The sequence below is a fragment of the Equus quagga genome, chromosome 13 (assembly GCF_021613505.1).
Source record: "Equus quagga isolate Etosha38 chromosome 13, UCLA_HA_Equagga_1.0, whole genome shotgun sequence".
Lineage (NCBI taxonomy): Eukaryota > Metazoa > Chordata > Mammalia > Perissodactyla > Equidae > Equus > Equus quagga.
The window spans coordinates 14,565,150-14,709,328 of record NC_060279.1 but is presented as its reverse complement, the minus strand read 5'-3'; the positions used below and the strand labels follow the sequence as shown (position 1 = coordinate 14,709,328).

Here is a 144,179-nt window from a genome sequence, read left to right as displayed (position 1 = left end):
AAAAAAACAAAGCCAATTCCTCTAGTAACGTCAAACATTATATTAGATCTCCAGACCAGAGAGACAATGACAACTACCCAGAAGTCAGTCCTGAGGATGCAGAAATATGTAATCTAAATGACAAAGAATTCAAAACAGCTATCATCAAAAAACTCAATGAACTAAAAGAGAATGTAGAGAAACAATTCAACGAGTTCAGGAGCTACTTCACAAAAGAGATTGAAACTATAAAGAAGAATCAATCAGAAATATTAGAGATGACAGACACAAAGGAAGAAATAAAATGAAATATGGATTCCCTGAATACTCGAGGGGACACCACAGAGGAGTGCATCAGCAAAATGGAAGATAGACATGTTGAAATGCTCCAGATAGAGGAAGAGACAGAACTAAGACTAAAAAGAAATGAAGAAAGAGTCCGAGAAATATCCTTCTCAATTAGGAAATGCAACATAAGAATTAAAGGTATTCAAGAAGGAGAAGAGAAGGAGAATGGAGTAGAAAGCTTGGTCAAAGAAATAATAGCAGAGAACGTCCCAAACCTAGGGAAGGAAATCTATGTGGAAGAGGCTGCCAGATCTCCTAAATATGTCCATGTAAAAAGACCTACTGTGAGGCACATAGTGGTGAAACTGACAGAAGTGAATGACAAAGAAAGAATACTAAGGGCAGCAAGGCAGAAGAAAATAACCTGCAAAGGAATCCCCATCAGGCTTTCAGCAGGTTTCTCTGCAGAAACCTTATAAGCTAGGAGACACTGGAATGACATATTCAAATATTTGAAGGACAAAAACTTTCACCTAAGAATACTCTATCCAGCAAAAACATCCTTCAGATATGATGGAGTAATAAAAACTTTCCCAGACACATAAGCTAAGGGAGTTTGTAGCCATGAGATGCCACCTGCCCCGCCCCCACAGGAAATCCTCAAGAAGACCCTCATACCTAAAAACAAAAAGGGAGAAAGGGGTTACAAAGCATGGAGTAAGGAGATAAATAGGTCAACAGAATCAGAGCAAGACAGCAAATACTCAAGTACAGCATTAAAGACAAAAGGAAGGAAAACACCAAAAACAAAGATAATCTTGTCATTTTAACCACAAACTCATAACACAAGATGGAATAAGATGTGAGAAAAACATCTTAGGAGAGGAAGAGGAAAGGGACTGAATCGGTCTAGTCTAAGGAAATTAGAGGCCATCAGAAAAGGGACTATCTTATCCACCAGATTTTGAATACAAACCTGAGGGTAACCACTAAACGAAAAAGCAGACCAGAGACACAAATAATAAATAAGGAGAAAACAAAGAAACACAACGTAAAAAACTACATAACTTGATTGGTAGACCAAAATACACAGGACGAGAAACAAAGGAAATGCAGGAGAACCGGAAAACGAGTGATAAAATGGCAGCATAAACCCCTCACATATCAATAATCACCCTAAACGCAAATGGATTGAAGTCTCCAATAAAAAGACACAGAGTGGCGAGATAGATTAAAGAACAAAACCCAACAATATGCTGCCTCCAGGAAACACATCTCAGCTCCAATGACAAATACTGGTTCAGAGTGAAGGGATGGAAGACAATACTCCAAGCTAATGGCAAACAAAAGAAAGCAGGTGTTGCCATACTTATATCAGACAAAGTAGACTCAAGATAAGACAGGTAAAGAGATACAAAGAGGGGCAGTATATAATGATCAAAGGGACATCCCATCACGAAGAAATAACACATAAATATCTATGCACTCAACACAGGAGCACCAAAGTACATAAAGCAACTATTAACAAACCTAAAAGAAGACATTAATAATAACACAATAATAGTAGGGAACCTCAACACTCCACTCACATCAATGGATAGATCATCCAGACAGAAAATCAACAAGGAAACAGTAGAATTAAATGAAAAGCTAAACCAGTTGGACTTAATAGACATATTTAGAACACTCCATCCCCAACAGCAGAATACACATTCTTCTCAAGTACACATGGAACATTCTCAAGAATAGACCACACACTGGGAAACAAGGCAAGCCTCTACAAATTTAAGAAGATTGAAATAATAACAAGCATCTTTTCTGATCACAATGCTATAAAACTACAAATTAATTACAAGAAAAAAGCTAAGAAAAGGACAAAGATGTGGAGACTAAACAACATGCTACTGAACAACCAATAGATCATTGAAGAAATTAAAAGAGAAATCAAAAATATCTGGAGACAAATGAAAATGAAAATATACCTTACCAATTCACATGGGATGCAGCAAAAGCCGTATTAAGAGGGAAATTCATTGTAATACAGACTCACCTTAACAAACAAGAAAAATCTCAAATAAGCAATCTCAAACTACACCTAATTGAATTAGAAAAAGAACAAACAAAGCTCAAAGTCAGCAGAAGGAGAGAAACAATAAAAATCACAGCAGAAATAAATGCTATTGAAAGAAAAAAGGCAGTAGGTAGGATCAATGAAACAAAGAGCTGGTTCTTTGAGAAGATAAGTAAAATTGGCAAACCCCTAGCCAGACTTAACAAACAGAAAAAGAAAGCAAGCTCAGATAAATAAAATTAGAAAGAGCAGAAATAACAACAGATACCACAGAAATACAATGGATTATAAGAGAATACTACAAAAACCTCATTTGCCAACAAAATGGATAATCTAGTGGAAATGGATAAATTCTTAGACTCATACAACCTCCCAAAGCTGAATCAAGAAGAAACATAGGGGCCGGCCCAGTGGCACAGTGGTTAACTGTGCATGTTCCGCTTTGGCAGCCCAGGATTCGCCAGTTCGGATCCCAAATGCGGACATGGCACTGCTTGGCAAGCCATGCTGTGGTAGGCGTTCCACATATAAAGTAGAGGAAGATGGGCATGGATGTTAGCTCAGGGCCAGTCTTCCTCAGCAAAAAGAGGAGGATTGGCGGCATATGTTAGCTTAGGGCTAATCTCCCTCAAAAAAAAAAAGAAGAAATATAGAATCTGAATAGACCAATCACAAGTAAAGAGACTGAAACTAATCAAAAGCATTCCAAAGAATAAAAGCCCAGGACCAGACGGCTTTCCTGGGGAGTCCTACCAAACCTTCAGAGAGGATTTAATATCTATCCTTCTCAAGCTATCACAAAAAATTAGGGAAGATGGAGTGCCTCCTAACACATTCTACAAGGCCAACCTTACTCTGATACCAAAGCCTGAAAAGGATAACATAAGAAAGGAAAACTAGAGGCCAATATCGCTGATGAATATAGATGCAAAAATCCTCAACAAAATATTGGCAACCCGAATACAGCAATACATCAAAAAGATCATACACCATGATCAAGTGGGATTTATTCCAGGGACAAAGAGATGGTTCAACATCCGCAAATCAATGTGATACACCACACTAACAAAAGGAGGAATAAAAACCACATGATCACCTAAATAGATGCAGAGAAAGCATTCGACAAGATCCAACAGCCATTTATGATAAAAACTCTTAACAAAATGAGGATAGAAGGAAATTACCTCAACATAATAAGGGCCATATATGACAAACCCACAGCCAACATCATACTCAATGGGGAAAAACTGAGCACCATCCCTCTGAGAACAGGAACAAGATAAGGATGCCCACTCTCACCACTCTTCTTCAATATAGTACTGGAGGTTTTGGTCAGAGCAATTAGGGAAGAGAAAGGAATAAAAGGAATCCAAATAGGGAGTGAAGAAGTAGACTCACTGTTTGCAGATGACATGATCTTATATATAGAAAACCATAAAGAATCCATCGGAAAACTAATAGAAATAATTAACAACTACAGGAAAGTTGTGGGGTACAAAGTCAACTCACAAAAATCAGTTGCATTTCTGTACTCTAATAATGAACTTACAGAAAGAGAACTCAAGAATACAATTCCATTTACAATTGCAACAAAAAGAATAAAGTACCTAAGAATAAATTTAACTAAAGAGGTGAAGGACTTATACAATGAAAACTATAAGACATTATTGAAAGAAATAGATAAGGACATATAGAGATGGAAAGAGATTCCATGCACATGGATTGGAGGAATAAACATAGTTAAAATGTCCATACTACCCAAAGCAATCTACAGATTCAGTGCAATCCCAAATCAGAATGCCAATGACATTCTTCACAGAAATAGAGCAAAGAATCCTAAAATTCATATGGGGAAATCAAAGACCCCAAATTGCTAAAGCAATACTGAGAAAAAAGAGCAAAGCTAGAGGCATCACAATCCCTAACTTCAAAATGTACTACAAAGTCATAGTGATCAAAACAGCATGGTACTGGTACAGAAACAGGCACACAGATCAACGGAACAGAACTGAAAGCCCAGAAATAAAACCACACATATACAGACAGCTAATCTTAGACAAAGGTACCAAGAACATACAATGGAGAAAAGACAGTCTCTTCAATAAATGGTGTTGGGAAAACTGGACAGCCACAGGCAGAAGAATGAAAATAGACCATTATCTCATGTCATACACAAAAATAAACTCAAATGGATCAAAGACTTGAAGATAAGTCCTGAAACCATAAAACTCCTGGAAGATAATATAGATAGTACACTCTTTGACACTGAACTTAAAAGGACCTTTTCAAATACCATGTCTTCTCAGACAAGGAAAACAAAAGAAAAAATAAACAAGTGGGAGTTCCTCAGACTAAAGAGCTTCTGCTAGGCAAAAGAAACTAGGATCAAAACCAAAAGACAACCCACCAAGTGGGAGAAAATCATATATCTGATAAGGGGTTAATCTCTATAAAATATAAGGAACTCATACAACTAAACAACAAAAAAAACCAAACAGCCTGATCAAAAAATGGGCAAAGAATATGAACAGACATTTTTCCAAGGAAGATATACAGATGGCCAAGAAACACAGGAAAAGATGTTCAACATTACTAAGCATCAGGGAAATGCAAACCAAAACTACACTGAGATATCATCTTATGCCTGTTAAAATGTCTATAATCACTAAGACTAAAAATAACAACTGTTACGGAGGGTGTGGAGAGAAGGGAACCCTCATACATTGCTGGTGGGAATGCACACTGGTGCAGCCACTATGGAAAACAGTACGGAGATTCCTCAAAAAGCTAAAAATGGAACTACCGTATGACCAGCTATCCCACTACTGGGTATCTATCCAAACAACTTGAAATCAACAATCCAAAGTAACATATGTACCCCTATGTTCATTGCAGCACTATTCACAATAGCCAAGACATGGAAACAATCCAAGTGCCCATCAACTGATGAGTGTATACAGATGATGTGGTATATGTATGTGTGTGTGTGTGTGTGTATATGTATATATATATATATATATACATATACATATATACATATATATATATATGTATATATACACACAATGGAATACTACTCAGCCAGAAAAAAAGACAAAACCATCCCATTTGCAACAAGATGGATGCACCTGGAGGGAATTATGCTAAGTGAAATAAGTCAGACTGAGAAAGACAAACATCAGATGATTTCACTCATATGTGGAATATAAACAAGCATATGGACAAAGAAAACAGTTCACTGGTTACCAGGGGAAGGGGAGTGGGGGGGTGAGCACAGCAGATGAAGGGGAGCACCTATGTGGGGACAGATAAGAAATAATGTACAACTGAAATTTCACAATGATGTAAACTATTATGAACTCAAAAAAACAAACACCTGACCATCTTTGTCCCCAGAGAAACGTGTTTAGTATTTAATTCTGTATGTTATGCTATTAATAAAAAGCAAGCATTGCTTTATTTTATTATATCTGCCCTATCCTTTTAATTCTAAACTTTCTGTGACACTTTCTTTTAGATATATCTTATATACAAAAAATAGGTAGCATTCTTTATCCCAATGTAACAATTTTTGTCTTTTAAGGCTGAGAATGGGGAGAATAAACTTGCGTATTAATAGGCGTGTGCTAACATTTTTTGAGTATCTAATTGTGCAAAGCATTGTGTGTGACACAAAAGGAAGATGAAATGGCCTTGACCTCTACAACCTCAGAACCTAGTACAAGTATTCTTAACCTAGGGATCCATGAATGAGATTCAAGGAATTTACAAACTCTGAAATTGTATGCAAAATTCTGTACATATCATCTATGTACATTTTTCTAGAGAGGGAAATCACGGCCTTCATCACATTCTCAAAAGAATCCACTAATCAAGTGAGGTAAACACATACATTAATTAACTGAAAAATATAACAGTCTGGACAATACCATAATATGCATACAATTATCACAAAAGGAGACATTAATTCCTCTGGGGGAGATCTGTTAAAGCTTCTTGGAGGAATATCCTTAAAGACACCATATTAATTAAGGCATGCCTAATACATGTGTAGTATGAAGGAGAAAGAAGGGATAGAGACAATTTTGCATCAGGAACCCTAAGGGCATCAGTTTATCATGCTCATAAAAGTTAAGTACTGTGATCTAGTAATAAGCTTGTCACAATCCTCCACTTCCGCAAAGGTAGATAACCATGGTTTTCTATATAAATGCTTCTAAGAGTTAGACTAGATAATCCAAATAAGTTGACATTTTTAAATTTATTTCATGAATTGTATTTTTCATGGCAGAATAGCTAAGAGCCACGTTGTCAATGATTTTGACATTCAGGAAAGAGTTAACAAATTTTCAATAGCCTGTGAGACTGCTTTATTTTCTGAGACATTATCTGTCAAGGTCTAAACTTAAACGATCATCAATCATCCACAAAACAGACTCTCTTCTTTACTGGTTTAATTTACTATAAATAGTTAAGGTACACCAAAAAGTGTAAGACATAATATAATACACACTCATGTACTCAACCTCTCAGTCTAAAAAACAAACTTTTATCAATTTGGCTAAAGTCCCCGGTCTATCTGTCTCTACTCATATCCATCTCCCCCCATCCAGAGATAATAACCACTATCCTGAACTCGGTATTTATCATATATATCCTCCTTTGACTCCCAAGATTTTTCAAAAGTCAAAAATGGCAATCCTTCCTATTCAACATAAAACAACTCATCTCAAATTATACCTTTAAAATGTTCCTGAAAAGGTTTGTTAAATGAAATTGTGTATGTTATTCAATCACTGTGTTTGCCTACCCATAGTCCCCTTTCTAAAGAACAACCACAACCCCCCTTCCACAACCCTGCCCCTCACCCCAGCTATAGCTAATTGGATAAGGAATGAGGAACTGATTGAAGGGTGGCCTAATCAGTCCCTGGCAAGAGGAGATCTAAGAATTCTGGAATGAAATGTTAGGCAACTACATCACTGAGCTGTGAGGAGCCAACCTGAAAAATCACGATGAAAAAGCAAGAGGAAGATCAAAGAAAAACAAAGGAGAGAACATGTGGCCTCCCCAAAAAGGAAAAAGTGGCCTTGTTCCTATGTATTTTCCAGGTCCTATAATACCAGTGCCTCATTTTCTGCCTTTGCATCCTTGAGGCCACTCTGAAGCCTTACAACAAACTTCCCTTTATTTCCCTTTATTTCTGGGGGAAAAAAAACCCATCCCACAGAAAAAGAGGATCCCATGAAATCATGCAAGCCTCTAAATCATATACTTAGAGGAAAAAAGTTATTTTAAAAAGATATATTTGAAACTTATTTCAAATATACTATAGAAAAAAATGTGTTAAGAAATATACTGTTTTAGGGGCCGGCCCCAGGGCCAAGTGGTTGACTCCGCTTCTGCAGCCCGGGGTTCACCAGTTCGGATCCTGGGCGGGGACCGAGCACCACTCATCAAGCCATGCTGAGGTGGTGTCCCACATAGAAGAAACAGGAGCATCTACAACTAGGATCTACAACTACGTACTGGGGGGCTTTGGAGCTGGGGAGGGGAGGAAACATAACAGATGTTAGCTCAGGGCCAATCTTCCAAAAAAAAAAAAAAAAAAAACACTGACCAGCTTAAACTAGTTTAAAAAAAGAAAGAAAAAGAAATATACTGTTTTAAAAAAGAGAGAGAGATGGGGCTGGCCCCGTAGCCGAGTGGTTAAGTTCGCACGCTCCGCTGCAGGCGGCCCAGTGTTTCGTCAGTTCGAATCCTGGGCGCGGACATGGCACTGCTCATCAAACCACGCTGAGGCAGCGTCCCACATGCCACAGCTAGAAGGACCCACAACTAAGAATGTACAACTATGTACCTGGGGGCTTTGGGGAGAAAAAGGAAAAAAAAAATAAAATCTTTAAAAGAGTTTTTTAAAAAAAAAAAGAGAGAGAATACAGAAAATTTCAAAAGCTCAATGACAGTTCCTTTCAGAGAAGGTTATCTCCAGGCACCAGAAAACATTTTTTTTAATCCACTGATGAAATTTAGCCTTTATCTTTCAAATTCATCATCTTATATATAGTCAACTAAAAAGTCTACTTTCTAAACCAAAAATCTAAAGTCTAAAAAATTATTTTGCCTGCTTTAAGGGTTTATTTTTATGAGTCTCAGAACTAAATTTAAACGTTAAATATATGTCCAGAAAATCTAGGCAATATACCTTTCCAGTAATACAATTTTCCAGTTGGGTATAACACTAGTCTGTTAACATTTGGAGTTTTAAGTTTCAACTTGAAACTCTCACTACTCTTGGGATCAATAAAACATATCTCCCCTATTTCCCTTACCTCTTTTTTTTTTCTTTGATTGACAGTTTCTCTACTTTTGCCCAATTCATCAGTGGTAACATTTCCAAAGGTTCCATTCCTAGGCCTATTCTTTTCTATCTCCTTCCTCCCAGGAAATTTCACACACTTTCATGGTTTCAACTACTTCCTAAGTATCATCATATTTCTGTTCTAGATCTTTCTCCAAACTCCGGACCCAAGTTTTCAGTCCAGTAGACAGTCTACTTCAAAGTCCCACTGACACTTCAAATTTATCAAGTTCAGAACCAAATTCACTATCATCTATCTTCAAAATTGTTCCTTCTTCAATGGGCACAGATGTTAGCTCAGGGCCAGCCTTCCTCAGCAAAAAGAGGAAGACTGGCAGATGTTAGCTGAGGGCTAATCTTGCTCAAAAAAAAAAAAAAATTGTTCCTTCTTCTTACTCTCTTAGCAAATGGGATTATCATGCATCCAGCTCATCTTTGACATTCCTGCCTCTCCCTCACTCCATCATTTACTGAGTTACCAAGTCAATACCATCTTTGAGATGTTTCTCTGTTATGATATATAAAATACGCCTCCATAAAGCTTTTGAAAAACTTTTTTTTAATATTTCTCTCTCTCTCTTCTTGCCTCCGTTCAGAGCATCATCTTTAGCCTAAATTATGGTAAAAGCTTCCTAAATTATTCTGGTCCTAATCTATTCTCCATACTGCAACCAAAGTGCTCTTTCTAAAACAGAACTAGCAACTCTGCTTTTATAACTCTTCACTGACTATCACCTATGGGATGAAGTTCCAAATTCCTTAGCATGACGGAAGTCAGAACCTTTCACAACCTTAATCTATAGTCTTACCCCTTGCTATCTTCACTTTATACCAATTGTGCCTGTCAAATGGCCATACCTAGAGTGCATTCTCTGAATATCCAGAAATTTTCATTATCTCCATATCTTCTTTTCCCAAATTTCTCAGAGAGTAATACCCTTCGAGGCCAAACTCTAATGTCATCTCGTACAAATCTTTTCCAGATTGTTCCTTCACAGAATTACTACTCCATCTGTTTCCCATAGCATTCTGTTCACTTTTTATAGCCCTTATAGTTATACACACACACACACACACACACACACACACATATCATTCACTCATTCAATGAACATCTGTTGAGCACTTAATGCTCCTAATCTAGTGGAGGAGACATACATATAAACAAATAGGATACAACGTGATGAGTTATATAATAAAGTTACAAATAGCACATATGTATCCGTCTCCCCACAAGGCTGTACAGTCCTTAAGGAAGGTATCTTCTTATTCATCTCCATATCAACAGAGCCCTTCAATGAACAGATAAACAAATGGCAGTGTTGGAAGCTGTTACAATCTCACTGTAAACAGAAAAGAATAAAGAGGGCTGCCAGTGAAAGGACAAATAGGGAGGGGACTGGGGTAAATCAATAAAAATAACAAGAAAACACGATCAAAGAAGCAGAAGAGGTGGTTAAAAAGTCAGGCCTCAAAAACTATTCATAAGACAGGAAGAGGAACACAATAAACATGTAGCAGCAGGCCAGTAAGCTATGGAATAAAAGAAATGGAAAACAAAGGAATGGAATTCATATACTATTTTGCAAGTAGCCTGTAAGAATATATGGTAAAATAAACTACAAGGCACACACACAAAAAAGTATAATTGACCTTGCTGATGATAACAGGGCAAGGAAGAGGGCTACAGGTGGCCATATAATAAACTAAATGTATGATGCCATGGAAACAATAGGAGTCATTCAATAAAAGCACATCATCATTAATGTGCAACAAATCAGAAGACTAGAGCAAAAGACAATGCTATTGCTCTCGCTATAACCAAGTAAAAGCCTTATTACAATTAGGCCAAAAAATAATATAAGAACTACGTATAAACTGAATTGGAGGTTCATTTATTCACTCTCTGGACATAAATAAGGTAATGAGCAGTTAAACTGGAGCAATAAAACACTGTCATCTGGAGTCACTGAACAGCAGAAACTACTCAGAAAGGGAAGATATTTCTCCAAGCTACTCACCCAGAGCAAAGATTACTTACTAGACCATGGCTTCAAACTCTCAAAAAATCTTAGTGTTTCTTAGGGGGTAATGGTGTGGCCCCAGCTGAACAGATTACGTGCAGGAACTGGAGGTACCACTGCCAACTAACAGGTGACAACTTTGCAAGCACATCTACCTGTTAAGAATTCTGTGCCTGTTAGCAATCAAGTTCCCTGATTCTGGAAGTATGGTGATGACACTGAATGCCCATCCTCAACAGACCTGAACTCTACCTGATCTATACTGAAACCCAGTAACAAAGATTCCAAGATGCAAGAGTCTCCCATGGACAGTAAGAAGCCAGAACCCAACATGGAAACTGAAATAATTGGAATTAGAAATCCAAGCACATTGTCCTAGATCATATTCAATTAATTCAATCAGGAAACTTAATGTATTCCTTCTCCTAAAACCGACACCATACCATTCCTTCTCCTAAAATCCCACGGGTTAATGTGAGCTGAAAGGGGAAGATTGGGTTCTTAATACTTCTTTTTCTCTACTATAATCTCTGGTTCTTTCATTCACTAGTACAGTCTCACTTAGGAAAATCTGCTTAAAATTAGGGAAACATTTATAATCATTCCTAAAAAAATCTGGTATATCTCTTCAAATATTAGTAGCACATTTTCCTCTTTTTCCCATTCACCGCCTATTTCCTTCTATGATATTTATCCCTCTTACTTCTTTTCTGTTTTCCACATTAATCACTTATCTGACTTCCTCCCTCCCTTTCTCATCGTTAATTTCCTATTTTTACATCTACTATTCATACATGTTTATGATTAACTTTTCTAAATCTAAAAAAGATACTCTATGAGTAAACCTACAACATAATAAAATTTCTCTCAAAACTCAAAAAGACCTTTACCACACTGAATGAGATATTGGATATATACATGTATACACACACACATATGAATAGACACTTATTAATACAAATTATGATAATATGCTTGGCTTTTTAAAAAATTTGAGCACATGATATGAATTAGTATTAAGGATAATGCTCAAACTATTAGTCTTAAGATGCCAGTATAACATATCAAAATGCCCCTTTAACCATAGTCATCATATCTGCTAACTGTTTAATCCATGGCAAATAGGGCCACACAGAAAACATCCTTTGAATTTAAATATCTTTTAAATATAATACTTTAAAATCATTACTCCCCTTTCAACTTCTGTAACTAGTTTTTTAGCCTATAAAGATAACTCTCTCCCAAATAACCCACACAAACATTCTCAATCATTTCCATTGCAAGTGAGTTTCAGAGCAGCCACACAATGCCTTCCTCCAAGCAGCAGCAGAGTTCTTGTCTCCTGAGCCTGCTTTCTCAAGCAGCTCTAGGAGAATCACCTGGATCACATGTTAAAAACAGATGCTAAGGCTTCACCCCCCTGCCCCAAGAGATTCTGAATCAGTGGGTTTGAGAAGACGCCAAAAACCTGTATTTTTAAAGGTCTACAAGGAGGTCAATACACAGCCAGCTTTGAGAACTACAGCTTTAGAGATTATCTTCAATTCTACTCTTTGAAGCCTGAAGCCTCCAAAACCACTGCTGACTCCATAAAGATGAGCATCAGTGCAGAGAACGAATCCTGTTCCCCAACCACCTGAGAACATCTCTCTTCCAAAGTTCCAGAACACTTGACAGTAACAATCCCTTTAAACCAAAAGCCAAAATTACAGATCTCTACGGGAGGTGACCATGAGGGCAGTTAATAGTCAATAATCATAGCTACCATTTTCAGTGTTCCGTCTACATGGGGCAAGGACTACATTGTTTTCCAGATATTATGTTCAATCCCTGTCACAACCCATGAGACAACTATCCGTACATCCATTTTACTGATGAAGAAACAGTATCAGACAGACTATGGAATTAGTCCAAGGTCATTCAGCTAATAAATGACAGCACTGGAAATCAAATCTAGATCTTTCAAACCTCTGACAGCATTGTAATGGTCATTCACATAATGCCTCTCATAACTTTCAAACTCAGCCACAATCTATAAACAATCCCCTATCCTCTCTCATAATTTCATCATAAAACACCCTGCTTTCCCACTTAGATTCTATTCGCTTTAGAACTTCTGTTGCATTAACTTCAATGCACTTTAACTTCTTTAGAGAATGCTTGTTTAACCTACATGCCTTGACTGTTACCAAACTCACCCCAAAGGACCATGGCTTCCTCACAAACGTCTACAGATGAAACTTTTTATTGTCTCCTCCCTCTTTAACAGGGCAGGTAAGGTGTTTTAGCAAACTCCTTGATCCCCCCATTGTTGCATCAGACTGTATTCTTCCACTCATGAAAAACCTTTTCCTCAATCTGACCCATACCATCCATTCATTCAACAAATATTTGGGGAGTGCCAAGCATGTAGTAGGAATGAATAGCGCTAAGCACTAGGGATACAGGAATGAAAAGAACAAACATGGTCCCCATACTCAAGGAGTCTAAAGGCTTGCTCGCAGGGTTGATATTCAACTAATATTACAAATGGGATGAAAATAATAAAGGAAAAAATGCAAGTGCTATGGAAGCATATAACAGAAGAAAGTCATCTAATCTGGGAGAGGAAAGTGTCATCTAATCTGGGAGAGGAAAGTGTCATCTAATCTAAGACCTAAAGGATGAATAAAGGAGTTACCTAAGGGTAGGCAGGAAAGAGCTTTCCAGACAGTAGGAACAATAGGTGGAATGGCCTTGAGACAAAAAAGACATGACAATGTAAAGAAGCCAAAAGTCCCACATGTTGGAGAGGGAAAATGGTGCGAGACGAAGCTGGAGAAGGGAAGGAACAAGATCATGCAGGGTCTCTGAACATGATTACACATGTGTTTTTAAAGGATCAAGTGTTGGCCCCTCCTCTCTTATGCATTGACCATAGTTTTCAGAAACCAGTAACACAGAATCTGTATCACTCTATTGCACTTTGTCTCCTTACTACACCGCAAGCATCTTAAATTTCAGAAAACTTAAGAATACTTTTATTATTCATTTAAGTGACCCACGAGTTTTATTCTAGTGTCCATTTTACAGTGAGTTTAACCGGCATCTTGTAGAGAAACAAGTTGTTTCATATAAAAGTCAAAGCATAAATGGACAACACTGCTTTGTTCAGATTAAAGTCAAATATCACCAGGACTAAAACAGAAACCATTATTTGGTATGGTTCTATTCACATCATGTAAAATAGAAATGAATGCTCAAAACAATAACCAACTTCCAAAAGTTAAGCTAAGGAAGACTCTTAACTTGCCAATAGAAAATGGAAACACAATTTCACTAAAGCTATAATAAGTGATATAAAAAGAATCTGGTTAAAATGATATAAATAAAAACACAGAAGTACCTAAAATCAAATAAGGATGCAACTTTAAAAAACTATTTGCTTGATAGCAAACATAATCTAAATCCAATGAGGAGTCAACACTTCAAGTGGCACCAAAATATTCACCTCACAAGAGAAGTACAAAGGCTCAGAGAAAATAATAGCCAAGAAATTTAAAAGAATTATACTTACCATTTAACCTTCTCTCTTATTATGCAAGCTAAGAGTTCACAAATAGGAGGAATGCGAAAAGAACAGAAAAAAAACTTTTAGAGGAAAGGAGCCATTCACCTGTTTCAAGATCTCTCCACCTCCAGGTTCCCTCAAGAAACTTCAACCATCAACTATATTTTCTCCCATGTGTATCTCTAGCCTCCTCCCCTCACCAGGATTCTTTCCATTAGCATTTATACTTAACCAAGTCTTCTTAAATTAAAACACACACACACAAAAGTCCCTCAACCCAGCACCCTCCTCCACTACTGCTCTCTTTTTCCTTCACAAACTTCTCAAAAAAGTTTATTGAATACACTCAGTCTCCATTTAGAGATACTTTTCAATCACTCTTCAAGCAATTCCAAGGTGGCTGCCATCCCCATTTCTCCACCACAGCAGCTCTCTGTGCTGGCTTTGGCAACCGAAACCACCAAAGCCCTCTTCATGTCCAAATCTAACGGACACTTTCAAATAAAAAGTCCTCAACCTGCCGACCTCTTGGCAGCATTCATCACAGCTGACCACTCTCTTCAAACAGTTTTCCCTTGGCTTCCATACCCTACACTTTAATTTTCCACCTCCTCTCTAGTTCTCTTTCTTAGTCTCCTTTGCTAGCCAGTCCTTCTCTTTTAAAGCTTGACCTTTGGCTCTTTTCTTTTCAAACACTGTATTCTGGGTGACTTGGGCGACCTCACCCATGCCCAAGGCTTCAAAGACCATCTTTACGCCAAGGATTGCCAAAACTCCAGTCCAGATCTTATCTCTGATATCCTAACCCACATATCAAACGGCTTCAGAAAGCTCAGACACATCAAACTCAACTTCTCCAAAAGCCCACTCATGATTATTCCCAAAAAACAAACTTGAAATATTCCCTATCTCGCTCAGTATAGTTGCACAGCCAGAAATATCCACAAGGGCTGATCACACTATATGAAGGACCTCTAAGGTTCTTTTCTACTCTGAACTTATAATCTATACCACCAGTTCTCAGAGTGTGGTCCAGGGATCTCTAAGAGTCTATGATGAGACCCCCTTTTGCTGGGGGGGGGGGGCGGGGTGGTCCTTAAAGGCAAAACTATTTCCACAATAATATTAAGACATTATTTGTCTTTTTCATTCTCATTCTCCTACAAATGTGTATAGTGGAGTTTCCCAAAGGCTACATGACATATGATGTCACAAGATACTGAATGCAGAAGCAGATATGAGAATCTAGATGTCTTCTATTAAGGTAGACATTAAAAAGATTTGAAAAATGTCAAACAATGCCACTCTTCTCACTAAATTTGTTTTTTGTTTTGGAAAATATAGTTATTTCTCATTTAAAAAGTTATTTATTAATATGATATAGGTTTATTATTTTAAATAAATTAATAGTATTTTTAAAATTTCTAATACAGTAAATATCAACAGATAAAGCCTACATAAACAAAAGCTCTTTGAGTTTTCAATAACTCAAGAGTATAAAGTGGTCTTTACACCAAAAAATTTGAGAAATGCTGATCTATACCTATCATTATACACAAATAAGATATAAGATGACATTTTTTAATAATCTTTTTTTTTTTTTTCCTTTCTTCTCCCCAAAGCCCCCTGGTACATAGTTGTATATTCTTAGTTGTGGCATGTGGGATGCCACCTCAGCATGGCCTGATGAGCAGTGCCATGTCCACACCCAGGATTCGAACCGATGAAACACTGGGCTGCTGCAGCACAGTAGGCAAACTTAACCACTCAGCCACAGGGCCGGCCCCCAAGATGACATTTTTAAACAGCCAATTCTCAATTATCTTCTAGCAGTAAATTTTCCTTTCACATTTATCGACGGTGCTCTCATTCAGTCACATAGACTCATTCAGCTGAATTATTTATTGGGCTCCTACTATGTGCCATGCCCTGTGGATAAAAGATTAAAGAAGTGACTTTGCTCGGGATCTCACAGAGAATATTTTCCATACCTTTGCTACATTTCAGTTCTCTCTTCTCTATCAGACCCTATGTAACAACCATCTCTGTCTGAAAGGTTGAGAAAAGACAACCCTGCAATAGTCGTACTAGTCTCAATATAAAATGGACAAAATTAGTAGGGACCAGGCAAGGAAAAGTGGAAAGCGTTCCAGCTCTAAGTCAGACCTATTACATTGTTCAAGTAAATTCTCAGAATAACCAACATTCCCATAATATAGTAAGAACGGTCATGCACTGCTTAACGACAGGGATACGTTCTGAGAAATGCATCATTAGGCAATTATGTCACTGCAGGAACATCAGAGAGTATACATAGACAAACCTAGATGGTATAGCCTAGGCTATATGGTACTAATCTTAGGGGACCACTGTCATATAAGTGCTCCGTCATTGACCAAAATGTCATTATGTGGTGCATGACTGTAGAATATACAAACGACCTGAGAATTTTGCCTCACTTCTTTTTACATACAAAATACAAACTCCAACAACTACTTTTACAAATACAAGGCTGACCTACTGTAAATCCAGGAAATCCAGAAGAAACTATGTAACATCTGGTACGAGTTTGGCCTCTGGAGTACAGGAGGCAGAGTGGGGGCCACAAAGAACACAATGCCCCCCACTGATATGAAACTAAGATCTAAACTAGAGCCTGACTAAAGGTAAACAGAACTGAAGACAAAGAACAGGACCAGAAACAACTGGGGAAAAAAAAACAGAAATAGGAGCCTATACTTTGCTTATCCACTATCTAGCTATCCCGAATATTTACTCTTCTAAATAAATTTCAAGGAATATATCCCCACGAAGATGTCTTATAGTTTGCAAGTCAGGATTATTTTTTACTCTGAAGTGTAAAATTTTCACTACAAAAGCTTCCCTGATACATAAAAAACTGATAACACTGGTTAACTCCGAGGAGAGGGAGTAAGGGTCCAGGATAGGAAGCCAATTTTTCAGCAGATATAGCTTTGAATTTTTTGAAAGCACATGCACTTATCACTTTTTGAGGAAAAAAATAATAATTTTGAAAAGTTTCCTTCCACATTCAATAACTTAGCTAATTCAGAGGCTGTTAAGGAAACAAACACAACTACATTTGCTTTCATTAGAAGCCTTTACTGACTCCTTGACGCAGTGTAGTTACTCCCACTTTGTGAATCCACGGCACTTTATCATTTCTCTTAGTCCCAGTACTATTATTTACAAATCTGTCTCTTACAGGGGACTGTGGGGATGATATTTTATTCCTCACAGTACACAGCACACACTAGGTGCTCCAGATCTGTTTGCTGAATGATCATGGTCCCAATGATAGTCTCAGAACCCATTCTTAAATGCAAACAGTCAAAGAAAAAAAAAAAAAGAACCCCAAACCACAGATTATTTCATACAGTATGAACAGGTTAACCATTCCTAAGCAGAAAATTTCTTTCATGGTAATACGTAAAAAAAATTATAGTTATGTGTACATATAAATTTCATATTTTAAAACAAGCCCAAAGTTAAAAAGAAATTCTTTAATAAAATACTCAAAGATTTAAACATGAAAATAAAATGAAGCCTATTAACTTGTAGCCAGTGCTAATACTCATGAATGATTTTTTTTTTTTTTTTTCCTTTTTCTCCCCAAAGCCCCCAGGTACATAGTTGTATATTTTTCGTTGTGGGTCCTTCTAGTTGTGGCATGTGGGACGCTGCCTCAGCGTGGTCTGATGAGCAGTGCCATGTCCACACCCAGGATTCGAACCAACGAAACACTGGGCCGCCTGCAGCGGAGCGCACGAACTTAACCACTCAGCCACGGGGCCAGCCCCCCCACATGAATGATTTTTTAAATCTAGTTTGTTTGTTTTGTGAGGAAGATTGGCCCTGAGCTAACATCTGTTGCCAATCTTCCTCTTTTTGCTTAAGGAAGATTGTCACTGAGTTAACAACTGTGCCAACCTTCCTCTATTTTATGTGGGATGCCACCACAGCACAGCTTGACAAGTAATGCTAGGTCAGTGCCTGCGATCCAAACCCATGAACCCTGAGCCACCAAAGCAGAGCACACAAACTTAATCACCATACCACCAGCTGGCTCCGAAATCTAGTTTTAAAAAGGGAGAGACGGGGGCTGGCCCCGTGGCCGAGTGGTTAAGTTCGCGCTCTCCGCTGCAGGCGGCCCAGTGTTTCGTCGGTTCGAATCCTGGGCGCGGACATGGCACTGCTCGTCAGACCACGCTGAGGCAGCGTCCCACATGCCACAACTAGAGGAACCCACAACGAAGAATACACAACTATGTACCGGGGGGCTTTGGGGAGAAAAAGGAAAAAATAAAATCTTTAAAAAAAAAAAAAAAAAAAAAGGGAGAGACGCCACAATTCCACAAGCAGCTTCTACAAGTCCACTTACAACAACAAAAACTTTTAAGTGGTTAACTTTTTTAAAAAAATCACCAAAACCTATCAAAGATAAATCACATTCTTCGGTTTGCAAAATATCCTGCTACTTGTGGGAAAAAAAAATCTCCTTTACACTGTTATTTCTCTATAGTATTTAAAATAATTCACCATTCACAAGAATAAACTCAAAATGGATCAAAGACCTAAAGATTAGGCCTGAAACAATAAGTCTTCTAGAAGAGAATATAGGTAGTACACTCTTTGACATCAGTTTCAAAAGAATCTTTTCGGACACCATAACCCCTCAGATGAGGAAAACAATAGAAAGAATAAACAAATGGGACTTCATCAGACTAAAGAGCTTCTTCAAGGCAAGGGAAAACAGGATTGAAACAAAAAAACAGCCCACTAGTTGGGAAAAAATATTTACAAGTTATTTATCCAACAAAGGGTTAATCTCCATAATATATAAAGAACTCACACAGCTCAACAACAAAAAAATCAAACAACCTGATCAAAAAATGGGCAGGGGACATGAACAGACATTTCTCCAAAGAAGATATACAGATGGCCAATAGACACATGAAAAGATGCTCATCATCACTAATCATCAGGGAAATGCAAATCAAAACTACACTAAGATATCACCTTACACCTGTTAGAATGGCAAAAATATCCAAAACCAAGAGTGACAAATGTTGGAGAGCCTGTGGAGAAAAAGGAACCCTCATACACTGTTGGTGGGAATGCAAACTGGTGCAGCCACTATGGAAAACAGCATGGAGATTTCTCAAAAAGTTAAAAATAGAAATACCTTATAACCCAGCCATCCCACTACTGGGTATCTATCCAAAGAACCTGAAATCAGCAATTCCAAAAGTCTCATGCACCCCTATGTTCATCGCAGCATTATTCACAATAGCCAAGATGGTGGAACCAACCTAAGTGCCCAGCAACTGATGATTGGATAAAGAAGATATGGTATATATATACAATGGAATACTACTCAGCCATAAAAAAGGACAAAGTCATCCCATTCACAACAACATGGATGGACCTTGAGGGTATTATGTTGAGTGAAATAAGCCAGAAAGAGAAAGACGAACTCTGTATGACTCTACTCATAGGTGGTAGTTAACATACAGACAAGGAGAACTGATTGGTGGTTACCAGGGGAAAGATGGGGTGGGGGGAGGGCACAAAGGGTGAAGTGGTGTACCTACAACATGACTAACAATAATGTACAACTGTAATTTCACAACGTTGTTAACTATCATAATCTTAATAAAAAATATGCAGCATCTACACAAATTTTCAGAAATGCATCTATTGTATAAACATAGTTCAACTTTATTTACAACTAATCAGAAAACAAAGCAAACTAAAGCTGGAAGTTAAGGGTCATCTAGCCCCAAGTTTTTAATTAATTAGTTTATTTTTTTGGTGAGGAAGATTGGCCCTGACTGAACATCTGTTGCCAGTCTTCCTCTGTTTTGCTTGAGGAAGACTGTCCCTGAGCTAACATCTTTGCCAATCTTCCTCTATTTTATATGTGGGATGCTGTCACAGCACAGCTTGATGAGCAGTGTGTAGGTCCGTGCCCAGAATCTGAACACATGAACCCCAGGACACTGAAGCAGAGCATGCAAACTTAACCACTATACTACCAGGCCAGCCCCTAACCTCACATTTTCCAATTATGTAGTAACAATCCATTTGCAGGTCAAAAAAAAAAAAACCCAATCTGGTGGTTTGGAGCTAGTATTTCTTTAATGAAACCAAATAGAACTGAATTGAAAATATCAGGGTATATCAAAAGTAGACAGGTATTTTTTTAGTAGAACTTTCATTCCATTTTATATATATATATATATATATACATATACATATTTACGTATATTATGTCCCCATAAAAAATACATTTCTTACTGTGGGTGTCCTAGGTCAAAGAGTTCAAGAGATTCCCAAGCTTTCTCAGTTCACAGAACTCTTAAGTGTCTCTCTAATTTTTTCATGGTGCCGCTAGTCAAAACATATCTAAGACTTCCAGTTATTAGGTAGTTAGGACCATACAACCTAATAAGTATTTCTGTTTTGACTGCTTAGTAGCTGTTTGAAAAATACATACAAATTGAAAAAAATAATATTTTATTACGAAATAAACACATTACTTATTAATGGGATGTGTCCACCTAATAGACACATTATACAACTTCTTGAATCTTGAAATCACTTTGAACACCACCACTTTCATTTACTGTTTCACATTGATTTTTAGACAGTACTTGCTTTTTATCACAGCAACCCTCCAAAACCAGGTTTTTTGAAGACATACTGTCATGGAAAGGAATGTAGCACAATCTCATGTGCACTACTTCAAACTAATTGTTTGAGCAGTGTCCCACAGATGTCAAATACTACTATGTTTCCCTCAAAAATTTAAAAATATCTCACTGTGCTCATGTGAGTTCACTATGGTGACCCAAGGTACCTTTGGGCAGTTTGCGAATCTTGGGTTTAAGAAACACTAAACTAACCTACGTACTTACTTTGTAAGTCAAGAAATGAGATTTAAGGTCACAAAGGTAGCAGAAAAATAAATACATTTAATCGGAATTTTCATAGATTAATTTTAACCTTCCATCAACAAAAGTTTTGAAATAGAATCTAATTATGTGATATTTGGCTGATGAAATCTGTAGAGCTCTGAAAAACAACTATATTCAAAATACATGAATATGACTGTATAATTGAAGAAAAATTCTGCTTCGATATTTTCTTTTTTTAGGAAGAAGGTTTCAAAAATTATAAAAGTGGGACTTGCAATAAACAATACTAAAGTGTCTAAAGTAAAAAAGGGAAAGTTATCCACTCCCGCAGCAATAACACAGCTAATAGTTTAAGGCCTATCCTTACAACATTTTCATATGCACATACAAAATCAAACTACACTTCTCTGCCTATGTGCTTGTACAACAGAGAATCATATTCCACAGTGTAGTACACTTTTTTCACTCATTATACTATGAACATTCTTCCATGTCAGTACATAAGAGTAACTGCAAACACTTACATAGTGCTTACTATGCTTACTTAGGGCTTAAATATTAACTCATTCAATTTTCACAACAGCCCTGTCAGGTAAGAACTATAATTATATCCACTTTAAGTAACTTGCAAATGGTCACGGCTAATAAATGGTGCAGCTGGGGTCTGAACCCAAAAAGTTTGCTGCACTCTAGGACAAGCTCGGTTGCTTCTCAAGAAGTAAGTATAGCTACCCCTCAACCTGTTAACAAGTGCATTGTGTCTCACAGCGTAAATATACTATAACTTCAACTACTGCCCTGCCAATGGACATTTAAGACATTCTCTGTTATCTATAAATGTTGACATTTATTTGTAATAATGTTAAAATGACCATCCTCATAGATTTGTTCTTGTGCTCTAGTGTTATAATTTCTATAAAACTCCTAAAAATGAAATGATTCTATCAAAGAATATGTGTACTTTTAATTTTGATAGATAATGCCAAATGTCCTTCTAGAACATTGTTCCAGTTGTACCACTTTATAGTCCCAATGACAGAGGGTTGGGATTAATTTTTAAGTTAGCAAATATTTTTGATTCATGAAAACAGTCCTGTTTTCAGTTTTTAATTAACACTGATGTGGAACAGCTTGCCAGGTTGTTCACAATCATCCTCGGATCTGATAACTATCTGACACATTAAACACATGCAGACTTAGCAGCTGTACAGCGGACTCCTCACCCGCTCACGACACTAACTACAGGTAAGATATTCCCCACGTGACACTCTGTGTTCTTACGTATATAACATGAGAACTGGACTAGACAGCCTTTAAGATTTAAAAATCCCAATGCTGTAATTAACAAGTGACTTAAAATTATTATAAGCCTATAATTATAGCACTATTATAACAGGCGAGGGTCTTAAAGCTTCTATTTTCTTTAAATTACAATAACTATTGCCAGAACACCTATGCAAATCATTAAAATAGTCAATAAAGTTTTCAGGATCCACCTGTGGCTTATTCTCAGTGGCTTTTTAATCCCAGACTGTCATTCCTCTACTACCTAGCAAACTTGAAATACCTCTGGAGTATATTCCTAAGAAGAGCTGAGGTGTGCCTAGGAACTATGAACTAGTGTTTTGTTTTGTTTTGTAAATATTATGCCAAGACCACTCTTTAGTCAATTTATTCAACCAGTATTTATTGACTGTTTTACTATGTGCTAGGCATTGGGGGCACTGTAGTTAATAGAGCATTTCTGCCATCATGGAACTTACAGACTAGATGAGAAGGGCAAATAATAACCCCAAATAAGCAATAGTAAATGTAAAGTTATACTTGTGATAACAATGAACAAAAAGTATTTGTACAGAAAAAAACTATGCAATCTTTCGATTATTCAGGGTTTCTGGACTATTTATGACAGTAGAAATTGTCTGACATGAGGGAAAAAAGTCAGTAAAGAAAATTATTTCACAACTTATCCCACACTGCAAAAACAGCAATCACAAGTGTAGATGGTGAATTAACTTTTTAAGTCAACAGTTATCTCTACAATAAAATCACCAAGATGTTACTACTTTTCAGTATGCTACTGACTATGTGGCTTGAATATTTGTTTTACATAACCAAGAATATAAATGATTTGAAGTACCAAAGATGATAGAACTATCAGTATCCAAACAAAATGAGCGACAACAAATTACCTACAATTTCTTAGGAATATTATTCAAGCAAAAAGTTCATATAGAAGTAAAGCAATCCATTATAATAATTCATGACTTGTTAATAATTAACAAAATGCTACGAAAATACTAATGTTTTTAAAGAACTGACAATCATCAGCATAAGGAGCAAGTGGTATGTCAAAAAGAACAAGAATAGAATATTTTTTATTAGATTTTAAAAAATCAAATGCCAAAAGTATGTATATTAATATTCAATTTAAAACAAAACTAATTCTAGAATGAACTAAACTTCCTGTGGTGATCATTTCACAATCTACACAAATATCAAATCATCATGTTGTACACCTGAAATTAATGTTATATATCAATTATACCTCAAAAAATAGATAATTGGAAATAAAATTAATTCTCGATCATCTGCAGAAATAAGAGCAGCAATCACATAAATAAACGAACTTACTTATGTGTCTGTCAATTTCCACAACTGCAAAACAAGGATGATATTTGCCAAACCTACCACAAAACTGCTGTATAGACTAAATACAATAATGGATGTGGAAGCACACCAAGCACACCAAAGATGGTATCAGTTATTTTAGACAGCAGCTTCCTTTTTGCTCCCACTATAACTTACAGCAATTTAACAAATAAAATCAGTTAGATAAGGACTTTATCTTTTTTCTGTCCATGATATGGTAGAAGCGTTATAAAAGAGGCAAAAGATGGCAATCCAAAGCATTAGAAAAAAACTCAAAACTCCATAATTCATAAATTGATTACCCCACAGGAGGCTGGTTGTTCAAGTATTAACACTCTTACATTGTAAGACCAATATATGTCAGAAAAATTCTTTCACATATGCATGAAATTGTTTACATATTATAACACACCATCATTACAAAGTCCTGCTACTGACTATAAAAAGATGAGATACACATGTATTTATCCACACATACAATGTATTCCAGCTTATGTTTATTTTCTGATTAAAGTATCTTAAATCCTATGCAATGAAGGTTCAAAGGTTCAGAAATATTTTATTACACTGAATGGAGTTTGTCAATTTAGCACACCAAAACTAATTATTATACTCCCATGGGTTTGAAGCAACTTCTACCATAGCTCTAACAACCAATCCCCCTAAGTCACAATCCCATTTTATTAGCAGAACACTGCCTTATTTAAAAACAATCTTTTAAACTAAGAAATTTTTTAAATGGAGAGCAGCCTTTAGTATTTTATCATTGCTTCTACAAATCTTTTCAGGCTGTTACTAGGTCTGCCCAAGATAGCCTTTCCTTTAAAATCCTTAAAATAAAGGAGGAGTATCGTGTTAACATGGCAACAGAACCATTAACGACTTTTCCAAATTCAAAACAAGGATCACCATCAAAACAAAACAATCAGGTGGAGTACCTGCATCCTGATCACTATTCCTGGCCACCTGTTTTTTCCTATACGAAGGATTTACAACTGCACTAAAACCACATTACAATTATACCTATGTGAGACTTCCTACCTGAAAACTAAAAACCCAACCAAATTCCAACCCATGTTTGTGACATTAACTAAATATGATTTAGCATATTGGGCTACATTTAAAAAGAGGGCGGGGAAACATGCTGTGTGAACTTCCAAAGCGTAAAGCTTTTTAAACCTCCCCCTATATCATGTGTGAATAAATCAGTAGACTACATTCAGCAGCTGCTAGCCTGGAGCAGAAGATCAAAGTTTTCCCTATACTTAAGAATGTTTATCCCCACCAAAAAGGAACAGAAACTAGTCATCCTTGCCACTGGAGCCAGTTTCCCGGAATTTCCCCAAATATGCCTGATCTCCAAATGAAGAAGGGGCACTTCTCTGGGCACCAAAGGCGAGAGGTATCTCAAATCTTTTGCCGACGAGAGGAGGGGCGGGGGAAGAGGGAGAGGACCGACAGGTAAGAAGGAAATCAAGTCTTCGGCAGGTACCGGCGAGACCTGAAACCCAGGTGTCAGGAGGGCCCTCCCTGCAAAGCCTCAGGACCCAAGAAGGTCCCCCGAGGGGGACGCCAGGCTGGGCCAGGGCTCCCTGCGCCCCGCCCCGCCTCTCTCGCCACCACCGGGGACCCGGGACCGCGGACAGAGGCAGCGGAGGCTAAGAGAGTGTCCGCGGTCCCAGCCAGGTCCTCCCGCAGCTCACCTGAGAGTGTCGCCTCCGCCCTCGGCTCCCACGGTGCATCCCGCAGGGCCTGGCGGAGGGTGCAGTGACGCCGCCCCGACCGGCCCCAGGGCTGCCGGGCCTGGCCTCCCCGCTCCGGGGACGCACCGGGTGCCCGCCTCGCACCGGCTCCCGGGATCCGCGGGTCTGCAGAGAAGGAAGGAGAGACGGAAAGGCTGCCTCCCCTCCCCCACAGCAAGCCAACCCCTGAGCTGCGGCTCTCTGCAGTTCCGTCTGGCGCAGGTCTGGCCCCTCTCCCCCGCCCGGGAGTCACTTCAGCAGCGGCGGCCCAGTCGCCATTACAGCCCAACAACTGACACGGAGGAGGAGCGGCGCCGGCGGCAGTGGCGGCGGCGGCGGCGCGAGGCAGGGCGGGAGCAGTCGGGGCCCGGGCAAACATCGCGAGAACTGTCCCTAGACGGTTCCACAGGAATGCAACCTTCGCTTAGGGCCATGTTGAGTGTGGCCAAAGGTGAAGGCGAGGTAAAACGAGGAGAGGGACCTCGAGGGCGCCATGTTTAGTGTGGCTAAATTTGAGTCTTGCGGATCTTGGGAGGAGCCAAAGTAGATCCGCAGCGGAGACCTCCCCCCTCCGCCCTCTTTCCTCTGACGCTAATTGGGCCTTCTGGCTGCGCATTTCACCCGCTAACCGAAAAAACAAGCTGGGGTTTGACATGGATGAACTCGAAGTCTGGAAATTGCAGCTTCTCAGAGTTTACGATGTTTCACCAATTGTCGTACAAGTAAATCTTCTTTACTCCAGTCAGTTTCAGAGTAATTGCGGCTCTGCGGCTGCTGCAGTTTCCCACTGCTGTCTCTGTGGCCGTTTCATTCGCAAGTGTTACGATTCTTTTCAGCATGCACTCTGTCTAATGGCTTAAGACTCCAGAGCAAGTAAAACGGAGTTTCCTCCAGTTAGGTATTGGCATTAATATAACTGTGCTTTGAGAAGCTCTGCGATCAACGTATCTTCTAATACCTTTATCCACTTTCCCCAGTCTCCTCATGGTGATATCTATCATCTGTCAAGACAGTTTAAATGACATCTCTTCTGCAAATCATGCCACCTTCCGCTACGTGTTCACTGCACACAGCTCTCCACCCATCACACTCCTCCACCTTCTGAACTCCAATAGCTATTACCCAGAGACTGTTTCTCATTTTTAAGTATCTTGAGGACTCTTTTATCTCCCTATACCCAACAGGACCTCACATAGTAACTAGGACGTTGTAGGTGCTCAATAAATGCTTGCTGAGTAGATCTTATCAATAAAAGCAGGAGGCAGCTACTGCCCCCTCTTCTTAGGGCCTATAGCTGTGTCTGAATAGGAAATAAGTGGATGTACAAAAATCCTGCGCGTATATTAAATGTGTACTGTGTCTCCAGGAAGCTATGCTGGAGGGAAGAACAGGAAATGTGGGTATCCCAATGGTGCAAATGGTAGCAAGAAAAACAACCTAAGGAAGGGGTTATTTAGGTTTTCCCCGATCTTTCTATGAAAGCAGTGGGATAGATGCTTTTCATGTTACTTTACTGAATTTATACAACCACCTTATTAAGTATTATACTCACCTTTTTAAAAAGAGGGAATAAGTTCTAAAAAGCTAAGTAATTTGCCCAATATTATACCATCAGTAAAAGGCAGATGTAAGATTTGATGAATACTCCAAAGCCTGTTTATACCTTTCTACCTCCACGCTACCTCCAAGGCAACAGAAAAACATCAAAAATTCCTGTCCCAAAGTGGGGAGCAATGTTACCCTCATATCAGCCTACGCACAATTTCCCCCTCCATACCTGGTGCTGATCCTTGCCCTCTCGCGTACCTCCCAAATACCTCAAACACATCAACCTCTCTCCTTTCAACATCCCATAACTCTTAGTGTTTATACCCTCCTAATGGCTTTTGAGTATACTAAGTTTTGCGATATTTGCTCACAGTTTCATGAGAGTAATTAGTCTCTGGAACAAGATTGGAAGCTTAATGAGAAAAGGGTTGTCACCCTTCCCACTAGTTTCCACAGTGCTAGGCACATAGTAGGTGGGCTCCCTTTTCTCTCCTACTTCTTAGTAGACACCAAGATTGGACTTTTCTGCACTTTATAGTCTTCATTGATTACTATGGCTTTGACTGTCAACTGTCTTCATATAACTGGATCTTGGCCCCCAAAGTTCAGACTAAAGCTGCAGTTGTCTGCTACCCATCTCCACATAGATGTAGAAGTCACCAGCACCTCCAGCTCCCAAATTAAGTTTTTGTTTTTTCCCTCCTCAATCCCACAAAGCCAGCTCTTCCTCCTGCCCTGTTTTTCTGTTAATGGCCCTTGAAGAACCCCCTTCGGAGAACTGACAGGCTCAAAAGTGTAGAAATATTATATAGTCTTCTCTATGCCTTATTCCTACCCAATCAGTTGTTAAGTCTCTAAATACCGTTGAGACATATTTCTTAAATCTACTCCCCTTTTGTCCAGTTGCACCACTGCTCTTCTAATTCAGGCTCTCCTTTCTACTGTCCAAAAGATTTCAGTTGCCTTCCCAGAGTTCAGCTTGAGTTTTGTCCCTGCCCTCCTCTGCCTGCCAAGTTAAGTAGGAAATCATCAGTGGCCAGCCCGGTGGCACAGCGGTTAAATGCGCACATTCCACTTCAGTGGCCTGGGGTTTACTGGTTCGCATCCCGGGTGCAGACATGGCACTGCTTGGCAAGCCATGCTGTGGCAGGTGTGGCACATATAAAGTAGAGGAACACGGGCATGGATGTTAGCTCAGGGCTAGTCTTCCTCAGCAAAAAGAGGAGGATTGGCGGTAGATGTTAGCTCAGGGCTAATCTTCCTCAAAAAAAAAAAAAAAAAAAGAATTCCTTACCTCAGTCATCAAGGCCTTTCTTGATATTGCACCAGCCTCGCTTTCTATCTCCCTGAAGTAAGGCAGCATGGAAAAGTAGAAAAGGCGGGATCTGGTGTCAGGAAGACTCCAGTTCAAATCTTGGCTCTGTCACTTACTTTCCTTGTGACCTCTCAAGAACCTTCATTTTATTGTCTATAAATCAAGGCTAATGATATCTACCGTATAGGTTTGTCTTAAAAAGTAGAAATCTGTCAAGAGCATAGCACATAAAAGACGGAAACAAATGGTGGCTATTATTACATCCATAATTGGATGTACGTTTGAGTCAAACTGGATCTTAGGCACAGCCTGCTCATTCGTATCTCTATACCTTTGTCTCTAACCTGGAGCACATGTCACCTTGGGTCACAATTTCAGCCACATTCCTTAAGTACAAGCTCAAATGCTACCTACTCCAGGAAGAATTCCATGACTGCCCCTACTTTGCAGATGCTCTTCCACCCCTGAGTTTTGCAATGTTGTGTACCTCCCTTTGGGCTGTATCTACTACTGATAGTTCTGCATTTATCTCACACATACCTGTCACGTTACACTGTAAAGGCCTTTGTCTCCTTCATGGTGGATTGAAAGCACACACTCTGGAGTCAGAAGGCCTGGATCAAATCGAGTAACTTTGGTCAAGGTACTTAACCTCTTTATGCCTCAGTTTCCACATCTGTACAGTAGGGATTACAATAGTACCTACTCCATAAGGGTTTGTGAGGATTAAAAGAAACAATCCATGTAAAGGAAACCACATGGTACTTAGTGCATAGTAGATGCTCAAAAATATTGGTTATTTTTACTACTTTTTTGTAAACTGGACAGGTGCCTTGCATATACTAGGCACTGAATATTTGTTGAATTGAATGTTTGTTGAATTTAATTAAATTTTGGGTGAATAGCTATGTGTTTTCTCTCCTGAAAATGTGAAGTTTGACATTGCTCTGTGGCCATAACAAATTGAGAAATGGAGAAATACAGCTCTGGTGATGTAATGATGTCATTTACTATTTGAGGTTAATTGAATAAAATTATGTGTCCGGATTAGCTAAAGACATTTCTATTGACATGTCGAGCCTAAATGCCAAATCTGATCTGTAATCTTGTCTACCACCTTTTTAATAATAAATCCAACCATTCGGATTGCAAATCTAACAAATTATGCAATTCTAACAAACTTCTCTAAATTCAATCTTTTGGCTTAGCCTTGAAACTTTTTAGTTTGGTGTTCTGATGTGCAGATTATGCAAAAACTAAAACTTATCAAGAAGAACTTTCTTTGACAAGAAAATAGAGACAGTCATTTATCTTCATATATATAAATATTCGTGTGTGTGTGTGTGCATGAGCACACAAGCCAAAGAAATATTGGTCAGAGAAGTCTCTGTGACATCAAATCCAGAGAGCAAAAGGAGAATAGAAATATCTATAAAGGCAGCATTTAACTGTATTTGGCTGTAACAGGATATTGAATTGGAATTTTGGGGTGAGGTCCTAAGATAAACTGATAGCGGCAACCCTAGTAAGTTCTGAGACAGGCCTCCAAGATGCACATTTTCAAAGGAGTAATATGATACCAGTTATGTAACTCTTGGGCCCCTTACACAAGACCGTTCGCCTTGGTCACTGATATGAAAGGATTGAGAGATTGTAGATTCCAAAGATTTGAGAGGAAGATTTTTTTGGAAACAACAGGCAGTGGATTGCAGAGGCAGCTTCTTCCTCACCTCAAGCTAGCGAGAGGGGCTTTGAGGAGACAACATGGGGAGCTCAAGGTGTGTGCCAGAATCTGGAACCAGAGTAGCCTGAGACTGGATTCAGGCCTGAAAAAGGTACAGCAGGCTTGGCATCTGAGTAGAGGATAGAGCCCAAGAAGTTCACTCTTCCTGCTCCGAAAGGGGAGTCGGAGATCAGTGAATCCCGGGGCCCAGATGGGACCTGAAGTAGGAACGCATGGAAGTAGCATTCTACTATTCAAGAAAAGGTGGGGAGATATGTAATATTTGCTTGTGCGTATATAAAACATCTCTACAGGGATACAGAAGAGACTGCTAACACTGACTTTCTATGTAGAAGGAAACCAATGGCCGGGAGTAAGAGGGAGGTTATCAGTCTTACCGTTTTGTACTTATACCATTTTGAACCATGTGAATAACCATTCGACAAATAAATACTTTTAAATAAATAAGAGGTATTTTCCTAAAAAGAAATTAAAATTGAAGGAATCCTCCCAAGAGGGTGGCCTGCTAGGGTGGGTGGAAGCCAGAAAGAATATTTGGCTGGGGGTAGAAGATGAGGGGACACTGGGAGTGGCCAGCTGACGGAGAGGCAATGCACAGATCCTGGGGTGTGTAGCTGCAGAGGCCAGGCGGGAGAACGCAGGGAAATACTCCAAGAGAAAGAAATGGCTTTAAACAGCTACTAAGCCTGGGAAAAGCAAAGCCACCTTATACCAGTACCAGTCAGACGAGAACGTTCTTGCATCCCTTTCAGCTCCTCCCTGCCTTCCCATCTTCCTGCCTTCCATCCTGGGCATGGCAGAAGCTGTAACTAGCAAACCTGAGGAAAATGAGGTAGTCCAGACAGAAAAAGAAAAAAGGAGAACCATGCCCCCTCCCTGCAGGGAGACAGCACAAATGCAGGAAGCATTTGAATGTTGATTCATATGTTGGGCTGGACATTCAGTTACCGAATTAAGAGTGTTCGTTAGCTAATGTGATATAAGACTTCCTATTAATTAAAATTGACATATACAGGGTAATACCACTTCCATAAAGCTTAAAAACATGTACAATATTGGTATAGATTATTTCGGAATACATCAAATGTAGTCAAATATTTTTAAGTGCCAAGGAATAAAAAAAATACTACATTCAGAAATGTGATCATCTCTCAGGGAGCAGAAGGGGAATCAACATATGGTGGGGGTGAACGTTTTATTTGTCAAGCGAGGTGTAGAAACACAGATGTTTGTATTATTATTAATAGCTTTTTTATTTCCAAAATATTAAATAATACATTTTAAACATAAAAATAAATAGGAATTTTAAAATCCATGTGGGGAATGGGAGGAAGAACAGCCAAGAGGGAAGAGTAAAAGAACACAAGAATGTAATTTCCCTCAGTAGAAATGGTATCCGACTGATCTGGGGCTCAAGAAACTCTTCAATTGTAAAACCGGACGGAAAAGTACAGTCATTCTTTCTATCAGGGTTTAAGCCAAGGAGAGAGTTTATATCCAGGAAAAAACAGCAGCAACTTCTCTGTGGGTAAATTACGCACGGTTCAAGTAAGAAGCAACCACTACTACGTGACGACGGTGGAGAATCAACTGGACTCATCTCTCGACTCCAGTCTCCTGTTCCATAGCAGCCGAGAGAGGTCACCTCGTCCCCTCAGCCCAGCCCCTCCTCTACCTACGTTCCTATGAGAGGAAGACGTGTCCGTGAAAAAGCAGCACAGCTATTTCTAAGTAAAAAGAAACTCAAAGATAACGCTAACATTGTCCACATCTTGATTAAATCAAGCCAAAAAATGAAATTGTCTTCTATGGCATTTATTGATTGCATTCCTATTACATTCTTTTGTCAAAAACTTTTTAAGCCTAAAGGTCACATGCAAAATTCTTCGTTTCACCTTGGCCTTATTTTCTGTGACTTAAAAAAAAAAAAATCAAGATACTAAAACTGGAAAAACTGCAAGTTACATTTTCAAGTATACATTTCTCTAATAATAAAATAGCTATTTCAAGTCAAGAAGAAAGAAGAATGGTCAATAAGTGGATTCACCTGAAAAGTAGAGCATCAAATATTAATAATTCTAAATAAATAAAAAATAAATTTCAGAAGTTTTAAATGTTAATGTGACAGATAGTATTTTCCAAAGATGGCCACACCAACGTATTTCATCCCACATGCTCTTCTTATAATGTGATGTTGACATTCCTCCATTGAAAGATGAGGTCTGTGTCCCCTCCCATTAAGCCTAGATGGATCTTTGTAACTGTCTCAACCAATAGAATACAGCAGAAGTGATGCAATGTGATTTCAGAGGTTAGGTCATAAAAAGCGCTATAGATTCTGCTTGGTGCTCTATCTCTAGGAAGACTGCCTTGGGAATCCTGATATGACAGGAAAAAAGTCCAGTTGAAGCTGCCATACTGGAAGAACACACAAAGGTAGAGAGAGATGCCCAAGGAGTCCCAGGAATTCCTGCTCCCAAGTGTTTAAGTCTTTCCAGCAATAACTGCCAGACAGAATGATGATTCCAGATGATTCCAGTCCCTGTCTGTGTTAGTCAGGCTCTAATAGAACCAACAGAATATGTAAATATATGTGTATTTTATATATATGTGTGTGTGTGTTTTATATATATATGTTTTATATATTTTATATATTTATGTACACTTTATTATATATTTTATATTTATATTTTAATTCTATAGAGAGAGATTTATTTATTTATTTGTCTGTTTGTTTGCTTTAAGGGAATTAGTTCACACAACTATGGAGGCTGGCAAGTCCAACATCTGAGGGTAGGCTTGCAGGCTGGAGACCTAAGGAAGTGTTGATGTTGCAGCCTGAGTCCAAAGGCAGTCTGCTGGCAGAATTCTGTCTTCTTCATGGGACCTCAGTCTGTTTTCTCTTAAGGCCTTCGACTGATTGGATGAGGCCCACCCACATTATGGAGGATAATCTGCTTTACTCAAAGTCTACTGATTCAATGTTAATCTCATTTTACAAATACCTTCATAGCAACATCTAGAATGGTATTTGACCAAATATCTGGGTACCATGGCCTAGTCAAGTTGATGCATAAAATTAGCCATCACACCAGCACTTAAGCCACCCCAGCAAATGCCAGCTGGAGCCTACACAAGCTGCCTCACCAAGTCTTGCCCAAATTATAGACTTGTGAGCAAAATATTCTTATTTAAGCCACTAAGTTTCAGGATAATTTGTTGTGCAGCATTAGTAATTGGAAGTTAAATTTGTAAACCATAGTCAGTCTATTTGTTACGTCATTCACTTTTATTTCCACATTTGTTTTAGGCAAGAGTGATTCTAAAGCTTTGTAACAACCAATAAGATTGGGAGCCAAGCAGGTCAGAGGTCCCCCTTTTGGGCCAAGGATAAACTCCTTAGTTGTTAGATCTTGGGCATCAGTTTGCTGAGGGACAGCAGCTATTTAGGAACCAGTGTGGAACTATTTTAATATGTAAACAACCAAAGCAGCGCAGACCGGTTAGATATCAGCTGAGAATTAGGTATGATACCTTATTGCAGTGTTTGCAGTGGGCTTTGGCCCATTTGTTTCATCATCCTAACAGCCCTAGAAAAAAAACACGACAAGAATTTGCCTTTGGTAAGAATGTACTGGACCACCTCAGCAGAGTCTGCTTTTCACCAGACAAACCTGCAGGCACGAGTCTATGCCCAACAGCACTGTGTTTCTCAGGATGGGTGCCACTCAGCCCCAAGACCATGACTCAGCTCAGAGGAATTGCCCTGAGATTTCGAGATTCTGTGAGAGGGCACGTGATGGGGCCTACTGCTGGTCAGAAATACATAATGTGGAATGTACCTTAAAGTTCTTCGTGGTCACAGATAAAATACACCAATAAAGAAGCAGTGTTTGTCTACCTCATCAAAAAAGAGGAACTTGGGATTTGAGCTCATCTGTGGCTCAGAATCTGTCTTCTTAACTGTGAAAAGTTACCCTGACCAATGCAGAAAGCCATAACTTGGAAGAAAAATTCTAATTACACAGACTCTAATACAAATAAAACAGAGCTCTCTATTTCACTTCGTTTACTTCCAACCTCTAGTTGAGTGAATATTAAAACAGATTGGTTCTGCCTGTTGCTAGGTAAAAGATTTATTACTATCTGGGAAAGTCAAGATATTGCTGTTAGGAAAGAGATCCGAGAGGTTTTCAATGTACGTTGCAGCTAAATGAATTTAGTAGCAAACAAGCCCAAATAAGCACAAACTTATCTTTGCATGGTCTGGAAATTTATTTTCTAACTTTAAAAAAGACCTTAAAATTGCCACTCCAAATAATCTATAAATATAATTCACATTAATTTTGCACAAACCAGTTGCCAAGAATGAAATCCGTTTGATAAAATACCTCAGGCTTAATAAGGGCTTGAAACTTTCATATTTGAGTAGCCGGGCATTGTTGATCCAACCTACAGCTGATTCCAAATCCTCTACTCATACCGACTTGTCCTCCCACTCTAGGACAAGCAATTTAACCTGGATGCACCTAGTGTTAGCAGGGATTCTGGTTTTAGGGTATATATCTTTTTTTGAGGTGTGAGATGTGACTTGAAGATTTGATGGAACTATAAGGGCAAACAATTAAGCCCGCAGGAGGACTACACTCTCTCCCACCCTGTTTTGAGTTATTGGTTTGTAGTGGTCAGTAAAGTAGCTAGGATTTAGGAAGTATATCCTGTAATGTGTAAAGTCAACACGAAAAGGGTAAACATGCCCTTTGTGAGCATGCCCTTCTCTGCGATCACAAATAAAACATAAACCTGTTTAACACAGTGCTATGCATTTAGCTCTAACAGTTAATAAAAACTCATTGAGTAGTTGGATGGATAGATAAATCCATTCCATCAGTGAAGTAGACTGGAAGAACTAGCTGGAACTCTAAAGCAGAACAAAATCCACTTCTTAAATATCTGGTTATTCAGATCAAAGTAGCTTTTTTAGGATTGAATTATCTGGAAAATTGCTTTAAATCCACATTTCACTTTTCTTTTCTTTTCTTTTCTTTTTTTTGTTGAGGAAGATTGGCCCTGAGCGAACATCTGTGCCAAACTTCCTGTATTTTATGTGTGGGATGTCACCACAGCATGGCTTGATGAGTGGTGTGTAGGTCTGCGACTGGGATCTGAACCCATGAACCCCAGGCCACCTAAGCAGAGCACACAAACTTACCCACTATAACACTGGGTCAGCCCCCACATTTCACCTTTGACAGCTAGTCCCTCCTTTAACATGAGCACTTAAGTGTTTTTGGCATAGCGCCAGGCAATGGGGTTAGTGAGTTTCTTACTTCCTCTATTTCTGGTAAGGCCAAAAGCAGATGAGGATTTAGCACAAACTTGAGGCTGACTTTATTTTTTTTAATAGAGGATCATAGATTCATTTATTGTAGCAATTGTGAGACATTGAAAACAATGGGTACATCTCAAAAACATTGCTTAATAAAAGCATTGTTGCGTATGAAAAAGCAACTTGCTTGAAGGATGTCTGCAGTCTGACTTTTGTGTAAATAAAAACCAAAATAATTCTATCTATATTCTGTGGTACATGTATACATACAAGTATATAACAGTACATAAAAATAATAAACTCGGGGCTGGCCCAGTGGAGCAGAGGTTAAGTTCGCACGTTCTGCTTCTCAGCGGCCCGGGGTTCGCCAATTCAGATCCTGGGTGCGAACATGACACCACTTGGCAAGCCGTGCTGTGGTAGGCGTCCCACGTATAAAGTAGAGGAAGATGGGCATGGATGTTAGCTCAAGGCCAGTCTTCCTAAGTAAAAAGAGGAGGATTGGCAGTAGTTAGCTCAGGGCTAATTTTCCTCAAAAAAAAAAAGATAAACTCTGGTGTTGAGAATCACCTGGATTAGGGTGAGCCTGACTTTTGATCATTTTCTTACTATGATCTGCTTCCATCTTCTCAGGTTTCCTCAAAAAGATTTGTGAGACAACCAACACATTTAACTCTAAGCACTAAGTCTTTCCCATTTCTCCCAATTAAGTTTTACACTTAAGAACGAGAGTACTTCTGAAACGTGTGATTTTAAAATGTTTTTAAGCTTTAAAAATTATATTTTCCTGTATTGAATTTCCATGAACCTTCAAAGATTAGTCTCTTTTAATGTTGAGTGCCTTTTTTTTTCTTTAGCATTTTCCCTATTGGCATCCTTTTAAAGAGCTTAGCTAACAGATGTGGTAATCCCTTTATTTAAGAAAAAGGCAACCCCTTTTTCTTAGAATACTCTTAAAGAGAAGAGCATCTCTCTTTAGAGCATCTCTGTTTCAATCTGATTTATGGACTAATAATACAAATGAACTATGCAATGGAACATCCTAAGCAAGACAGCTGCAAATAAAAAAAATAAAAGCTGAAGAATATAAGAATGAGGTTATATGTAATCAAACCAGGTTATATTCTGCAAGGGGTGAACCACCCTATTTACAGGCAGTGGAAAGTTTTAAACTCTTGACAGGAGACTTTCTGTGGCCCTTCCAAAAATAGAAAAAGGCAGCTGGGTGCTCAGCCGGGAAGAAGACCCACAGGTTTCAGTGAGGCTTATCAGCCACTAAAAACACTCCTGGAATCTCCTAGGACTGGACGCTCCCCACCTGTTGAACAAGAAATGAGAACATGTGTGCATTTGGTTACAAATCCTGCTGCATTGACAGAAGGCCCACAAAATATTATAAGGAGACAAAAGCAGCTGGAACTGTCTGACAGAAATGCTGATCTTTATTTTATATATAAATGGTTATAACTAATACATATGTACTTTAGATAACTAATATATATATTTATATAACATGTATATAAATAACTGGTACATTACCTCTAATAACCTCAGTTAATCACCACAGAGTCTTGTTTAATTCTCATCAAAACCTGTGATGTGTTACCCTCATCCCTCTTTCACAGATGAGGAAGCTGAAGCTTGGAAATGTGAAGTGACTTGCTCATGGTCACAAGGTTGGAGAGCAGTAGACCGGACCCGGAACCTCCATCTTCTGAATGCACAACGCGTGCCTGTTCCACTTCACAGCGTGGCTGCACCAAGCAGTTAGATGTTCTTTCGAGAGAACACTGGGATGTGGGTTTCTGTGCTTTGGCCAAGAGAAAAGATATGAGTGACTAAGTGAGAAATAGTTCTGGTTGCTGAGTTCAGGATCTCTCTTGTTCCCCCAACTTCCCAGTCACCTTTTAACTAGCTCACATAGGTGATGAGGAAAAGATGTGTGTATCTGTCGATGTTTATATGCAGCTCTCTGTCCTAAATTAACTTGATTTCCTGTCAGCAACTCTAATCCTGAAAACTTAATTTTTGTTCTGTGATTACAGTTTACTTTTAGCACGGGTATTTGATAGAATAGAAACAATTTATATATTTTTATTTTTGTTAGAAGTAGTGATATCCATCACACACTGAAAACTTTGTGTTCATGAAGCAGACTACAAAAGATTTATAGGAGCTTGGAGATTATGACAAAAGTGTAAGAGAGAGTAACATTCCTAAAAGGACAATAAGAAAGAACCGCCCCCTCCTCTCATAATATGTCCCCATAGAGATTACAGAATTTTCAGGGACAATTCTAAATTGAGTGGGGATAGAAAATAGAATAATTTCTAGGCCTCTCCTGTTCATGCCCCACCCTATCAAAAACAATGTATGACACACACACAAAATAGCCATTAGGACACTTGATACGAAGTGATATTATTTCACGATGGTTCTATATTAGATACCAAAACGGATCTGCTAAATAACCTAAATCCAATGTGGATACTTTGTGGAATCTGGGAGAATTTATTTTTAAATCACCTCTTAAATTTCTCCCACCGAAAGTAACCATGACTTACAACGAAAGCATTTTCACTGAATTGTTGACAGAAGACAATATCAGTTTTAAAAGTACATTTAGTACAAATTTTACACCAATAAATGTCTTTGGGTATCTGGAAAGCTGACATGGTGATACGAACAGAAAAGTAGATTAGATTCCTGAAATGAATTTCTGGTTCCATCACCGACTCAGTGTGCATGTTTAAGCAAGTTATTTAATCTCTTAGTATCTTAGTTTCTCCACCTATAAAATGGGGGTAATAATATTTGCTATTAGATAATGTCAGCAAAGCACTTGGAGAACCTCAGATGAAAGGCGCCAGAAGTGTTTTGTTATCCGAAGCATGACCTCATACTGTCTGAAAAATGGACTTTAGCAGGCTTGCAGATTACCCCAGCACCTTACTTCCAAACTTTCCTGTTCAACCACTTTCGGGCTTTCTTCATTTCTATTTATACTCTTTATGTATTTTAACTTCATCCTGCTGTTTGTGTTGTTTTGAGGAGAGTTGATGCTTTAAAGAAACGGCTGGACCATGCTTTAATTCATTCCCCGCTTGTTTTTTTGTTTGTTTGTTTAAACTCACATGCTTATGTTTAAGATTTGGAACAAATGAAAAAGCACTTAACTTTCTAATTATGGGAGACAGCTATAGCTATGAGAGATATATGAGCCTTATCCAACTATCCCTCTCATTTGGGTTACTTATATTCTATTTCCTATTAAAAGGCCATTTTTTGCGTGCACATATATATTGATATTCCTCCCTGTACACTTTTTGAAAGATTTAAGGCAGATGTTGAGATGCTGTAAATTTTTATGTTTGTGTCCCTCTTCTAGAACAAGATAACACTAGATAAGGGCCAAAGATTAGTTGCTTAGAACGCAATCCGAGCTTAACCTATAGTCCAAGCGCTAATACACATTGATCTCCTCGAGAAAAATGGCAAACGTCAAAGGGCTACTTCAGGAAGAAGCAGATGACTCAAAAAAAGCAGAGCTGCTGATTCAGTAGCAATTAAAACTCAGAGGTGAAGTCAGAGGTAGGAAGTTGGCTGCATTTCCTGAACACAAAAGCACTTCATTCCCTCTGTGTCTGTCAACGTGCTTATCCAAGGCTAATAAAAGTATTTCAGAGGAGAAAACCTTTGGTCTTTGGAACCCACCAGTTAACAACGTAATATCTAATTGCTTGGGACTACTTCCAAAGGAAAAGATTTCACTGGAATCTGCCCATTAAGATGTTGTATTTCAAGTGGCAAATATTACACCACTGAAACACAGCTTGAGTCATCTGTTGAACAATGGGCAGACTATGGACTACAAGAGATAAAGACTCTTTCAGACGAGACGTCAAGCAAAATGCTTTGGGCTTTACGGTGTTTTCAGATCTTACAACCTTTGCCAATTTTATAGAGTCAGCATTGACAGAGATTTTAAATATTATCTAGTTCAACCTACATTCAAGTTAAGAAATCAGAACCACAGTAGGCTTTTGTTACCAGAAAGGTATTCTTCCTAATAGAGTTCTAAACATTTTTGCCAGGTTTTATGTCTATAAAGACGTGTAAATTTCATCAGATAATCAAGTGATCCCATAGGTCTGGCACTATGTTTCCCTAACTTATATCCATTATATGCTTAACGTTTATAAGATATAGTTTAATACATTCTCACTTCTTAATGAATAGATATTATGATGGGATGGAATGTAGCATGATGGTTAAGAATGTAGGCTCTGGAGTCAGATGGTCTGAGTTCAAATCCTATCTCTACCAGTTACTAACAATACAGCTTTTTGTCTTTATTTCCTTGTCTAAAACAGAGAGATGGTAATAGTCCTTACTTCAAAGGATTATGAAAATTAAAAGAGATGCTATATGTATGGTACTTATCATGGTGACTGGCACATATTAAGTGCTCAATAAAAATTATTATTCACTCCATTTATACACCGAGCTTTGAGTGTGACACAGGTTGGAGTCTCTGAGAAGTAGATTCTGAGACATTTAGAGTATAGGCTGTTGACTAGGGAGCGCCCTTGGTATGAACCAAGGAAGGGAGTGGGGAGAAGGAAGCAGGACGGAGGAGAGAGAGAAGTCACACTATAATACATGTCCCATAGTCTCAGCCAATCCCATGGGGAAGTTCTGGAGTGCAAATGGCCCATCCAAGTTGCACTATGTTGGGCTTAGAAGGCTGAGTCTTTGTATCCCCTCAATGAGTCATTGAATGTGCACCACTCTCCCCGTCCCCTGGCACAACCTTGGGCACAGTGACTCTCTGCAGCTAAGGCAATCCGTGAAGGCTGTCCACTGACCGCACTCCCTGCAGCTGGTGCAATAAATTCTTCCTTGTAAGGGGATCTAGGTGGCACATCGTGTTCAACACTGGGTGGTCTGTGCAGCATTTGGAAAATAATCTCGACAAATTACAGTTGCTTGAATGAAAGTGAGGTCTTTAAGGATAAGAGTAGGACAGCGATACTGAGTAAGGCATGGAAACACGAGAGAATGAGCTATATGTGTGTGATGGAAAGCTTTCTCATTCTTTATAGTCCCCCAGATTTTTGTAGACAGTGGATTCTGGTAATCGCAAGTCATTTGTTTAACGAACATTGTGATGGGTTGGGGTTTGTAATAGAGGTGTAAACTGGGAGAAAGCCCAAGTACTCTGCATAATAAGGGTCACCTAGGAGGGTGGAAATAGAAGCCAGCCACAACTGATGCCACTCAGAAAGGGAGAGGAGAATCATTGGTAAGAACTTAGCTGAACAAAAAAGGCTAACATTGTACCCTTTGACGTGCTCGGGACTTTCTAAGAGCTTCACGTGTATTAAGTGACTTAATCCTCACAACAACACTATAAGATAGTAGTTACATTATTTTCCCCATTTTAGAGATGAGGAAGCTGAGGCATAGAGAAGTAATCTGCCAATGTCATTCACCGAGAAAGGTGTGGACCTGAAATTTGGACTCAGGTGGTCAGACTTCAGGCTCCAGATTGTAGCGGCTGTGCTCTTAGCATAATTTTCCCTCTGTCTCTGTGGAATTGCCAATGCTTTTGATGCAAATGGACTCTTTCTCAGGAATTCAAGGAGGTGCTGTTTTTGCATTAAGGCTGAGAGAGGGCAAAAACAGAGGCTGTGTGGTATGCAGGGGCAGCTAACATCTAGGTACACGTAGATATTTCAAAAAAGCTGAACGGTGAGTCAACACTGCAGGCCTTTAGTTACAAAAGCATGATGCCAGTGTATACAAACATGAGTCAACAGGTAGGACTGTGTGATGACTGTCCCACTCTACTCGAAATTCTTCAGACTCTTGGTGCGTCTGTAACATTGGGTTCCACAAAGCTGAGCAAGGAGGATAGAAAGGAACAGAGTTAAAGAAGAGCCACAAATAAGAATCTACAGGTTGGAAAAACAATCCAACCTATACAGAACCTGAAAAGATTGGGAAGAAAATGCCATATATGGGCTTCTAGAGACTATATACATAATGGTAAGAATAGATGTTCTCAAGCAAGACTGCCTGGGTTCAAATCTCTGCAAGTCACCATTTTTTACTTGGGTGTTCTTGAGAGTCACCTTACCTTTCTGTACTTCAGTTTCCTGTCTATTAATTTGAGACAACAGTACCGCACAAAGGGTCACTGTGAGAATTACATCAGCTAAAGCACGTAAAGTGCTTGGAACAGTGTTGGAGCATTAATACTCAATAGATAGCTAACAAAACATAGAAAAGAGTGAGGGACAACAAGACATATTCAAATATAAAGATCTTTATAAGAGGAAGACATAATATCTTCATTGCAGACCAAATAAAAGGAAGTCCACTTAAACTAGGAGAGATTGAGAGTAAGTAAAAAAAATTTGCCCATCAAGAAATGCACATAGCTACTATGGGTGAATGTTCTCTATAGAGGGCCGTATAGCATGGAGTAGATTATTTCTCTCTCTCTCTCTTTTTTTAGATTATCTTCTTGAGTTTAGCCTAAGAATGATGCTCTCTAAAAGTGAGAAAACAAACCTTAAAAAATGAAGTTTGAATCAGGGGTACATGGTCACCTACCACCTCACTTGCCCAAGACTGAAAGCTAAAGAAAGCTCAGTGTTCTTTTGGGAGACTTCTAACAAATTAATAATAGCCATTACATATTAAAATGTACCTGAAGTTGTGATAACTGTACCCGTTTTTCAGCACAGAAAACAGAGAAGCAATGGGAAGAAATCAGAACACATTTGTAGCAGAGCTACAAAAAGGACTTGCTTAGGTCAAATTTATCTAGAGAGAGCCAAGACCAGGACCCAGATTTGAATACGTTAATATTGTTCCTACTATCTTTAATTTCCTTTCATTGATTTTTTTTACTGAGGTCGTAATAGTTTACAACATTGTGATTTTCCATTGTACATTATTATTTATATTATCAGTTATCATATAAATGTTCCCCTTTACCTCTTATGCCCACCCCCTAACACCCTTCCCCTCTGGTAACCACTGATCTATTCTCTTTGTCCATGTGTTAGTTTATCTTCCACATATGAGTGGAATCATGTGGTATTTGTCTTTCTTTATCTGGCTTATTTCACTTAACATAATACCCTCAAGGTCCATCCACGTTATTGTGAATGGGGTGACTGTTCCTTTTTTATGGCTGAGTAGTATTCCATTGTTTATACATATACACCATATCTTGTTTATCCATTCATCAGTTGATGGGCACTTGGGTTGCTTCCACATCTTGGCTATTGTGAATAATGCTGCAATGAATATAGGGGTGCATAAGTCTCTTTCAATTGTTGATTTCAAATTCTTTGGAATAAATACCCAGTAGTGGGATAGCTGGTTGTATGTTATTTCTATTTTTAATTTTTTGAGAAATATCCATACTGTTTTCTGTAGTGGCTGCACCAGTTTGCATTCCCATCAGCAGTGTATGGGTTTCCCTTTTCTCCACATCCTCTCCAACATTTGTTATTTTTCATCTTGGTGATTATAGCCATTCTAATGAGTGTAAGGTGATATCTTATTGTAGTTTTGATTTGCATTTCCCTGATGATCAGTGATGTTGAGTATCTTTTCATATGCCTGTTGGCCATCTGTACATCTGCTTTGGAAAAATGTCTGTTCATATCCTCTGCCTATTTTTTGATTGGGTTGTTTTTTGTTGTTGTTGAGTTGTGTGAGTTCTTTATATATTTTGGAGATTCTTTGTCAGATATATGATTTACAAATATTTTCTCCCAGTTGGTAGGTTGTCTTCGTTTTGTTCCTGGTTCCCTTTGCCTTGCAGAAGCTCTTTAGTCTGATGAAGTCCCTTTTATCCAGTTTTTCTTTTGTTTCCCTTGCCCGAGTACACATGGTATTCGAAAAGATCCTTCTAAGACTGATGTCAAAGAGTGTACTGCTTATATTTTCCTCTAGGAGTTTTATGGTTTCACGTCTTACCTTCAAGTCTTCACTCCATTTTGAGTTAATTTTCATGTATGGTGAAAAATAATGGTCTACTTTTATTCTTTTGCATGTGGCTGTCCAGTTTTCCCAACACCATTTACTGAAGAGACCTTTCTTTCTCCATTGTATGTTGTCAGCTCCTTTGTTGAAGATTAGCTGTCTGTAGATGTGTGGTTTTATTTCTGGGCTTTCAGTTCTGTTCCATTGATCTGATTTTCTTACCAGGACCATGCTGTTTTGATTACTATCACTTTGTAGTATATTTTGAAGTCAGGGATTGTGATGCCTCCAGCTTTGCTCTTTTTTTCTCAGGATTGCTTTAGCTATTCAAGGCCTTTTGTTGCCCCATATGAATTTTAGGGTTTTTTGTTCTATTTCTGTGAAGAATGTCACTGGGATTCTGATTGGGATTGCACTGAATCTGTAGATTGCTTTAGGTAGTATGGGCATTTTAACTATGTTTATTCTTCCAATCCATGTGCACGGAATCTCTTTCCATTTCTTTATGTCATCATCAATTTCTTTCAATAATGTCTTATAGTTTTCATTGTGTAGGTCTTTCACCTCCTTGGTTAAATTTATTCCTAATATTTTATTCTTTTTGTTGTGATCATAAGTGGGATTGTATCCTTGAACTCTCTGTTAGCTCGTTATTAGAGTATAGAAATGCAGCTGATTTTTGTAAGTTGATTTTATATCCCGCAACTTTGCTGTAGTTGTTATTTCTAACAGTTTTCCAATTGATTCTTTAGAGTTTTCTATATATAAAATCATGTCGTGTGCAAGCAGTGAGAGTTTCACTACTTTCTTGCCAATTTGGATACCCTTTCTTTCTTTTTCTTGCCTAATTTCTCTGGCCAAAACCTCCAGTACTATGTTGAATAGGAGTGGTGAGAGTGGGCACCCTTGTCTTGTTCCTGTTCACAGAGGGATGGCTTTTAGTTTTTCCCCGAGTATGAAGTTGTCTGTAGGTTTGTCACATATGGCCTTTTAATGTTGAGATACTTTCCTTCTATACCCATTTTACTGAGAGTTTTGATCAGAAAAGGATGCTGGATCTCGTCAAATGCTTTCTCTGTGTCTACTGAGATGATCATGTGGTTTTTATTCCTTATTTTGTTAATGTGGTGTATCACACTGATTGATTTGTGGATGTTGAACCATTCCTGCATCTGTGGTATAAATCCCATTTGATCATTGTGTATGATCCTTTCAATGTATTGCTGTATTCTGTTTGCCAATATTTTGTTGAGGATTTTTGCATCTATGTTCATCAGCGATATTGGCCTGTAATTTTCCTTCTTTTGTTACCCTTGTCTGGCTTGGGGATCATGGTGATGTTGGCCTCATAAAATGTGCTTGGAAGTGTTCTGATTTCAAGTTTTTGGAATAGTTTGAGAAAGACAGATATTAAATCTTCTTTGAATGCTTGGTAGAATTCTCCAGAGAAGCTATCTGGTCCTGGGCTTTTATTTTTTGCGAGGTTTTTGATTCCTGTTTGAATCTCTTTACTTGCGATTGGTCTATTCAGATTCTCTATTTCTTCTTGATTCAATTTTGGGAGGTTCTATGAGTCTAAGAATTTATCCATTTCTTCTAGATAGTCCAATTTGTTGGCATATAGTTTTTCATAGTATTCTCTTATAATCCTTTGTATTTCTGTGGTACCCATTGTAGTTTCTCCTCTTGCATTTCTAACTTTATTTATTTGAGCCTTCTCTCTTTTCTTCTTAATGAGTCTGGCTAAGGGCTTGTCAATTTTGTTTATCTTCTCCAAGAAGCAGCTCTTAGTTTCATTGATCCTTTCTACTGGTTTTTTTTGTTTGTTTGTTTCAATTTCATTTATTTCTGCTCTAATTTTTATTATTTCCCTCCTTCTGCTGACTTTGGGCTTTGTTTGTTCTTTTTCTAATTCTATTAGGTGTAGTTTAAGATTGCTTATTTGAGATTTTTCTTGTTTGTTATGGTGGGCCTGTATTGCTAAGAATTTCCCTCTTAGGATCACTTTTGCTGCATCCCATATGAGTTGGTATGGTGTATTTTCATTTTCATTTGTCTCTAGATATTTTTTCATTTCTCCTTTAATTTCTTCAATGATCCATTGGTTCTTCCGTAGCATGTTGTTTAGTCTCCACATATTTGTCACTTTCCCAACTTTTCCCTTGTAGCTGATTTCCAGTTTCATAGCATTATGGCTGGAAAAGATGCTTGATATGATTTCAATCTTCTTAAATTTATTGAGGCTTGCCTTGTTTCCCAGCATATGGTAAATCTTTGAGAATGTTCTATGTGCACTTGAGAAGAATGTGTATTCTGCTGGGTTTGGATGGAATGTTCTTTATATATCTATTAAGTCCATCTGGTCAAGTTTTTCAAATAATTCCACTATTTCCCTGTTGACTTTCTGTCTGGATGATCTATCTATTGATGTGAGGTGTTAGGGTCCCCTATTATTATTGTGTTGCTGTTAAATATCTCCTTTTAGGTTTCTTAATAGCTGTTTTATGTACTTTGGTGCTGTGGTGTTGGGTGCATATATATAAGTGCTATGTCCTCTTGGTGGAGTTTCCCTTTTGTCATTATATACTGCCCCTCTTGGTCTCTCATTGCCTTTATTATCTTGAAATCTCCTTTGTCTGATATAAGTATGGCAACGTCTACTTTCTTCTGTATGCCATTAGCTTGGAGTATCATCTTCCATCCCTTCAGTCTGAGCCTGCATTTGTCTTTAGAGACGTGTTTCCTGGAGGCAGCATATTGTTGGGTCTTGTTTTTTAATCCACCTCGCCACTCTGTGTCTTTTGATTAGAGAATTCAATGCATTTACATTTAGAGTGATGATTGATAAATGAAGGCGTAATGCTGTCATTTTATCACTTGTTTTCCAGTTGTTCTGTTTTCCCTTGTTTCTAGTCCCATGTATTTCGGGTTGCCAATTCACTTTGGTAGTTCTCTACGTTGGTTTTCTCAGTTTTCTCTTTATTTATCATTTGTGTCTCTGTTCTGATTATTTATTTAGTGGTTATCGTGAGGTTTGTATAAAAAATCTTGTAGATGAGATAGTCCATCTTCTGATAGCCTCTTAGTTCCTTAGTCTAAGCAGGTTCCATTCCCATCCTCTTCCCCTTCTAAGTTGTTGTTGTCACAACTTATTCCACTTTGTGTTGTTTGTGGTTAAAATGACAAGATTATAGTTATTTTTGATGTTTTCCTTCCTTTTATCTTCAATGTTATAATTAAGTGCTTGCTGACCTGTTCTGATAGCTCCAATTTTCTGATTTTTGTCTGCCTATTTATCTCCTTGCTCAGGCTTTGTAAACCTTTTCTTTTTATTCAGGTATGAGGGCCTTGTTGATCATTTCTTGTTGGGGGGGTCTTGTGGTGATGAACTCCCTCAGCTTTTGTTTATTTGAGAAAGTTTTTTATTTCTCCATCATATCTGAAGGATATTTTCGCTGGATAGAGTATTCTTGGCTGAAAGTTTTTGTCTGTGAGAATTTTGAATGTCATTCCACTCTGTCCTAGCCTGCAAAGTTTCTGATGAGAAATCTGCTGAAAGCCTGATAGAGATTCCTTTGTAAGTTATTTTCTTCTGCCTTGCTTCCTTTAATATTTTTTGTCATTGACTTTTGCCAGTTTTACTACTTTGGAGAAGGTCTTTTTACATTGACGTAATTAGGAGTTCTATTAGCTTCTTTTACTTGTAATTCCAGCTCGTTCCCCAGGTTTGGGAAATTCTCTATTGTTTCTTTGAACAAGCCCTCTGCCCCTTTCTCCCTCGCCTCTCCCTCTTGAATATCTATAATCCTTATGTTGCATTTCCTTATTTAATTGGATATTTCTCAGAGAATTTCTTTTTAGTTTTAGTTCTCTCTCCTCCACCTGAAGCATGTCTATATTTCTCTCCTCCACAACTACTAATTCTATCCTCCATAATATCAACTATGTTATTCAAGGATTCCAGATATTTCTCTCATTCATTGTGTTTTTCATCTCCAAGATTTCTGATTGGTTTTTCTTTATAGTTTCAATCTCTTTTATGAAGAATTCCCTCTGCTCATTAGTTTTTTCCTGATTTCATTGAACTGTCTTTCTGAATTCTCATTTTTTCATGATAGCTATTCTGAATTCTCTATCACTTAGATTGTAAATTTCTGTGGCTTCAGGATTGATTTCTGGGTGCTTGTCATTTTCCTTCTGGTTTGGAGTATTAACATATTTCTTCATACTATTTGATGGGGTGGATTTGTGCCTTCAAATAGTGATAGAATCTGGTCACAGATTCCACCTGCCGCCACTGGGGGTGGTCAGGAACTGTGTCTTCTGAGCCCACCACAATCCCTGGCATCTGTGCCTGTCCTTTGGAACCTATGCTGACAGGGCCCATCTGCAATTGCCCACTCGCCACAGCTGCTTTTCAAATGCATGGGCATGTGCTCTTGAAGGGAGTTCCTTGCTCTGGCTGACTGGCTAAGCTGATGCACCAGGTTGGGGGAAGGGTGCTTTCTTTCACGTGCATGATCCTGTGGGCATTCTTGCTCTGCTTTTGCTATCTGTTCTCCTGGGCTGCTGGCTTGATGAAGACACCCCTTGAATAGCTTAGCCTCCTGTGTGTGGAGCTTTCCTACGGCTGGTGGATAACTGAGTGTGTGAAGGCATTCCTGCAGACAGCTGCCCCTTCTCTCTCTCTTCTCAGAGTCATGCATGGTCCTGTGCCCTAACTCACTCCCAGGGAAGGCGAGGAGATGCCCTTACATCCTTCCACTTCTTCCCAGGGGTACAGCTCCTCCACCTTCAGATGTATCACTGTGTGGGTATCTCAGATGCCTATTGTGTTGTGTAAATGTCCTCTGTTGGTTTATGAACGTCCTTTTCATTGTATCTTAATGGGGAGAGTCTAAGGGAAGAGCTCACTCTGTCATGATGCTTACATCACTTAATTTTTTTAAAAAAAAGCTAAAATGAAAGGAATTAACCAGTATAGCTTCGTGTTATATAAAGGTCTTTACACATTTGAAGATATATTCAGTTGTTCCTTAACCGTATTTGCCCACTCCTTGGCTTGACCTTAGGAAACTGCCCTACCCCATACCCACTCAATGGTCCCTGTTAAAGGGGGGACCTAGGCAGCTATGTTTAATCATATATTCTTTTCAGGGGTGATCCATACACTGCATTGAGCCAATCAGGTTTACCCTCTTGGTATGTCTAAGTTACAAAAGGGAAGCTGCTAATGCATAGCAAGCCAAAAGTAGAGAGGCAGAGAGAATGGCTGCTGAGGTCCCCATCCAGAACAGTCTTCACAGTTTCCCTATTTTCCTGTCTTTGAGTCTGAGATGTATATTCTTACAACACCCACCCCACCTCCCCTTTTCACTTTTGCTGGTTGGACAGAGTTTTTATTTACATACAAATTCCTAACTCTTTAATTCAAACTGTTAAAAAAGTCAACATAAAGACATGCAGAGGTAAGAACTTACTCTACCACTGTATGCTTAGTATTTGGAAAGAGGAGATGTATGAGCTAAGTAGAATGAAGAGGTATTTTTAGTAGTACAGAACTTTGAGGAGTCCTCTATGAGGTATTTTCTATGTAACATTACATTCAACTACCAAACCATGTCATTTCTACTTCTCAAATATCTTTCTTATCCATCTTCTCTTCACATCCATAGCCAATTCTTATCTGAACTATAATACTCTCTTAGGCAATATGAAAAGATGTTAAGGAAACTTTTTAAAGAAAATTCGAATTCCAAATCTCACTGTAGAAAAACCTCATGGCCTCCCAGTTTTGTCTCTTAACATTCACCTTCCCTTTGAGGATCTCACACTAACGACCCTTCGTTGCAAGGTTTCCCTCACACCTCTGGGATTGATCCCCTCCCTCTTTCCTCAAATTACTCATAGCGCTATTGAGTCCAGGCTGAAATAGTTATATAAAGGTTTAGGAATAACGGGGAAAAAGCAAATAAAACACTGAGAAAGGGGCTGGCCCCGTGGCCAAGTGGTTAAGTTTGTGTGCTCCTCTTCGGCAGCCTAGGGCTTTGCCACTTCAGATCCTTGGCACGGACATGGCACTGCTCATCAAGCCATGCTGAGGCGGCATCCCACATGCCACAACTAGAAGGACCCACAACTAAAAATATACAACTATGTACCAGGGGCTTTGGGGAGAAAAAGAAAAAATGAAATCTTTAAAACACTGAGAAAGATGCAACTTACGTATTCTAGCTAGTTAGGTAGGGCTTGCAATTTTTATTCAACAGATATGAGCACTTTACGTGATTACCACTGTGTATATATTGATGACATTTTCTTGCTATCAAGAGGCAGATGGTAATGGGAGTGTGCTAACTGCTGTGTTAGGGGTAATACAGGATGAATTAGAGAATAAACAAGGGGCACCTAAACCAGTATTTGGGGGAAGGGAATTAAGGAAGGTTTCAGTGAAGTTCTGCCTAAAAAACTAAGGCCTTAAGAACAAATAAGAATTAGTAGAGAATGAAAATGGGGCAAGGGAAATGCACATTCCAGAAAAGTCCAAGAATATGCAAAAGAGTACAATGTGTAGATTGGGAGGGGTTTCTCCCAGTTTCTGCTCAGGTGACAGGCTATAATTTTCCCTACCATTTAGAAGAGCCCACAAGCAAACCAGGTCTTCTCTGAATCCAGGCCACAGAGAGATAGGTATTCAAGGCAAGAGTTTCCTCTTTTTCAGTCAATAGCAGTCTTCCCAGATTCAGAACTCACATCTTCATCCCAGGTGGCTAATGCCAGCAGAATCTTCATACCATAAGATTTTACTCTGACCTTGGTAAGGACAATGCAGCAGAATAGTCCATTATCTTTATGCATTCAAATGCTTCCTTACACTGCCAACAAAAGACCATTTTCAAGACCTGAGGTCACAGGGAAACTGGGTTTTATATCATTACTTTAGGCATTAACTAATGGTATGAACTATGCAAACCCTTTCTTCATAGTTTTCTTCAGAGAATGAAAATTAAGTTTACTTCCAATCTTTGTTTTGAGGATTGGAGGGTTAGAAAACTTCCTTAAATATAAGAAAGTCATTTGAAAAAAGGAACCAAACTAAGCTTCTAGAAATTTTAAGACCAGTACTGTACTGTGGTTTTCCCTGGGCCAATGTTGTCACTCAAAGTCACAATGTACCTAGTTTCTAGAGACCCTAGTTCCTACTTTCAAGCTGATGACTTAATAAATTTTCCCTTCCAAAGGATTATAATAACATGAACAGAAAACAAACTGTTTTAGGCAGCAATGATCTCAAATACAGATGTTCTTGAGCATGCATTCTTTTTTTTGGAAGATTAGCCCTGAGCTAACTGCTGCCAATCCACCTGTTTTTGCTGAGGAAGACTGCCCCTGAGCTAACATCTGTGCCCATCTTCCTCTACTTTATATGTGGGATGCCTACCACAACATGGCTTGACAAGCAGTGTCACATCCACACCTGGGATCTGAACTGGTGAACCCCGGGCCGCCAAAGCGGAACATGCGAACTTAACTGCTGCGCCACCGGGTTGGCCCCTCGAGCATGCATTCTTACTGGGGGCAAAAATTGGTTATTGGGGGCAAAAAACTCTTAACTTTTCATATGTATAAAGTCCAAAAATATAAAGTTCATGAACAGACATACAGTATATGGCTGGTATTGAAATTTTACAGGGGTAGGCGATTAGAAAAAAAATTATCTAAAATAGCTCTTTAGGGAGGTGAGAATGAAAAATTTGAGAAACACTGCTGTAGATTCTTCTGCTAGGTTGGGAATACCTACATTAATTCCACTTGAGTGATAATTCAAAATCCCTGGATAAAACAGAAAGTCATGGTGATTCTATTTCTAACCAGTGTATTTGCGAACGGCTCCCAATCTTTGGCCTTTGTTTCTCCTAGCAGAAGTCACGAAAATTGTTCTAGTGTAAGGAAAATTCTAGGATTCAAAAAAAAGCGTATGAATTATTAAGTTTACAACACACACAGATGGTACAAACCAAGAAAGTAAATTTATTTAAATTACTAAAATAGCTTTTAAAGTCATTTACAGATTAGCTGCTACAATTATTTTTCCTGAAAGATATAAGTAACATTAATTACTTTAAAATTATTTTGGTCAGTGAAACATTTAATAAAAACATTTGCTTCTCCATATAATATATATGTATAAAATGAGCCTTTTAAAAAACCTTGTTTTAGAATCCTCTATAAATCAGATGATTTGACTTTTGACAGTCAGGAAGAAATTATAATAAGGGATGTGAATTTATGAACACTGGTAGTCCTAGTGGGAAGAAACTAGACCACACTCTACTACCAGTCGCGGGATCCTCACAAGGTAAATGATGAAGGCAATAACTGGCTCTGGTACTCTAAAAACAAAATTTTCATTTAAAGGTTCGTAGACAATAAAAAAACACGGTGGATCTAGAATTTTAAGATACTAAGAAAACCAAAGCAGTTGGTAGATAAGCTCAGTTATAGATGCAAAGTTACAACCAAAATACTATAATAGTCCAGTAATGTACAGTAGTACCTTTTAACATTCTTCATATATGGTAAAGTTTACTTTCTTTTTGGCTTGAGGCACTCAATAAAATCTATCACGTGCATAGTAAATCCTTACTTTTGTTATAAGAGCATCATTCAAGGACTTAGACTGTAACAAGTGGACACACAGAAAATTAAATCCTTCTTCAACAGCCCAGAAAAGCTGGTTAACAAATGGTTTACCAATTCCTGAAACTGTATTTCTTGATTCAAAACAACAGCTTCAGGATATGTCCAAAATAAACTGCTCTGAATTTACCCATGCAGAAGAGTCAAATGAACAAATATACAAAATTTCATGATGTACATGCTTCGAAATCCTTGGGAGGACCAAAAATTTCTTAGAGGGGAAAAAAAACCATGTGAAAAACAAATCCCAAGAGAATTCTCTGAGAAAGGAGTTCACATGACCATGTTTGACTAATCTAAGTCTCAGTGGCTTAACATTTCACCTTGAAGACTGTTTTTTTCCTCCTTTCCTACCCCATTTCACAATTTCTCTCTTTTCTTTTGCTTCCTCCTCCCCGCCCTCCAAAAACAAAGGAAAAAAAATTCAAACACACACTCAGATGACCTTTCATTACTTTTGTTCCTATAAGCGGAAGCTGACTAAGGAAATCACACCTAAATGATGTAAAAGAGAACAAAATGGGAAAACCCATGGTTGCATTTAGAGAGCTGTCTAACAACTCAACAAACTCAAAGACCTAAGATAAAAAATTGGGAAGATTCATAGGAAGGAGCCTACTCTCTCCCACTGGTCATATCACAGCGATGATTCGCCCCAGAATCTGAAGGGATCCTCTGTGGGACTGCAGATCATTTACAGTCCTCAAATACCATTAACAGAGAGCTCATGGAAATAAACGATTCTCTCAAATAACAGATCATTAGGTTATATATATGGATGTTCCAGGTTTCCATAAGAACTTAACTTCCTTCAAAAAGAAACCAGTTCTTTCAAAAAGAGCTCTGAATCCTGTCTCTGGTTGGAAAGTCTGAAAAGTTCTCAGAACTTGAGACATGATTTTCTCTTCCGTCACCCCTTACAAGCAGATGCCCCCTTTCAGGGCATTTTCAGGTTGTATAGGCAGGACTAAGTGAGAAATTCGGCTCCAGAGCCCACTCAATTTGTCTGGGTCCATGTGTTTGTAGGAGTTGGGTGTGTCAGAGTTGGTGAACTTGACTTTGAGGAAATCCCTCACTTTCTCTTCAATTTCCTTTAGGCCTAGACTGGTTTCAAGTGTCTTCTCCTCCAACAAGACAGTCAGGACTAAGGCTACGTCTTTGAAAGCTGCATTTTCATGGTCACAATACTTATAGAAGATCAAAGTGGAGCCTGCAGGCAGCGACTCGAAGCGGTGCACCACAGCTGCATTCTGGCCATTTCTGAATCCATTGCTCAGTTCCTGATCCACCTCTAGTTTGACAGCATCGCTGTCTTGAGTAGCTTTGCCTGCCCCATCAATCCTGATGGCACGGACACTGTGGACGGAAGAATAGGCATCAGCAATTTGTTCACTCAGGCACTTGAGTGCTTGTTCAGCATCTTGAGCAGCAGTGAGCAGCAAGATAGCAGGCTGAGGCCGAGGTTGGGAGCTATTAAGATGTTTCTCCAGGAATGTTAGGCTCCTTTTCCACAGCTTCTCATCTTGACCTTGGTACTTCTTCATAAGTTGTTTCATCCGGTTCTGGAACTCTTGAACAGCAGTGGTTTCCACCTCAGGAGTAGGAGAGAGCCAAAAGCTCCCAAGGGCAAGAGCAGCTATCAGAACGAGTAGCAACCACCACTTCGTCTTGACAAAAGGTGCATTTTTGGGCTGTCCAGTCACTTCTGCACAGGAAAACAAAATGACAGATATAAATATTATTTTATTAGATTCAGGTGACTTTTAAAACCAATACTAATCTTTATAAACATTAGATAAATGAGGAAGAAATTTAAAGAAAGGAGTTGATAATTTACTTTCTTAAAGAAATAATTTCTCACAGGTTTTCAAGAAAATCTCACTGATAGGTTTTAAGTTATACGTATAAGTATGCATAAGTCTCTTCAATGTCAAAATGATAAAAGTCTTAAGAGGAAAAAGCAGGATTTAAATATATGAAATGGCATAAGCAGGTCAAAAATGATATAATTTATAAAGCAAAACTATTGCTACTACTGCTAATATTTGGGAGGTAACCAATATTAAAAGATACTTTACAAAATATTTTTTAATTTAGAATCTCAGAGTTCACATGGTTAATTATCCAAGGTGGAATTTTTTAAAGCACATAAAGGAATAAAGAAAAGGATGCACTATAAGTGAGCGTCTTCAACGTATTAGGATAGCTAGCCGTCCCTGTAATTACATGGATGCCTATTTTTTTTTTTTTTTTGAAGATTTTTTTATTTTTTCCTTTTTCTCCCCAAAGCCCCCCGGTACATAGTTGTATATTCTTTGTTGTGGGTTCTTCCAGTTGTGGCATGTGGGACGCTGCCTCAGCGTGGTCTGATGAGCAGTGCCATGTCCACACCCAGGATTCGAACCAACGAAACACTGGGCCGCCTGCAGCGGAGCGCGCGAACTTAACCACTCGGCCACGGGGCCAGCCCCAATGGATGCTTATTTTTTGTGGCATGCAAGTTAATTCCGGTAAAATTTAGTTTGCAACTCATCTCTAATTATTATTGGCAATAATTTACTTTCATCTAGTGCTTTTCAGTTTATAAAGCACTTTCTTATATACTTCATTTAATCATTCAATATGATAGCAACAATGGTACTATTACACCTTCTATTTATTGATTGACTGCTTTAGGATAATAATTGTACTACGGACCTTTTAGAGCAACAGTTCTCAAAGTGTGGTTGGTGGGGTACCTCGAGATTCTTTCACGGGGGTCCTTGAGGTTAAATGTATTCTCATAGCACTAAGACAACAGTTGACTTTTTGTACCATGTTGACATTTGCATTGATGGTGCAAAAAGCCACGGTGGAAAACGATGGCTGCTTTAGCATGAATCACACGGCAGTGGCACAAACTGGACTAGTGTAGTCTTTGTATCCTTCATGGCCACACATTCAAGGTTATCAGTGTCACCTAAGAATGTCTTTCATGAAGCAGTTAAAATTATTTACCTTATTAAAACTCAACCTCTGTGTAGAAATCTTAAGAGTCTGTGTGAAGAACTGGGAAGCATACACAAAGCACTGCCGTGGCATGGCACCGTACAACAGTCGCCTCAAGGAAAAGAACTTTGCGCAACTGAGCTGTAAACTGAACTAGTGCTTTTTTCATGATATTTTTGCTTGAAAGAACCAGTGACAAACTATGATTAGTCAGACTTCCGTATTTGGCAGACATTTTTTTGAAAATGAATAAAGTGAGCCTACTGCTTCTAGGAAGAAAACGGACAATATCTGTTACCAATTATAAAATTCAAGATTTCAAGTGAAAATTAGAATTGTATAAATCTTGTGTCTGCCACCATGAGCCTGACAGCTCCAGTACTAAAGACATTTTTGTCTTCAGATTGAGGTGCTATTAACAAATGTGATTTACACTGTATTACAAAATGTGTCAACATATGGAAGATCTATGTGACTTAGTGAACCAATATTTCCCAAATGACCAGCATATGTGACATTCCATTCAAGGTACAAGACCAATGGATTTTTATGTAATATAATACAAAAAGTTCATTAACATAATTTCAGATTTCACATTTCAAATAACATTTAGAAACTACCACTTGTTGAGTTTGAGTTTTAGAGAGTATCAAAAGAGACACCCACAATTATCTGAAGACAATTAAAATTCTACATATCTGTATAAAGCTGGATTTTCTGTAGATACTTCAATCAAAACAATCTATTTTAACAGACTGAATGCAGAAGCAGATACGAGAATCCAGCTCCATTTTATTAAGTCAGACATTAAAGAGATTAGAAAAAATATAAAACAATTTGTCACTCTTCTAAATTATTTAAAAATAAATTAATAAATATTTTTTAAAATCTTCAACTTTAATTTTAAGGTAAATATGGACAGGTATAACCTATATTTTATTTTCGGGTACTTACTAATTTTGCTGGTGGAAAGTGGTACTGAGACCAAAAAGTTTGAGAATCACTGTTATTTTCTTAGTACTCATGCAGGATAATAAACAGGATTAGAGAATTAAAGAAATTTGCCCCAAGGCTGTACAGAAGGTAAGTGGTCCAATCTAATTCAAATATAGGTCTGTAGACTCTAAAATCCGTGGTAATCCCATTATGTCATGCTATGTGTTGTCTTTCTTTTGACTCAGCCAGGTTCACTCAGTTGATAGTATCAGTCATTTACTTATTAACTTTTACTTTTGATCTTATGGACAGTGAAGTGAAGGAGAAAAACCAGCTGCTGTTTCATAGAGTTTGTCCTTAAAGAATTTTTCTGCTCGTAAGATATCTACTTTTTCCTCTGAAGTGCTTAAAATACAGTTCTTCAAATAGCATTAAGTTATTTCGCTGTCAAAAAACTGAAAAACAATTATGGATCACCGATTTTAGAGACTCAATAAGAACTGAAGAGACAAACTTACGTTGGCTGGAGGTTGACGGAGACTGGTTCCAAAGTTCTGATTTCTGAACGCTGTCATCTAATGATAGGAGTGATAAAGACGATCAATTTATGTTTCACAATTTAAGTATTTCCAATAGAGAAAGAAAACACAAATTCCACCAAGAGAAAATAGGCAGAAATCAGCCAGAAACAGAAGAAAGAGCAGAAGATCTGAGCGCCCATTAAATTGACAGCTCCTCGAGAAACAAGGCCAATTTCTTTCATAATTATTTGCAGCATGTAGAGGTGAAGTACAAAGCATGCTCTTAATACATGAGTTTTGTGAGAGAAAGCCTTTAAGTATTTGACCCAAATTATTTAATGGGAGTGGTGAAACTTTTGGGACAAATAAGAAGACAAAGAAAATAAGCACAACTATAATAAAAGGAAACATATTATACCATCTGAAAAATTGCCATGTGGAAAACTCTTGCCTGGTGATGATGCTGTAAAGACGGGAAAAAGGACAAAATATGGATTATGGATTCCTGAGCTATCCGGATAAGGAGTTTTCACATAAAACTCAATCTTAATCCTCACGATTTTCTACCTCAAATTGATTCAAATATTTCTTCTGGTACTTCTAACTATTTCAAATATCAGTAATATAAATTACATTAAAAAAACTTCACCATTTCTGTTAATAGACAAGTAATTCTGTTTTAGATTTGGGTTAAACAACAGATTTCAAAAATACCTTTCTCACAACTCCATCAAATCTCTACTTCCATCATTACTTTAGAAAACAAATTAAAAACTATCCCCACTCTTTCCTTTTTCCCTCCATCCTTGTGGGCCTGGCTGCAGATCTTAACATCTAAGAGAGAGGAAATGGAAGGACAGGGTTCAGAAGGTGAAGAGGCTGAGTTACCCATCTGTAGGACCTACATTTACCAATACTGCCATCTATAACTCGCCTGGAGTTTTGCAACTTTTGTATATATAAATGATCTTCCTGGTGGATTTTCCTGGTGTTTACCAAAGCTTTCACTTGAGAAACACTGGACTAAACTGGAGGAATAAAATTAGCACTGCTAAGATACAGTCTTAGTTTTGGTCATATGACAAAGAACCTCAAATGAAACAAAATGGCATCAAGCTTAAGTCTAAAGACATACTGTTTTACAATTACTAGTTTAGCCTAGGAAACGACATCATTTAGGAGCTTCAAAGCTGGTCTCCAAAGTTACAACTGTATTACTATAAAAAAAAAATTCATCAGATAATGTTTATCCTGAATACTTCACTCCATGATTGCAAAGATCAAATGAGATAATACTATAGGAAAATTCTATACTATGATGGTATTAATGATGAAAAATAGCTAAATAATAGTTATGTAACATACGCAGTATTTATACATCTCATAGAACATAAAATTAAGAAAACAAAATTAACACAAACAAGGGCTGGCCCAGTGGCGTAGTGATTAAGTTTGCACACTCCCCTTTGGCGGCCCAGGGTTCCCAGGTTTGAATCCTGGGTGTGGACCTACACAGTGGTGGCTCATCAAGCCATGCTGTATGGCGTCCCACGCACAAAATAGAGGAACACTGGCATAGATGTTAGCTCAGGGACAATCTTCCTCAAGAAAAAAAAGGAAGACTGGCAATAGATGTTAGCTCAGGGACAATCTTCCTCAAGAAAAAAAAATTAACACAAACAAAATTAAGAAAACAATTCCATTCAAAATTGCATGAAAAAGAATAAATACTTAGGAATAAACTTAACCAAGGAGGTGAAAGACTTGTACTTGAAAACTAGAAAAAAACTGACGAAAGAAACTAAAGTAGACACAAATAAATGGAAAGACATTCCACGTTCATAGATTGGAGAAATAATATTCTTAAAATGTCCATACTCCCCAAAGCAATCTACAGATTCAGTGCAATCCCTATCACAATTCCAATAGCATTTTTTATAGAGATAGAAAACAATCCTAAAATTCATATGGAACCACAAAAGACCTCAAATAGCCAAAGAAATTTTGAATAAGAGGAACAAACCTAGAGGCATCACACTTCCTGATTTCAAATACATTACAAAGCTAGAGTAATCAAAACAGTATGGTACTGACATAAAAACAGACACAGAGACCAAGAAAAGAGAATAGAGTCCAGAAACGGACACGCAGATGCGGTCATCTGATCTTCAACAAGGGTGCCAAGATCACACAATGGAGAAAGGATAGTCTCTTCAATAAACGGCGCTGGGAAAACTGAATATCCATACGCACAAGAATAAAACTGGCCCCTAATCTTACACCACACACAAAAATCAACTCAAAGTGGATTAGAGACTGAAACATAAGTACAGAAACATAAGACTCCCAGAAGTAACACGGGAAACGCTTCTTGAGGTTGGTCTTCGCAATGATTTCCTGGATATGACAGCAAAAGCACAGGCAACAAAAGCAAAAATAGACGACGGGATTATGACAAACTAAAAAAGCACAATGAAACAGGTGATCGAAATCACAATGAGATATCACCTCATACCTGTTAGAATGGCTATTACCAAACAAACAAAAGAGTTAGGTATGTGGAGAGGATGTGGAGAAAAGGGAACCCCTGTAGACCGTTGGTGGGACTATAAGTTGGAAAAGCCACTACGGAGGTTTCTCAAAAAATCAAAAATGGAACTACCATATGAACTAGCAATCCCACTTTTGGATATACATCTGAGCAAATTGAAATTAGCATCCTGAAGAGATATCTGAATGCCCATGTTCACTACAATAATATTCACAATAGCCAAGACATGAAAGCAACCACTGATGGATAAATGGATAAAGAAAATGTGGTATATATACATACAATGGAATATTACTCGGCCTTAAAAAAGATGGAAATCCTGCCATGTGCAACAACACAGAGGACATTAGGCGAAGTGAAATAAGCCAGACACAGATGGACAAATACTTCAGGATACCATTTATGTGAGGAATCTAAAACAGTCAAATTCATAGAAGCAGGGAGCAGAACGGTGGTTGCCAGGGGCTGAGGGAGGGGGAGACAAGGAGGTATTAGTCAAAGGCTACAGAGTTTCAGTCATACAAGGTGAAGAAGTCCTAGAAATCCACCGCAGAGCACAGTGACCCATAGCTAACAACACTGTACTGTATATTTAAAAATTTGTTAAGAGAGTAGATCTCATGTTAAGCATTCTTATCACACATGCAAAAAAAAAATAATAAACAGAGGGTGGGAGGAAACTTTTGGGGGTGATAGATATGTTTATAGTATAGATTATGGTGATGGCTTCACAGGTGTATACTTATCTCCAAACTCATCAAGTTCTATCCATTAAATACATAAGCTATTTATACATTAAATGTATGTCAATCATACCTCAAAAAAATGGTTTAAAAAAAAACCCCATGAGGATGGCAAGTGAAAGAGCATGAGAAACAGTCTTTTAGTTTAGAAAAAAAAAATCCATCAAGATAACGTTTATCTTGAATACCTTACTCCATGATTGCAAAGATCAAATGAGATAATACACGAAAAGCTGTTATGTGCTCTTCTATGATTTTAATGATGAAAACTGACCAAATCACAGTTATTATATAACGTATGTAATATTTATAATATTCATAGAACACAAACTTAGCAGGGTATATACTGCTGAAGCAGGGCAGTGTTAAAAAGGTAATGTCTATCCCTCTTATTAAAAACATTATTAGAGATAGTAACAAAATTCCCTAAAATAAAGATCTTTTTAAAAGCTAAAGCTCAAGTTTTCAAGTCTGAAGAGTATGGTAACAATTAATCGCTCTAAAAGTCAAGAGCAGAGGGCACAAATCTTGCATAGTTATTATTATTGGTTATTACACACTATCTTGTTAATAATAAGCATTAATAATTATGTCGTATTTAGACTTAAAAAACTATGTTTACATATATAATAAGCTCATTAGAATAAATGAGTTATAGGCACTATTATCTCTACTTTAAAGGTAAGAAAATTGAGGTTCACAAAGGTTAAGTGACTTTACCAAGATCACTCAATTAGTAAGTAAAAGAGCTGGAACTGGGACCCAAGAGCCCTAACTCCAAACTCCCCTCTTTTTTCTACACCACTTTTAGAGACAGGTTCCAAAGCACACAATCTCCCTCACAGACACACACACACGCACACACAAAAATGAACTGTGACCATTACTGCTTTAATGATGGAAAAACAAAGTCATCGAGGTTATCTTGTCCAATTAGTCATTTCATAAGCAAGAGAGATATAATGGGGATTTTTATTATATTATCTAAATAAAAGTAAGGGGATGCCTGATGACCTCGAGACCCACTATGGTTGCGATGAGTAAAAGTTAAGGGGCACTTAAGGCATGGATTCGTTTTACACTGTCAAGGGTTAATGTGGACGCATTGCTACAGAAAGTATGATAGACTGAGTTCAGAGTGTGATTACTACATCACATCTATCTATGGTATTTCCTAAATTCTTTTACATTGAATTCATCCTAAACCTAAACACAAAAATACAGTTTGTGGATTTCACCCTTTATTGCTTAAAATAATAGATACACAGAGCTGCTCTAAATAGTTATTTATATACAAGTAAACAAAGTCTGCTAAAAATAAAACACATACTGTCAAAAGAGTAGAAATTCATTATCATGTACAAATTGTACTGCTGCTAGATAGAGCTGACAACTTGTCAAGTCCAGACTCACCATCCATGGGTCTTCTTGCACCACTATCTACACTTTACACCCAGTCCACCTCCTGCCAGTCCAAGCAGGTGGAAATAACTAAACTAGTAATCATAGCTGTCCTTTATTAATGAAATCACAAACAACCTAAATGCTTATCTGAAGAACTAAATATTTTTACATGTTAAATAAGCCATAAAAACAGCAAATAAAATTATTTCAATAACAGTAGAGATTTATTAACTTACTTTGCACCCTCGTCCTTTTTCTTGTGGTTTGTTCAACGCATTGCTGAGGGGTTTTTTGATATGCCGAGCCTGAAGCAAACACATACACCAAGATACTATTTCACATACTTTGACAATGTATACCATGCTCCAGTGCTGTAAGGTAAATTTATCAGAAAGACAAAACAAAGTTGGGGAGGAAAACAACAAAAGCAATAGGTTCAGAAGTAGAAGATAATGTCAAAAGATAACATCAGTGAGGATGAACCACTTCCCACAGCAAAAAAGGCAGCAAATAAACACACAATCACCTAACAGACAAATCCATGCACAAGTCCTTTGCTCTGGTCTATGAGAATGACTGGGTTCAATAAAACTTGAACTTGATTTCAACGTCGTTTACAAAGAAAAAGTTAACCATTTACTCTTGCCAATAAACTACTTCTGGTAAAACAGTCCTGAACACATGTCCACATCACAGAGTAACTATCACATACAGTACCAATGTGTGGTGCATTAAAAGGCAAAGAGGGTAAAATGACCTAAAATCCTATTCAAACTTTTTGTTGCAGAATAAGACAGGGTTAGAATTGGTTGACTGATAAAAGAACGGATAATCAACCACTTACTTAGCACTGAAGGTTGCTTATCAAGAGCTGTGAAGTCTCGATCTGGAACAGAAAACAGAGATAAGCTCATAGAATACCTGGAAACAAAAACAATGAAGATGTTTCATCGACATTTTACTTGTTTACTATGGACACTATAAACCAATAGTTAAAAAAAAAATCAAACTTTTCATTCATCTGTCCCAAACATATTATATATATATATGTTTCCCCCCTTTTCCAAATTTCAAAATGTTCAGGAATTAGATAAGAAGCAGTCAGCTTTAGGATCAATAACATCAAAATAATGGCTAAATGTACTGAATGTTTACAGGCTATCAAGGATAATTTTACTTAATTCTCACACTTTATGCGGTGGATACTATTATTCTCATTTTAAAAACAAGGAAAGTGAAATTGATAATTCGCCCAAGATTATATATCTAAAACTAGCAGTGCTGAGATACAAACCCAGGCAGTCCACATGTAACAGTATATACTATATAAGCAAATCTGTGGACATTGCGAAGTAGTTATGGAGTGAAAGATGCTACTTCAAGTTTTAGAATGGCATTTAAGGACAACTGCAAAATGATACAATGAGACAATTAGGAAATGATATTACAAACAATTATAACAAGGTAAATTTCCAGACATGCCCTGAAGAAACGTTACTTCTACCCCTTGATACAAGTATCAAAGTAAATTTATTTTCAACTTTATTTTTTTCTAAATACAAATGCAATATATGCTAGCTGTAAAAGAAAGGCACCATTCTACAAATGTATAACTTAAAATTCATAAACATCTATTATGTACCTACTGTGTACAAAACATTACATGTAGGGACTCCATGGTGAATAAGACAGACAGATGCATATTCTTAGATTTGTTTTCAGTCTACACTAACAAAATACTTTTTAAAAAAGTAGACACATGCTTTTTTAAGTTGTCTTTCATCAATTCTAAGAAATACTTTTTTAAAAACACTTCTGGGGCTGCATCTTATAATCAATGGTATGTCATGGTTTAACTAGATGGTCTTTCTTTCGCTGTGATACATAAAATCAATGGTATCTTAGGTTCAAGGAAATATATCCTGATCATCTATTCATTAATATACAAAGAACTTTCATAACGAAAAGTATTTCACTGCATGAGTGTAGCATAATTTATATAGGGAGATACATTTAAGAGCTTCCAAAGATCAAAGATTTAGAATAACAAAAGGCAAACATATAAGATGATTAATATTCCACTAATGATTTATGTTGGAGCTTTAGAGATTACATATATATATATTTACATTTTGAGATTACATATATATATGGTGGAATTCTATGAACATAGTGACTATAAAACTGATTTCCAAAGACTTTTTTTTAAAAAATAGTCTCCTATTTTAAAAATGATGATCTTGAAGGAAACAAAAGGTCATTGAAGATTCTACATATGAGGATATTTTTGGTTAATTAATAATTAATACAAATTCTGGGACTTGATTTGAAAAAGGAAAAAGAAAAAACAGTATCATTTCTGCTTAACCTAAGAAATACACATCCTTTGTAGATAACCTGCAAAATACAGAAAAAAAGCAAAAGAAAAATGTCATCAATGATTCTACCATCCTGAACAGACCATTGTTAGCATTTTAGTAATTACTTTCCAATCCTTTTGGTGTGTTATATTTTCTCAACACTTTAATATGAAAATTTTCAAAGTTGTAAGTAAAGCTGTAAGACTTTTATATACCGAGCACCTAGCTTACCATTAATTTTTTACTATACCTGGTTTATCACTTATTTATTCATCCTTCCAAACTTTTGCAATAGTGTTGAAATCATACTGCATATAAAATTTTATATCCTTATTAGAATATGTCCATATAAGTAGGCTCAAACTACTGCATCAGTTAAACTAAAAACAATCAACAAATTTATACTAGAAGCAAGGATATTCAACAAATCACAGAAAGCAGTACATTTTTGCTTTTTAAATTCTAATTCAAGGTTTGCTACAGAGATGATGAATTCAAGAAGCAAATTCAAGATGCAGGATGAGATTTTTCACATTCATCATACCTCTTTTTCAACATTTACATTTAACTGCAAAAGAGGATCTTCAAAAACAACAGCAGCATTTGACCATGCACACAGTCTAAGATGTAACACGGTAAACACGGCTTCACTCACTTTGTGCTAACTGCCAAGGCGATTCTGAATGCTGACTTGATGATCTGCTGGTTTGACCTAAAAAGTAAAAAAGGAATACAGTGCAGTATAAAGCATATTTAACTTCTTAAACACACATTTTACAAGAGAACAATGAATAACCACAAGAGTAAAAATATTCAGATAAATCCCAGGGAATTGAACACTTGGGTGTATAATTTATTTTAAAAAATAGCTTCTAAAGAGTTATGTTGTATCTAAAAAATTAATTATCCACTTTTTTTTAATTAAAGATTGGCACCTGAGCTAACAACTGTTGCCAGTCTTTTTTTTTTCCCCCTTCTTCTTCTCCCCAAGCCCCTCAGTACATAGTTGTATATTCCAGTTGTGAGTGCTTCTGGTTGTGACATGTGGGACAGCACCTCAGCATGGCCTGATGAGCAGTGCCACATCCATGCCCAAGATCCGAATCAGTGAAACCCTGGGCCACTGACATGGAGCACGCGAACTTAACCACTTGGCCATGGGGCCGGCCCCTCTAACCACTTTTTAAAGAAAAAATATGTAAGATATAGAACATGGCATGAGGTAAGGGAGATAATGAAAACTCTGAGTTGCGGAAAATTTTGCAAGTTTATAATAATGGATCTTCCTGAAATCATTAATACCCATTTTGCCTTAAATTTTTCTTGCAAGTGGTCAATATGTTATGCATCTTAGTCTACTCTTCTTAAAAAATTTTTTCCATATAAAAGTGGAGTTCATAACTAAATCAGTTTAAAAGTGACCAGATGGCTGTTTTGGAAACAGAAGCATTTGACACATTCAGCTGTGGTGGCTAAATATTTTTGTTAGTGTACACCTATTACTAAAAAAATTTTGAGCATCAATCTCCAAAATATTATTTCTTTCTAATATTATACCCATACATTACTGAAATATATTAACTAATGTGTTATGCATATCATAAAACAGACAAAAACAGACACTTTTAAATGATGAAATAAAAAATAAATATACATGAAATTCTAATACTTTCTTCCTGCATTCCACTGGATCGTCTTGTGACTCTTCAGTGATTTCTGGCCCAGAAGATAATTTAGGAAGATCAGTATTCTTCTTAACAGGCCTGACCTCTTTGTTCTTTAGCTAGAGTTTTCTTCTGCACGTAAGCAATGGCATCAAACTTTCGGCTGTACGAATGGCTTAATTAGTCTCTTTTATTTTTTATTTTTATTATTTTTTATTGAGTTAATCATAGGTTACAATCTTGTGAAATTTCAGTTGTACGTTGTCTGTCAGTCATGTTGTAGGTGCATCCCTTCACCCTTTGTGCCCACCCCCTACCCTACCTTTCCCCTGGTAGCCACTAATCTGTTCTCTTTGTCCACAGGTTTAAATTCCTCATATGAGTGGAGTCATACAGAGATTGTCCTTCTCTATCTGGCTTATTTCACTTAACATAATTTCCTCAAGGTCTATCCATGTTGTTGCAAATGGGACAATTTTGTTCTTTTTTATGGCTGAGTAGTATTCGATTGTATATATATACCACATCTTCTTTACCCATTCATCTGTTGATGGGCACTTAGGTTGCTTCCACGTCTTGGCTATTGTAAATAATGCTGCAATGAACATTGGGGTGCATGGGACTTTTGGAATTGCTGATTTCAGGTTCTCTGGATAGATACCCAGTAGTGGGATAGCTAGATCATATGGTAGTTCTATTTTTAATTTTTTGAGGAATCTCCATACAGTTTTCTACAGTGGCTGTACCAGTTTGCATTCCCACCAGCAGTGTATGAGGGTTCCTTTTTCTCCACAATCTCTCCAACATTTGTTACTATTTGTTTTAGTTATTTTTGTCATTCTAATGGGTGTAAGGTGATATCTTAGTGTAGTTTTGATTTGCATTTCCCTGATGCACAGTGATGATGAACATCTTTTCATGTGCCTATTGGCCATCCGTATATCTTCTTTGGAGAAATGTCTGTTCATGTCTCCTGCCCATTTTTTGATTGGGTTGTTTGATTTTTTGTTGTTGAGTTGTGTGAGTTCTTTATATATTATGGATATTAAGCCTTTGTCAGATGTATTACTTGCAAATATTTTTTCCCAGTTAGTGGGTTTGTTTTTGTTTCAATCCTGTTTTCCTTTGCCTTGAAGAAGCTCTTTAGTCTGATTAAGTCCCATTTGTTTATTCTTTCTATTGTTTCCCTTGTCTGAGAAGACACGGTGTCCAAAAAGATTCTTTTAATACTGATGTCAAAGAGTGTATTGCCTACATTTTCTTCTAGAAGCCTTATGGTTTCAGGTAGTCTCTACTTTTAGAGCTTTATGTATACATACATGAAAACTAATAGCAGCACTTAATTTGAGTATTTACTATGTGGTAGGTACCTTCTAAGTGCTTTGCACATATGAATTATAATTTAACCTCACAACAACCCAGATGAGGAAACTGAGGAACACAGAAGTTAAGCAATTGCCTGAGGGCACAAACCTAGCAGTGGAGTAACCCAGGGATTCTGGCTCCAGAGCCCATGTTCTTAACCACTATGCTAGAAGGCTGCATATCTCCTTTGGGATTTCTCTATCAAGAAAGAATGAGGAAAAATGAGTAAGAGTGGGGAACATATAGAATACCAAATGCCCATAAACCAGCTTATGAGCTTATTTTTAAAGTGGAATGATAAAGTAAAACATAGGAATTACAGAAATTCTCAAAAAGTGGTGAGGGAAAAATGGAGAATTACTCTTCCACAAGAGTAAAATATAAAATTACTCATAATTTATAAGGTGTACAAATCCATTTAGCATCTTAAGCCTCAAATTGGTAGTTTTTTTTCTTCAGTCAATTCTTTCATTGAATAAACTTAAAGATAAATTCACATAAACATCAGAAACTGTAATTACTAACTTGGTGTGAATTTGAACAATCAAGAGATAAAAGTAGTTATCTAAGTATATTAAAACTTCCTAAAAGCTAACTAACACTCCTGATGGTGTAGTAAGAACCAATGCCAATGTGATCAGGCTCTTGCTAAAACTTTTTTAAAAGGTACAAATAACTATTCTTTAGAGCACAAAAATTTCTTATATTTCATAAACATCAAAGCAGGCTAAAAGTGATTTGTTTAGACATTACATGACATTACATTCCTAATCAGATGTACACATGGAATCAGGAATTTTAATAAATATTTAAAAGCATACTTTTTAAAAAGTAGTTTTAATAAAATATTTTACAGTATTTTTAAAAAAACAAATTCACAGAATATCTTCATATTTTAACTAAAAAGACAGCTCTTAAGAATCATATGTACATAAAGCAATATTACCTCCAAAATTAACAGAATCCCCGTATCTGATCTTAACAGTGTCAGAGCTGTCTTGATCATCATCTTCAGTTTCTCCTAAAAAGAAGTATAGAATACAATAGTATAGTCTTTATTCTAATGCTTTAAAGATCTGGATTAAGAAACAAAAACAAGTAATTCAATACTAAAATGAAGCCTTTTTAATGATCAGATATAGAATCAATACTTATTATGCTTACTATTCTGAATCACAAAGTTCTAAATAAGCTGTGAACTCATTTATTTTATGTTCTCTGAGGCACATAATTATATCCCAAGCAAATATTCAAAGCAATCTCTCTAGGATTATATTCTAAGGCTTTAATGTAGAGTCAAAAAGTAAACAAATGAGCATTAAATAGTGGAAAAATTTTACCGGGGGTGGGGCACTACATACAGTGCATAAATTCAGACAAGATTAGTCTATGCATGTGTATTTGTATACCTGTGCATTTGTGACACCCATACACAAACATTTCAGTATGCAGGTGACTAATTCCAGATTCTGATGGGCTTAAAAATGGACTAAATTTTACTGTACTCTTCAAACACAGACTGGTTATGAGAATTTGGAAAAGCAGTTATTTTAATACCATAATCAAAAGCCAGCACATGCCAGAAACTGAAAATATTAGCTTTGCTTAAAATGATTAACTTAAGCAGACAAAAGATGCTAAAAAGGCACATAAAGGCTATCATCATTCATTCTGTCCTATTTTACCTGTCCACATAACAGTTCAAATAAGCATGAATGTTTTTTTCTGAAGAAAAAGATACTATTTCTCCTCTCACTCTTAAGTACCTATCAAAATTGCTTCTCACCTCAACAAAAAAAGATTTAGAATATATTGTGTGATATTTTAACAGAAAATACCTTCTTCAGAGAAAATGAACTTCTGTTGGACACTGGTGGCATCTAGAAGAGAAAAGCACACATGTTGTATATAACATCAAAAGCTAAAGCTTAGGAATAAATAACAGTGTCTAATTTAGGAAAGGGAACATTAAGACACACCAACTAAATTTTTTTTCTGTTAAATCATAAAAAAAGGAATCTACTATTTCCCTCTAGGCTATTTTAGAAATAAGTCTGATACAAACTAGAATCAGAAAGAGTTTATACACTCTCAGCCGCAGGTGTATCTGTGCGCTAAAAAGTAACCTGTGTTTGCAGGAAACATTAAATTCTACATTGACAAATATTCCAGTCCCTATAGATTTCCTATATTCTCGTTCTCCTATTTGCCAGATTCTCTACACTCCCTTGAAACGCCTACCATACTGGTAGAACTGACAACCAGCTCTTTAATGCACTGGCACATCCAAAAAGGAAGTAAGAAAGGTAAAGATACTCCCCTATCCCAGCAGGCCCACATATACCACTATTTCTCAGAACCAGAGAATTTGGACAAAGATAAAAGAGCAAAAAGTATCAAACAAACCTCAAATGCAGTATTTTTACATGGGCTATTCTGAAATTTATTTAAATAAAGGGAGATAAGCCCAGATGCAGGCAGTGCACAACTGGGCTAAAATATTACTGATCATATGAGAAGTAGCATGAATCAGACTCTGTCCGCAAAGCTGAAAATTTGTTTCTTTTCAGCTTTTTCCTCTACTATCTTAACCTCTATTTGCTTTGCAAAAGAAAAAACAGTGGAAGGCAACTGCCCATACATTATATGGTGAATTTGGAAATATCTTCTTCAAATCAGTATATTTTTACTGGTATAATACTAGTCAAACTACTCCTACTCAATACTGGCAAATGCAAATTTCTCTGTGAAACATATTTACCAATTTTCTTTTGCTACAAACAAACACTAACACTGAGAAAACTGCAGATAATACTATGTTATTCTTAAAAAGCTAGAATCTGGTATACTATGTGCTATTTTAATCTAGGATCCTTAGGGAGACTGTCCTTTCATTTTCTCTTTTTTTCAAGCAGAAAAATGGAAAGTCCAACTTGTCTTAGTGCTGTTCTCTTAAAAATTTTTTCATTAGTACTTCCATTCATACAAAGGTATTATTTCCTTTTCGAGGTTTTATTTTCTAAGTGCATAACTATTATCAAACTTTGTACAGCAGTTTACTTTATTCATTTACACCACTATTCACATAGCACGCAAACAGAAGGTGTTTTCGTAAGAGTCAATGGTCATGTCTTAGTTACCACCTTAGTAACAGTTAAGTCCTTAATATTTGCATGCTGCTAGTTTTCAAAAAAAATCTTCTTGTATGTTATCTGATTCCCATAACGTCATAAGGCAATGCTTTCATAGGTAAGTCTGATAGATATTAAGTGACTTGTCTAAGGGTGTCAGGACTAACAAGTGAGAAAAAAGGACTTCTGATTTCCAGTCTACTACCCTTCTACCACTGCATCAGTCATGTTCCTAACAGCACAATTGTAAACACTCAATTTTTTTTATTAAGATTTTCTAAAAGCAGTTATAAGTTCACAGAAAACTAAGAGGAAGGTACAGAAATTCCCCATATACCTCCTGGCCCTACACATGCATAGCCTCCCCCATTATCAACATCCCCCACCAGAGTGGTACATTTGTTACAATTGATGAACCTATGCTGACACATCATAATTACCCAAGGACCATAATTTACATTACAGTTCACTCTTGGTGCTGTATATTCTATAGGTTTGGACAAATGTATAACGACAGGCATCCATCATTATGGTATCACACAGAGTATTTTCAATGCCCCCCAAATCCTCTGTGCTCCACCCATTCATCTTTCCCACTTCTGAAACCCTTGGAAACCACTGGTCTTTTTACTGTTTCAATGGTTTTGCCTTTTCCAGAAAGTCATATAGTTGGAATCATACAGTGTGTATCCTTTCTATATGGGTTTCTTTCACTTACTAATATGCATTTAAGATTCCTCCATGTCTTTTTGTGGCTTGATAGCCCATTCCTTTTTAGTGCTGAACTAAATTCCATTGTCTGGATATACCAGTTTATTTCCATTCACCTACTGAAAGACATCTTGGTTGCTTCCAAGTTTTGGCAATTTTGAATAAAGCTGCTACAAATGTGTGTGCAGGTTTTGTGTGGACATAACTTTTCAACTCCTTCGGGTAATATCAAGGAGTACGATTGCTGGATCCTATGGTAAGAATGTGTTTAGTTTTGTAAGAAACCGTCAGACCATCTTCAAAGTAGTTGTACCATTTTGCACTCCCACTAGCAAGGAACGAGAGTTCCTGTTGCTCCACGTCACTACCAGCACTTGGTGCAGTGAGTGTTCTGGATTTTGGCCATTCTAATAGGTGTGCAGTGGTATCTCGTTTTAAATTGCACTTCCCTGATGACCTATGACGTGGAGCATCTTTTCATATGCTTAATTGCCATCTGTATATCTTCTTTGTTGAAGTGCCTGTTAAGGTCTTTGGTTGTTTTTTTAAATTGTTGTTTTATTATTGAGTTTTAAGAGTCCTTTGAATATTTTGGATAATACTTCTTTATCAGATGTGTCATTTGCAAATATTTGCTCCCAGTCTATGGTTTGTCTTCTTGTTCTCTTGACATTGTCTTTTGCAGAGCAGAAGTTTTTCATATTACTGAAGTTCAGCTTATCAATGATTTCTTTCACGGATCGTGCCTTTGGTTTACATCTGAAGAGGCATCACCATACCCTGGGTCATCTAGGTCTCCTCCTATGTTATCTTCTAGAAATGTTATAGTTTTGTGTTTACGTTTAGGTCTGTGATCTATTTTGAGTTAATTTTTGTGAAGGATGTAACATCTGTAGTCTAGATTCATTTTTTTTTCGCATGCGGATGTCCAGTTGTTCCAGCACCATTTATTCAAGACTCCCTTTGCTCCATTGTATTGCCTGTGCTCCTTTGTCAAAGATCAGTCGACTGTATGTGGATCTACTTACGGTTCTCTATTCTGTTCCACTGATCTGTCTGTCTCTTCTTTTGCCAGTACCACACTGTCTCAATTACCGTAGCTTTACAGAAAGTCTTGAGGTTGAGTACTGTCAGTCATCCTACTTTATTCTTCTCCTTCCATACTGAGTTGGCTATTCTGGGGCTTTCGACTTTCCATATAAACTTTAGGATCAGTTTGTTGATATCCACAAAATAACTTGCTGGGATTTTGACTGGGATTGCAATCAACAGAGTAAGTTGGGAAGAAACGACATCTTGATGACACTGAGTCTTCCTATCCGTGAACATTGAATCTCTCTCCATTTATTTAGTTACTTGATTTCATTCAGAGTTTTGTAGTTTTTCTCATACAGATCTTGGATATATTTTCTTAGATTTACACTTTATTTCATTTTGGGGATGCTAATGTAAACTGCATTGTGTTTTTAATTTCAAATTTCTCTTATTCATTGCTGGTATATAGGAAAGTGATTGACTTTGCTATATTAACCTTGTATCCTGCAAACTTGCTATAGTTGCTTATTAGTTTCAGGAATTTTTTTGTCCATTCTTTCGGATTTTCTACATAGACAATCACGTCATCTGTGAACAAAGACAGTTTTATTTCTTCCTTCCCAATCTGTATATTTTTTATTTCCTTTTCTTGTCTTATTGCACTAGCAAGAACCTCCAGAACAATGTTGAAAAGGAGTGATGAGCAGGGACATCCTTGCCTTGTATCTGACATTAGCACAAAAGTTTCTAGTTTCTCACCATTATGATGATAGCTATAAGTTTTTTTGCTGATAGTCTTTATCAAGTTGAGAAAGTCTCCCTCTATTCCTAGTTTACTGAGAGTTTTTATCACAAAGGGGTATTAGAGTCTGTCAAATGCTTTTTCTGAACCTACTGGTATCATCATGTGATTTTTCTTTTTTAGCCTCTTGATGTGATGGGTTACATTAATTGATTTTTCTTTCTTTCTTTTCTTTTTTTTTTTTTTTTAGGAATATTAGCCCTGAGCTAACATCTGTCACCAATCACCTTTTTGCTGAGGAAGATTGGCCCTGAGCTAACATCCCTACCCATCTTCCTCTGCTTTATATATGTGAGACGCCTGCCACAGCATGGCTTGATAAGTAGTGTGTAGGTCTGTGCCCAGAATCCTAACCAGCAAACCCTGGGCCACCCAAGTGGAGTGTGTGAACTTAACTGCTACACAACCAGGCCGGCCCCTACATTAACTGATTTTTGAATGCTGAACCAGCCTTGCATATCTGGGATAAATCTTGGTCGTAGTGTATAATTCTTTTTGTACTTTTTTGGATTTGATTTACTAAAATGTTTTATTAAAGATTTTTGCCTCTATGTTCATGAGAGATATCAGTCCGCAGTTTTCTTTTCTTGTAAAGCATTTGGATGGTTTTGTATTAGGGTAATGCTGGCCTCACAGAATGAGTTAGGAAATAGTCCCTCTGCTTCTATCCTCTGAAAGAGATTATACAGAATTGGTATAATTTCATTCCTAAATATTTGATAGAACTCATCAGCGAACTCATTTGGGCCTGGTGCTTTCTGTTTTGGAAGGTTATTAATTACTGATTCAGTTTATTTAATATACATACACCTATTCATATCGTCTATTTCTTCTTGTGCGAGTTTTCGCAGATTACGTCTTTCAAGGAATTGGTTATCAAATTTCATCTAGGTTATCAAATCTGTGGGCATAGAGTTGTTCACAGTATTCCTTTATTATCTTCTTTTTTTTTTTTAGGAAGACTAGCCCTGAGCTAACATCTGCTGCCAATCCTTTTTTTTCCCTCTGGCTGAGGAAGACTGGCCCTGAGCTAACATCTGTGCCCATCTTTCTCTACTTTATATGTGGGATGCCTAGCACAGCATGGCTTGACAAGTGGTGCCATGTCCGCACCTAGGATCCAAACCATCAAACCCTGGGCCGCCGAAGTGGGATGTGTGATCTTAACCGCTGTGCCACCAGGCTGGTCCCCTCCTTTATTATCCTTTTATTGTCCACTGGCCCCATAGTGATGTCCCCTCTTTCATTTCTGATATTAGTAATCTGTATCCTGGCTTTTTTTCCTTAGTTTTTCTTTTTTTTCCTCCTTTTTTTTTCTTAGTTAGCCTGGCTAGAGGCTTCTGCTTTAAAGGATAATTTGACAATGTACAGATTTCCAGGCTAGTGTTTTTTTCCCCTAAACAGTGAAAATCTTTTGCTCCACTCTGTACTTGTTTGCATGGTTTCTGAGGAGAAGTTAGATGTAATTCTTATCTTTGTTCCTTCATAGATTACGTGTTTTCTTCCTGTGGTTCTCTCAGGATGTCTTATTTTTGATTTTCTGTAGTCTGAAAATGATATGCCTAGGTGTATTTTTTGGCATTTACTCTGTTGGTTATTCGAATTAATTTTGGAAAAATTTCAGTCATTATTGTTTCAAGTATTTCTTCTGTTCCTTTCTTTCCTCTCCTTCTAGTATTCTCACTATGTGTATGTTACACCATTTGTAGTTGTCACCCAGTCCTTGGATGTTGTTTTTTCCAGTCTTTGTTCTCTTTGCTTTTTGGTTTTTGAAGATTCTATTTTTACTTAAATTTTGATATAATTGACATATAACATTGTATAAGTTTAAGGTGTACAACATGTTGATTTGAAACATTTATATATTGCAATATGATTACCACCAGAGCATTAGGTAACACCTCCATTACATCAAATTATCACTTCTTTGAGGATTCTGTTGATAGACCCTCTAGCTTGAAAATTCTTTCCTTAGCATGTCCAGTCTACCAATAAGCCCATCAAAGGCATTCCTCATCTGTTATAGTGGTTTTTTATCTCTAGCATTTCTCTTTCTTTCTTAGGATTTCCATCTCTCTGCTTACATTGCCCATCTGCTTGTGCATGCTGTCTACTTTATCCATTAGAGCCCTTAGCATATTAACCATAGTTGTTTAAATTCTCAGTCTGATAATTCCAAGATCCCTGCCACATCTCATTCTGAAGTTTGCTCCCTCTCTTCAAATTGTGTTTTTTGCCTTTTGGTATGTCTTGCAATTTTGTCTTGATAGCCAGACACGATGCAGAGGGTAAAAGGAACTGCTATAAATGGGCCTTTAGTAACATGGTGGTGAGATGTGGGGGAGGGAAGGCGTTCTACCGTCCTATGGTTAGGTCTCAGTATTTTGGTGAGCCTAAGCCTGTGGTCTGTGAACCTCACAAGAGTTTCTCCTTCCGCTGTAGGTGGGAGAGGATGTCTAGAATGTCTTGGAGTTGAGTATTTCCCTTCCCTCAGGTCATTTGGGACCTGATAATACTCCAGGTCAGACTCTGGTTAATAGCTTTCCCTGAGGGCAGGCCTTGTGAAAAAGGAAAGTGTGTGCTGGCATACATCAAAATGATTCCTTTTCCCCTTCCCCTGCTGGAAGCCCCGAGGGGACTTTTCTCCAATACTTACTGTGGGAACTCAGTCAAGCTCCTGGAGGGTCATCTCACAACATAGTCCTCCTCTATGACTGGTTCCCCCTGGGAATTTTTTACTCTCAGATTTGTTCACACTGAGTGCTTCAGCAATTTGTCAATCACAGTTCAGGTTTTCCTACCCCAGCACTGGTTCCTGCAGAGGTTTCCACTTTTGAGTCTCTGCTCTGGCAAGCCACGACTTCCTGTATTCATCTGTGTATTCTGTATTCTATATTTGCCCCAATCTTGGGGGCAGCATTTTGCCCTGTGTCCTCCTCTTTCTTATGGATCCAAGAAGAGTTGCTGATTTTTCAGCTGTCAGTGTTTACTTGATTTTTGGTTGGAGTGGCAATTTCCAAGCTCCCTACATGTGGAACCACAAGTCCCCCTCAATAATTTTTTGAATAAATGAAAGAATGAAGAAAAAAAGGCTGACAGCTAAACTCTTCCTAAAACGAGAAGTTCAAACAACTCTTCAATGTAAGTCATATTATACAGTAGCCTTGCTAAAGTTATATTTATTTATTTATTTTTTTTTAAGGAAGATTAGCCCTGAGCTAACATCTGCTGCCAATCCTCCTCTTTTTGCTGAGGAAGACTGGCCCTGAGCTAACATCCGTGCCCATCTTCCTCTACTTTATATGTGGGACGCCTACCACAGCATGGCTTGCCAAGCAGTGCGATGTCTGCACCTGGGATCCAAACTGGCGAACCTCAGGCTGCCGAAGCGGAACGTGTGAACTTAACTGCTGCATCACTGGGCTGGCCCCTAAAGTTATATTAACGTTGAGCCATTATGTTTTATATAGTTTAAAAGTTATTTGGTATAGCAAAATTTCTTTAAGGCCGAACTGATTTTAGAATCTATAACAATGGAAAAAAAGTACATTGAAGATTTATATTCATTCATTGAGCTATCAGAAAAAATGAATAGTATAGCAATCTCTCCTTTTTTCACCGTGATATGATTTATTTCCATTACTTTTTCTTTGTTTTTGCACCATCCTCTCACCTTCCAGTGCTATATCAAAGCTCCACTGCTATTCATGACCAATTTTTTCAGAAGTGGGTGGCCAGGTCCTTCTTCCTAGTCTGTCTGAGTCAGGAAGCTCTGCTGAAACCTGTCTACCATGGGTGACCCTGCTGGTATCTGAAATACTGGTGGCACAGATTTCAGCATCACAGCAACATGGACCCACCACAGTATGACAACCGACAGACAGGTGGTGTAGTTCTCAGACTGGGAAACAAATCTGGGCCGTGGCGGTGAGAACACTCAATCTTAACCACTAGACCAACAGGGCTGGCCTATTTCCATATACTTTTGAAGCTCCGTATCAACTTATTTGCAACTAATAATCAATCCTGCATACACCAGATTGCCTAAAATTCAATCTCCTTTTTTCTGTTTATGTATGTGTTATCTAATTAAGCATGGGGAAGGACTTAAGAATTATTCTTTTAACCAGTTTATATAAGAGAGTTCCCCATTTACTTTTAATACTTCTAACGTTATTATATTTGAAGTATTCAATAAATCGTGGATTTTATCTATTTTCAAACACTTTTAAGACTTTTAATCTAGTGTCTAAAGATGCTTTCTTTAGAATTCCATGTTTATAACAATAAATATTTATCAACTGTATCCAAGACATGAACAATAACTTGTTAAGCAAGGCTGTCTTGCTAATATCACTAAAAACAAAGCCAGTGTTATTTTGTGCCTCATAATCCAATAATATCTTAGGAATTAAACATCCTAAATAATAATAAATCCTGTAAGTTTGACAATCATCACTGTATCAGGCTATCCATTGTCTTGGCTATATAAACATTTTTAAACATAGTTCTCATTCTAGTAAATAAAGCTCAAGAAATCCAAGTCTACTTATTTACGTCATTCTAAAAATTATTTAACATAAAATATTTGAGAGTCACAGCTAATTTGAGTGTTGTCCCTAATGTAAAGGAGTTTAATTTCTCTTACTGCGAGGTTTCTAAACGTAAAATAGTGAGGTCTATTACCAAACAAACTATAAAATTTGCAACTCTCCTTCTTCACTTTGCCTGCTACTCATCCTCTAAAATTCAATTCAAATGAAGGTACTTTTAAGACAATTCAATGCTAATCATGCTTTTGAGAACAGTCATAGTCGGGCAGCAGGAAGGAGAGAGCACAGAATAATTTGGGGATATCACTAGCATTCAAGCTTCCTGAATAGCTATTTTATATACTCCAAGATGTACAAACATAACTATAAAAAGAATCAGAGGGTGCTATCCTCTATATTAATCTCAAAAATTTCCTTTAAACTGGAAAGCACTGTTTTAAAAAAGTTAGTTCTATTATAAAGTACTTATAAAAATGATTTCTAAATCTAGGGTAGAAAGTAAAAGAGCTAGATTATTTCAGCTCCAAGTTCTCTTCCAATTAAGAGTCTATAACCTAAAAAAATTTTTTTTTAAGTTTTTAAATAGAGTAATTAAACTCTGGTAGGTAGAAGTACATGATAAGCTGCATACTGCAAGGATCCTTTTCAGTACCCAGACATTATAAATCCTTAAGTCTCTAAAGAAATTAGCCTGAACTTAAGTGAAAGATGAATTTAAAAGAAGTTGTATCTATTTATAAAGAAAAATGAAGCTTGCTTCCTTTCAATTCATCTCCAAATTTAGATAAGAATTGTAACTTAAAACTAAGTCCAACCACAATCAATGTAGGTTCACTCAAAGCCACAGATCTTGGCATCTCGTGTTCTACACCAAGGCAAATACTGAACAGAATTTAAATCAGTTCAACAGACATGGCAAAGGACACTGAGCTTACTAGAAAAAACACCTCAAATTCACTTTGTTAATGAAGAAAAAAACCTTAATTGGTAAGTTGATATTCCTTCCTTCAATATGTGAATTTAACAAAGGCTAATTAAAACTAAAATGTATTTGTTATCCCATGTTCTTACAGGAATTTAAACAATAATATAACAAAAGACATCATTTCAGATAGGCTAAAAAACCAAGGCTATTAAGAAAGGTCATGGTCATGGGGACGCAATGTCCCACAAGCTGAGACAATGAACAAAGTAAATCTCAAGCCAGTGACCAAACGTGTGTACTCCTGTATTCTACTGACAATCAGAACCCTCAAAGAGAATCTATAAGAATTAGAGATCAACAAACCTAATTCATTCATTTTAGTATTTCCATTTGTCTTGTATGCCGAATCTGCAAGAAAGATAGCAAGAAAATGATTAGAGCTTAAAAGGAAACGCATAATATGGTTCTTTACCACAGGTTCATCATCAAAAACCTTACAGATCTTTATCACTATAATACTTAAAAGGATAGGCATGTATCAAAAAAAAAAAAACCACCAACCTAATTCTTTCATAAAGGAAATGATGAGGAGGAGAAATCTAATGTGAAGATAAATAAGCTTCCTTTTTAGTTCCCATGATAAAGCATCCTTATGGGCCAATAAACTCTAAAGTAGAAGTAGACCACTTGGAATGACTTGACTAGTTTTCTTTCATAGTCATGAAATCAACTTAAGGGCAACACTTTTTTAAGGTTTTAGTCAAAAACAAATGTAACTGAGGCAGGAACATTTTATAGCCCTGAGCCACAAAGCTTCAGCCGCGGATTTTTTATTAGCATTATACTGGGAAGAATAAAAAGTCCCTGACCTTCGTTTAAAATCATCACACTAATGAAAAGAATCATAGCAACACGTGAGACACAACCTCTTCAAAAGAATGAGGAAGACCTTCATAAACCTATATGGAAAGATGTTTCAATATTTTAAGTGAAACAAAAACAAACAATAAGGTGAGAATGGAATATTTATCAGGCTAAAATTTGTGTGAAAAAAGGGGAGGAAAAGATCATTTATACGTGAATTTCTTTATATCTCCAAAAAATATCTCTGGAAAAATACCTAAGGAACTGACAACGTTGGCCGCCCCTCTTGAGGAGACTTGGGGTAAAGCCCAGGGGGCAGGGAACTCTTCATTGGATATTTACAGTAACTTTAGAATTCTGAACCATATGAACACATGTACTACCCTATTTAAAAATAAAATCGTATTTACAGAAAGACGAAAAACAACAGACAAAATCTCTTACCAGATCCTGAGCTCCTTATAGGCGGTCTACACAGGCTCTTCACAGGATCATCACTCATCCCTAACATAGGAAGAGAAAACATTTAAAAATATATAAAATGTCAAACATACTAGATTTCCTATACAATCATCCACTTATTCAACAACGGTTTTTCCGAGCTTTTCATTATGCTAAGTATGGGAATACAACACTGAAACAAAGACAAGTTTCCTCCCATAAAAAATTTATGGACTTGATGGAAAAATTCACAACTTTTCTCAGCAGACCATGGTTGTATAAAAGGAAAGGAATACCAAATAAAATTTTCCTAAATTTCTCAATTAAGAACCAAAATCTGTATTGTAGCAACACTCAGTTATCTATTCCATTTGTGGCTTAACCTCACTGTGCATTATTTATGGCATGTTTTAATTTAGGATTAACTTCCTAAGAGTTAATACACTCCCTCCAACTATTCAACCTTGTGCACGTTCAGGAAATGCAAACTCTAATTTTAAGTAAAATGTTAATGTTAACCAGGGTTTATTTCAGACTCTGTATGATTCAATGCATAAGGTTAATAGGGAAGCCAATACTATTAAATAAAATGTTAACATTTGCTTAGACAACCAAGGTGTTTTTTCTCAAAGAGCCTCACATAACATAATCTAAAACCCAATCTGTATCTAAATTTCAATTATATTGTTTTGTTTCGTTTGTCTCTACAAAAAGTCATTATGTTTAGCTCTGTATGAGAACTGCAAAAACCACATTCTGAACTGGCTACCAGTGGCTCCCTCCATTACACTGGCTGCCTGTATTTGTTTTTACAAAACTGACTTAACCCAATTTCCCCTTTACAGTACCTAAAAGAGAAATCTTGAAGGGACAGCCATTCATTTGTTCAAAAAATACGTACTGAGCATGTTCTTATGCATCTTAAAGACAGAGATGTAGAAAAGCAATGAAATTGATCTCATGTAGCTCAAAAAAGGCAGAACTAAGATCAGCAAGAGAAAGCTACAGCAAAACAGCTTTCAGTTTAATATAAAAAAAAAAACACCCAAGGGGCTGGCCCAGTGGCAGTAGTGGTTAAGTTCACACGCTCCACTTCAGTGGCCCAGGGTTCACAGGTTTGGATCCTGGGCACAGATCTCCACACTGCTCATCCAGCCATGCTGTGGCAGCATCCCACAGACAAAATAGAGAAAGACTGGCAACAGATGTTAGCTCAGGGCCAATCTTCCTCACCAAAACAAAAACAAAACCAAACTTTCAGTGTTGTCTCCAAAACAGAACAGATAGTGAAAATGATCAGGCAATGTATGAACAGATGCTAACAAAGGGACACCTGCACTAATAGAATCTTTGAGTAGATGACTTCCCTAAATCTTCCAGCTCTAAGATGCAGTGAAATATCTATCTGAGCTAGCATTTTACACATCAGGTATTTAGAACTTATATAAAAAGCTTTAAAAATAAATCTTGGACATGTCCATAATCCCATGATTATAACTACCTTCCTCTTTTTCTCCTCTGTATTCCCACCTTTTTCAGGCTTAATTAAAACCTAATCTATAGACATTAATTACTATTTCAGTTCCCATCTTTCAAGAAGCATTTCCTGAATTCTCTACTACATACATAGCCTTATATAAGCTAGTTGAAGGAGACAGAGTATTAGACAGAGGTATTAGAGAATAAAATAGCAACTATCCTTTTGTAGCAATCTTCTTCCCTCATCTGTGCTTTTGTTCACCACTACACCCCCAGCATCTAGCATGGGAACTGGCATAAAGTAGGTACTCAATAAATATCTGGAGAACGAATGAATGCTCTAACTATAGCAGCCAAAGAATCAAATGCTCATGACAAAACAGTAGGCATTCAAAAATATTTATCTAAGATTATTTAGCTAGAAACCACAACTGTTAGAATAAAAATATCTACTTAACTTTAGGAAAAGTAAACGAAATTTTCCTAGTATACTTTTAGATTATAAAATCAGTTTCATGATTTCCAGAAAGGAATGAATCTGGCCATAGAAAAACAGTTATGTATAGACTGAATTGATTTAGCAACCTAATGGCTATTTTAACGTGAAAATAATTCAGTTCAACTTCAAACAATGAGAAGAGTTCAAACTGTATCCCTGTTCTAAACTAACATAATCAACATTTTTCACAACTTCCAAAAACAGGATGACAAATGATGTGGTTGTCTTTACTAGGTTGTTTTAGAAGGTGGCCCCTTGGTTTACGTCTTTATTCTTAAGGGCATCTTCGGATAAATTTCTTTCCGACTACACCAGTGGCCCTATATTCAATTACAGCACTATTATGAACACCAAAGTTAAACTGAAAGTCTATGATTCTATGAGGAGGCTGAAGGGCCCATCCTTAAATTCGTACTTAAAGCAGTGCTCCATAGAGTGACTCCTATTTAAATAATTCCTCTGCTAGACAGACTTTATAAGCATTCATTTAATAATTCCCTAAACTCTTTCCCCTTTCATTAAGAGGCATGAGATGGGAGCATGCCAAGAGCTAGATGTGGTATAATCTTTAAAAGCATCTTTTATAGTAAGAGAACTCTGAGTGTCCCTAATCTCCCAAAGATGCACGTACCCTTATTTCTAGTTATATTGTATGACAGTGTGCTATCGATATATTCCAGGTAATCTACGCATGGGTTCCAATCTATCAATCATCTATACGGTCACTCGTCGCTTACCAATGGGGATGTCTTCTGAGAAGCGCGTCGTTAGGCGATTTCATCGTTGTGTGAACATCATAAGAGTGTGCTTACACTAACCTACATGGTATAGCCTACTACATACCTAAGCTATATGGTACTAAGGGGACTACTGTCATATATGTGGTCCTGTCATTGACCGAGACGTTGTTATATGGCACATGACTATACTGAGAAATGTTTTGTCTTTTCCATTTCCAATTATAGCATAAGCTTCTTGAGAAAAAGAAATGCTTAAGCAAAATTTTATGAACTTCACATCTCTTGTAAAATGCCATGAGGAAAAAAAACCCCTTATATTTGTATGTTTTACCATGTATAGTGATTTTACATGTACGATATCATTTCCGCAGTGGCCTTGTGAGTTAGACAAGGCAAATCATATAAAGGCCTGAGGCTGAAGGTGGGTGAGTAACTCAACCAAGGTCTACTGCTCTTTCCACAACATTATGCAACCATGCATCTCATTAGCAGTCCTTAAATATAGGCCTAATGTGAACCCCAAAAGACTGCTCAAGACATTCTATTATACATTCGTTTTATAATGGTCTATAGGCTGGTGTAACAGTCTTCATTACATCAATTTACTTAACTCTAAATTTCTATAAATTTATTCTATATTTTAAAGATGAAAAACTTTGGCTTCTCAAGGTATAAGGGACATGCAATTAAATCTATTGTAAATAAAATTCAAGAATATGGTTTTTCCAAATGGCCTGGAAAATGTGATTAGAGTATCTACTACTCAAAGTATTTTTCTAAGATAGTTTATATTCTTAACACAGTGACACAGGCTGTTTAAGGAATTAAGCATAAAGGGTGTGTTTATTTGGAACTGAACTTGAACCAGATATACTTTACTCTACGTAGAGAATAGAATAGTTCAAATCATAAAGCGTAATCTTACTAGAAGCAATGGATAAGGAAATAAGTCAGGATATGGGTTAAAAAAAAAAGCCAGAGATGATCAGTTTCAATAGCTACAATCATTTATTGTTCTGGGACTTTTCTAATATCAAAAAAAAAACCCCAGAAAATAAACAGAACTAAAAACCAAAGGATATTAAGATTAATAACTGAATTTAATCCTTTCTCCTGCTTTTCAAAATAGTTTAAACAGTTTTTAAAACTTAAGTAGACTATCAAATGTAGCCTATTTCCATGTTATATTGATACTAAGATGCAAATATTTTTACACTTTAACATCTCTGAAATTGGGATGCCTCATACAATATAAGGCACATTACAGTTTAATTGGCAGCATTTCTTCCTTCTAGGTGGTACATAAAACAATGATAGTGGATCTTACAACTGATGATATTTTAGATTTGATGAAATACATTATCAAACTGACAAGACTGATTGTATTGTGCCATGATTTTACTATGCAGACCACTTTATCCATTTTAAATGGAAGGTAGTGTGACATATTCATTCATTCAACACTTACAAACTTTAATGAGTAGCTAATTATTACATGGGAGAGTGACAGTGAGATGCCTGGGGAAAACGAAACGGCTTTGGAGAAGACAAACCTGGGCCTGAAGTTTGGCTCAGTCACATATCGTGTAAATGTAGGGAAGAGTCTTAGCTACTCTGAGCTCGTTTTTTCATCTATAACATGAATATATCTATCCTGCATAGTTACATGAATGAATTAACATATACAAAGTGGCTGGTAATTAGTAGGTACTCAAGTACCTGCCCTGTCTTTTCTTGACCCGTGCCTGTACTGCTTAATTCAATAAACAGCCTATAAAGAAGATTCACTGAAACTCTGAATGAGGTATGATTTGGGACCCTTGATGAACAAGGCTATAATCTGCACATTAAAAAAGTTGGCAGGTAAAGAAAAAAACAAAATCACTGTTCTTACCTGGAGTTTCTTGTATTCTCTGGATGATTTTCTTTGAGCCCGTTTGGCTTAAAACAGTATTCGAAATTAGTTCATCCTCTAAAGAACAGACATGACAATTGTCAAAACTCAGAATATATGATCTAGGTAGAGATTATGCATATTAACAGCAATATGTAAGCAGAAATACAAGTAATTCATTGTTTAGAGATGTGTACTAAGGTTTACCAAAATTTAGGAATTTAATTAGTCAGAAATATGCACTCTTAAGACAATATAAAAATAAACGATTCACTGATGCTTTACAACAGTATTATTTTTGAAAATTTAAAAGATGGGCTTGTTTTTAGTACCCTGGAGTCGATTCTGACTCCCAGCGACCCTGTCCGGTCTTTCTGCGCCGTCCTCTCACCTTTTGGTGCTATACCAAACAATGCTCTGCTGTTACGCATACGGTTTTCATGGCCAATTTTTTCAAAAGTGGGTGGTCAGGGCCTTCTTCCTAGTGTGTCACTCTAAAAACTCTGCTGAAACCTGTCCACCATGACCTGGGTGACCTGCTGGTATGTGAAATACTGGTGGCGTCACAGCAACATGCAGCCGCCACAGTATGCCAACCGACAGGCGGGTAGTGTGATTCCCTGAACAGGAAATACACCTGGGCCTTGGTAGTGAGAGCCATCAAATCTTAAGCACTAGACCCCACCAGGGCTGGCCTAAAAGATGGGCTAGAGTTTCATAAATGATGTGGAAAAAGCAAAAGAGTGAAAAATGTTTAGAGTCTTACAGATTCACTAAAATAAAGGTAAATCCTTTGTGTGCTAAAAAAATTAGCTTGTATAGCTGCACTAGGCTCTGTGGGAGAGTCAACACAACGTAACATATTTATCGCCTGCTATGGGCAAAGTATTCTTCCAGATACTGAAGGAGACACAGAATTAGGGTAAGTACTGAAGTATAACATGGCCCTTCCAATATACATGACAGGATCTTAGTCTTTGGGGAGTTTATAATCTTAGAATAGAGTGATAACTAACATATATACGGACTAAACTGTCCTGAGTTGTTACATCCAACAGTAACTTACATATCTTTAAGTTTCCAAAATCAACACACCTTCAAATGTGTCAGCAGGAAAATGTGCAGTCTATTCCTCTGCCCTAAAGTGAAAATCCACCTCCTCTTTATATCCATCAATGGTCTACCACTAACTATGTAATCCCACTGTGATTCAAAAACCTTGATTTTTCCCTCGTAGTTGCCTTACATGGGGCTAACATGAAATTTCACCTGTCTCTTAGTGTTAGGATCGGGGGGAGGGCAGGGTGGGAGAAGAGAGATTAAGGAAGTTGATCCACCTGTGACGTACCTAAACCCATACACTCACTTTGTCAGCATCCTTTTAGCCCATTCAGACGAAAACTAATTAGAATCTTGCTTTTTCAGGCTTCTTAACCATTGAAGTTACACTGAGGGCCCCCAACGTGGCGAATTTCTGGCAGACACCACCATACTCGGAAAGAGCGATCGGCTCAAGTTTATCAGACACTGGGGAGCTTCAAGTTCAGGATAACCGACTTACCCCATTCCGGTGTAAGTCTTTGGGATGAGTCTTAAGCCAATTTATCAACCAGGCTATCCCTCCAAATGCACACTCACAAAATTTCCCCTCCCTCTCTCCCCACCGGGGAAATGAAGGAGAAAGACTGGAAGGTTAGGTTAGAACCATGCTTCTCAGCTGAGGACTTCTGGCCTCTGTTAAAGGAGGAAATGGAAGTGGCTGTGGCAGCAACATCCGCAGGACAGAGGAAACCGAAATGAAGCCGAGCCTGCAGTGATTCCGCATCCCGCCTAACTAGCCGTCCCCCCGAGGCCTGTAGAAAGAGGTAGTCCTGACACCCCTAAACTGATGCCTGGGGACGGGCAGAGCTCCCCGGCTCCGCTCAGGTGGCTCCGCATGCCAGCCTCTCTCCAGTCCTCCCGCCCGAGTCTCTTTCCCGCCCGCGCCGGGGCGGGCCCCGCGCAGGGGCGCAGGTCCAGGGGGCGGAGAAGCCCCGGGTCCGGCGGGGATGAACTCCGGGAGGAGGAGCACACACACCCTCCGCGCCCGCCCGCCCGCTGCGGCCGCTCCCTGGCTGTCGGCTGAGACTCTTACCTCCGCCGGCCTCACCTTCAGAGGAGTGAGAGTCCCGCAACCCTCTCCTGGTCGTAACCGGAGACGGATGCGGCGGAGGCTGCGGTGAGTGCTGCTGCTGCTGGAAGCGAGCAACGCGTCGCGTCTGCATCTCCTCGGCTTCCGGGGGCCGCGGCTGCCTCCGCTGCCAAGACCGAAGGTAGTAGGCGCTTTCTCTCGCTTCCTCTTTCCCAGAATCAGGCCGGAACTCTTCTAGCGGTACTCGTCTTCCCACCGGGGACTTTTCTTTGGCCACCCGGGGCTCGAAGTCGCCGTACACTTCTGGCGGCGCTTCTGAGAACCTCACTTCCCGCCGGCCGTGGCGCGCCGGCGGAGTTCCGTACGCAGGCGCGTCACTGCCGCCGCCATTTTGAGGGGCGAGCCGCCGTCTTCCTTCCCGCAGGGGGGCCCTGGGCGTGACGGACAATCCCCATTCTTCCCTCACCGGCTCCGCCTGCCGCCCTTCGCCCGCCATAGTTGTTGACGCAGCTTGAGTCGATCGCGAAGATGCTTTGGGGTCCCTAGATTCTCCTGCCGTTGATGGCAATGGCTTTTCGGGGCTGCGGGGCGGTGGTCGCGGCGGTCAGGGAGGCAGTTGAGAGTCGCCGGGGCCGCCGCCTGCGTCGTCGCTGCTGTGCCGCAAACCTGCCTCTGGGCCCATGGTGTCCGAGAGGCAGTGCCTGTGCTGGGTCAGCTGCTGTGGGTCACTCCCGCCTCCTGGCTGAAGGCACCAAAGAGGAGGAGAAGAGGGAGGAGGACGTCGCTGTCCTTGGCTTTGGGGCTGAGGGGGAGGAGACGACGGAGGGACAACTGGCGGGGCAGATTGCCTCTCCTAAGCCCAGCTGCTCGTGCCAACTGCTGTCCGTAAACGGCAGACGCCCGTCTGCCCCCCCGCCCCCAGTGCCCAGCGTCTGGGAAAGGCCGGGAGGGACCGGGGCGGAGAAGCAGTTTCAGTCCTCGCCCCTGACTGTTGCGCAGTTTTCCTGGAACCCTTTTGATCGACTGTTACCTTAGCCGTGCCTTTCCAAGTGTCCCTAGCAGGAGTGAGCATAAGAGAGAAACTTTTGTAGGTGTCACCTTGGAGAAAATTTTATTTTCAAGCTCCTTGTGAAGGCAGTTACGCCGTTTTAAATTTAAGTCACCTGTTGAGGGTGTACAAAGTTCGATCTGCAGGCGTCCTCGGGTGGGTTTCCGTTTGCAAGATGTACACAGAGCATATAGTCTTATTCCCGGCCTTCGTACGCAAACTCTGCCCGCAGCACTGTTCGCAAACTTTGGTAGCGCTGTGTTCTGGAAAGTGAGAAACGAACAAATACTTTGGTTAATGACAGCGCTGTCTTTTTAACTTGCGATCCTTTATTTTTACTTTGATTTTGGGCATGACTTGATGTATTGCATTTGATTTAGGGTTTCCTGTGTTTACCAAATAAGAAAAGGTGATAAAACGCGCTTGTTTCCCCTCCGTATACCACATTTTACATGTGAATAATCTGCAAATAGCTAACCAAATTTAGAGGTACTGAGGAAAAGTTAGTTAAGGTCTGAGTAGTTATTGAAAGAAAGATTAATGTTATTTTCAAATATACACACGTATTTTCTATAATTGATTTTAGCGACTAGATTTAAAAACCTGTAACTTAGATACCAGTTACAATAAGTGATTCTGAAAAGTTTGAAGGTATTTTTCTTTCAAGTATTTTAAACTCCCTCGAATGTTTTTGAGCAACTCTTGCTCAAACTGGGCACAAATTTCAATTTAATGAAATCTTAAGGTGTACTGTGCTTTCACTAATAGTTCGGTAAGTTTGGCCCCAGGCACAAGAAATTACATGCTTTAGAGTCACCTAGGTTTAGCCTGTTAGGAGTTGAGTTTAGCTTTGTTTATTGTATACAATATAGCCAAAGAATCTGGAGGAACAGTAGCAAGGGAGATGCTACCTTTTTTTAAAAAAATCTTTTAAGGGCAAATCAAACTATATTCTTCCTTGTCAGCCTGGGTTAGGTAGTATATTTGGAAAATTTGGGGGACTTAACTCTTTTCTGACAAAATGTTGAAGAGTATATTGATACTTGGTAATACCTGGCTGTTATATACTTACGTTGTAAGTAATACTTTCTCCATAAGGTGCCTGTTATATTATTCATTATTAACATATGATAGTAAAAATTCTGTAATAGATGTAGTTACTAGAGGATATAAAACTTTATAGTATTAATACACAAAGTTCATATTATGAACATTAATGCATATATTAAGAGCCTCTTTAAAACATTTACTGGGACAGGTGACTATGGAAACTTGGATGCACACTTGTAAAACTTGGGTTTGGGGGACGTACTAAAAAAGAGAAAAGGACAAGAGGTTCTACCTATTATGGAACAATCAGAGAAGATGAGAGGTCCTACGTATTGTTGAATAATGAGTATATGTATTGTTTTGTAATTAAAAACGCTTGTAAAGGCTTAGGAATGGCTTTCCAAAGAGCCAAATCATGAGAATCTTAAAGTAAAATCAGAGGCCTGGTAACTTTACTATGTATATTTGCTTTGGGTTTTGCTTCTTTTGTCTAGGTGGTAAGAATACATAATCCTAGCTCTGCCCTACCTGCCTCCTACAGCTAGCAACCTTACAGGTACCAACTTTCATCACATCACTGAGGTAAACTCTTGTCAAACCAGATATTCTGCTGCAGATGTTTTCCAGACTACAAGGGTGGCCCAAAAGAGGTGACACTGCAGAGACGGTAGACTCATAGCCAGTGTTATAAGGGAATTGCTGGGCCACAAATACTAAGAGGTGGCAGAGCTCTGGATGTAACTTACTTTGGGAATTTGAACTCTGTAGAGGAATTAATGAATCAAAGGAGAAGACAGAAGAAATGATTATAACAAAGCATACACATTAATTCATATATTTATTAAACATCTATTCTGTGCCAACATAGATGTTTAATGAATATATGAGTTAAATTAATGACTGTATTCTTTACCCTTAGGGAATTTTCCATGTATTAGGGAAAAAAGATACACTAAAAATTCTAATTCAGATTAAATGACTGGCATTAATTTATATACCTGGCTGTTAGGCCTAGGCCTGGAAATCCATTGTCTTGACACTGAATTTCTAAATAAAGTAGCTATTTTAAAGATTTTATTTTTTTCCTTTTTCTCCCCAAAGCCCCCCAGTACATAGTTGTATATTCTTCGTTCCTTCTAGTTGTGGCATGTGGGACACTGCCTCAGCGTGGTTTGATGAGCAGTGCCATGTCCGCGCCCAGGCGCGTGAACTTAACCACTCGGCCATGGGGCCAGCCCATAAAGTAGCTATTTTAAATGAAACATTTTACTTTAAAATAAGGTAATTTTTGAACATGTTTTTTGTTTAGAGTAAGCAGAAATCCAGTTATTTACCGAGAAAGTGCCTATCCATTTATTGTGCATAATATGCACATTTCCGGTCAGATAGGGAAATAACTTTGGGGTTATATCTTAGTAGAAAGAGGCAACATTGTTATTTTTAGTGAGGAAAAGTTTAAAATATTAAATAAGGAAGTAAATTAAACACATAGTAGCTGGCTCCATTTATTCCCCGTTCTCACAAGTGATAGAAAAAATATTTATTTTTTTTTTAAAGATTTTATTTTTTCCTTTTTCTCCCCAAAGCCCCCCGGTACATAGTTGTATATTCTTTGTTGTGTGTCCATCTAGTTGTGGCATGTGGGACGCTGCCTCAGCATGGCCTGATGAGCAGTGTCATGTCCGCGCCCAGGATTGGAACCAACGAAACACTGGGCCGCCTGCAGCGGAGCGCGCAAACTTAACCGCTCAGCCATGGGGCCAGCCCCAGAAAAAATATTTTAAAGACTGTTAATACAAATGACAATGTCTAGCTGAAAACGTTATATCGAAATTAAGAAAATTTAACGAAGTGAACGGAATATAGTAAATATTCTTCCATCTGTTCTTTGTTGCATTAGAAATTGCAGTCAGTTATTAAACAGCATCTAAGAATGTTCCCAGATCCTGCGACTTCTCCCAAAAGAGGATGATTGAGAAGTGAAGGCACCAAAAATCACTGTTTCATGAAGAATCAATAAATATTTGAGCTTCTGCTATGTGCTAGCCAGACCCTGTTCTAGGTGCTGGGGATTCAACAGTGAAAGAATAGACCAAAGGACGAAAATCCCTGCTTTATTGAAGTTTATATTCTATGGGAGTCAGGTAAAAATAAAGATAAGTAAAATAGTTTGTTGGTCAGAAGTGTTATGGAAAAAAACGAAGAAAGGAGAAGTGAGATTTACGTGAGTAGATTTCTTCTCTGTTGTCTTGAATTGGTGTAGGTCAGGAACAGAAATTTTAGACTGACTTGACCTTGCCCCTAACCAATTATGTGTTCTTGGGTAAGCTGCTTGCCATCTCTCAATTTTCACATTTATGAAGTTAATAGATCAAAATGATAGCTATTTTTTATTCACTTACTAGTATCATTTAGCCGACACTGTTGGGTACCTTAGCACATTTACTCACAACAACCTCTTGAGCTATGTAGCGTTGTCCCCAATTAACAGGAGCAAACGAGGTTTAGATTCAGCACCTCGTTTGAGGACATGCACCTAGTAATGGTAGAGGCCGGCTTCCAGGTGATGTCCGACTGGTGCTTGCCGTCATCATTGGGCAGAGCCTCCACTGTTTGGTTCCGTGGGTTCTTCCAGCCTGTGGATTTTAGGTCATTATAAGGGCGGGGGTGCTCGTCTTGCAGGGATGCCTGTCTTCCAGTCAGTTGGCCCCAGAGGACGCGGACGTGTGGCTCTGACGTGAGCGCTCACCGGGGCGCTCGCCCGGGCGCTGGCCGCCTGCTGGGGCGTGGCGAGAGGTGGGGCCGACTGGGGCGGAGGCGGGGCAGGGCGACTACCAGTCCCGGCATTCCGCGGGCCGTGCCCCCCCCGGAGGTCGGCGTCGCGTGGACAGGGAGGGGGACTGTTCTGTTGGCCGCGTCGGAGGGGTGCAGCCTGGGGCAGAAAGAACACTCGAAGGGCTCCGCTGACGCTGACAGTCGACGCTTTAAAACCTCCCTAGAATTTGTAAGTAAACGAAATGTATATACAACTTTTCCATGTTTTAATATTTCATCTGATAGCTAATTTCGAAAGATCTTTGAGAAACGATCCTTCCCCACCCCCACTTCCCTACTGCAAGATCCCTAAATGGAGCAGATTGGGGTACATTTTTGTTTTGTAGTGAAAAAAAAGAGGCTCTTATAAACATTAAACAATAAGGTGGGAATAAATGTTTGATTTGGACTTTGAGACGGGAAGCATAATTCCTCTCAGGCTCAAAATGTAAATGGGAATTCAGACTACCAGTGCAGGTGGTGATTACTTCCCTTTACCTCTGTGCCAAACAGGATCCCAAATTCGTCATCTTAATCCTTATAAGATAGTAACCCCCCCCCTTTTTTTAACCCAAATAGTGCTAAGAAGGGCAAAGTTTGAAGTTTTAGTAAGATCCTACAATTACCATTTTGCTTACATATTATATATGTAATCCCAATTGTGTTTCGTACCCAGTGAGAAAGTTTCTCTTTTTCCTTCTTTGACTGAAGTGTACAGTGCTATCAGTAGTGCTTAATTGTTAGACTTTATACGCAGATACAGAAATGTTATCTTAATCTGATTCAACATACTGTTTTTGTTTCAGTTTTACCTGTTTTTAGGCTTTAAGACATTTTATTTTGGATCTATATGAGAGATCCTTTTCTTGTCTCTATTTTTTAAGAATTAGAGCCGTGGCAGCTATCCATATTTATCAGCTTTATTTTTCAAGCACATAATTAGTATATAAACAGCCAGTGGGAAATCATTTAATGAAGAAAGGAACTTCATGGTAGAGGAACTAAAAAAATATTCTTGGAAGCCTTTGTGTGGATTAGAACAGCTTGAAAAACTGACATTTGCTATGAAACTTTAAAGTGGGAGCCTCTCAGTAATGTTTATTTTGCTGAATGCAGAGTCGGCAAGTTGATTATCAGTTTCGATGCTGGTTTATCACGTAACCATGAGTGACTCATTTAAGCTCTATTTCACTTGTTTTCTTTCTGTAGAGGTGGTGATACTAGCCTGAGAGCTTCTGTAATTTACAAATAAAGTGACTTAAGAATATAGCTAATTATTTGAGGATTATTAGGTATTTTAGTACTATATTGTGTCTTGTATATAATTTGTTTGTGCCCAAGAAGTCATTTAAGCTGTATTCCATATCTTATGACTACTAATGTGTCGCACATGAGATAATTCAATATAGTGATTATACTTGATCATAAATTTTACACAGCAGATCAGGCATTTGTGCGTAATGAAGGATGTCCTCAACACTGGTTGTGAGCATAAACTTTGGAGTCAGAGCTGAGATTGAATTCCAGTTCTGTCATGTGTGACTTGGCAGGTTGCTTTATTGCTCTGAGCCTGTTTCCTCATCTGTAAAATCCATAAGGTTATTTGAAATATTAATGAAATAGTTTAAGGACTCAATAAATGGAAACTTATTACTAACTGGGCTACTTTCTTAACTAATATTAAAGGAGTTGGCACACGAATTTGATAATCAAAATAGAAAGGAAGAAAATTCACCTATAATTCCACTACCTCAACAGAGCAAATTGTTTTGATTTTTGTGTACTCTCCATTAGCCCTTGACCATAGGTGTACATAATGTAAATGTAGTAACATTTTTGAAAAAAGTCAAATTAAAACATTGATTTGTTAACTTCTGAGGATTTTGCTTAAATTACACAAATAGAGCTTTCTGGTTCTGCCTTTATTCTGATCTACTAGTGAAGAAACAGCAGAACTGTTTTTTAGCACAGTTTCCACTTGCTTTCCCCATTCTAAAAAATAAAACCTGTAGTTGCACTTTTATTTAATAGTTCAATAATAAAAATTAACAGCTTTTGAGGACTTCTTTTGTGGCCCTGTAGTAGTAAGTGCTGCACAGTGTCTTTTAACCCTCACAATGCATCTTTCATCTGGGGAGTGTTATTGCATTTTGTGGTTAAGAAAACCACAGCATAGAGAAGAGTTCACCAATCCGATGCTGGAGTAGTCCTTCTGGCCTGGGTAGTCTGAGTTAGAGGACAGTGCTGCAAGGGTTTTATATTTGTAGATTCACTATATGGATGGTAGGTCATATAAACAGGCAGGAGTTGATCCTGGAGGCTGATTTAGAACTTCTTTGTATAACAGTAATAGTATTTGTACTTTATAACTGCTGGGACCACCACATTTTAAAAAATTTTTATAGAAAGATAACAAAGATAGGAGTGTTAGCGCCTTAACAGATGAGGCATTCACCTATAGTTTTATTAGCTGTGTTAGTAAAAATATGATTTATGTACAAGACAAGTGATTAAGACTAAATTTTCCCCTTTTTTATTAGAGAAACATAGTAAAGTAAACATAGGGTTTATAGTGAAGAAAAACTAACTTTTCTTCTTTAAAGCAGTGTTTCTTAAACTTTATAGTAAGCATCAGAATCATCTGGTGAACCTGTTAAAATACAGACTCCTTCAGAAGATCATCAAAGATTCTGGTCCAGTAGGTCTGGGATGAGGCCCAAGAATTTGCGTTCCTAGCAAGCTCCCAGGTGATGCTAATGATTTCCAGCTAATGAGTTTGGTAAGGAAACAAATATTGGTGGTTGTCCAAATTGTTGGCCTGACAGTGAAACTCCAGTAGCAATGAGCACCCAGCTCTTGGTTTTTAAACACGGTTCTCAATAAAAGGAACTAAGATTTTTTGGTGAAGTAGTTGATTCCAGAGCTGGGGCAGGGAAAATACAAGATGAGCCTGGAACTTCTGATCCTTGAAATTAAGGAAATGCTCAAAAAGTTTTTGGGAGCCATGCTGTGGCAGGCGTCCCACATATAAAGTGTAGGAAGATGGATACAGGTGTTAGCTCAGGGCCACTCTTCCTCAGCAAAAAGAGGAGGATTGGCGGCAGATGTTAGCTCAGGGCTAATCTTCCTCAAAAAAAAAAAAAAGTTTTCGGGGCTTGTTGAAAGGACACAGGAGCCAACTTGAGGGAGCTCCTAATGGCCGAAGCTGGAATGACTTGAGCAACAAAATGAATAATGATAGTATTGAATTTTAACCCATAGAATCAAGTAAGTATCCATGAGTCCATAGTGACATAGTTGAATAGATACAGGAGAATGGACACCCTTTCTTACAGAAGAATTCCAATTAATAAACATGGAAAGCAGGAAATAGAAAATCACCATTAGGCAAAGAGCACTGCAGTAATTATTGCAGACAAAATTCACCTGTGATGCTAGTGGGTGGAAAGTTTGAGGAAAATCAGGATATTTGCATAGCCTCAAAGTAATTCCCCCAAGATAATTATTAGCTACAAAGGAAAAATGGTAGCTTGACAGTGGAGACACCATGTCAACCAACTGATTGAGGTTAACATCACTAGTAACAGTGCATATGGACATCACGAACCCAGTGATGCGATGCAGTTGGAACAATGCAACATCACTTCTCTGATGTTACTCTTGCCAAAAATGCATAACATCTTTCTAATCATGAGAAAACATTATATGAACCCAAATTGAGGGCTATTCAGCAAAATAACTGACCAGTACTTTTCAAAAGTGTCAAGGTCCCAAAGACCAGGAAAGGTCACAAAAGACAAGTAAATACTGAGAAACTGTCACATATAGAAGACTCAGGAGAATTAGCAACTAAATGCAGTATGGGACTCCAGATTGGACCCTGGAACAGAAAAACGACATTAGTGGAGAAAACTGGTGAAATTTAAGCAGTCTGTAGTTTAGTTAATTGACTTGAACCAGTGTTAATTTCTTGGCTTTTATATTGTACTTTAATTTTATGAAATGTTGACTTTAGGAGAAACTGGATAAAGGATGTAAAGGAACTCTGCACTATTTTTGCAACTTTTCTGTAAGTTTGAAATTAGTTCAAAATAAGAAGTTTAAAAAAATGTGTTGGCTTGATGTAAATACTAAAGATGATTAGGGGAGTTGAGCTAAAACTGGGAATCAGTTATGCTACCCACTGTCAGAAATCTTAGCAAACTCTTTGATCCTTTGTGCACTGCATTTTACCTCTACATGGTCAGCCCAAGCCTGAGATACAAGTCAAGGGAATTGGGAGGGAGTAAGAAGGGGAAGAAGAAAAGGAAGATTTTCCGTACTCAGAAAATGTATATAGTATCTGAACTGCTCCAGGCATTGAGTCTTTATGTAAGAAACAGTTCCCTGAGAAAGTAATTGGAGTCCTTTTTGTTCCTAGTTTGGTACTTCTTCAAACTCCTTTTGAAAAATATGGAGTAAGTACAGTTAATGAACATACTGGGAAATGAGTGGGAAATTGCAGAAATAATAGTACTGACGTTATGACAATGGATATGGTGCAGAGGAGTGGGTAAGACTTAGAAACTTAGTTTTAAACAGACAGGAATATCTGGTACAAGTATAGAAATACCTAAGCTTGGCCCTAGGTCTCACTATTGAAAGCTGCATATTAACCTTAAAAGCTTTGGCTGCTGGTATTTTATGTTGAAACTGTAGATAGAATTTGAACCATGGACTTGTAGTTCATTAGGGCAAGGTAGATTGAAATATACCAGTAAATTGCTCAACCAGTTGTTCCCCTCTGGTATGCTAGCAATGCACACACACACCTGTGTTGTTTGTCGGTTCCTAGCCTAAGAGAACATTCTGCAGCTGTTTTCTAACTCAGGATCATATTTTTCTTTCGGCTTATCTCTTCTTCGTAGGAAGGAACAACGTTGTGTGTGTTAAACAATGCTAAAGATTGTCATCCGTATGCCTTCTCCCAGTGATCTCAAGACTTTCCCAAATTAAAAGTAGTTCCTCAGAAAACAGGATGAAGACGTTTTCCAGGAGCATTGTTTTTATAATTTTAACAAAGAATTATTTTAGATTATATGAGTTTAAAAAGACGAGCTATTCCTTTTTTTCATATTCCTTAATCTCCCATCATCTAAATTCCAAGCTAGTTATGAAATATGAAGCTACTAAGATTTTGCTTCGTATATGAAACTTATCAAAGAAACTGTCATACAAAAAAATAGGCAGTTTTGATTAAATAGCCTTATAATATAATACTCTATGGAAGAAAATATTTAAAATGGGAACTCAAGAAGTTTTAAAGCATTTATATTTTTTCTATGTGCCTATCTTTTGATATTACCTATCACATGAGGAGTTGGCTGAGGCCGAAGTCTAAGGGACATGTTTGCCTGGAGAAGTCACCCCAATCCTGATTCAGCCTGAAACTTCTATTATCCTACCACTAAAAAGAAAAAGGGAATTTTTGTCTATCAAAGGCAGATTTGAGCTTGCTTACTAACATCCATTCAGGAAATAGCAAAGAATGAAATAGAATCAGAATATTTAGAAAAGATGATTATTTAGTATGTAGTAAGCTGCCATCGTTAGTAGATGTAAATTTCAGTGGATTAAAAAGAACTGCATTTTCTATTTTGGTGTTAAAGTGCTATTTTCGAAATTTTTTTGTAATAAAGTTTTAGGAAGAATCTTAAATTTATTTTAGTTCTCACACACAAAAACCTGATTTGTCTTTTTCTTTTGTAAACATTTGTGCAGTAGGGAAGCTCTTTAAGCTTCAATTTTGGTCCACAGTTCTTGGTTAGTAGGTTTGAAAATAAAGGCGTTCCAGCTGCTTCTGTGGGCCTTCCTGAATTTCTTGTGCTTTCTACAGACCATCTTTTCATATCCACCCAAAAGCCTTTAGCCTTTACCCAAAGCATTGACTCCACTCTGGATTCCCTGCACATCTAGAAGTCCTGTAAGATTTTTCTCTCTGTGTCCTTAGGATTTGGCATAGGGCCTGGTGCATGGTAGTTTCCCCAATAACTTAAACAGTTATGTTTAATAATCAGTAAAGTAGGGGTGGTTCTCAAGGTAGTCTCAGCATTTCTTCAAGCCTGATAACAATCATGTATTTGCCTTAAATTAACTTCTTTTGACTTAAGCTAATGGAGTTGAGGAAGGAAGTAAATCCAGAATATCTAAATCTTTCTTTATGATGTGGGCACTTTGCATATTATCTGTAATTTAAAACATTGAAAATTTCTAAACCAAAGTTAGTAGCACTAGTTTTTTCTTGTTTTATTAGAAGTTCTGATTGGCAGGTCTACATGTCTAATTAATAAAAACGAGAGAGTGATATTATTACAGGAATGCTAGTTGTTGGACATCCTTCCAAAATGAGATCTGGGGAGGGGCATCTGCTGGGAATGGAAGTTGCCTGAGATAGCATAACGATTAGGAACCACGAATGCCTACTGGTTCTGGACTATTTAAAATTCTTTTGCGAGTCTAAAAGTATGTACTCTCTTTCCGGAAAAAAATGCACATATATACTTAAAAATTTTTATATATAATTTCAGAGGATTCAGGACTCTCTGAAACCTGTCTTAGATCTTTTTGTATGCAAGTGGAAAATTATGAGAGATGATTTCTCCCACCCACACCTCAATATATATGCACAATTGAAGAGTATTCTGTAGCTTTGCAAACAGCTTATGAAAGGGCTTTCTAAAGTTTAACTGTCACTGCTCCAGAAAGGCAATATCTTAACAGTGGCAAAGGCTACAGGCTCTGGAACCAGTCTGGATTCAGATACTGATTTTTCTACAACGACCTGTGTGACCTTGGGCAAGTTGCTCAGCCTCTCTTGTTTCCCTAACCATAAAATGGAGTTTTGTAAGGACTGCATGAGTTAATACATGGCAAGTGTTTAGAACAGATAGTGGCACTCAATAAGTGTTAGCTGTTGTTATTTAGTATTTTTATCTCAGAGGGTTAGGTACTCTTAAATACCTGGCCGTGTGAATTTCTCTGGGTTGTATCTTGCCTGGCAGGAGGGTGCCTTTTTCTAATTTGCACAAAGGCACCATATGAAATAACAGCATCCTTGCCCACAGATGCCTGCCTTTGTGGAATATGCCAAGATAAACTTTCTTTTTCATACCAGCATTAGGTAGGCCTCTTTACCTTATTTCTGGGATGAGATAGTTGCTAACAATTGAGAAAGACGAAGATCTATATCCTTCTGTAAGGCTTCTCTTTTCCTCGGTGTGTCAGTCACCTGCTTTGCCTCTGAGCGGAGTAACTGCTTCTGCTCTTTTTGTCCACAGTGTGAAAGTTTGGTTTTCCTATTAGTCTCTTTTTCTAGTCCATTGCATTTCCTCTCTATTCTTTTTTTTTAATTATAAAATATTGAATCGCAACTATGTAAGCTATCAGGATTTATGATACAGTGAACAATCCTGTACCTTCACCTAGTTAAAGAAAAAACATTTCCGATTATCTGTAAATGCTCTGTATACCTGCGCATCCCATCCCCTTCCCTCTCTCATCAAAGGCAATAATAATCCTTGTGCTTATCCTTTTCTTTTTAGCTTTATTGCATATTTATTCCTAAACAATATATTGAAACTTTATGTAAATGCAAACTATATAATTGTGTGTGCTTGTGTATTCTGCTACTTGCTTTTTATTTTTTAGCTCCATATTCTTGAGTTTCATCTATGTCTGTATGTACAGTATTCCATCATATGGCAATACCTCAATTTATTTATCCATTCTCCTGTTCACGGACAGTTTGGCTGTTATTTTGCTATTACACAAAGAACTAGCATGAATATTTTTTTTTTTATTTTTAAATGCACATGTGCAAATTTCTCTAGGGTATATAGCTAAGAGTGGAATTACTAAGTTACAGGAGATGCACACCTTCAGCTTTACTAGATAATGCCAAATTAATTCCAAAATGGTCATAGTAATTCATGCTCTTGTCGTTAGGGTATAAGGATTCAAGTTACTCTTTTTTCGTGCTGGTTATTCATTCAAGAAGTGTTTATTGGGCACGTACCGGCAGTAAATAAAAAGACAAAAAGGACTACTCTCGAGGAGTTTATATTTTAGTAGAGATAAATAGCTAAAATACTTAATATATCAAAATGGTATATGTGTAATGGGAAAAAGTCAGTAAAGCAAGAGGAGGGGATGTCATCCTCTTACTCTTATAGTAGTGTAAGGATTAGAGACTAAGGGGATGAGGTATAAGCAGGAAGCTCTGGGCTTCGTGTGGTGATCGACATAAACAGGGATATAGGTATGATGAGACTGGTTGGTTGTGATGCTCTCAAGCAGATAATGGCAGTGAAGCTGTGAGTGTGGGGGAGTGAAGTTTGAGAATCTGGCCAGGAGCATTTTCGGGAGGCCCTCTTTGCTCATCCAGTATTGATAAGGCTAAGGAATGAGTGAGGAGGCTGGAAATAGGTGATCTTATTCTGCACACTTAGTGCTTTGGGGCCCTCTTTTGACTCTTGCCCGAAGTTTGGAGAGGACCAGGGGAGGGGTGGTCTTGTCTGGAACATATGGAACACTAGGGTTCTGTTGATTCAGGAGTACTTGGAGCTGTAGTGTTTGCTTGACTCTTGAAGTTGGAGAAATGGAGGTTAGGGGAAGGGCGGATTTATTCTGAGCATTTGGAGCTTTAGGGCTTCCTCTTAACCCTGTTCAATGAGATGTGGAGTCCTGGGGGAGGGTTGGTTTTGTCTAGAGCATGTAGAGCCCCGTTGTCAAACTTGTTAATTTTTGCCAGTCTGGTGGATGTGAAATAATATCTTGCTGTGGTTTTAATTGCATTTCCCTTTTTCACTGTAAAAATCCAAAATTCTGTATCTTTTCAATATCAGACTTAGTCATATAACTTTACTACAAACTTTTGTGCTAAACCCCATGAGCATGTGGGTTTTATTCATCATTTGTCTGTCCCATGTACTAGATACTCAAGATTTCCCAACTCAGCAACTGAAACTTTTACTCTGGTGGATCTTGTCAATAGACCCTCAAAGAAATCTGTTATGCCCTGTGTTGTCACCACACGGGTCGTTCAGTCAAGAACCCTACCTTCTCTTCCCTCTGCTAGAGGAGCTGAATTGATAGCCCTCACCCATGCGTTGTTACCTAACCTCAAAAAACACATCAGTATATCTACACCAACTCTCTCTCACCTCGTCTGGGGCTCCCATCAAAATATAGGCCCCATGTTGCAGCACCGTCAGAGGCTCTTCTTCAGTTGCCCTTTAAACTTGCCATTTTAAAATCTGAGAATCACAACTACTATTGATAGTCTCTAAGGAAAATGCTTTGGCTTACCACAGCTAAGGCTCCCTCTGCTTTTCAGGCCAAATCTTTATACAGTTTTAACACTCACACCTTCCCCGTGTCCCTTTGCGGTCTCACAGGATGAAGCCTCAGAATTCATGAAAAGAACACTGGAGAAAGGCAGGGTATACATTGTACTCTGATGATCTGTGGCGCTCCCTGAGTGGTTGCGTAGTTAGTCCATACATCCTACTACCCCACCTTGTTTACTTGTTAGAGTCAGTATCATGAAGGAGTAAAAAGGTGACAATAAACATCTGCAAATTCTCACTGATTTACTGTGTATTTTCCAAGAATTGCTCAGGACTGTGCTGTACTTGCCTTCTTAAACTTACAATGTGAGTAAACCTATAAAGATAGATATGGACAATGAGACATACCCCTCTTGGTTTCTTTTTCAGCCTTCAAAAGGATTTTGTCCAACTTCCTATGGTTAGCTATTAAGAATATTATCTAGTAATTCTGTAAGCTTTTTTCTGGATGTATTGAAGTCTATTATGAAAAGGTTGTCACCATTGTTAATGTTATCCCACACATTATGGGAATAGCATATATGGCATCCATTTCACAGAAAAGATATACAAAAAATCTCTAAGTTTTACCAGGTTAAACATAATTATACAGACCTTATTATTCCCAAAGTGCAAAAGGAGTAGAAAAAAGAAATATAGTCCTAAAAAGAATTAAGCTAGTACAAATCTTAAATGAACCAAAACCCTTCCTAGTGCCTAAATAAGCATAAGAATAATTCCCAATGGATAATTGGTTTTAACCCATATGAAATTGTCATGGGGAAACCCATGAGACAATTCTCATCCATTTTGACTGACCCAAATGATTTCCAAATGCATGTTTCTAATAATATTGTGAGCAACTCAAAGCCCATATGAGTCGTCTGAAGTTTTATCATTTACAGGTATGTGAAGCATTCCCAGACCCTCCAACCAAGTCAGCATCAGCTACTTCTCTGTGACTGGGTCCTGATTAAGGTCCTCCTACGAAAGACTTCATTGGATCCACGCTCAAGAAGATTCTACCAGGTTTTCCTGACCCCCCTACATCGCTGTAAAGTGCCAAGGCCTTAAGACTTGGGTACGTGTATTACAACGGCAAGAGTGCCAGCGCCCACAAAAGACCCATTGGACCTGTCAGCTCCTCTGTTTCAGCAAGCAGACATAATAACTTACTGGCAAAGCAAAGTAAGCCAAGTGTCTCTGCATCACACCACCAACTGATAACACACAAGAAAAAATAACTAATTTAGACTAGAGCCCTATCTTTTCTTATGAAGCTGGGATTTGAAGGAGCTATTCTGAGATCTGTGCTGCTAGTAAGTGACTGATAACATTATAGACTGGATCGGTCCCTGAGTTCAGAGACTGAGTTGCGATTGAGTGAAAAATAGACAACGAAATCTTGAAGAATTGCACGGAGGTGCAAGCCAAATTTAACCCTCTCCAAGTAATGTTGGTTGGACTGAGAAATTGCTAAACCAAACCTGTAATAGGACTGCTTATTTGGGTGTCTCTCTTTGTCATTGTTGCCTCTTAACTGTTACATTGCTTTCTGTGTTGTCTCTCTAGGCCCAGATGTTCTCAGATAATTCACATTGCCCTGACTGTGGGCAACTGTGGTTCCCTAGTTTAGAACTAGGCCATTGGTTGTACCAAACTGAGCTTGTTGAAAATGAATGTTACCAAGTATTCTTAGACCGTATTAACAGAGCTGATTACTGCCCTGAGTGTTATCCTGATAATCTTGCTACTAGAAGCCTTGTTCTGCCTCGGTCTTTCCCACTCGAGTGGGCTCCCCAAAATCTTACCAGGTGGACCTTTGAAAAAGCTTGCCACCCATTTCTTCTGGGTCCTCCACTGGTTAGAAAAAGGATACATGACTCTAGAGTAGCTGGCTTTAACCCTGCATTACAGTTAATCTTGACCAGAACAGACAAAACCTTAAACAAAAAACTTGGCCAAAACAAGTAACTTCTTAAATGGTCAAAATCATGGAGACTTTAGAGGATTTCGTAATAGTAGCCTAAGGAAGATAGAAAAGTGACTCCTTTCTAAATCTGATCCAGACTGTCGCTACTTTGGGGAACTGCTTAAACGGTTGGATCTGCCTACATGGTCTACACATATATTGTTCAGCATGATTTTAATCAGTGTTGCAGCCAGACTGTTCGTGTAGATCCAGACTAATCCATGCTTCCTATATTTTGGAATTAGTTTACTCCTCCTAAAAAGCTCCAAAGCCTAATTGTTGACATATGACAAAGTTGACCTGAAGGAGAGGCCCCATACCGTGTGCACCGTAATGGTATTTCTAGTGTTAATTTTTGTGGGAAAGGATCCTCATTGTAGCTGGATTTTAGATTATTCCAGTAAAACAACTAGACATTATAAGAGGAAACTACATTGTTCTAACTTCCACCTCTTATACATTAATCAGTGATGATATATATATATAAATATAATTTATTCATATATAACCATTTATTCATTATTGGCTCTGTTTGGCCCATCCTCAGTGTGGCTTCAACATTATCAATAACTGGTCACTGTCAGAGTCGTCACATTCTATCAGGCAATATCTACATAGATTACACAGAAACATTCGGAAATGCCACTGAATGCACTTACTTGGCTCTACATAAACAAAGACTGTACTGTCTTTGTGGTGACTGAACTTAGAATGTTCTTCCCTGGAAATGGGAAAGTACCTGTACTGTGAAATAGGTGACAAAAGGAGTTATCAAGCTCAACTCCATATATGTTATGAACAGTGTAGGGGAAGCATCTTAGAACTAAGAAGGTCTTGCCGGACATCAGCCACATTCTGGTCTTCACTTGTTTGTGAGAATCATGGAGCCAGAGTTCAGGTTAAGGAACTTAGAAAAAGCTATTGAAAACATCCCAGAGGCCACTGAACAATGTTAAAATTCCACTTAAGATGCTAGATAATCCAGTGCTTGTGTAGCAACCCAATGTTCTCAAGGTCTCAGATTCCTTCTTTCCTTCCCCGCTGGGATCCTTATCATGTTGGCTTCTGTCCTCATAGCTGTTTCCTCAATGAGTACAATGTGGCTTGTTGCTGCTCCAGACATTTCAATCCCAATCAAAGGCTGAAGTAGGGAACAAAAAGCTTTCTCCTTTCAAGTCTCTGTCTTTTATTTGGGAAGAATATCTTTCTCTAAAGTCCCTTACGGGTTTCTTCTTACATATCGCTAGAAGATACTGGTTCACAAGGAAGCCTGGCCAAGGGGAATGGGGTTGGCATTGGCGGGTAGGGCACATTGTCTCTCCTAATAAAATTAGGGCTGTTTTTGGAAGGAAGATGTGAGAAATGAATGGCTGTTGGTATGCAACAAAGTATGCCCGCCACATGTTGTGAAACCTAAAGTTATTTGTTAGTCTGTATAAAGAATGGAGCCCAGAGATCTACCCTGTATCTGCCTTATGTCTATCATGATATGAAGTTCTCTTCTGTTGTATTGCTGAATAAACTGTGTGGACTGCTAAAGTGAGTGAAGACTAGTTAGTTTATCCTTAACCCTTGGCTAAGAACTCCTTCACTATCCTAAAGCTCTTTCTAAAAAGTGAAAATTTGCTTTGAGGTGTTGTGTTTGAGGATGGTGTTACGATCAGTATTTTTCAGACACATACTAAGAAACACTCTACATATGGGCAATTTTAAATATCAGCAAAATAGAGAGGGGTTGTTTTGTTTTTGTTTTAACCAATCTCTCCTTTAAATAGTAAGAACAAATTAAATGAATTTATATTATTGATTCTTAAATCAATACCTGGAGGAGCTTGTCCAAACATTCAAATTTCTTGATCTTAGAGAAATTTTGATTCCTTAGGTTGCTCGGGGCCCAGGAGTCTGCATTTTATAAACAGTGCCTTCAGACATTGTTCTGCAGGTGCTCTGTGGACCGTACTTTGAGAAATACAACAGCAGCACATCCATGGTGTTTATCTGGCTTAAAAGCATGAGAACTGAGTACTCTTAATACTGCAAGGCAGTGGTAGATAATTTACTTTGCTAGTGACACACAAAGAGGTTTCACCTCAGACTGAAGGTTACTGTTGGTATTTCACGTTATAACTCCGTCACATTTTTCTCATAATTAAAATAATTGGGACTGTTGTAGCCCTCCCCACCAACAGGTCTATGTGATGTCATTATAAGCTATGTGAATATATGGGCAAGAGAAAATCAAAATACTGATTTTAATATTACATTAAGAAGAATACTTTGCCTTCAGACATGACTATATTATCACATACCTGTTATATGGTCAGCTCTTAGAAATAACATCGTGTGTAGAGTTCATAAAACAGAGCAAGGGAGAAAATTTAGAAAGCTTTGTAGCTTTTCAGCTTAGATCTTTTTAGTATGACTTCACTTAGCTTAAAATATTGCATATTATTCTAGAATACTCCACTACCTAGTTATGAATAATGAATTTTAAAGTTTAAGTATGTTCCTAAAGTTCTCACGACAAATGACCTGGAAGATCTTATCCACTATTTTAGATGACGTGAGCCATATTAATCTCCACTTTCATGCTATGGAAGAGTTGATAATATTACTTACACATAGTGGTAGCCATTCTCCAGTGAGTTTTATAACTATTTCCTGTTATTTTACAGCAGACCTGGGAGAGGAAGGTTAATGGAAACATACTGGGGCAGACTGGGAAGAGGAGGCTACTAGAAAGGAGGTCTACCCTGGGTTGTGGGTGACTGAGTTAAGATTCATCTCTAAGTTATAAGAGAAGGAAGGCCAGCCAAGCAGGCAGGCAAAAAAGAATTCCATGGCATCCTAAGAGTATGTGGCAATCAGTGTGTTAGAGATATCTGTGAAAGTGAGATGAGCCATACCCCTTCCATCTCTTCATTCTCCCCCAGCAGCCGTGAGTCTCCATGGAATCTTGGGAACACAGCTTGTTATAGAGGAAAAATAATGGCCTTGCAGCCAGCTCACCTGAGTTTGTCTTCTAATTCAAAAATTATTAAATGACCTTGGGCATCTTAACCTCTCTCTGTCCAGTTTCTTCATCTGTGAAATAGGTAGTGTAATAATACCTACCTCATACTATCGTGGGCTTTAACTGCGATAACGTATGCCAGTTGTATGGCACGTAGTAAGTTTTTAGGACTAGGAAAGGTATGGGAGAACAAGGCAGAAGTTAAAGCCAGGGGTAAGGTAGAGTCCTAGTTTCAGAACAGAGATTAAAGCCAATTGTTAGAACTTGATGCTGAATTATCCCAAACTTCTTAAAGCCCTTCCAGTGAAGGACAAGATTAATCTTGGGACAGCGGTTGAGCCTGTCATGAGTCAAATGGCCTTACATGTAAAGATTAAGAGGCCTGGAGGGACAGATGACCTGAGGCCAATGCTTGTCATGTTTTTTAGGCCTGTTTATAATCATAAGTATAGTAGATGTAATTGCTGCTTGATTTATTATATCACCTGAGACTTTTCACACGCTGAGATAAGCAGTTTGAGAAAAGTTGAAGGATATGTGCAGATTCTGCACATATGTGCTAGAGTCACATGTATATGCTAGAGTCACAGTTCAAACCTAGGTTCAGGGTGCTTTGTGGTATTTTTACTGGAAGCTTTTTTTTTAGTGTCATGGTTAAAAGCTTGGGTCCCACAGCCAGCCTACCTGAGTTCAAATCCTCTCTCTGCCTTTACTGCCTGTTTGTTCTTGGGTAAAGTTCTTAACCTCTCTGTATCTGGGTTTCCTCGTCTGTAAAATAGTAGGAACATTAATAGTCCGTACATCCTAAGGTTGTTGTGAAGATTAATGAGTTAATACGTAAAGTGCTTTGCTGCCTGGCACAAGGAAGGCCTTCAATAAATGTTAGCTATTACTGTTGTGTATGTTTCATATGTTGTTTGTCTCCACAGCGGGATTGTAAACTGAGGGCCGAGATAACTGCTTTTTATCCCTAGAGCCCCAAATGGCATCATTTACTAAAATAAAAGATGGTTAAAAATAGAAAAAGATATGTACTTGTTGGGCCCTGACTACCATCCATTTGTCGTGATGACATTTATATCTAAACTACCATCCTGGGTTGACTGATTCTCTTCTGTCCTTCTTAGTTGCTCAACTTCTAATTTCCCTCTCCTCCTTTTTTTCTCTTTAAATTTACATCTTAGTGTTGCAGATACCACTGCTTCTTGATACCCGTCTCTTCCCTCTTAACCCAGGTCTTCATCCCTTCCCCTCACCACCTCCTCCCTGGTCCCCTTGGCGGGCCTGGAGGTTTTCAGGATGGAGTAGAGGTCAGGTGAGGTCCTGTTGCTCTCCCAGCCCTGATTTTGTTCTCACAGGCAGCTTTTCCTTGTCCTGTCTCCTCCCACTTGATTGTGACAGAATGTGTGGGAGGCTGTGGTTAAAGTGTGCCTCTGTAATGTAAGTTCTTTGCTTGTGGACTCAAAGAATTAATATTACAGGTCTTTCTTTTTGATTTTTACATTTCCCCACAGAAGCTAATGTATTTTATTTTATTACTCATTTAAAAAAATTAGCAAGCCAGCCCTGATGGCCTGCTGGTTAAAGTTTGGCGCGCTCTGCTTCAGTGGCCCAGGTTTGGTTCCCGGGTGCGGAATCATTCCACTGGTCTGTCAGTAGCCATGCTCACACAGAAGAACTAGAAGGACTTACAGCTAGAATATACGACTGTGTACTGGGGTTTTGAGGAGGAAAAAAAGAGAAAGATTGGCGACAGATGTTAGCTCGGGGTGAATCTTTCCCAGCAAAAAAAAAAAATAATAAAAAAATTATCAACTATGTCAAACATATCGAAAAGTGAAGAAAATAACACTCACCTGTGTACCCAGATCTAAAATACATTAACATTTTCCCACATCGACCTCACTTTTTTCTTAAAGATACTTTACAGCTTCAGTTGAAACCCACTCTTGTTGCCATCCTATTCCTCTCCTTTCTTCTGCAGAAGCAAGCACTAAATGGAAGTTGACGTGTATCCTTTCTATTCATGTGTTCAATTTTTAAATTTTATGTATATTTAATGTACAGAGCAATAAAAAGGAATGTAACACTTTTAAAACTTTATTACTCAGTAACAAATTTATATATAATCGTGTAATATGCATCAATTTGTAGAGTTACCCTTACAGCACTTTAGTTTGTACTTTGGGGTCTGCTAAACTTGGTTGTGTGACTGCAGTGCACAGGTCATTTGGTGTGCCAGACAGTGAGCACCTACCAAGTTGTCAAAGCACTTACCATTGGTACGATGAGATGGAGCAGAAAGGGTACAAAAAAAGAGCATTGGGCAGCCACATTTGCAGAGGAAAATTTGTGTCCCTCTTTAGAGAAAACCTAGGAAGTCAAATTAAGGAAGGCATCCCTCAGCCTACCATCTGGTGCATTCTCAATAATTGGAGAATAAAACTTTGTAGCTTTAACCTGTTTCAAGCCCTCACAGACACAGTTAAAGCAAAATGATACAAGTTTTTCTGCAAATTTCAGGGTCACAGGGAAGTGGAGATAACTGCCAGTGATGGGACTGTTTTATTTAAGTGGAAAAATGAATCATCATAATCTCCATGTATGGGGGCACTAGAACCAACATTTCATGATTGAACTTGAAAGGGAGTCACTAACAGTAAATGTCTTTTGTGCAGTATGAACCCCCTGGGTCTTCATCAGTTCCTTTTTGCAAAAGATACTGTCAAAGGTATCTTTTTTGGACATGCTTATGCAGTGGTTTTTCTTACAGCTGCGGAAAGTCTCTACCAACCCCATTTTCCTTCAGGAAGAGGCTTGGCCTCACTTCCATTAAGCAGTCCAGAGGTTCCTGATGTACACATTTCCTGGTATGGATTGGACACTGTTGAAAAGATTGATCTGCCTCTGGGACAGAGGCCTCTAGATCTCCCAGATACCCCACCATGTGACTTCTTGCGAGAATGTGTGGAGAAATTCTGTGTTTGTACCACTTCTTGCAGCCTGGGGGGAATACCATTTCAGCTGCAAGCAGTGATATGTTACAAAGGTCTGAAGGAAATGGGCCACAGGAATGATGTGTGCCTCGTGGACAAGACAGGTGTACATTGAGCATTTGTAAGAGTATAGAAATATCTGATGGTTCCTTTACAGGTGGTTTTTTGGCTGCAACGTAGTCATCAAGTAATACATTTTTGAAAGCATTCACTTCTATTTATTTGAAATAAAGTTTATTGAGGATATTCTGCATGCAATAAAATATACAGATTTTAAGTTTGGTGACACCTGTAACCACCACCTCAATAAAGATATGAAGCACTTTCGTTTCCCCAGAAGTTTTCCTCATGCCGTTTTCCAGTCGGCACTCCTTTCCCCAGTCACTGCTGATCTGTTTTCTGTCACCATAGGCTATAGGCAAACAACCATTTGCCTATCCTCGAACTTCATGTAAGTGGATCATTTGGCCTTTCCTCTTACGTGTGGCTTCTTTCACTCACCATATTTTTCACTCATCCATGTTGTGGTGTGCAGAGTAGTTGCTTCATTTTTATTCCATTCATTCAATTCTTTTTGAATCACCTAATGTAGTAGTGTTTTATGTTTCTTAAATTTATATAAATGCATTAATACTGTCATACATTTTTGAGATACATGATTCTTTAATTGCCATATATAATATTACATTGTGAGAATATGCCACAGTTTTTTTTAATCTACTTCCTTATTTATGGACATTTAGATTGTTTTCTCATTTTTCCTCATTTTAAGCAATGCTGCTACAAAGGTTTTTGGGCACTTGAGCAAATTCCTCTAAGGTATATACCTAGAAGCAGAATTGCTGATTGTAAGATAGGTGTGTCTTAACTTTAGTAGATATTGCCATATTGCTCTCCAAAGTTGTAGTAACACTTTACCTCATTGCTGGTGGGGTGTAAGAGCTTTCTCTATCTCCAAATCCTCACCAATATTTGGTATTGCCTAACTTTTAAATTTTTGCCAGTCTGGTGGTTGTGAAATTTTATTTCATCAGTAATTTATTTTGCATTTCCCTGACGACCCTTCTTAGCGATTCATTAAACCTTTAGGTTTCCTCTTAACTACTGGCTCATCTCTTTTGCCCACTTTTTTTTTTTCTGTAGTATTATTTCTTTCTTAGTGATTTTGGGTATTCTTTATGTATTCTGGATATTAATCCCTTGCTGATTATATGTGTTGCTATTTTTCTAGTCAGTGAATTTATCTTTTAACTTTGATTTTGATGATTTGTATAAAAATTAACATTTTTTATGTGCTCACGTTTGTCAAATTTTCCCTTATGGTTTGTGTATTTTATATCTTGCTTAAGAAACCCTTGACATTTTAAAGATATTTGATATTATCTTCTGAAAATTTCAAAATTTTACTCATTACATTTAGATCTTTAATCTGGAATTGATTTTTGTGTCAGGTGGGAGGTAGCAATCCAATTTTTTCCCCAATGAATAGTCAGTTGTCCCAAAATAGTCATTAATTCATTCTTTCCCTTTTGTCACTTAGCCAATTTCCTTTACATATGTGTGCGTATGTTTCTTGGCGCTCTATTCTGTATATTGTTTGTTCTTGCGCCTATGTCATATTGTTTTTATTGCTATAAGTTTATAAGTCTTGATATAGCTAGTAAAGATAGCCCCCCTCCTTCTTCAGAACTATCTTGACTCTTCTTAATCCCTTACTGCTCTTTGTGAATTTTAGGGTCAGCTTGTCCACTTTGTGAGAGTCATATAACAATCAAAAAATTGTCTTGAGATATTGTTTCAAATTGCAATGATTTAGAGATTAATTTGGAGAGAACGGGCATCGTTGGTTCTGAGTCTTACTGTCTATGCACATATGTTTCTCTACTTAGGTGTTTTTTTATGTTCAATAAAGTTTTATACATTTCTCTCTCAAGTCCTTTTTTTAAGCAGCTTCATTGAGATATAACTTACATACCATAAAATTCACCCCATTCTAAAGTCTTGCATGTACGTTGTTGGATTTATTATGGAGTACCTTCTGGTTTTTTACTACAAGGTACCTGGTAGTTATTATGAATAGCATCTTTGGTTTCTAAAATTTTTGTTACTGGCGCATAGGAAACTTTTTACCCGTTGTTTTCTTGGTTGGGGCTGGCAGAAAAACATTTTTTAAAGAAATCTGAAAAGGACTGGGACTTTTTATTTTCTGTCATGAACTGGGATAAGAGAGAAACCCTCATTGCAACATATGATGGTAATGAAAAGGAGAGCTGGAAGCCGAGTCCCAGCAGGTTGAAGAAAATCAAAGGGCGGCGAGGAACCCTCCGAATCTGAGATGTGTTCCTCAGCAGAAAGGAGGCTGTGCCCAGTCCCTCCCTCCCCTCCACTCTTGTAATTGGCACCACTCTTTATCCATACATTCATCCATTTACTCGTATGCGTTTTAGTCAAAATATGGAGTTCTCACTCTACACTAGGCACTGCTAGGCATTTGGGATTAAAGATTTTAATTTTTAAAATTAAATTTTACAGAAGAGTGCCATGAGAAAGACACAAAGAAGACTAGTTGGCTAAGCTCTAGACTATCAGAAAAAATGTAACACTTTGCAAAGCTCTTTCACATGTATTTTCGTGCTTAATCTTCATAGCAGTCCTTAACCATTTTTACAGATAATGAAGGTTAAGTAACTTTGAGTAGTAGTGTTTTTGACAAAAAATAAGATTTAACTGTAAAATGATATAAAGTTGTTGTTGCTTATAAATTGCCTCTGATTTCAATTCCTTTTGTGTATAGCTCATAGTAGTTTATATATCAGTCTTCTTTGAGCACCACATAAAGAAGCATTGTATAAAGAGATATCTGTCTCCATGTTTTGTAAAAGAATACTGTGACAAAACCACTAAGAAGGCAGTGACAAAATTCTAAATGCGTGTTTCCTATTCCCAGGACCAAGGCAGCCATCTTAGTTTGTAGGTATTACCTGTATGTTGTTACTTGTTAATGAGAAGTGAAAGCTTCTGATAGGCACTCTGAGAAATTTGTATGGGACAGAAATTGAAGACATAAGGAAATCAGCGATTAAACAGTGACTTAAATTTCTACTCTTAAGATTCACTTTTTTTTAAAAGATTTTATTTTTTCCCTTTTTCTCCCCAAAGCCCCCCCGGTACATTGTTGTATATTCTTCGTTGTGGGTCCTTCTAGTTGTGGCATGTGGGACGCTGCCTCAGCGTGGTCTGATGAGCAGTGTCATGGCCACGCCCAGGATTCGAACCAACGAAACACTGGGCCGTCTGCAGCGGAGCGCGCGAACTTAACCGCTGGGCCACGGGGCCAGCCCCTTAAGATTTACTTTTTATTTCAGTTTCAAAGATAAGATTCTGGTCACTTGCTCTTTTTACGCCCTTTGAACCACACTGGAGTGTACTAGAAGATTATGGCATTATGCGAGGTTAATAATCTGAAGCTTTTTTTCTATTTGCGCTCTAGAATTTGGAGTATGATTCTCATGAAAGCCAGAAAACATTATTTCTTCACTAGAAAAGTTTCAGAGAGGAAATATTACTCAAACTAAACAAATTTAGTAACTAAAGCTGAAATTGGCATTTCTCTCATGTATGAATAAAAAGTCACTTAATGTTTTTCATTTTATTTTAGTCACTGTGTGTATGCCTTGTTTCGTGGGTCCACGGGAAGCATGAATCTGTTGGGACTTGGGACAAGAAGAAAACAAGACATCTTCACAAGGAATACCAGACAGTAACAAAAAGTATCCCAAAGTCTGAAGAGATAAAACAAAACATGACGGACAGAGGACTTAGGGACCCTCCGGAGGGTAAGACTAGTTTGTACAGCACTGAGCTTTGTGCTGTAGAAAACTAGGGCTGTGCTAAGAGAGGAAGCCTCTGACGACTAAAACCTGGAGTTTGGATGTAAAAAAGTTAATTTCATTGATTAATTTGTTATGATTATTATTTCATATTTACTGGATTTTTACCGTAATTCCAGACCCTAATTATAAGGAAGATTAATATTTTAAAGACTCCAATAATAGGAACCTATAGTATTGGAAAAATGCAATGCGTCTTAAAAAAACATGGTAGACAAATATTTAGAGTCATATTTTAAAGAAACCAAGAAAATTGTGGTATGCTATATATTTAGAGGAGATCTTTCAATTACAGGGAAAGATGAAATTTAAATTCTTCCTTGAGCTCATATGTATGTATAAGAGAGAGGAAAGAAGCAAAATATGGAGTAGATTTTTCAGAAGAGTAGAAGGGCATGTTTACCTAAATCTTTTATTAAGGATGTTTTTAAATATATAAAAGTAGAACAGAATAACGAATCCCCATGTACTCAGCATTCAGCTTCAACTAATACCTGCATAATGCTGATCTTGTTGCCTGGCTTGGTATTTAAATGCAAATCCAAGACATTATATCATTTTATTTGTAAATAATTTACATCTCTTAAAAATAGATTTTTTAAAAAAACATAGCCAAAATAGCATTAGTATACCTAAAAAACAAATTAGTAGTTATCCCTTAATATCATCATATTCAGTCAGTATTCACATTTCCCAAATTGTCTCATAATCTTTTTTTTCTTCACAGTTGGGATTTTTTTTTTTCTTTACAGATGGACCAGACACTGCGTTTGATTGATAGATCTTTTAGGTTGCTCTTTTTTTTAAGCTTTACCATAGGAAATTTCAAACATGTGAAAGTAGAGAGCAAGATGAAATGAATCCCATTACCCATCAAACAGCTTCATCTGCTCGCAGCATATCGCTAATATTGTTTCATTTATACTCCCTCACTTCTCCTTTCCCCCGTAACATTTAATTGAAGCAAATTCCAGACATGTAATTTTAGCCATAAGTACTTGAACACTTATCTCTGAAAAACAAGAAAAAATTTTTTTTAAAACATTATCACAATATCCTTATCTCACCTAAAAGATGAATAATAATTCCTTAGTATCATCAGATATCTGGCGTTCAAATTTCCCTGATTGTCTTATAAATATTTAACAATCGATTTGTTGGACACCAGATCCAAACAGTGTGGTCCACACATTGCGTTTGGTAGATGTGTCTCTTAAGTCTCTCTTGATCAATAGGTCACCCCTCCTTTTTTTCTTTTCTTGCCGTTTGTTTTTGTTTCTTGCTGTTATTAAAGGAGCAGTCTTTTGTCCCTTGGAATTTCCCACGTTCTGGGTTTGCCAATTGCATTCCTGAGGCATAATTTAATATATCCGTCTATCCCTGTATTTCTTAGGAACCAGTAGCAGCTCTTGAAGCTTGCTCAGATTCAGGTTCAGTTGTTTGGCAAGAATACTTCCTAGCTGGTATGGGTATGCTTTCTATTCCATTGAATCGGGAGGTTAATGATAGCCGGTTTTCCCTCTTTTTGTAATGCTGAGATTGATCAGAGCATTCAACCGTTGTCAGTCTGGTTCATCTATTATAAGACTCTTTACCAGCCTTTTGCATAATGGTTTTAGTTGCTATTGATGATCATTGCACAGATCCATTATTTCATTGGGGAAGAGGATGTATTTAATATAACCAAAAGTTGGTTCTGTTGTTGAAAAGAGTTTTACAATTAGTGTTACTTGTTAGATTTATTAACATGATGATAAATTTGTTTATTCATTAGCATTCATGTTTACTTATTAACTTGATAAATTTGTTAATCAGCTTTAGTGGAAGTCAAAAGAAATAATGTTTAGGAAAATTGCCTTGTAAACCCTAAAAATCTATATAAATATTACTGTTAATCAGGGACCTTGTTAAAATACAAAAATATACGGGAATTTTTTTCAATAAAAATTATAAATTTTTATCTCATTAGACTCTCAAAAGGATTTGGAAAATGACCCATCAATAAATTCTCAGGCACAGGAGACCGCAGTCACAAGTACCACTGAAGAAGCGCAGACCCCAAACCCTGCCTCTGGTCTTAACAAAGATCACCATGAGGTAGAAACAATAGGTCCAGCAGGTGCAGATACAGGTGATCAATCAGAAAGTCCAAAGGAAACAAATGATGGGAAATCGCCAAAGGATAAAACAGAACAGGAGAACAACCAGAGTTGTCAGGATGGAGAAGAAAGGCATCCCAGCCCTTCAGAAAATCTGGGTAAGGACCCCTTGGATCCAGAACCCAGCCATTCTCCAGGTGAGAAGGTAGGAAGAGCGGATGCACACGGAGGGAGCGGCCCTGCAGCCCTCGCTGAGGAAGCGAGCGCCAGACCTGGAGCTTCACGGGAGCCATCTGCTACAGACCCCCAGGATGCCCAGAGTCCTGGTCATTCCAGTGCGGGGCTGGAGAGCCAGGAGACACTGAGGAGGCGAGGGCGAGAGCTGGCGCCAGGTGAGAGAACCCCCTGAACTTCTGTCCTGTTTTGTGTTGCTCTGTTACTGAGAATGGGTCGGGGCCTTCTTTTCAGAGGATTAAGGCCTTTGTGCCTTTCCCAGGGTCATGTAAAGAGAGATGACTGAGTTGATATTAGAATGAGGTTTCTCATCTTCTAGACTAGCTCATTCCACTATATCAAGTTGCTTTCCACACATTAACTGCATTTTTAAACAGTGTCTTTATTTATTTACTGTTTATATTAATGCAGTCTGATAAAAATGGCCATGACTTTTTAAAATTCACCTCTGGCCTTTAATATATAGCAATTTAATATAACGCAAAAAGCAAACTAAGAGATGAGAAATCTTGTTCTAATCTCAACCCGGCCACATCTCTTTATGTGACTTTCTGTAAAGCCCTTAATATCCCAGGACCTTTTGTCATGATAGGTAAGGTAGGGGGCTGGAGTAGGTGATCATTAAAGATCCTGTCAGTCCTTAGATTCAGTGATATATTTTTAAAACCTGCTTTTTGGTGTGATATAACTAAGTGAACTATCCATATAGGTGAAGACGACTCTGCTGCTTTATGTTAACAGAGTATGCTCTTTGAGTTGTTTTTCCAGTGAGGGTTATGGGGAACACTCAGCTTTCACTGTTCCGCGGTACCTGGCTGGGGTCAAGTGCACATCTAGACTCTAGAGTGACTTAGCTTGGGGTTCTACAAAAACACTGTCCTCCTTTTCACCCATACATTTTAAGATTGATGTCTCAGCCCACACCTCTATTTTTATGCAGTTTATAAATTTCCTTATCCTTATATTTCTTGCCTTTCATACCTCCTTCACTAAGAGAGTCAAACTTGCTTTTTTTGTAAGCTATTTTGCACCTGTAGGGTAGTCTCTCCTGTCTCTGCACTTAGAGCCTGTGTTATTTGTACACCTGGGGTCTTGAGGAGCTGCGTGAGACTTGAACACTAAAAGTGAAGCGTCGTTGCCCTGTGATGCTGAGTCTGTGCACAGCCAGCACTTCTTAAATCCCTTCTTCATTTTGTACATTTTGTCGAATCACATTTTAGATAGATTTGGCTGCAATATTACGATGCTTGTTTTTTTGTCTTTGGTGTAAGGGCCAGTGAGGAACCGTGAATGTAGCAAGAATATCCTTAAATGAATTTCACAGCACTTCATTTTATTCTTCTAAGTAGAATAAAAGTGATAGTGAGCCTTAACGAAAAAAGTGAGCTTTGCATGAAAGAAAATTTTACGTAGTAAACTCCTCTCAGTCAAATAATCCTTTGGTTTAGTAAGAAGTATAAAGGTATAGTACACACTCGCACTAGAGTGCTGTCTGAAAATAATGTTCCTTGTTTTCCCCAGAGGCTGAAAGTCATCAACAAGAAACACAAAAATTGGAAGAAAATAAAGAGAATGTACATGATACCTTAAGAAAGACTAATAAAAAGGATTTTTGCAACTATGGTGAGAACAAAACTGGTCTTACTGAAGTGTTGATTCACATTCAGAAATCCTCAAAGAAAATACCTAGAAAACTAGCAGATTTAAACAGTATTAACATGTTTTTAAAAAAATGTTTGATAGTAAGTAATAGTAAAATAGAGCAATGGAGTTTAAGAGATTTTTCCTTTAGGCGTGCTGGCTGATATTTTGCCATCCTTAACAAAATGGGAATTCCCACAGGAGGAAGAGCTTTTCATAAACAAGAAACTAAAACTGCCTTTTCAATTAGAGAGTATTAACTTCTCAAGTGGCATTTTTACATTTTGACCTTTTAGAAAAAAATGGCCTGTTACAGGTAGTAGGTACTGTGAGAAGGTGGAAGCATATCCTGATAGTTCATTTCTAAATCACATCATTAGTTATAGCAACAAATAAACTTAGTTTTTACTTTTTTTTTTTTTTTTTTGCTGAGGAAGATTTGCCCTGAGCTAATGTCTATTGCCAATCTTCCCCTTTTTGCTTGAGGAAGATTCGCCCTGAGCTAACATCTGTGCCAGTCTTCTTCTATTTTGTATGTGGAACGCCACCACAGCATGGACAAGTGGTGTAAGTCCATGCTTGGGAACCAAACCTGGGCCCCTGAAGCAGAGTGCACTGAATTTAACCATTAGGCCACCTGGCCAGCCCCCTTAGTTTTTACCTTTTTTTCCTTAAAGAAACATTTTATTTTATTTTATTTTTGCTTTTTCTCCCCCAAACCCCCTGGTACATAGTTGTATATTTTAGTTGTGGGTCCTTTTAGGTGTGGCATGTGTGACGCCGCCTCAGCATGGCCTGATGAGTGGTGCCATGTCCACGCCCAGGATCTGAACCGGTAAAGCCCTGGGTGGCCAAAGCAGAGTGTGCAAACTTAACCATTCGGCCATGGCAGCTTACCTTTTAACAAAGATTTTGTATCTTCAAATAATTAAATCTACGAAATTAGAGCAAAGGTATTTCTGACCGGCTTTAATAGTGGAAAGTTTAAATGATTTAGGCAAAAGAAACCACAACCAGTAAAATCCGACAGTATCTCTACCTCATTTCAGTTTACCACAGGCTTTATTTCTGACTCACGTTCTCTCTAATTTTGTCTTGTATTTTCTCATTCTCCGACAGGCTGTATCTTTCTTGGCTTCCTGGTTGTGACTCTTGTTTTGCTAAGTTGTGTTAGTAGCTACTATTCCTCTCCAGCCCAGCAAGTGCCCAATCCAGCTTTGGAGGCCTTCTTGGTTCAGTTCAGCCAATTGAAGGATAAATTTCCAGGCCAGAGTTCCTTTCTGTGGCAGAGAGGACGGAAGTTTCTCCAGAAGCACCTCAATGCTTCACACCCCACTGAGCCGGCCACCATCATCCTTACAGCCGCTCGAGAGGGGAGAGAGACCCTGAAGTGCCTGAGCTACCATGTTGCAGATGCCTACACCTCTTCGCAGAAAGTCTCTGCCATTCAGATTGATGGGGCCGGAAGAACCCTGCACGACAGCGACACGGTCAAGCTCCTGGTCGACATGGAGCTGAGCTCTGGGTTCGAGAACGGCCAGAAGGCTGCCGTGGTGCACCGCTTTGAGTCCCTTCCCGCAGGCTCCACCTTGATCTTCTACAAGTATTGTGACCATGAGAACGCTGCCTTTAAAGATGTGGCCCTGGTCCTCACCGTTCTACTAGACGAGGAAACGTTGGAAGCAAGTGTTGGCCTAAGAGAAACGGAAGAAAAAGTGAGAGATTTGCTCTGGGCCAGGTTTACCGATTCTGACACTCCCAGCTCCTTCAACCACATGGACTCAGATAAATTGAGTGGGCTCTGGAGCCGAATTTCACACCTGGTGCTGCCGGTCCAGCCAGTGAGGAGCATAGAGGAGCAGGGGTGCCTTTGAGGAGCTAAGCCTGCAGGTGGTCATGGGAGGTGTGGGTTCCTTGAAGAGTCTGAAAGCCTTCCATTTATGTGGAAGGAGATTGATGAATGTGAGGAGAGCACAAACGAGCTTATTTTAGAAAATAATTTTTCATTTTTCACTTTTTGTAAAACCTTTCTAATCTAAGCTTGACAAAGCTAAAAAATTGACCAGATTTTTTTCCCTTGCCTTTTGAGCAAATCAGGTTTGAAATATAGCATGGTATATGTAACTGAGGAATTTTTTTTAAATGCAAAAATATATCTTCCACAGAATCGTTGCACGGGAAGATACTCTTCTCAGAGTAAGTACAGAGTGATTTTTGTTTTCTTGACACTCTGAAGAGCCTTTGGAGAGTGTGGACTTGCACCAAAGCAATCACAGTTATGAAGCTGTGATAATTTTTAGAAAATTTTTCTATCACATGTTAAATATTTTAATAACCTATTGTGGGATTACATCTTATACTAATTTGCACTTTTGAATAGTATGAAAAAAAGAAACACAAATTCAAATACTTATCTAAAAGCTATCTGTAAGGCACTGTGCTTTTATTCCGTTAACGAGCTGAGGTGGAACTAGCTGTACTCATTGGAAACAACGGGGAAGTTGGTTATAAATGTTGGAAATGAAAAAATTCCAATTGACTGTCTTTACGTCAACTTTCCTGATTGACTTAGAGCAGTGATTTTCAGGCTGTGTCTCCTGGCACCCCGCCACTTTGTATCAGAGCTGTTCTCCTTTGGCTACTTTATATATTAGGATTCTCCATTAAGATTGAATTGGATCAAGGAATTCCACTGATAATGAAGTTTGAAAACCACCAATTAAGTGAAAAAACATCTTAGAAGATAAGAAATGGGTAGAAAAAAATGAATGTAATAAAACTCATGAGTAGGAAGAGAATGAAATGTGTAGAGTTGTTGTATAGACACGCTATTTATGAAAGATAAACAACTACAGGTGAACAGAAGAATGTATAAACTAGTATTCAGTAGCATATTTCTGATGCTTCTGTTAATTTCTGTTAGTCATTTCTGTCTCCCCTGAGTGGAATTTTTTAGTAGCCTAGGACGAGAGTTTGAGTGACTTTTAAGCAAAAGAGATTCTAATCTCAGTTGAATAGTAGGTTTTATATGGTCAGATTGGCATAACTTTACCAAACTCTTTCTTGTTATGCAGTGATGGAACATTATATAAGGCAGCTTATTTCTTGACCAGCTAGTCCTGTCAGGTTAACAATTAGAGACATGCAAGAGATGTTATGCTTAGAGGAAGTAGAAATGTTAGATAGATTCTCAGAGGTTTTAATGGCCAATATGAATTGTTGGACCATGGTCTGTGATTGTGCTTGAGATTGAGAGCAGTGTTTCTGGAGACAGTCGTCGTTTTCATCGTTTATTTGCATTTCAGTTCTGAAAGCAGAATTCCAGTAAAATGATCTTGATCTGTTTAACAAAGGGTCTGTTCCATTACATGATGTACCTAGGAACTATCACCATGATCCTGGCGTGGTTCAGCTAGGTTTCGACCTCTCTGCTGCTATGAGAGTGAGTATGTGTGTATGTATATATTTAAGAAGTCACGTGATTAAAGTATGGAAGGATTTTCAGAAACGCTAAGAAGACATAGGGATTTTTATTAATACCTCGGAAGGGATCTCAAAGACATGGAGGAAGAATCTATTTGAAAAGATCTGTTCCAGAAAGAATACATAAACCTCTTCTAGCCAAGGCCTCCAGTTGTGCTCAGTTGAGCATAGGGGCATAGCTAAAGGAACTGTTTTCATTTGGGACTCTGAGGGAATCTTCCAAGAGATTTGAGGAAAGACCTGCCTGGACAGAAAGTTAAATCATAGTGAGTATAATATCTGTATCAATCCAATATAAAATCAGAGGAAATTGAAGAAAAATCTATATAGCATAGATCTCAGATGTTAGCATTACATCACAAAACCAATGGTGCCTTGTAAACTATCCCATCGGCCTGCTGATGCTTGCTACCTCAGATCCATCTGGTCCCTGTCAGCAACTCAGATCACAGTTGAGACAAATACTCTTGTTTCTTCATTCAGTTGAATGTGGTTTTTCATCATTTCCTTTCAGTATAATTTAGAAAAATTTCAAAAAGTCACAATTTTTTTTTTTTACTGTTTAGCCTTTGTTAAAAACACTTTTCCTTCCATGCCTAAGTGCAATCAACCGAAACTCTTGTCAGTTTTCTGTCCACTATTTCAAAAATCATTTTAAAAAGAAGCAGTATATTAGCTCTGGGTCTTCTGAGGAATAAAATGATAAGTTTTAAAGCATAAAATTATATATTTTTTAAATGTACAAATAATTAAAATCTATTATCTAAATATACCCTTAGCTTAATTTCTATTCAGTTTCTGTTTTTTACATTTTTCAAGTTTTCAGATTTTCTTTTGTGTGTCTGGTAGTTCATCTTTCATTACTGTGATAGGTAATTTGCTTAGTTGACTTAGAACAATGACTTGTGAGCGTAGGATGCCATACATGATACCCAGACATCACCATTTAATTATTATTGCAGAACTCTCATTACATTATATATTAATATAAATCCTTTCTTGAGTAATCCCAGGGTTCTGGAAGCAAGTAGGGGAATCAGAAACTGTCTCTGGACTCGAGTTTTTTCCCCTGGAAATTTTAGGTTTCCCAGTTACTTTAGGGTAAACTTTAGGGTTCCTCGTTAGTTTCCATGGCAGAGAAGTTCCAGGGGATTTACGTCACTAACTGTAGTAATGCTGTTGTTTTTATTTCTGTTTTTTAAATCAATAAAATAATTTAAATGTATTTTATTTGAAAGCCTCCAAGCTGAGGTGGTTTTGACCCTTTGATGGTTTTTAATTGTTTGATTTACAATTTTATCTGTTAAAGACACGAAGCATAATGTTCATTGATGTTAAAATATAGCAAACATATCAATTTGGCATGTGAAAGTGACAGTAATTCAGCAAGACGATCTTCACCAGGACTATGTTTTCATGTGTCTGACCAAAATTTTTATGCAGCATATACAGGTGTCTAGCACTTCAAAAACTAATGTTAAGTAGAAAATATAAAATATATCCACTTAGGTTACTATTTAATGGGAAGAAAGCGTATGTCCATACACAATTTATTTGTAGAGAAGTACTTTCAAATAGCAACATGAAACCTTTTTCTTTTACCATTTGACAATAAAACACTTATAAAAATAAACAGGTACATCTTTGTAAAGCCCTCATACCATTTTATAAAAGCAGTTTTTAATCTGGTTTTCAAGTTGAATATGTACTTACAAATGTCAGTCTTCATTTTAATATTTTGGCCACCAATCTGAGCATAATATATTTTATTTTAGAATTTGTTGAAAAGTCATGTTGCTTTTGTGTTTTGTTTTTTTCAAAATTAAAGTACCTTGAACACTGTGTATCGCTTGTTCAATGGGAATGTCGTTTGTTTTTATATATGTATTGTGAATATTATCAGTGATTAAAAATCACTTCTTTATCATAATTTATATAAATATGATGAAATGATTATTTAAAAATTTTTCCAAGGGTGTTCATGAGATTATAAAATGCTGAGGTTTATGAGTCATATGGGAAATACTGGTTATCGATAGTAATATATTTGCAACGAAGACGTCACCCATCCTAGAGAGAACCCCATGAAGTTAAGACAGTCGTGTAAAACTGTTTCTCCAGATGGCTCTAAAATAGGCCTGACTCCTATTCATGTTCAGGTGTAGGTGTTAGGTTGTGAAGTACTTGATAATGGGGGCCTAAATGTGCCTCATTCAGACTGAGACTTGGCTATTAAACTCATTTCCAACTAATACACTGCCCTCTCCCTTCTGTATCTATACGCATTGCTTCTCAAGCTGTTTTTAGAAACATAGATAAACTAGGGAAGGGCACTAGCCTTATCCAAATGGCCTAAGAACACAATTAGCATCCCCTAATCTGTAAATAATCTGTAAAGATATAAATAATTGTCTTCCATGCCTTTCCTCCCAGTAGAACCTGCGATGTCTATTTCACTTGTTTTGATGTCTTTAAAAATCCATAGATTGATTCCTATATTGGGAAATAACCTCCCACTTTTCCTCCTTGAGGCTCGTAAACTAAATTTGCCCTTGGCTAGGAGCACTGAACCAAAAAGAACGTTTGTGCTCAGGAAGCAGCGGGCTTAGTAACCTTGTGGTCGGGTAGAGCTGGCAGGAGGATGTTGTGCTTGTCACGACTGGTCCACAGAAGTCACAGCCCTCCGCCCTGTGTCCAAAGTGGGCCTCAGCATTGTCAACACGAGCTCCAGGCCTCTGCTCCCAGCTGATCAGATGATGAGAGATTTAAATCTATTTGCCATCCCCATCATAAAACAAAGCAGCAGCCCATTGACTTTTAAACCCAACCGCATTTTGTTTTTTCCTACTTAACAAAAAATAAGTGGACTTTTCCAGTATTAATGTCAGATTTCTTGGCATTCCCTTTTTCCTTATGTAACCACGATGTCTTTTGATTTCTTATGGATTTTGAAGAATGTGCCTTTTTCAAATTAGTTGTCTGGTTATTACCAAAAATAAATCTCCTTCATTTTTCTCGGTTGTCTGATTCTTGATTAAAGTTCCAAAACAGCAAGTTTATAGAAATGGGCCTGTGGTCATTAATGGTGGGAAAGGAAACTGCTCTTGGTTGGCAGTGAGTTCAAGAGCCTAAGAACCCCGTGAGGGTCGGGCGGCCATTTGCAGAGTGAACCGGCGCAGGCACTGCCTGGAACCCACCGCAGTGCTCATTTAGCATTCTTCATGTGCTATTCCCACTTAAGGAGGCTTTCTGAGTAGGAGAGAGAGTGGGGTTATAAGTAGAGCCCTGGGAATTGCACTTAGCCCGGCGTGTGCTGACTGGGAATGTGTTTCTTAAGTGTGGACATCATTCAGTTGTGTGTTGGGATGGGAGAGGCCAAGAGTGTGTTAAGAATTTCTGCCTTATAATGTCAAACCAGAATGAGCAGAAGTACCTGAATACAATCCCAGCCCCTCACCCACCCTTCTCCCGGCTTTCTGCCCCCACATTCCACACCTAACTGAAAACAACGTCTGTTCACATTTTACAGAATAGTTTTCTACCAAATCTGAATTCGACTTTGAAAGTCTAAAAAGCTTAATCTTGCAGCTTAGAAAAATAGAAACGCTCAGGAGCCAGCATATCTTAAAATCTCTGCTTTCAGTGAAATGGGCTAAAGTCAAAGGATGAGATGAGCCCGAAGGGAAAGAACATAGAATTTCCCAATATTTATTCCAAAAGTCCACAGCAGGTTTGCAACAACATTATTTTTTTAATACGTCAACTCACCACTAGAGGATGTCACGTACTTCTCCAGGTACAGTGGGACAGACTGAGGCCTTAAGACTGTGAATACTGATTAATAAGGAAGAGAGGTGATGTGGATTACTGTAGGAGTTGTAATTTAAACAGGGTGCACTAAAAATTAGGTCTGAAGTTGCAATCTGGGTCATGGAATATTTGATACAGAAGCTGGTAAAGATTCTTTGCTCGATCAAACTTCAGGCTCCTGAACCTTCTAGGCCCCTCAGTGCCCTTCCTTGTAAAACTCAGTTTTAGAAAGAACCCTGCTAAGTCGGTGTAACCAGAACCTGCTCCCTCCATATCCCATCACTCTGGATATCTTATCAGGTCCCCCATCCTCCAGCATCCCTCAGGTGAGGTCTGATCACCCTGGCCTGTCTTCAGCAAGAATCCTGTTAAGTGAGTTGAGCCAAAACCCTACTTATCCCTGATGTTTTCTCTCAGTAGTTTTCCATCCACTGGACCCCCACCCTGCTCCTGGGCTGTAAATTCCCACTTGCCCATGCTGTACTTGGAGTTGAACCCAATCTCTCTCCCATACTGTAAAATCCCATTGCAGTGGTCCCTACACCTATCACGAGGGTCCTGGATAAAGTCAGCCTTCCCGTCTGTAACGAGTGCCATTGAATATTTTTTCTTTAACAAAGCAGCTTCGTCAAGCTAAACTAAGATAGGATCTTAGCTACTGAGTGAAGAGCTTCACTACTTTAAGAAAAGGAAACAGAGTAAGCAGATCCTGTTTTGTGTACATGCAGGGACTGCTTTACTGAGGAATCCTCCCACGTGGTGTATGATTTTAGGGCCTGCAGAAAGCCGCTGGGCACACATGCACTGAAGAGAAGACACGTAAACTTTTTTGACCTGGAGCCTGACACTTTCTATGATCCCTAATTTTCTAATATACAAATCAATATTTAAGATGAACCAACAATTCAGTAAGCCTTTTATTATCGTATTACCTGAGATGCCATTTTAAGTTCTCACTTTAAGTTGGCGTCCTTCTGTAACTCAAACACATAACAATAATAGATAAAATATTTCAAGGGAAATTTAAAAAGACAGAGCCAGGCTCAAAAACAAGAGCTGCATCTTCAAGAATCAGAAAAAGAATAGAAACAAAGTGGTAAGTGGGGCTGAAGCCACAGGCCTACTGGATCCTGCATCCAGTCAGGCAAGGCTGCTGGGCACCTGGAACTGAGTTCTCCATGTGAGCTACACCAGTTTGGTTGTGTAAGCAGGATGGCTTGTTGGCAAGCCCCACAGTATTGGTATTGTTATCTGCAAATGTTCAGTAACTCTTTTGTGTCAAGCAGCCTTTTGAAAAGCATCTTCTTCTGGGGCCCACCTGGTAGTGCAGCGGTTAAGTTTGCGGGCTCCACTGGGCGGCCCAGGGTTCGCCAGTTCACATCCCAGGTGCAGACCTATGCACTGCTTGTCAAGCCATGCTGCGGCAGGCGTCCCACATATAAAATAGAGGAAGATGGGCATGGATGTTAGCTCAGGGCCAATCTTCCTCAGCAAAAAGACGATTGGCAGCGGATGTTAGCTCAGGGCTGGTCTTCCTTGGGGGGAAAAAAAATCTTGTTTGAGTGCCTTGTCTAAGTATGCTATGAGTCAGTTTCATAATTTCTTATATGTCATGTAGTTTGTCTTTGGCTGAAGAAGGTTAATTTGAATGTGCTCCACTGTCCTTCTGCTTATATCCAGTAATTCTGTTACATGATGTGGGGCTATAATTACTCACCAAACACAATTCTGAGCCATGTGAACAAACATCGTGTACTCCTGGTTATTGAGTCGCCATGTTGATTCTATCATCGATGACAACTGCATCTCAATTTTCCATTCTCTATATATTTCTTCAATCAGATTTTTACTGTATTGCTTCCTGAGTGAAACCCAGAAATTTCTCAGAAAGCAAGGAAAGCAGAAGCCTAGACGAATTCATCATTAATCCACTGTGCTGTCAAAACCACTAACGGTTGTTCTCATATGACCAAATGTCCCTTTGTACGTGATACTGAATATTATTTATAATAATAGCATTTATATTGCACTTTTCTGCATACTCTATTCTTCCTTATATCTGACACATAGAAGTCCTTATACATAATTTTGGAATTATTTCCTCCCCATGAAATTTTGAGGTGGCAGAGTTTTGATATCCTATTTTTAACGTATCTTTACAAGATGTGAAAAATTTCTAATAGGACTCTTTAAAAAAAGACTCATGGCCTAAATGGAAATAAATACCTAAACGTTAAATGCCATTTTAAAAGACTATTTTGTTAAGTAATAGTAAATAATCATAGGAAGATTAAAATTATGATATCTAATCTATCTGCTTTGTATTATTTACGTTTTCCCCAGCTTTATTAAGGTATAATTAACAAATAGAATTGTACATGTTTAAAGTGTACAATGCGATGATTTGATATACATATATATTGTGAAATGATCACCACAATCAAGTTAATAACATACCCATCACCTTTCATAGGTACCTTTTTTTGTGAGGTGAGAACACTTATAATCTACTCTTTTAGCAAATTTCAAGTATACAATACAGTATTATTAACTGTAGTCACCATGCTGTACATTAGATCCCCAGAACTTACTCATAACTGAAAGTTTGTACCCTTTGACCAGCATCTCATTATTATTATTATTATTTCTTTTTTTTTTTGCTGAGGAAAAGCTAACATCCATGGCAGTCTTCCTCTACTTTTCAGTATGTGGGCCACCGGCAGAGCATGACCACTAACAAAGTGGGGTAGGTCCCGGCCCAGGAACTGAACCCAGGCCACCAAAGTGGAGCACGCCAGACTTAACCACTAGGCCACCGGGCCAGCCCCAAATTTACCATTCTTAAAATATTGAAAAGTGGAATGAGCACTGGTTCCCTTGCTGTGTGGTGATGCTGATGAATATAAGGTGACCCAGTGCTGTGAGTGTCCTGTGGTGCAAGGTAGTCTCACCGAGCACTGCCTGCCTGGTTTGATTATCCTCTCCTCGACCACCATCTTTAGACGCCCGGACGAGGTGTGCCAAATTCCACATTCTCCTCCTCCTCAGAGCTGCCGAGGGCTGGCCATGTGATCTGGCCTCATGGCGAGGCGATGCACTGACCAGGCTTTGGCTCTGTTGGCCATGTGGGTACAGACACAAATGCACACATGACCAAGGTCGGTTACATTTGGTCCAGCACCTGTAAACATACTTTCTTGTAGAATAACAAAGCTGTGGTGAGTCCTTCATCCTCTGTCTGCATCTTACCCATCCTGTAGCCACCCCTGGGTTTCCTTGGTTAGTCCTGTGTGGCTCCAGTATCTAAGAAACTAACACTCCAGTGGAATTAGAACCCTTTTTATTTTATTTTATTTTATTGGTGAGGAAGATTGGCCCTGAGCCAACATCCATTCCAATCTTCCTCAATTTTGAATATGGAACGCTGCCACAGCATGGCTTGATGAGCAATGTGTAGGTCCATGCCTGGGAGCTGAACCTGTGAGCCCCACGACGCCAACGCGGAGAGTGCAAACTTAACTACTATACTACCAGTCTGGCCCCTGTTTTTATTTATTTATTTTTTTGAGGAAGATTATCCCTGAGCTAACATCTGCTGCCAATCCTCCTCTTTTTGCTGAGGAAGAGTGGCCCTGAGCTAACATGAGTGCCTATCTTCCTCCACTTTATATGTGGGACGCCTACCACAGCATGGCATGCCAAGTGGTGCTATGTCCGCACCTGGGATCCGGACCGTCGAACCCTGGGCCACTGAAGCAGAACGTGCGAACTTAACCACTGCGCCACCCGCCTGTCCCCCTTTTTATTTTTTAAGAGCCTTCTGCTTAGGTGTTTTCTGTAGCTCAGTCCTCCTCTTCCTCTTAGCATAGAAGCAGCAGGAGCTTGCATTTTCTGAGAGGAACGAGAAGACGAAGTCAAACCTTTGCCCTTGAATCTTTGCAGGTGATTGACCCCATAATAGTTGTCAAACACCAGTGGGTCACACTCTGCCAGGGCTGGCTTTGCCCTGTAATGACATCGTAGACTCCAGGATTGTCTGATTATCCTTCAGAATTGTATGCTTTTTTCCCTGTCAGAGGGTTTCTGTGGTCATGCATCGAGGTGGGCGTGGACATAATGACCTCTGGCAGTCTTCCAGCCCTTGGACCCTATGATCCTAACGGCCAGGATCAAGTCTTAGAGTCTATCTTCTTTCCTCTCTTGGCTCTTTAATTCACCTCATTATCTATTTCCATCGTCTCCAGGCTCTAGCCTTTCACCTAGCACATCTTTTGTGTATCTGCACCCATCTCTGGTTGAATTTCAGTTCTTCTTCACTGTCTCCAAATTACCTTGATCAGTGGTTTCCTGCCCCTAGTAACATGGGACCCATATGTTATTGACTGAATGCTTATGTCCCCCACCCAGTTCATGTGTTGAAATGCTAACCCCCAATGTGATAGTTTTTAGGAGGTGGGGCCCTTGGGAAGTGATTAGGTCATGAGGGTGGAGCCCTCATGAATGGGATAATTCCCTTATAAAAGAGACCCCAGAGAGCATTCTTGTCCTTTGCACCATGTGAGGATACGATGGGAACACGACATCCACGAACCAGGAGGTAGACCCTCACCAGACACAAATCTGCTGGCGCCTTGACTTGGCCTTCCCAACTTCTAGAACTGTGAGAAATAAATGTTCGTTGTCTAAGCCACCTACTCTGTGATAGTTTGTTGTAGCAGCCCTAACTAAGACACCATCCTTAGTAATTTCACTCTTTTCTCTCTGATCTGAGGACAAAGTCTGGCGCGAAAGAAGTGCTGAGGTTGGTATCAACTTCCTAAAGTAATTATGCCACCTCTGGCAGGCGGATAGACCCACCCGTCTCTGACCATGGCCAGTCTGAGAACACCAACTCCGTCTCCTACTATCTGAGACTCTATTATGTGTTTTAGTCCAGGACAAGTAAATACCTGGAAGGGTTTAGTATTTCACCTGCGAAAATGTGTGTCAGTTTTCCAACCTAGGGTATAAACATCTTGAGGGCAGGGTGGTACTTTCCATTTATGTTTCTCTAACATCTAGCAGAATGTTTAGCACCTACTGTGGGGCCCCCCAAAATGTTAGTTGAATGGACAGTTTTGCCTATATTAGCCCTCCTCTCTATTGACTATTTTTCAAGATCAGTCCCCTTTTGGCCCTCCTGCCTGTGTCAGGTTAGGAGCACTTGGGTTCACCTTAGAGTAATAGCTGTCACATGGGCCGAAGCTGTGGACACAGCTGCAGAGGGAACCACTTGACTCACCAAGGAAATGATGACTTCTGGCCAATTAACTTCTTATATAACTTTATGCAACACACAGATTCCTGAAAGTTACACGAGTCAGATTTCTGACAATCAAGTTGCTTTGTCTTTACTGAAACATTCTGACTGCACTTGATTGTACTTGGGTAACCAGTAGGTATCTTACACTTTGGCTTTAAGTTTCTTTGCCTAGAAGTCTCTAAGTCAGGAATCTGTGTGGGGAAAAGGGGGCGTGCAATACTAAAATGATTGAAATGGTCATATAGTCTAAATCCCTCATTTTCCAGATGGGGAAACTGAGGGACTAAGTGATTATCTAAGGCCATGTAGTTATTGGTGCAAAACTGAGACCAGAACCTAGATCCTGAGCCCTAGGCCACTGCGGAGAAACCCAGCAAGAGAACTAGAGAAGCACAGTATTTAAAAGAAGCTAGTGTGACATCAAGAACAAAGAAGATAGTGGCTGGGGCAGGAGGAGGGTAAAAATGCAGAGCTTTAGAATGCGTTCAAACTTGAGTTATCAACTTAAAAAAATAAAACCCAGTTACAAGATAAATACGTCCTGGGGATGTGACGTATAGCACAGTGACTGTAGTTAATAATATTGTATTGTTTACTGGAAAGTTGCTAAGAGAATAGATTTTTAAAATCTCATCACAACAACAACAAGAACAAATCTGTGACTACGTGTGGTGATGGATGTTAACCAAACTTATTGTGGTAATCATTTTGCAATATCTCAGTAAACAAACAAACAAATAAAAGAAACTACTATTGAACTATCCTGTGATGTGGAAGATTGCTGTTGGCCCCGCTTTGTGGCTGTGTCAGCACTCTGGACTTGTTCCACAGAGTACTCCCTCTACTTTGAGGTGCTTATTGTCTAAAGCACCAAGACGGCAGGACCAGCAGCCCGGCAGGGGCCTTGGTGGGAGCGGAAGGAGGCCCTGGCAGGGAGGCCCCACTCTGGTGTTCACCTGGTCCTTCCACACACGTGATCCACAGGTACTGTTCTCCATCCTCCCTGGCTCAATCCTCCTCTGCTTCCCACGTTCCAGGAGCCAAACATCACTCCGTGGGCAGCCCAATGCAGGTGACACCAGATGTGTGGGCAGCAAGTAGGGCAGCTTCAGTGCTTCCAGCCAGGCCGGAGGGCCTCTGTGGGGTCAGGAGCAGCTGGGGCAGGCAGAGCAGAGCCCCCAGGCAGGGAATGCACAGGAACAGGGCCTGACGTGGAGCTGGAGGAGGAGGGCTCCACCCCGCAGTCTCCACAGGGTGGGCTGAGAAGGGTGTCTAGACTCCGGTCCCAGGTTGTACAGATGCTTGCTGGTTCCCTATGCTCCCGCTTAGAGGACAGAGCTACTGTTGCGAATGCTGTACTAGGAGGGGACTGTCCTTGCCATGCCAAGTCCAGGGAGATAGCCACACCTTTGTGTGTTTGCAGCCCTGCCCGAACCACTCAGAGAGCTTCAAGCAGCAGCAGAGCTCCAGTTTCAATGCCAAAGCCTTTGGGAGGTACTGCTGTGGGTGGATGCTGCTCCCCCCAGGTCGGTCTGCACTCCTGAAAAATGTGCCCCAGAAAAAAGCCAAGCCTTGACCTCCAGACTGATGCCTCTAGAATCCCACCTTTTCACAGCTGGGTGTGGAAGCAAGAGGGATAGGGTGGGGGGATCATTTTGCATGAGTTGATTTGGAGGAGCTTCATTCTGGAAGAATCTTTAAATGACCAACTTGTTTTATTGGGGTTGGTCCTGGTTGCTGAGTAAATCCCGAAAGCGAGGGAGCTTAGTGAGGAGGTGATAGAGAAACTGGAAAATTCCCCCGTTACCAAAGGAGTGTAGCTTTGACTGTTCAGGGCTTGCTGCTCCAGATCCTGGAGCAGGTGCAGAAAGCTTTGGCGGCTCTCCCAGCGGTCTGAGCTACACTCCCCAGCAGGCAACCTCGCCCAGAGGCCCTGGAGTTACCCACTTTGCTGCAAATCCACTGTGGAATCATTTTCTCCAGGGGCTCACACTGCAACTTCCTTAGATCCCTGCTGTCATCACAGGCTTGGGAGTAAATGAAGCCCCAGCGTTTCATAAACATTGTAACCTAACTCCACTTAAAGGGAATAAGGGGCATTCTCTGCTCCCTGAATTCAAATCTTTTCTTCTCCTCTCATATTTATTGTATTGTTCTATTTCTTCCTGGCCACTTCTGAATACATCTGTCTCTTTCAAAATATTAAAAACGGCCCAACGAAAGGGAGAAATGCATCCCCCTTCTGTTAGCAGACTTTGCTGACTGGGAACTGTGTGCAGAGCCCTGTGCTGGGTGCTGGGTGCTGGGGCTGATGCAGTGGTGAATCAGCCCTCCAGGAACAGCCTGTCTCCCAAGGAAGATACAGGGCCTGCCCAGCATCAGTGCTCCAACCTAGAAGGCCACGGAGAGGAGGAGATAGGATGCTTGAGTTATCCAAAAAAGGGAGTGATTACTTCTAGGGATGGCAGAGGAGTAAATCATTGAATCATGGGAAAAGTTTGAAGCATGGGTCAAATTTGGGCTGGTGGAGATGGGTGTGTGGAGTCAGAATTGTAATTGAAAAGTCATTCCAGGTGGGATGATGAACAGGATCAAGAAATTCCTGTTTTGTGTTTTGAACTTTTTTTTTGGCAGGGGAGGCATGGATCTTTTCTGGAAACCCGATGCATGTGCATTCACGCTGAATCCCAGCGGGTTCGTGGGCCTCATGCACATTCAAAGGGATCAGTTAGATGAGGTCCCTGTGGAGAGTCTGGTGATGCTAGTGTGCACCTGGTGTCCTCTCCTTCCCTCCCCGCTCTGTGGTCTGTACTCCACCTGCTGTGGCACTCTGGGGACTGGGGACCATGAGGTGGCTGCTCAGCAGAGGAGGCCCAGTGCCGTGAGGTCTGCAGCTGAGCCAAGAAGGTCACCTGGGGACCGTGAGTGGTCTGCCTGAAGCCTCTGCCATCCGTCCCATTGGCTGGCACAGCCCAGGACCTGAGTGTGCTGACAGCCAGGGAGGAAGGAGGCCAAGCCTCCAAGCCACCCTCCCACCACTGTGAGATTCCACCCGCTGAACCTTGCATCTCCCAGCTGGTTCATTCTCTCCACGTCCAAATCCTCTTCTTTCTCATCTTAAAATATGCTGCCTGCCCAGGACTCCCCCCTCCTTCCCCCAGGATAGGCTGTAAAGCTACATTCCAGCCCTTCTATCTTCGGAGTTTCCTTGAAGTTGGTTTCTGCTTAGGAGATTTCTCTCATCATGGGGGAAGGGACGTGATGATCCCATATCACCCCGCCTTCCTACAGGGGTCCTGAGCCCTGTCCTTGCGGCAAGACCGGCAGGATGAGCCTGCCTTAAAACTTTGCTTTAACGCGACAATAAAACATAGCTGTTAAAAATAATTCAAACATCGGGGCTGGCCCCGTGGCCAAGTGGTTAAGTCTGTGCACTCCGCAGCAGGCGGCCCAGTGTTTCGTTGGTTTGAATCCTGGGTGCAGACATGGCACTGCTCATCGGGCCACGCTGAGGCAGCGTCCCACATGCTACAGCTAGAAGGACCCACAACGAAGAATATACAACTATGTACTGGGGGGCTTTGGGGAGAAAAATGAAAAAATAAAATCTTTAAAAAAAAAATTCAAACATGAACGGTTACAGAGTTTCCGTTTGGGGTGATGAAAAAGCTTTGGGAACAGTGGTCATGGTTGCATAACATTGTGAATGTAATTAACGCGACTGAATCCTATACCTCAAAATGGTTAACATTGTAAATTTTATGTTATATATAGCTTACCACAACAAACAATAATTCAAAAAGAACTTATACAAAATGACCCTATGTTGCCTGACACTGCTTTTCCGTCTAGTCTTCTGCCCATTGGCCTTGTGGGGAGAAAATTGCTTCAAGCTTGTAGCATGGACCGCCTGTTGTCTGTGGAGTCTCTGGAGAGAGGCCCAAGGGCAGCCGTGTCCCAGCCCCAGAGCCGGAAGGATTCAAACGTGGCAGCATCTTAGGAGACTCACGGCGTTCCCAGGCGGCCACCGTCTGACAACACAGCATCTCTTACAGTGGAGGATGAGAACAGAGGCCTCTGCGGGCTTCCCCCGCTCACAGTGGGCACACACATGCCTACGTGCAATACCCGGAGGGCACCCTCTATTCTCAGGCACAGTTTTGGTGTAATTTAACTCAGAAAAAAAATCTTTTCTAAATGTAGAGTTACAAAAATCAAAATACTATAACAGACATACATTGAGGAGCTTTGTTTCTGCGTCCTCACTTTCTCCCAACAGGAAACCATTTTTATTAGTTTTTTATGTATCCTTCCAATGTCTATCTCAGGCACATTTTATATTACCACTTTTTTTTCCCCTATTTACAATTCTCAGTTCTTAATTGAACTGAACTTCTGGGCTCCTCCTCAGTCATCGTCACCAGCTCCAGACTCCTCCTCACACAGGGTGGGGGGAGTTCTCGGGCCGGGTGGGCGGAGGGAGGCAGAGGCAAGAGAAAGTGAGAGGGCTGATGAAAGCCTCAGACTCAGGGGCCTGGGGTCTAGAGTCTTCTGATCCTTCCGGATCCCTTTGGTTGGGCCCTCTATGTTTGGAGAAAGAATTCAGAGGGCGTTGTGAGGAGGGTCAGGCCTCTGCTTTAATTTCAGGATGTTTAATTAGACTCAGAACACAAATCCTCTCAGAGGAGTGGTCCTTTGTGAGGAATAAGGATGTAATTCCCAATGGGTGGAAAAGCTCTGGCCCGAGGGAAAACCCATCCCAGAAGAATGTATACATCTTGGGATGGGTTGGAAAGGACGTGGGACCTGGCTTGTACTGGCAGGCCAGCGCTGGAACCCAGTGTTCCTCCAGGTGATCAGGTGCCTGTGGCTGGGGCTGGATGAGCTCTGTCACCTCCTGTGGAGACCCGGAAGGGAAAGCAATCTCACATGCCCAGTGTGGTCCAGCCACCAAGCCTCTGGACGTTCACCTCTGCTAAGACTGGAACTCCCCTGGGTGGAGCAGGCCTGGGAGCCAGTGAGTCTGGGGAAAAGGGCTGCCTTACCTACCCCCCAGCTCCTAGCTATGGCAGGGGATCCTTGCTGGTGGTGGTGGTGGTGGTGGTGGTGTGTAGAATGGGGGGTGAGGGCCAGTTGATGACAGGATAAAGAGGAAGTGGAGGAGCCAAGCGCTTCCCTGGAGAACTGGCAAATCCTCCCCCAGGGACTGGCCACCTTTGGGAATGGCCCTCCTGGAAAAGTAGGCTTGCCTGGGATTGTGGGAGAAAGTCTTCTGGAGAGGGGTGACTTCTGCCTTCCTTGGGGCAGGGCCCCAGGTGCATGTTCATCTCCCAAGCTTCAGCAAGAGTTCAGGGCTGCCAACAAATGAGTTAAAAAGAAGAAAATACTATCCTTAAGAATATTCATGATGTGTGTTTATCCTGAATGTATTTGGATATGTTTGTGGGACAATAATTTCACAGATTTGGAGAACTGAGATTTTCACAGCCTGCACGTGGCTGCTTTCAATGATCTTGCCTTTTAGAGATTAGGCACAAGAAGGTGGAGGTGACATCCTCCACCCTCCTCCCATCCCTTTCCCTAGGACTCCACTCTGCCTCAGGATTCCTGCCTGGGTAGGAGTTTGGGAGACCCCTCCCTGGGGTTTGACCCCTCCTCAGCTATACTGCTTTTGTGGGTAAGAGTACCAAGTGGCCATCTGGAGAGGCCTCTCCTTTTGGTTGGGCCTGCATGTTTGGGAAGAGTTCAGAGGATTTTGTGAGGAGGGTGAGGCCTCTGTTTAACCCTGAGTTGTTTAGTTAGATCCAGAGCAAAACTCATGGCCTAAGTGTCAAAGAGTACATCTAAAAAGTACCCTGAAAGCCCCTTGAGAAGAGGGAAAAGGGGAAAAGGCAGAGGCACTATGAGCTGCCCTGACAGAGCCCTGTCCCACTTGTACCCACCGCAGGGCAAGGAAGAGAGATGAAGGCAGATGGTGCAGGTGGTCGGTCGGCGGCACTTCGTGGGCTGTGCAAGTCCTGCCGGCCAGCCCCCTCCAAGGGTGCAAGTCGGGGGGTGCCTGGGAAGGGTTTGATGTTCTCTTACAGAACCAGCAGAATGAGGCCCCAGGGTCGTATTTCCCAGAGTTCAGTCTAAACCCAGTCAAGCTGCCTGAGCTCATCTTGAAGTAGAAACAAGTCTGTGGATATGACATTCCCTCAAACACCTTAGAATTATAGAAAACTTACCAGGAGCCACACAGAGTGGTGTGACAAGCACAGATGAACAGGAGCACAGCAGGCTTGCAGGGTTGGCGTAACCATTTTGTAAGCTGAACACAGAAAGAGAACTTTGATTTTATTTCTTAGGAAGATTACATCCTTTGGGAGGAGGGGATGTGAGTGATCATATGATGGCCAGTCGGAGAAAGAGAGTCCTCTGTGGCCCATGGGTTAGGTCTACAGCCGGGCCGTCACTTTTCTTTGTCCTCTGTGGATCCAGGCAGGACGTGAGGAGGAGGACGCAGGGCACAGTGAAGGTGGGCCCACAGAGCCAGCGCCGGGAAAGGCCATGTGGACGTGGCAGGTCCACTCCTCCAGCTGGTTCTCCCTGAAGATGCAGATGGTATCCTGCAAAAACACATTCCCGCCCTTCCCTCCCAGACAGCAGGATACCCTTCTTCCCCGCTGTCACCTCCCCACTAATGCCTGGGACCCCTTGTCCACTCCTGGTAGCATGGAAGCCAGAATGTCTTCCAGGTTCTGAGTGAAGCCCAGCAGGGCCAGGGATGGACAAGCCAAGCAGTCCAGGCTCAAGAGGAAGGGCTGGAAGTCCCCTGCACCCCTTCTGATGGGACGTTCAAACCCAAGCCTTGAACTTGGAAGCCAGTGAAAGGAGAAGCAGAGAGCCAGGCTGAGAGCTGTGCTCTGAGTTGGAATGTGAATACTCTCCTTCATTCGTTCAGCTTATTGGGGCAAATGTGAGGTGAAAATGCAGTCCTCGGGTGACGGGAGCCTTGGTCCCCCAAAGAGTCACAGGCAGTTATTGGGGAGGGGGGTTCCGAATGAAGAGAGAGGCAGTAATGAGCAGAGACGTGGTCCCGGCAATGCCTGGAACGGGCAGGGAGAGGAGGGGAGGCTTAGGGAAGGCTCGGGGGCGAGTAGAGACCAGGAGATAGAGTGGAACCCAGAGGACCCCCCCGCCCCGGCCCCCGAGGCCTGAGCAATCCCAGCTCGGGGCCCTGCTGCCTCCACATCTCAGACTTGGGTCCACCTGAAAATCCTGCTAATGACAGTGGCTACCACGTGTGTGCCAGGCTCACTTAATTTTTACAACCATGGAATAAGGTAGGCAAGGTGATCCCAGTTTTACAGACGAGGAAACTGAGACACAGAGAGGTCTAAAAGTTGCCTAAATCACACAGTAAGTGGTGGAGCTAGGGTTCAAACTAAAGTCTGATACGAAACTCCACCCTCTGATCACGACTAGATTGCTACCTCTGCAGGGTGTGAGGTCACAGGGAGGAAGGAGGCACCGGCTTCGTGACCCGGAAGGTCTTCCTAACCTGCTTCCTGCTTCCTGCTGTACCCAGCACGACACCAGCTGTGTCTGGGGATGAAGGTCTGGAGGGTGCTGTGTGCTGGGCACCCGAGGCGCCCTGTGAAGGCGCCAAGAAGCCTGAGGTGCAGGCAGCGTCTTTCAAGAGCTTGTGTACTACTTGGTTCTCCACAGAGGGAGATGCTCGGCGGTGGAGGAGGGACGGCCAGTGGGGCTGGGGGACTAAGGTGAAAATAGTGGCCAAACAGGGAGGAGAGAGGAGCAGCCTGGACCAGCTGAGGAGGAGGGAGAGGTGCTGGCTGTCCTTGTCACTGTTGTCTGTGACATGCCCAGGTCAGTGCCCCAGGTTCAAGGAGTGTGGGCCATTTCCATCCTGAGCAAGTGGAGCTGGGGGAGCATTGTGCCTCTTCTCGCTGCTGCGCTGTCTGAGAGCCCCCGACCTTGGATATTTATGATTCCGTGTGCTTCCCCTGGACATGACCAGCGGGCTCTGAGCAACACTTGTAAACTGGAGTATAGAAAACAGCTGAGAAGTTTCTATGGTGGAAGAAGCTTCTTGCAGAAACCGCAGGGACAGGGCAATGCTTTGGGGATCTGGGTTGGCATGACACTGTTTATGGGCTGATGGGGTCTAAGGCGCCAGGGACTGTGTTGGTCAGAGAGACCCATGGGTGTTGGGGAGATGGGCCTGCGATATTGCCCACAGCTTCTGCCCGCCCCTCCTCACCCCTTTGGACCTGGACAGTGGACCTGTGACCAGGGGCTGAGGCTGTGGGGGCTCAGGTGCTACCAGGGAGAAGAGCTGGGCCTGGGCTGTGATCCCAGCACAACGCCTGAGGCTGCACAGAGGTGCGGGAGGTGGGGGTGGGGGAGGGGGTAGCCCTGCCACACCACGTGTGGGCGAGAGGCAGGGGTGGGTGGGCATGGGCCGCTCTGCGGGGATGCAGGAGATAGCTTGAGGTTGGGGTGAGCACAGTGATGAGAGACTTGCTCAGTTTCTGTTCCCAGAAGACAACCGGTGACAGAGCTGTGGCCAACTGCCTCCTGGGCCGAGGGGGAAGCTGTGCCCCCCGGAAGGCCTGAGGCAAGGCCTGCCAGGCAGAGCTCCCCGAGCTCTGGAGGCCTGGGTGCTGGACTGCTCAGGTCAGGCCTCCCGCTGCCCACCCAGCTGGAGTCAGGGCTCCCTGTGGCCCTGTGATGGGGAGGGTGTCTTTCTCTCATACACACTCAAGTGCACACACACGCAGACCCACTCTCACCCTCATCCTCCCTGCATTCTCCCTTTCACACACAAAACTATTTCCTGGTCCTCTGGTCTTAACTCCATACCTATCCTGTTTTTACAGTCTCTGCTGGAGTTTGAGCAGAGAATTTGGTCCCCAATCTCTCCTCTTCCCTCCCTTTCCAACATGCGAGAGCTCGCTGGATGACACTCTGGGGCTCCTTGAGCTTCAGAGAGTTCATGCTTTAACCCTGAGCTACAGATGGGGACACCAGAGGCCTGGAAGATGAGCGTGGGTGGGGCAGGGAGGGAGGCCGAAGCCTGGTTGCTCCCCAGTGAGGCCCCCCACCATCGGCACGGCCACTTCCACCTGAGAGGTCGGCAGCAATGACACTTCAAGTGCCCTTTCCCAACAAAGAACACATCCTCCCTGGATGTGAGCTCTGCCTGAGGCAACAATGGGATAGCAGGCACACGGAGAGGGCTTTGTTAGTGTGCGAGCAGCAGGGGAGAGGAAGATGGTGGGTCTGGGCCTTGAAAATAGACATTCTAGGTGATGAAAAGGGGCATTCACTCTTAAATCCACGCCCAGCTGCCCCCTCCCCAGGTGAAGAACAGAGGACCCTGTGGGATTTGTATTTCAAATTCCTCATTTATTTTGACATTCACTTGGTTGTGACTCCAAGTTATCAAAGATGCGGAACAAGAAATCTGGAGCAGGAGTGGTGAGGTGGAGGTGGAGACAAGATGGTGGAGAGGACTGGGTGTTCCTCCGTCCCTCCCTCTCTTCCTGTTTAGGGTGCAGTTTGAAAAGTGTCCCAGAGAGTGTCCCAGAGCACAGACTCCGCAGCTGAAAAGTGCAGTGCAGCCAAGTGGGGTGAGCTTCCTCTGGCACAGGCCAGGCCTCGCCGCCACCGGGAGGTGCGCAGGCCATCTTGAGCCTGTGCCCTGAGCAATGGGGACTGTGGGGGAGAGCCGTGGCCCACCGTCTCTCCAATGCCCCAAATTCAGACTCTGATTTGCGGGTTGACAGATTTAGGCTGTGGAAGCTATGGGAGGATATGGACTGCATGACATGCTTTGCACTCAGGGACCCCAGTAGATCAGGGGCAAGAAGCGGGTCGGAGTTAACTGGGTTGTCTTGATTTCTCCAAAGTAGAAAGTACGAAAGCATTGTTACTTTTTGGTGAGGAGGGACAGCCACTGCCGTGGCCGACTGGCTGTGGAATTCCAGGGCAGCAAGGCACTGGGGCTGGTGGTCAGGAAGCAGCGAGGGCGGCCAGGCCCAGCAGCTCCCATCAAGGGGGTGCGCTTGGCCCAAGAAGGGCTGGCGGTGGGATGGGGTATGATAAGGCTGCCCTCCTAAGCTGGTCCCTCTGCACTGAGAGACAGATCTCATTACCTCCACCTACAGTCACCTGCTGGTAGAAGGCAGATGTTCCCATCTGAATCACTCAGTAGGAAGGTCAGACAAACCTGTTTGCTTTTCACTGCCGGTTACAATAGTTTTGCCTGCTAGTCCTGTGGTTTACTGTGGTCTTTCATCTCCCAACATGCATCCCTGCACACAGGACCAGGCAGTTGGCAAGTGCATCCAGCCCCTGCCAGGATTAGGGCAAGAGAGGGTGGCCAGGCTGGCAGATCTCTGGGAGGCTGGCTTCGTGGGGCAATTAAGGACCCTCAGAGTCTATCTGGGCAAGTCTCATTTCCCTGGAGAAAATGGAGGCTCAGAGAAGATAAGTGACTGGTCCTAGAGCTAAGGAGTGACCGAAGAGTGACCAGAGCCAGGTCCTCTGATCGCCTTAGTTACAGACGGGATGCAAGGTGACAAGTGCCCGAACAGAGTAATGCAAAGGTTGTGGTGAATTCTCTCCCCTCCCCCGCTCCCCCAGCTGCGCCGGGCCCTTTCTCAAACGCAAAATCAAGATTTCAGCAGAGGGGCCACGCTCTGCAATATTCAGAAGCCAGGAGTGGGTGGGGCTTGGGGGCGGGGCGGGCAGAGACCCCTTACTGCAGGGGCAACCAGAAAACTCATCAGATGCATTCACTTAATTAGCATAAGGCCACAGCAGAGTTATAAGTGGGAAGTGGGAGCTGGACTTGGGGCTGGAGTGAGACAGCAATAAACAGGCCCTCACCCGGAGACAGGGCCGGGGCAGTGGAGGGAGGGCAGCGAGCGTGGAATCCAATTGCTAAGTCAAACTCCTCCAGTCCTGAGGAGTGAGGGCTGCCGTCCCTGGTGGAATGAGTGGTCTGCTCTGTGGCGTCATGGGTGGAACAGAACTCCGGGCCTCCAGAGGTGCTTTATGTGGCTTCAATGGCTGCAGCATCGTCCCACGGGAGACTTGCAGGTTGTTCTGTCCCAGCCGGCTGGCTGCTGTGGGGATTGGCCACCTTAATCACCTTTTGGCACAAGCTGTCTGGGGTCAGATTTTTCTTTCTAGTTGGGACATCAGAGACCCTCCACTCCGTAGCTCCTGAAGGTGGCAAAGCCCCCGCTGTGTGCTGGTGGTGACTGCCGTGTGTGCACATACCTGAGAATGCACACATCCTCACAGGACCGCATCCACACACATAGCTCAGTGCGGTGCACCAGGGCCCGGTGACCATCAGCAAATTTCATTCACTGAGCCACCTGAACTCTAGCAACAAAACTCGAAAAAGCTTCTCCAGCAGGGGCAGCTGGTTCCCGAGGCAGAGGAAGAGGATTTGCGGGGAGACAAGGTTATACTGTCACTTTTCGGTGCAGACCCCACAAATAACCTTACGACATGGCCTTTAAAGTCGACTCGACGTGTCCCACGAGGAAGGGGGCAGATACAGATGTGGTGTGTTCAGGAACCGATACCCATGTTGGAGCAGTGACGGGATGGCCGTCTCTGTGATCACCAAAGTACAAACCAGATTGTCAACTAGCTCTTGAATGCGTTTTAGCAAGTCCTGAAGAGGCCCCTTCACCACACCTCCCCCTTCTCAGATTCTGCAGTGTCCCGGTTCTCACCTCGCTCCCGCCCCTAATCCCCCTTTCTTCTTTCACGCCCCAAGGATTCTGGAGGCCTCCAGCACCTTTGGTTAGCTCTCCCTGGCACTTCTCTCCTCACAGTCCACAAAGCCGGGGCAGGGGAGGAGTGTGGGGGTTGTGGTGGTGCTGGAGCTGGCCAGAGGAACGTCCCAACAGAAACTGGCAAAGCTGACAACTCCAACTGTCAGGCTGTCACCTCTGGGCCACCAGGTTGGAACCAGACAGACCCTGCCCGGGTTCTCAATGCACTGCCCAGCCTGAATCCTGGTGACCCCTCCACTCTGGGGCAAGAAAAGCCAAAGAAACTGAGGCTGTCCTTTCGGGCTGTCGGAGGGGTCATGGCTGCCCCCATGGCTCCTGCTGGGCCAGCAGCTTGGTGTGTGTTGGGGGGTCAGGGGTGAAAGGGGTTACACGTCTGTACTAATAGCCCTTGGATTGGTGAAGGCCTCACGCCCAGAGCCTGGCCACGTCACCGGGTAACTCTGGGGCACTGCCAGTTTGAGGGATGGGGGCCCCCCCTCCTTGTAGTACGTGGGAGCAAAGGAGAGCCTCTCGCCTCCGCCCCCATTGGGCACCATGTCAGCCGTCCGTATGTAAAAGGGGGAGCTGTATGGGGAGCAGGTGGCACAGTGGCTGGCTGCCACCCTGCATGGCTGGCTGCAGGGCTCGCCGCTGAGAGGCACCAGGCCGCCTCGGCCGTCCCGGGCCTGGGAGCTGCAGGCATTGCAGATGGGGCCTCTGGGGGGTGTGGGCAGGTCGTGCTCCTCCTCCTCCGCCTCCTCCTCGTCTGCATCCTCGGCTCCGCTCTTCTTGCAGCAGTAATACTGGGGGGAGAGAGGGGAGGCCTGAGGGCTGAATGCTCCCTCTAGAGTGTGCGCAGGCACCCACACCCCTGCCCCACGGAGGACCCTGTGCCTGGCACTTTGTTGGTGCTCAGATAAAACTCAACACCAAGAAGCCCATGTTCCAAAGTGTGTATGCCAGCCTTGCAAGACCATCACTTTCCTTTTCCTGCCCCTATGTCCCAGGGCATTAACTCCAGGCGGTGGTTGAGGGAGGCAGGGAGGGACGGCCTCACAAATCATATTGAGGACAGGGCTGCTGGGAGCCGCTTTCAGAGTCTTCCCCGAATGGTGCTCTTCCCACCACTCCTGCAATCTCAGAGGTGCAGGAGACACAACACAATGACCCGGTGTCTTTGCAGCACACTCTCTTTGGGTGCCCTGAAGGGTGGAGAGGGTGGGGGATGTATGGCTCGCTTCTGATTGCTCCCCAACTCCCAGCCACCTTGACTCATGCCCCCCACATTCCACAGCTCTGGGCTTTGTTACCCTTGAAGTGGGCCTCCAGTTTCTGCCCCCATAATGAGGCAGTGGTTTGCTCGTGGCCTCTGGCCACAGGCGCAAGGGACTGACCTGGAGCCTGCAGTAGCACAGGACAGCGATGATGCAGAGGAGGATGACCGTAGCTAGGATTCCGCCAGTGATCACAACCGTTCCCGCTGTCATCCGCCCGACGCCCCATCAAACTCTGCAAAGATGTGTGTGGAGAGGTGAGCATAGGCATGGGGCGGGCCCCCCCCCCCCCGGAGCTTTCTGCACAGCTGGAGGCAGGGGGACCTGAGAGCAGCCAGAGCAGAAAGGGCCCTGGGCACCAAGACACCAGGCGCTTCCTGAAGATGGAGTGTGGCTGAGGTTCAGGGTCTGGGCCAGCCAACCCGGGGGGCGGTGGTGGAGGGGGAAACTTCCAGCTGTGGAGGGAAGAGAGGAGGCCAAGAGCGAACTGAAGTGTAATTAGTCTGGGTGAGGCACGGAGCAAGCACTCCCCTGGTTCTCTCAGTTGATCCTCCCAATAACCTCTTGGGATAGTTCTTAATTATCCCTGTCTCACACAGGATCAACTGAGGCTTGATTGGTTTGGCTGGAATTCCCAGCCTAGTTCACCCTAATGGCCATGCTTTTCATCACTGCCCTCTGGGGCACAAACACCAACAGTCCCTGAGCCCTTGACCCCAGCTGGGTGGACAGGGCCCGAATCTCAAAAAGTTCCACCTGTTCTGCCCTGGCTCACACACACACTCCTTTTGTGGAAAACAAGAGCAAGGTGAGCCCAAAGGGAGGGGGCAGGTGGCATTCAGCTCCTGGAAGGTTGTGGAGGCTGGAAGATGGGTCCTGGCAAATGGAGGCTGAACTAACGGGATAGACGCAAGCTCTGGCCATGAGGCTCTCTGGCCTTGGGCAGATTCCCCTTTTAGGCCACGGAGTGGGGATTTCTGAGCCCCTCGGGTACAGGGGGACCAAGGCTGACTGTGCCAACAGAGCAAGAGGGTGGGAGGAGACCTGGCATATTGAGGCTGGAAGAGTGACGATGAACACTTAGGTTCAGTAAAGGGAATGTGACCTGCAAGACAACAAAGGGACGGAGATGTTGGAAGATGAAGAATGTCACTCCCTGAAAAAGACCCCAAGGGTAGATTCCTCCCTCTGCTCCACCCCACCTCATCTTGCTTTCCTCACTGCATGCACATTAGAGTTTCACAACGCCAAGGGGTGTTCCCCTAGTTGTCCAGACTTTAAAATCCTCAGGTTCTTCTTTGGCTTCTCCCAGTCTTCTGTTCACTGAGCCTGCAAATCCCGAATATGGGTCTCCAGCTGTGTCTCCAAATGATCGTAGACAGACATTTCACTTGGATGTCCCACTGGCATCTCTAACTCGATGATGACGGGCTAAGCCATCACCCTCTCTCCGACTGGGCTCCCCTCCTCCGACCTCTCCATCTGTTAGCCGTTCCACCAGCGCTGCTCTGAAGGCTTCTGCAGGTCGTTCGTTACTCAGAGGGCAGGCGGGGCTGGCACTCTGCTCTGAAGCCATGCACCTTGCTGTGTTCACCTGGCGGACGGGGCACCTATCTCCTCACCCACAGACCCCGCCTGCTCCTCTCCATCATGCTGCACGCACCCAGCACTGCTGCTGCTTCACTCGGAGGTGCTCACCGTGCGCTCTGTGGACCACAGCATGGGTGGCCCCTGGGAGTGGGTAGAAATGCGGCATCTCGGGCTCCCCCCCAGGCCTAATGAGTCCGAATCTGTATTTAACAAGGCCCCAGGTGATGACTTTGCACAGTAGAGTTTGACAACGCCCCAGGGTGTTCCCCTAGTTGTCCAGACCTTAACACCCTCAAGTTGTTCTTTGGCTCCTCCCGGCTTCTGTTCTCTACCTCAGAGAAGACTCTGCTCTCACACCTGCACTGCTGCAGTTTCCTAACCCGGCTCACGGGGTGTCGCTGAGCACCCGTTGCCCCACCCATGGTTTAGCCTCTCATCAGGCCCCAGCGCCCCTGAGTCCTCCAGAGCCTCCCCAGCATCACACTGCCTGCAGCACACATGGATCTGGGCACGAACTTTTAGACGGAACTTTCAAGGCCTTGTCCTGCCCGACTTCCCTGCCTGCTCTCCACCAATGACCTTTCCCTCTGCCCCCTCCCATTGTCCCCCTGCATGAATCCTCTGCCCTCAGACAGTTCCAGTTCTTAAGAAGCTTATAACCTGGTGATGAGAAGACACTTAACATACCTATGATGTGGCATAACACACACAACCAGAGACACACAGACCAGGGGCTGTGGGGACACAGGGCAGGGGCAACTGACTCCTAAGGGAAGGTTCCATGGAGGATGCTATGTGAGTGAATCCTA

General features: G+C 40.0%; 4 protein-coding genes across 13 annotated transcripts in view; 1 reads left to right on the top strand and 3 right to left on the bottom strand.

Annotated features, from left to right (window-relative positions):
• Positions 1–25,916, bottom strand: part of CEP350 (centrosomal protein 350) — a 161,052-nt gene extending 135,136 nt beyond the window's left edge. For all 3 annotated transcript variants that reach the window (XM_046680736.1, XM_046680738.1, XM_046680737.1), the window contains exon 1: positions 25,570–25,916. The gene's annotated coding sequence lies outside the window, so the exon portion shown is untranslated. The remainder of the gene's footprint in view (positions 1–25,569) is intronic.
• A 25,646-nt stretch (positions 25,917–51,562) lies between these two features.
• On the bottom strand, positions 51,563–86,808 carry TOR1AIP1 (torsin 1A interacting protein 1). 4 transcript variants are annotated; one of them, XM_046681704.1, is made up of 12 exons: positions 85,992–86,808; positions 83,858–83,935; positions 79,249–79,308; positions 78,304–78,348; positions 68,622–68,663; positions 67,730–67,804; positions 64,410–64,466; positions 62,239–62,280; positions 61,631–61,699; positions 57,115–57,159; positions 56,694–56,750; positions 51,563–53,956 (listed from the first exon to the last, which is right to left on the bottom strand). In XM_046681704.1, the coding sequence occupies exons 1-12, from the start codon at positions 86,482–86,484 to the stop codon at positions 53,169–53,171; spliced, it is 1,851 nt and encodes a 616-aa protein (XP_046537660.1). In that variant the 5' UTR covers positions 86,485–86,808; the 3' UTR covers positions 51,563–53,168. The 4 variants fall into 4 exon arrangements, with proteins under 4 accessions (XP_046537660.1, XP_046537661.1, XP_046537662.1 ...); XM_046681705.1 differs by having other exon boundaries at positions 86,007–86,495; XM_046681706.1 differs by lacking the exon at positions 57,115–57,159 and having other exon boundaries at positions 85,992–86,495.
• Positions 86,034–122,607, top strand: TOR1AIP2 (torsin 1A interacting protein 2). Of its 5 annotated transcripts, none has more exons than XM_046681710.1 (6): positions 86,034–86,169; positions 101,171–101,453; positions 111,905–112,082; positions 114,106–114,627; positions 115,991–116,092; positions 117,230–122,607. In XM_046681710.1, the coding sequence occupies exons 3-6, from the start codon at positions 112,049–112,051 to the stop codon at positions 117,982–117,984; spliced, it is 1,413 nt and encodes a 470-aa protein (XP_046537666.1). In that variant the 5' UTR covers positions 86,034–86,169; positions 101,171–101,453; positions 111,905–112,048; the 3' UTR covers positions 117,985–122,607. The 5 variants fall into 5 exon arrangements, with proteins under 5 accessions (XP_046537666.1, XP_046537668.1, XP_046537667.1 ...); XM_046681709.1 differs by lacking the exon at positions 86,034–86,169 and adding an exon at positions 90,930–91,090 and having other exon boundaries at positions 101,171–101,346; XM_046681708.1 differs by lacking the exon at positions 86,034–86,169 and adding an exon at positions 90,930–91,090.
• An 18,285-nt stretch (positions 122,608–140,892) lies between these two features.
• On the bottom strand, positions 140,893–141,993 carry FAM163A (family with sequence similarity 163 member A). The gene is made up of 2 exons (XM_046680873.1): positions 141,901–141,993; positions 140,893–141,309 (listed from the first exon to the last, which is right to left on the bottom strand). The coding sequence occupies exons 1-2, from the start codon at positions 141,991–141,993 to the stop codon at positions 140,893–140,895; spliced, it is 510 nt and encodes a 169-aa protein (XP_046536829.1).
• Positions 141,994–144,179: the final 2,186 nt, after the last annotated feature.

Bases quoted from the DNA above. Each gene is read 5' to 3' on its own strand.
- TOR1AIP2 (XM_046681710.1), top strand. From the start codon at position 112,049: ATGACGGACAGAGGACTTAGGGACCCTCCGGAGG. The intron at 112,083-114,105 runs GTAAGACTAGTT...TTATCTCATTAG, and splicing joins ACTTAGGGACCCTCCGGAGG to ACTCTCAAAAGGATTTGGAA. The intron at 114,628-115,990 runs GTGAGAGAACCC...TGTTTTCCCCAG, and splicing joins AGGGCGAGAGCTGGCGCCAG to AGGCTGAAAGTCATCAACAA.
- TOR1AIP1 (XM_046681704.1), bottom strand. From the start codon at position 86,484: ATGGCGGGCGAAGGGCGGCAGGCGGAGCCGGTGAGGGAAGAATGGGGA. The intron at 79,309-83,857 runs GTAAGAACAGTG...TTCCTATGTTAG, and splicing joins GAGAATACAAGAAACTCCAG to GGATGAGTGATGATCCTGTG. The intron at 68,664-78,303 runs GTTTGTTGATCT...TTTCTCTTCTAG, and splicing joins TACTAAAATGAATGAATTAG to ATGCCACCAGTGTCCAACAG.
- FAM163A (XM_046680873.1), bottom strand. From the start codon at position 141,993: ATGACAGCGGGAACGGTTGTGATCACTGGCGGAATCCTAGCTACGGTC. The intron at 141,310-141,900 runs GTCAGTCCCTTG...CTCTCCCCCCAG, and splicing joins TGTGCTACTGCAGGCTCCAG to TATTACTGCTGCAAGAAGAG.